This window comes from Aythya marila (assembly GCF_965140915.1).
Source record: "Aythya marila genome assembly, chromosome: Z".
Classification (NCBI taxonomy): domain Eukaryota; kingdom Metazoa; phylum Chordata; class Aves; order Anseriformes; family Anatidae; genus Aythya; species Aythya marila.
The window spans coordinates 78,188,013-78,330,353 of NC_139080.1; positions in this window are offsets into that span (position 1 = coordinate 78,188,013).

Sequence of the window (142,341 nt, forward strand, 5' to 3'; positions counted from 1 at the left end):
GGGCATGGGTCTGCCAAGGGACTGTACCTCCCTGCGAGGGATGAGTGCCCGCTGTACCTGCACCCTGAAGACTAAAGTGAGGCTGTGCGAGGCACCTGCCTCAGCAGAAGCACACACGCAAGCAGAAAGAACAGGCCCTGCCCTGGGCTCAGGGAGCAAGGGCTGCAGCCTTGAAAGCACTGTCTGTTGGTAGGAGACCCCATTGGAGAGCGTGGCCCGCTGCTGCTCAGAGCCATTTCCTGCAGGAACGCACTGGGAGGAGCAGCCTCAGCTGCTTGCAGCAGTTCTTTACGAGACTCTCTTCTCGTTTTGCAGAAATCGTTCTGCCAAATACTCAAGTGCACGCGAGTTCCTTCCCACATTGTGAGAAAGGAGTGTGATAAGATGCTGAAGAAGAGAATAAAGGAGAAGTTGAAAGGCCAAATGCCTACGAGCCAGAAGGCACCAAAGGAGTGGCAGCAAGTGCCACAGCAACCAAGGACAGCACAGGCAGAGTAAGTGTGCACCGGTCTAGCTGAGGCCTGGGAACAGCCCTGGAGGCCCTGAGCCCCTGAGCCGTGTTCTGGGGTTGCAGGTGTTGTCGTCTTCCCCTTCCTCGTGACACGGGAAGGAGCTGGGTGCGATGCCAACCCAGGGATCTCTCTGCACCCCATAACTGAGGCATGACACAGGTCCCGAGGGGAAGGCTGTGGGTGCAAAGGGCCAATGGCGCCATGTCTGATGGTGTGCGTCTGTGTTCGACTTAGCAACACATCCTACAAGTACGGGCCTGAGTGAGGCCTTGGGACAATTCTGTCCCTTTTTCCCCACACAAGTGGAGGAAGTCAGATGGTTTTGTGCCAGTGAGATGTTTCCCTTGGCTGCAGTGAATGTGCTCATGCCAAAAGGCACTGGAAACATCAAAGGGACAGCTGTCGTCCTGGTGTGGTCGTGGTCTTCCTGTGCCAGAAGCATTTTGTGGTGCTGGAGATAAGATGTGAGCTGCGAGCCCAGCTCTGAGTAACTGCCTCCAAGTGTACCCCCATAAACTAAGCCTGTTCTGTCTTTCTAGATTAATGGCACCAATTTACGAGGGATCTGAGGAGGAGCTGAAGAAACCAAGACCTCCAGCTTACCCAAAGCCTAGGACCCCTGAGTGCCTGGATAATCCTCAGGACCCTTCAACAACGGTACGCCATAGGCATTTCCCAGCCCCGTTTCCCCTGGGAGATTCCAGAGCAGGGCAGAAGCAGCAGATGTGGCTGCCCACCGTCCCTGTGCTCCTGCCTGTGCCCAGTCCTAGGAGACTAACGCTGCATGCGGATGTGTTTTCCTTGCCTGCAGGGAGCGCGCTCTGTACGCGCTAAGATAGAAGAAAGAAGGCATCGCATACTGATGGCCCATAAGCTCAAAAATCTTGAGGCTGAAACATGGAACCAATATGACTCAACGCTGAAAAAGCTGATGATGGAGCACAAGCAGGTCTGACATGCGTTCAGAGCCCCCAGGAAGAAAATGTCCCAACAGGCATTTCCCCTGCTCCTTGGGAGGGAGGGGAGCAGTGCAGGTCTCCGGCACAGCAGCATTGCAGTCCCCACCTGGCCAGGCAGGTGCCTGCTGTCTGCCCGCTCCCCTGTGTGTTGCCATGAGGGACGAGCTATTGCAAGAAGCAAAGGGCAGAGCCAGCAGTGAGCTGGGCATGGCCGTGGGTCTGCCAAGGGACTGTACCTCCCTGCGAGGGATGAGTGCCCGCTGTACCTGCACCCTGAAGACTAAAGTGAGGCTGTGCGAGGCACCTGCCTCAGCAGAAGCACACACGCAAGCAGAAAGAACAGGCCCTGCCCTGGGCTCAGGGAGCAAGGGCTGCAGCCTTGAAAGCACTGTCTGTTGGTAGGAGACCCCATTGGAGAGCGTGGCCCGTTGCTGCTCAGAGCCATTTCCTGCAGGAACGCACTGGGAGGAGCAGCCTCAGCTGCTTGCAGCAGTTCTTTACGAGACTCTCTTCTCGTTTTGCAGAAATCGTTCTGCCAAATACTCAAGTGCACGCGAGTTCCTTCCCACACTGTGAGAAAGGAGTGTGATAAGATGCTGAAGAAGAGAATAAAGGACAAGTTGAAAGGCCAAATGCCTACGAGCCAGAAGGCACCAAAGGAGTGGCAGCAAGTGCCACAGCAACCAAGGACAGCACAGGCAGAGTAAGTGTGCACCGGTCTAGCTGAGGCCTGGGAACAGCCCTGGAGGCCCTGAGGCCCTGAGCCGTGTTCTGGGGTTGCAGGTCTTGTCGTCTTCCCCTTCCTCGTGACACGGGAAGGAGCTGGGTGCGATGCCAACCCAGGGATCTCTCTGCACCCCATAACTGAGGCATGACACAGGTCCCGAGGGGAAGGCTGTGGGTGCAAAGGGCCAATGGCGCCATGTCTGATGGTGTGCGTCTGTGTTCGACTTAGCAACACATCCTACAAGTACGGGCCTGAGTGAGGCCTTGGGACAATTCTGTCCGTTTTTCCCCACACAAGTGGAGGAAGTCAGATGGTTTTGTGCCAGTGAGATGTTTCCCTTGGCTGCAGTGAATGTGCTCATGCCAAAAGGCACTGGAAACATCAAAGGGACAGCTGTCGTCCTGGTGTGGTCGTGGTCTTCCTGTGCCAGAAGCATTTTGTGGTGCTGGAGATAAGATGTGAGCTGCGAGCCCAGCTCTGAGTAACTGCCTCCAAGTGTACCCCCATAAACTAAGCCTGTTCTGTCTTTCTAGATTAATGGCACCAATTTAGGAGGGATCTGAGGAGGAGCTGAAGAAACCAAGACCTCCAGCTTACCCAAAGCCTAGGACCCCTGAGTGCCTGGATAATCCTCAGGACCCTTCAACAACGGTACGCCATAGGCATTTCCCAGCCCCGTTTCCCCTGGGAGATTCCAGAGCAGGGCAGAAGCAGCAGATGTGGCTGCCCACCGTCCCTGTGCTCCTGCCTGTGCCCAGTCCTAGGAGACTAACGCTGCATGCGGATGTGTTTTCCTTGCCTGCAGGGAGCGCGCTCTGTACGCGCTAAGATAGAAGAAAGAAGGCATCGCATACTGATGGCCCATAAGCTCAAAAATCTTGAGGCTGAAACATGGAACCAATATGACTCAACGCTGAAAAAGCTGATGATGGAGCACAAGCAGGTCTGACATGCGTTCAGAGCCCCCAGGAAGAAAATGTCCCAACAGGCATTTCCCCTGCTCCTTGGGAGGGAGGGGAGCAGTGCAGGTCTCCGGCACAGCAGCATTGCAGTCCCCACCTGGCCAGGCAGGTGCCTGCTGTCTGCCCGCTCCCCTGTGTGTTGCCATGAGGGACGAGCTATTGCAAGAAGCAAAGGGCAGAGCCAGCAGTGAGCTGGGCATGGGCATGGGTCTGCCAAGGGACTGTACCTCCCTGCGAGGGATGAGTGCCCGCTGTACCTGCACCCTGAAGACTAAAGTGAGGCTGTGCGAGGCACCTGCCTCAGCAGAAGCACACACGCAAGCAGAAAGAACAGGCCCTGCCCTGGGCTCAGGGAGCAAGGGCTGCAGCCTTGAAAGCACTGTCTGTTGGTAGGAGACCCCATTGGAGAGCGTGGCCCGCTGCTGCTCAGAGCCATTTCCTGCAGGAACGCACTGGGAGGAGCAGCCTCAGCTGCTTGCAGCAGTTCTTTACGAGACTCTCTTCTCGTTTTGCAGAAATCGTTCTGCCAAATACTCAAGTGCACGCGAGTTCCTTCCCACATTGTGAGAAAGGAGTGTGATAAGATGCTGAAGAAGAGAATAAAGGACAAGTTGAAAGGCCAAATGCCTACGAGCCAGAAGGCACCAAAGGAGTGGCAGTAAGTGCCACAGCAACCAAGGACAGCACAGGCAGAGTAAGTGTGCACCGGTCTAGCTGAGGCCTGGGAACAGCCCTGGAGGCCCTGAGGCCCTGAGCCGTGTTCTGGGGTTGCAGGTCTTGTCGTCTTCCCCTTCCTCGTGACACGGGAAGGAGCTGGGTGCGATGCCAACCCAGGGATCTCTCTGCACCCCATAACTGAGGCATGACACAGGTCCCGAGGGGAAGGCTGTGGGTGCAAAGGGCCAATGGCGCCATGTCTGATGGTGTGCGTCTGTGTTCGACTTAGCAACACATCCTACAAGTACGGGCCTGAGTGAGGCCTTGGGACAATTCTGTCCGTTTTTCCCCACACAAGTGGAGGAAGTCAGATGGTTTTGTGCCAGTGAGATGTTTCCCTTGGCTGCAGTGAATGTGCTCATGCCAAAAGGCACTGGAAACATCAAAGGGACAGCTGTCGTCCTGGTGTGGTCGTGGTCTTCCTGTGCCAGAAGCATTTTGTGGTGCTGGAGATAAGATGTGAGCTGCGAGCCCAGCTCTGAGTAACTGCCTCCAAGTGTACCCCCATAAACTAAGCCTGTTCTGTCTTTCTAGATTAATGGCACCAATTTAGGAGGGATCTGAGGAGGAGCTGAAGAAACCAAGACCTCCAGCTTACCCAAAGCCTAGGACCCCTGAGTGCCTGGATAATCCTCAGGACCCTTCAACAACGGTACGCCATAGGCATTTCCCAGCCCCGTTTCCCCTGGGAGATTCCAGAGCAGGGCAGAAGCAGCAGATGTGGCTGCCCACCGTCCCTGTGCTCCTGCCTGTGCCCAGTCCTAGGAGACTAACGCTGCATGCGGATGTGTTTTCCTTGCCTGCAGGGAGCGCGCTCTGTACGCGCTAAGATAGAAGAAAGAAGGCATCGCATACTGATGGCCCATAAGCTCAAAAATCTTGAGGCTGAAACATGGAACCAATATGACTCAACGCTGAAAAAGCTGATGATGGAGCACAAGCAGGTCTGACATGCGTTCAGAGCCCCCAGGAAGAAAATGTCCCAACAGGCATTTCCCCTGCTCCTTGGGAGGGAGGGGAGCAGTGCAGGTCTCCGGCACAGCAGCATTGCAGTCCCCACCTGGCCAGGCAGGTGCCTGCTGTCTGCCCGCTCCCCTGTGTGTTGCCATGAGGGACGAGCTATTGCAAGAAGCAAAGGGCAGAGCCAGCAGTGAGCTGGGCATGGCCGTGGGTCTGCCAAGGGACTGTACCTCCCTGCGAGGGATGAGTGCCCGCTGTACCTGCACCCTGAAGACTAAAGTGAGGCTGTGCGAGGCACCTGCCTCAGCAGAAGCACACACGCAAGCAGAAAGAACAGGCCCTGCCCTGGGCTCAGGGAGCAAGGGCTGCAGCCTTGAAAGCACTGTCTGTTGGTAGGAGACCCCATTGGAGAGCGTGGCCCGTTGCTGCTCAGAGCCATTTCCTGCAGGAACGCACTGGGAGGAGCAGCCTCAGCTGCTTGCAGCAGTTCTTTACGAGACTCTCTTCTCGTTTTGCAGAAATCGTTCTGCCAAATACTCAAGTGCACGCGAGTTCCTTCCCACACTGTGAGAAAGGAGTGTGATAAGATGCTGAAGAAGAGAATAAAGGAGAAGTTGAAAGGCCAAATGCCTACGAGCCAGAAGGCACCAAAGGAGTGGCAGCAAGTGCCACAGCAACCAAGGACAGCACAGGCAGAGTAAGTGTGCACCGGTCTAGCTGAGGCCTGGGAACAGCCCTGGAGGCCCTGAGGCCCTGAGCCGTGTTCTGGGGTTGCAGGTCTTGTCGTCTTCCCCTTCCTCGTGACACGGGAAGGAGCTGGGTGCGATGCCAACCCAGGGATCTCTCTGCACCCCATAACTGAGGCATGACACAGGTCCCGAGGGGAAGGCTGTGGGTGCAAAGGGCCAATGGCGCCATGTCTGATGGTGTGCGTCTGTGTTCGACTTAGCAACACATCCTACAAGTACGGGCCTGAGTGAGGCCTTGGGACAATTCTGTCTGTTTTTCCCCACACAAGTGGAGGAAGTCAGATGGTTTTGTGCCAGTGAGATGTTTCCCTTGGCTGCAGTGAATGTGCTCATGCCAAAAGGCACTGGAAACATCAAAGGGACAGCTGTCGTCCTGGTGTGGTCGTGGTCTTCCTGTGCCAGAAGCATTTTGTGGTGCTGGAGATAAGCTGTGAGCTGCGAGCCCAGCTCTGAGTAACTGCCTCCAAGTGTACCCCCATAAACTAAGCCTGTTCTGTCTTTCTAGATTAATGGCACCAATTTAGGAGGGATCTGAGGAGGAGCTGAAGAAACCAAGACCTCCAGCTTACCCAAAGCCTAGGACCCCTGAGTGCCTGGATAATCCTCAGGACCCTTCAACAACGGTACGCCATAGGCATTTCCCAGCCCCGTTTCCCCTGGGAGATTCCAGAGCAGGGCAGAAGCAGCAGATGTGGCTGCCCACCGTCCCTGTGCTCCTGCCTGTGCCCAGTCCTAGGAGACTAACGCTGCATGCGGATGTGTTTTCCTTGCCTGCAGGGAGCGCGCTCTGTACGCGCTAAGATAGAAGAAAGAAGGCATCGCATACTGATGGCCCATAAGCTCAAAAATCTTGAGGCTGAAACATGGAACCAATATGACTCAACGCTGAAAAAGCTGATGATGGAGCACAAGCAGGTCTGACATGCGTTCAGAGCCCCCAGGAAGAAAATGTCCTGTGAGGAATGTTTTAACAATTCGTGTCCATAAAGAACAATTCTGTTTGAAATGTTTGAATCCTGTCTGCCTCTGGGCCCTGCACTGGCAATTCAATGCTTGAACCACAGCTGCCGTGTGTCCCAGTCTCCCCCTCATTCCTCATTCTAGCCAATTTATCCCTTCTTAAATTTATGAACCTGTTTGCTTTTGTTATTCTGGACTTCTATTTCTAACACTGCTATAGATGTGTCTGTGAATGGCAGGGGAAGAATGTTTTAATTACCCGTGTGTCTGGGAGTTTCAGAACAACTGATTACAACTAGTGACTGTTATGGGATACTATGTGGATCTTTGGTATCTGGTTAGGGGGGGGGCCGAGAAAGAAGCTGAAAGGCGGCTGGGAGACAAGATTTGAAGAAGGTGTTTTGAAGAAGGTGTTCCGTAAACTTGGGATGGTGCCCAGTAAGTACAAAGGGGAAGAGGAAGACTGCGAGCCTTCAGCATGGAAGACCCCTAGAGACCCCCAGAAGAGACCCCAGAGGAGACTGCGCATGCTCCAGTAGGAGGGACTGCACCCCGGAAGCTAATTTTAATAATCTCTTTTTTTTAGAAGTAGTAATGAATATGTATTAGTCTAGGAGCATAAAAATCAGTTGCTTGATGTAATTGGTGTGCATCCTGGTGGAGCGGAGACTCCTGGTGCACCCAGCGCTGTTTGCTTACCTCTATTCCTTTATATCCTTTAATAAATCCTATTTTTCATTTAATTCTAATTTGAATCCTGAGCCATTTATAACAATTTGGGGGCTCGTCCGGGATGGCTATCGTTCCTGAATTCTGATTTACTCTAGGAGGGGCGCCCCACCATTTGGTGGCTCCTGTTTGAGTCAGATCGGGACTAATGCCATCCTGAACCTGAATAAAGGTAAGCAAAGAATTTTGATTTTTTTTGAGCTCCCTTGCCGGCTGTGTTTTTGTGCCTGTAATTCTGCGCGCGAAGATCCGGACGAGGACGACAGGGTCGTTTGGATACCGTCTGGTTGGGTTCCGGTGTCCGGGATCGAACCGGACGAAGACGACAGTCGTTTGGATACCGTCTGGTTCGATCCCAGACGAAGACGCTTGTGGATACCGTCCGGTTGGACTCTGGACGAAGACGACTGATTCGTAAGATACCGTCCGGTTGGGTAAAGGTACGGTTGCCCGTGTTTGTGTGTGAGAGTGTAACTGAGGCTTCTAAAGTCTGAGGCGTAGAAGTCTTTTTGTTTTCTCACTGGTTCTAATCTCCTGTCGGGGGGGCTGGGCTGGTGAATGGAGTGATACGTGGGTGGGTGATAGGTCCTAAGCCCCCTGCAAGACACTCTCACTCGGGGCAACCAAGGGCTGTGGGAATTGCCACTAGTAAAATTCCCAGATGGGTCAGATAAAATCAAAGACCAAGGACCAGAAAGGGAGCGAAATACCAGATATACCACCAGAAAGTCCATTAGGAATAATGATTGGAAATTGGAACAATAGGGGCCCCAGAAAAGGAAAAAATAAATTAAAATTGGTTCATTACTGTATGATAGAATGGCCAAAAAAACCTTTAAGACCGTGTGTTTTCTGGCCTGTTTTTGGATCGTTTGATGATTGGATTTGTCAGGCTTTGAATATATATGTTAATTCAAAAGAGCCTTTCTGTCAGGAAGAAAGTGAGTATGCAGAATTGTGGATTGGGACTCCACGTCCAGCCTCAATATTAGCACTAAAAACAAATGAGGATTCTGGAGGGGAGGAAAAGCAGGAAAAAAGAAAGAATGATGAATGGGAGCCGCTGGATAATTTACCACCACCACCACCACCTCTGGGTCCTAATAACACACTCCCGGCTCCCCCTCCTCCCCCTCTGGTAATCTCTCCGGCAGTGCAGCCATGGTCCCTGCCTCCACCACAAACAGCACCAGAATTAGACCTGCCTCCGGCTGCATGCACAAGAAGTAAGACTGCCGTACCTGAAGAAACCTCTCTGTATCCATTAAGAGAAGTACCCCTTGGAGGCAATCAGGGAGGATTTGGGTTCGTGGCAGTCCCTTTAAATACCACAGAGGTGAGATCTTTTAGGAAAGAAATGGGGACTCTGTTAAATGACCCCCTCGGAGTAGCCGAAAGACTAGATCAATTCCTGGGTCCTAACACTTATACCTGGGAAGAAATACAATCCATTTTAGCAATCTTATTTACTGTTGAGGAAAGGGGAATGATTAGGCAAGCTGGAATGAGGATTTGGGAAAGACAAAATCAAGCTGGACCCCCAGGAGATCAAAAATGGCCAAATGTGGATCCCCACTGGGATCACCAGCAACCCCAGGGAAGACAAAACATGAGAGATTTGAGAACAATGATTATACAAGGGATCAGAGAAGCGGTTCCACGAGGAAAAAACATTAATAAAACATTCAATGAACAACAAGGAAAAGAGGAATCTCCAACAGAATGGTTGGAGAGATTAAAGAAAAGTTTACAAATGTATTCGGGGATCGATCCGAATACAGCAATTGGAACCGCACTCCTTAGAACACAATTCGTAGCCAAATCCTGGGTGGACATAAGAAAGAAATTGGAAAAGTTAGAAAATTGGCAAGAGAGAGGATTAGAAGAGTTACTTAGAGAAGCGCAAAAAGTATATGTCAGGAGAGATGAGGAGAAACAAAAAACAAAAGCCAAGATCTTTGTAGCAGCAGTAAAAGAAAGTCAGAAAAAGCCCTTGTTAGGAGAGAGGGAGAAGAGAAGAAGTATAGAAGAAACCCCTAGGGGCCAGCCTTCTCAAGGGAATTCAGCGATCCCCGCTTGTTACTATTGTCAAAAAAGAGGACATTTACAGAAGAATTGTCGTAAGCGGGAACAAGACGAGAAAATGTTTAAAGAAGAATAGGGGTGTCAGGGGCTATATCTTCTGGGGACTTCAACATCAACAGAGCCCTTGATAAAACTATTAATTGGTCCCCATAAAGAAGAAGTACTATTTTTAGTAGATACAGGAGCTGAAAGATCCACTATTCAAAAGCTCCCAGAGGGAATAAAAGAAGGGAAGAGTTATACGTCTGTAATAGGGGCAAGAGGGGAGCCCGTTAAGGTTCCTGTTTTAAAAGATGTGGAAATAGAAACTGATCAAAAGATTTGTCTTAATGATTTACTTTTGCTTCCTGAAGCGGGGTACAATTTACTAGGAAGGGATTTGATTTTAAAATTGAACTTAAGCATTCAGAGTCAAGGGGATAAGTTGCAAATCAAATTATACACTTTAACCCAAAAAGATGAAGAAGTTATTAACCCTTTAGTGTGGTATAAGGAGGGAGAAATTGGAAAAATGGAAATGGACCCCATAAATGTTCAGATAATGGATCCACATCGTCCTATTCGAATTAAACAATATCCTATCCCAATGGAGGGTCGAAGGGGATTAAAACCTATAGTTGATAGACTTTTGGAGGAAGGGACTTTAGAACCGTGTATGTCACCTCATAATACACCCATCCTCCCTGTGAAGAAATCGGATGGGTCATACAGACTGGTACAGGATCTGAGAGCTGTAAATCAGCGAACAATCACTAAATTCCCTGTGGTAGCAAATCCTTACACTCTGCTGAGTCATGTCTCTCCCAAATATACTTGGTATAGTGTAATAGATCTGAAAGATGCTTTTTGGACCTGTCCTTTAGATGAAAATTCCAGGGATTACTTTGCTTTCGAGTGGGAAGACCCGGAGACAGGACGAAAACAACAATTAAGGTGGACTGTGCTACCACAAGGGTTTACTGAGTCACCGAATCTATTTGGACAAACTTTGGAAAAAGTTCTACAAGATTTTACATTACCTGGGGAGGTAAAGTTATTGCAATATGTGGATGATTTGTTAATAGCTGGAGAGACTGAAGAAGGAACCCGAAAAGCCACTATTAATTTGTTAAATTTTCTGGGGGAAAAGGGATTAAAAGTGTCCCGATCAAAGTTACAATTTGTGGAACAGGAGGTAAAATACTTAGGACACTGGTTAAGCAGGGGAGAAAAGAAATTGGATCCTGACAGGGTATCTGGGATCCTCTCCTTAAGACCCCCACAAACTAAAAAGGAAATTCGGCAAGTATTGGGATTATTAGGATATTGTAGACCATGGCTTGAAAGCTACAGTGAAAAAGTTAAATTTTTATATGAAAAACTAATTGATAATCGATTCAAGTGGTCCACAGAAGATGATCAAAAATTTGAAGAAATAAAAAAAGCATTAATACAAGCACCTGTATTAAGTCTCCCAGATCTAGAGAAACCCTTTTATCTTTTTGTGAACACATCAAACCAGACAGCATACGGAGTCCTTACTCAAGATTGGGCAGGAATTAAAAAACCTGTGGGGTATTGTTCCAAATTACTTGATCCAGTAAGTAGGGGGTGGCCTGCTTGTCTTCAAGCCTTGGTTGCTACAGCATTATTGATAGAAGAAGTCAGAAAGATTACTTTTAGTGCTCCCTTAAAAGTGTATACTCCACACAATGTCAGAAGTGTCTTACAACAGAGAGCGGAGAAATGGTTAACAGACAGCCGGATCCTAAAGTATGAAGCTATACTAATTGACTCCCCTGATTTAGAATTGAAGGTAACCTCTGCTCAGAGCCCAGCACAATTTTTATTTGGAAAACCCTCAGAGGAACTACAACATAATTGTTTGGAGGTAATCGAGACCCAGACTAAAGTGAGACCTGATTTGAGAGATACTGAATTAGAAAAGGGAGAGATACTATTCATAGATGGTTCCTCTCGAGTAGTAGAGGGAAAAAGAAAAACAGGATATGCCATAATTAATAAACACCTGGAATCTGTGGAATCAGGCCCCCTGAGTCCATCATGGTCAGCTCAGGCTTGTGAGCTGTATGCCCTATACAGGGCCCTGGAACTATTAAAGGGAAAAAGTGGAACTATATATACAGATTCTAAATATGCATATGGAGTGGTTCACACCTTTGGAAAAATTTGGGAGGAAAGAGGTTTAATTAATACTCAAGGGAAGAATCTTATACATCAAGAATTAATAAGGAAAATTTTAAAAGCTTTAAGGGAACCTAAAGAAATAGCAGTAGTACATGTAAGAGGGCATCAGAAAGGATTGGAATACCACACTAGGGGAAATAATCTAGCAGATAAAGAAGCTCAGGAAGCAGCTTTAAGAACTCAGGCTGCTAAAATTAATATAGTACAGGAAGAAGTAAGACAAGAAGAAGAAAAACAAGAAGAAGAAAAGAAGTTTACTCCTGAAGAACAAACAAAACTGGAGAAAATAGGTGCTAAATTAGAACAAGGAAAATGGACATTGCCAGATGGACGAGAAATGTTACCAGAAGCTTATGCAAGACAAATATTGGAACGTTTGCATACCCAAACACACTGGGGTACAAGAGCATTAAGTAATCACTTACTTAAACAATTTGGTTGTATAGGGGTTTTTGAAATAGCAAAGCAAATCACACAAGGTTGTTTAACTTGTCAGAAAATAAATAAGAAAATATTTCAACAGGCGGCAGCGGGAGGAAGAAAAACAGCATATCGGCCTTTTGAGAGAGTACAAGTTGATTTTACTGAATTGCCTAAAGTAGGGAGAATCAAGTATTTATTGGTAATTGTTGACCATTTAACACAATGGGTGGAAGCTTATCCTGTGGCACGAGCTACGGCGCAAACGGTGACAAAAATTTTATTGGAACATCTGATACCTAGATATGGGATAATCCAGTACATTGATTCTGACTAAGGCACACACTTTACTTCTAAAATAATAAAATTATTATGTCAATCATTAGGTATTCAGTGGGAATATCATACTCCATGGCACCCACAAAGCTCAGGGAAAGTAGAGAGAATGAATCAAACAATAAAACAGCAATTGGCTAAATTGATGATTGAGACACAATTGCCCTGGACTCGATGTTTACCATTGGCACTTTTAAACATAAGAACTAAATCACCCAGTGAGACTGGATTATCACCATATGAAATGTTATACGGTATGCCTTACTCACAGGGAATGCCCCTGGGGGATAATGTAGTTGAGGATCGAAGTATCCAGAAATATATAATTACTATTGGGAAGAGGTTGCAAGAACTAAGAGAAATTGGAATACTGGTTCAGACACCACCTTTAGGGTTTACCATCCATCAAATACAACCAGGGGATAAGGTCTTAATAAAAACTTGGAAAGAAGAATCCTTACAACCCCGGTGGGAGGGACCGTATCTTGTTTTACTTACCACTGAAACAGCTGTGAGAACAGCAGAAAGGGGTTGGACCCATGCATCCAGAGTGAAAGGACCAATAAATACCCAAAACCTGGAAGGTTGAGTCCGCTCCTGGGGAACTAATGTTCCGGAAATAGGGCCTGCTCTGCATGAAATACCAGAAGAAAGGGACAAGCCTGCAATGAAGAAAGGGGAGAAGGCAAGACCGGGGCAGGACTCTCCACTGCGGTGTGTATAGTGTGTATAGTCTACCGAGGGAGGCAACCCCTACGGGTATTGACTGCCGAGTGTGAGGGCCTCGACCGGACTTCTCCCGCACTGAAATCAAGCTGTCCCAGAAAAAGAAACAAGCGAGCAGACGAAAAATGTATGTATGTAGTAAGAGTTTTTTTTTTTTTTAACCTATTGTAATTAGTTTTCCAGGAGCTGAACCACCCTCGAAGGCTGAACAGTGACACCAGTTTAAGTAGATTCTGGAAGTGGATCCAACCCCTTGATTGAGGACATTTCTCACACCCCTACATACCCCCCCCGGACGACGTAGAAGGATGAGAAGGATGCTATACTTCCTGGTACTATTCTTACAAGGGCAATTGAGCCATGGGAATAACTTTTTTATTCTGGGGGAGGAAGTGGCTAAGACTTTTAATCTTAGCAATTGCTGGGTTTGTGGGGGACCAAGAGGAGCTGAAAGTTGGCCTTGGGTAGCTGGCCCAGTTGAACCTAAATGGTGGGTTAGTAATTTAAGTGAAGTTCATAATGGAACACAATTCTGGAAAGAGGAAGAAGGCCCGTGGCAATTGTATTCATCAGAAAAAGGTATATATTGTTTAAACAGAACAGGGACAGTAAAGGTGGGAGAAAGCATTTGTAAATGGACTCTGTCCCCTGGATATGAATGTACTGATCCTGAATGTAGACCTATAAACTGTACAGCAAGTAAAGGAAAATGGAATGCTACACATGTCCAGCTGAAAAATGGGACTTGGCTGAAATGCTCATCTAAGGAATTCTTTGGACCTGGGTGTAAAGCCATGGCAAGAGCACAATCAAAAGGACAATTCGATGTTCAAATCTTGAGTTGTCAGCGTGATAACACCACTAGGGAACAGCACGTGGTAAAAATCTATCGCTGGAGGTGGCAAAATGAGAACGGGACGCAAGTGTTTTTTTAAACATTTCTGGTCAGCCAATAATATGACAAGTCGTGAAGGAGAAATTAGCTGTAATTGTGAGTGGGAATCTAGTGTAGGGGCTTGGAAGTGTATATATACGAGTATTAAGGAAGCAAACATTGTAACTGGGCCACTTGGTAACGAGAACACCTTGTATTTTCATGCCCCAAGGAATAGAAAAAACTGGGATGGTCCTTTTCCAAATGGGACGTGGGCTTTAAAAGGACATTATTGGATATGTGGCAAACGGGCCTATAAAAGGTTACCAAAAGATTGGTCAGGAATATGCTACGTGGGATACATAAGACCTTTATTCTTTTTATTATCTCAAATACAAGGGAATCACTTAGGAGTAAAATTATATGATGATCTCAATAGGGAGAAACGATATATTGATACCTCTTTAGCTGGAGGTAGTGCTCAAAAATGGAGAGAAAATGAATGGCCCCCTGAAAGAATCATACAGTATTATGGACCAGCTACATGGAATCCGAATGAAGTAATATCTGGAGCTCGAGAACCTATTTATAATTTGAATCGCATAATTAGGTTACAAGCAGTTCTCGAAATAATAACTAATCAAACAGCAACAGCTCTGGATCTCCTAGCTGACCAATCTACCCAGATGAGGAATGCTATTTTCCAACATAGAATGGTCTTGGACTATTTACTAGCAGAAGAAGGGGGTGTGTGTGGTAAACTAAATTATTCTAATTGTTGTTTACAAATTGACGATAATGGGAAAGTAGTTAAAAAGATAACCAAGGAAATTAGAAAATTAGCCCACGTCCCAACACAAACCTGGAAGGATATGGAATGGGATTTATTTTCATGGCTGCCTGGTGGACCATGGGTTAAAAGGGTGTTATTTTTATTATTATGTGGTATAATGACATTATTATTTGTACCTTGTATGATACCTTGTCTTACACTATTAATACGCCGGGTGATAAATAGTACATTGGTAATAACTTCATTAAAAAAAGAAGGGAATATGTCAATTATGATGCTTAAGAATTGGACCCTCCAAGAACAAACTGATGAAATCCAATTATTAATAACAGAAGAGACACGAATTGGGGATATTGAAAAGAAGATAAGGGATTGTGAGGAATGTTTTAACAATTCGTGTCCATAAAGAACAATTCTGTTTGAAATGTTTGAATCCTGTCTGCCTCTGGGCCCTGCACTGGCAATTCAATGCTTGAACCACAGCTGCAGTGTGTCCCAGTCTCCCCCTCATTCCTCATTCTAGCCAATTTATCACTTCTTAAATTTATGAACCTGTTTGCTTTTGTTATTCTGGACTTCTATTTCTAACACTGCTATAGATGTGTCTGTGAATGGCAGGGGAAGAATGTTTTAATTACCCGTGTGTCTGGGAGTTTCAGAACAACTGATAACAACTAGTGACTGTTATGGGATACTATGTGGATCTTTGGTATCTGGTTAGGGGGGGGGCCGAGAAAGAAGCTGAAAGGCGGCTCGGAGACAAGATTTGAAGAAGGTGTTTTGAAGAAGGTGTTCCGTAAACTTGGGATGGTGCCCAGTAAGTACAAAGGGGAAGAGGAAGACTGCGAGCCTTCAGCATGGAAGACCCCTAGAGACCCCCAGAAGAGACCCCAGAGGAGACTGCGCATGCTCCAGTTGGAGGGACTGCACCCCGGAAGCTAATTTTAATAATCTCTTTTTTTTAGAAGTAGTAATGAATATGTATTAGTCTAGGAGCATAAAAATCAGTTGCTTGATGTAATTGGTGTGCATCCTGGTGGAGCGGAGACTCCTGGTGCACCCAGCGCTGTTTGCTTACCTCTATTCCTTTATATCCTTTAATAAATCCTATTTTTCATTTAATTCTAATTTGAATCCTGAGCCATTTATAACAGTCCCAACAGGCATTTCCCCTGCTCCTTGGGAGGGAGGGGAGCAGTGCAGGTCTCCGGCGCAGCAGCTAATGGAGAGGATGAAAAAGAATGAGAAAGGCCAGAGCGGTGCGAGCCCAAAGGCACCAGAGGGGAGGCAGGAAGAGCCACAGCCCCTGAGGAGAGCACAGGCAGAGTAAGTGTGCACCGGTCTAGCTGAGGCTTGGGAACAGCCCTGGAGGCCCTGAGCCCCTGCACTGTGTTCTGAGGTTTCCTGGGCTTGAAGCCCTCCCCTTCCTCTTGACACAGGAAGGAGCTGGGTGCAATGTCAACCCAGGGGCTTCTCGGCATTCCCAGGCCTTTCCACGACACAGGTCCTGAGGGGAAGGCTGTGGGTGCAAAGGGCCAAGGGGGCCGTGTCTGATGGTGTGCGTCTGCGTGGGACATAGCAACACATCCCGCAGCTAGGGGCCTGAGTGAGGCCTTGGGACAATTCTGTCCCTTCTTCCCCACACAAGTGGAGGAAGTCAGATGGTTTTGTGCCAGTGAGATGTTTCCCTTGGCTGCAGTGAATGTGCTCATGCCAAAAGGCACTGGAAACATCAAAGGGACAGCTGTTGCCCTGGTGTGGTCGTGGTCTTCCTCCTGCGGAAGCACCTTGTGCTGCTGGAGCTAAGCTGTGAGCTGTGAGCCCAGCTCTTAGAAACTGCCTCCAAGTGTACTCCCATAAGCTAAGCCTGCTGTGTCTTTTCAGATTCCTGCCACCAATTCATGGGAGGACTGAGGAGCTGAAGAAACCAAGACCTCCAGCTTACCCAAAGCCTAGGACCCCTGAGTGCCTGGATAATCCTCAGGACCCTTCAACAACGGTACGCCATAGGCATTTCCCAGCCCCGTTTCCCCTGGGAGATTCCAGAGCAGGGCAGAAGCAGCAGATGTGGCTGCCCACCGTCCCTGTGCTCCTGCCTGTGCCCAGTCCTAGGAGACTAACGCTGCATGCGGATGTGTTTTCCTTGCCTGCAGGGAGCGCGCTCTGTACGCGCTAAGATAGAAGAAAGAAGGCATCGCATACTGATGGACCATAAGCTCAAAAATCTTGAGGCTGAAACATGGAACCAATATGACTCAACGCTGAAAAAGCTGATGATGGAGCACAAGCAGGTCTGACATGCGTTCAGAGCCCCCAGGAAGAAAATGTCCTGTGAGGAATGTTTTAACAATTCGTGTCCATAAAGAACAATTCTGTTTGAAATGTTTGAATCCTGTCTGCCTCTGGGCCCTGCACTGGCAATTCAATGCTTGAACCACAGCTGCAGTGTGTCCCAGTCTCCCCCTCATTCCTCATTCTAGCCAATTTATCCCTTCTTAAATTTATGAACCTGTTTGCTTTTGTTATTCTGGACTTCTATTTCTAACACTGCTATGGATGTGTCTGTGAATGGCTGGGGAAGAATGTTTTAATTACCCGTGTGTCTGGGAGTTTCAGAACAACTGATAGCAACTAGTGACTGTTATGGGATACTATGTGGATCTTTGGTATCTGGTTAGGGGGGGGGCCGAGAAAGAAGCTGAAAGGCGGCTGGGAGACAAGATTTGAAGAAGGTGTTTTGAAGAAGGTGTTCCGTAAACTTGGGATGGTGCCCAGTAAGTACAAAGGGGAAGAGGAAGACTGCGAGCCTTCAGCATGGAAGACCCCTAGAGACCCCCAGAAGAGACCCCAGAGGAGACTGCGCATGCTCCAGTAGGAGGGACTGCACCCCGGAAGCTAATTTTAATAATCTCTTTTTTTTAGAAGTAGTAATGAATATGTATTAGTCTAGGAGCATAAAAATCAGTTGCTTGATGTAATTGGTGTGCATCCTGGTGGAGCGGAGACTCCTGGTGCACCCAGCGCTGTTTGCTTACCTCTATTCCTTTATATCCTTTAATAAATCCTATTTTTCATTTAATTCTAATTTGAATCCTGAGCCATTTATAACAATTTGGGGGCTCGTCCGGGATGGCTATCGTTCCTGAATTCTGATTTACTCTAGGAGGGGCGCCCCACCATTTGGTGGCTCCTGTTTGAGTCAGATCGGGACTAATGCCATCCTGAACCTGAATAAAGGTAAGCAAAGAATTTTGATTTTTTTTGAGCTCCCTTGCCGGCTGTGTTTTTGTGCCTGTAATTCTGCGCGCGAAGATCCGGACGAGGACGACAGGGTCGTTTGGATACCGTCTGGTTGGGTTCCGGTGTCCGGGATCGAACCGGACGAAGACGACAGTCGTTTGGATACCGTCTGGTTCGATCCCAGACGAAGACGCTTGTGGATACCGTCCGGTTGGACTCTGGACGAAGACGACTGATTCGTAAGATACCGTCCGGTTGGGTAAAGGTACGGTTGCCCGTGTTTGTGTGTGAGAGTGTAACTGAGGCTTCTAAAGTCTGAGGCGTAGAAGTCTTTTTGTTTTCTCACTGGTTCTAATCTCCTGTCGGGGGGGCTGGGCTGGTGAATGGAGTGATACGTGGGTGGGTGATAGGTCCTAAGCCCCCTGCAAGACACTCTCACTCGGGGCAACCAAGGGCTGTGGGAATTGCCACTAGTAAAATTCCCAGATGGGTCAGATAAAATCAAAGACCAAGGACCAGAAAGGGAGCGAAATACCAGATATACCACCAGAAAGTCCATTAGGAATAATGATTGGAAATTGGAACAATAGGGGCCCCAGAAAAGGAAAAAATAAATTAAAATTGGTTCATTACTGTATGATAGAATGGCCAAAAAAACCTTTAAGACCGTGTGTTTTCTGGCCTGTTTTTGGATCGTTTGATGATTGGATTTGTCAGGCTTTGAATATATATGTTAATTCAAAAGAGCCTTTCTGTCAGGAAGAAAGTGAGTATGCAGAATTGTGGATTGGGACTCCACGTCCAGCCTCAATATTAGCACTAAAAACAAATGAGGATTCTGGAGGGGAGGAAAAGCAGGAAAAAAGAAAGAATGATGAATGGGAGCCGCTGGATAATTTACCACCACCACCACCACCTCTGGGTCCTAATAACACACTCCCGGCTCCCCCTCCTCCCCCTCTGGTAATCTCTCCGGCAGTGCAGCCATGGTCCCTGCCTCCACCACAAACAGCACCAGAATTAGACCTGCCTCCGGCTGCATGCACAAGAAGTAAGACTGCCGTACCTGAAGAAACCTCTCTGTATCCATTAAGAGAAGTACCCCTTGGAGGCAATCAGGGAGGATTTGGGTTCGTGGCAGTCCCTTTAAATACCACAGAGGTGAGATCTTTTAGGAAAGAAATGGGGACTCTGTTAAATGACCCCCTCGGAGTAGCCGAAAGACTAGATCAATTCCTGGGTCCTAACACTTATACCTGGGAAGAAATACAATCCATTTTAGCAATCTTATTTACTGTTGAGGAAAGGGGAATGATTAGGCAAGCTGGAATGAGGATTTGGGAAAGACAAAATCAAGCTGGACCCCCAGGAGATCAAAAATGGCCAAATGTGGATCCCCACTGGGATCACCAGCAACCCCAGGGAAGACAAAACATGAGAGATTTGAGAACAATGATTATACAAGGGATCAGAGAAGCGGTTCCACGAGGAAAAAACATTAATAAAACATTCGATGAACAACAAGGAAAAGAGGAATCTCCAACAGAATGGTTGGAGAGATTAAAGAAAAGTTTACAAATGTATTCGGGGATCAATCCGAATACAGCAATTGGAACCGCACTCTTTAGAACACAATTCGTAGCCAAATCCTGGGTGGACATAAGAAAGAAATTGGAAAAGTTAGAAAATTGGCAAGAGAGAGGATTAGAAGAGTTACTTAGAGAAGCGCAAAAAGTATATGTCAGGAGAGATGAGGAGAAACAAAAAACAAAAGCCAAGATCTTTGTAGCAGCAGTAAAAGAAAGTCAGAAAAAGCCCTTGTTAGGAGAGAGGGAGAAGAGAAGAAGTATAGAAGAAACCCCTAGGGGCCAGCCTTCTCAAGGGAATTCAGCGATCCCCGCTTGTTACTATTGTCAAAAAAGAGGACATTTACAGAAGAATTGTCGTAAGCGGGAACAAGACGAGAAAATGTTTAAAGAAGAATAGGGGTGTCAGGGGCTATATCTTCTGGGGACTTCAACATCAACAGAGCCCTTGATAAAACTATTAATTGGTCCCCATAAAGAAGAAGTACTATTTTTAGTAGATACAGGAGCTGAAAGATCCACTATTCAAAAGCTCCCAGAGGGAATAAAAGAAGGGAAGAGTTATACGTCTGTAATAGGGGCAAGAGGGGAGCCCGTTAAGGTTCCTGTTTTAAAAGATGTGGAAATAGAAACTGATCAAAAGATTTGTCTTAATGATTTACTTTTGCTTCCTGAAGCGGGGTACAATTTACTAGGAAGGGATTTGATTTTAAAATTGAACTTAAGCATTCAGAGTCAAGGGGATAAGTTGCAAATCAAATTATACACTTTAACCCAAAAAGATGAAGAAGTTATTAACCCTTTAGTGTGGTATAAGGAGGGAGAAATTGGAAAAATGGAAATGGACCCCATAAATGTTCAGATAATGGATCCACATCGTCCTATTCGAATTAAACAATATCCTATCCCAATGGAGGGTCGAAGGGGATTAAAACCTATAGTTGATAGACTTTTGGAGGAAGGGACTTTAGAACCGTGTATGTCACCTCATAATACACCCATCCTCCCTGTGAAGAAATCGGATGGGTCATACAGACTGGTACAGGATCTGAGAGCTGTAAATCAGCGAACAATCACTAAATTCCCTGTGGTAGCAAATCCTTACACTCTGCTGAGTCATGTCTCTCCCAAATATACTTGGTATAGTGTAATAGATCTGAAAGATGCTTTTTGGACCTGTCCTTTAGATGAAAATTCCAGGGATTACTTTGCTTTCGAGTGGGAAGACCCGGAGACAGGACGAAAACAACAATTAAGGTGGACTGTGCTACCACAAGGGTTTACTGAGTCACCGAATCTATTTGGACAAACTTTGGAAAAAGTTCTACAAGATTTTACATTACCTGGGGAGGTAAAGTTATTGCAATATGTGGATGATTTGTTAATAGCTGGAGAGACTGAAGAAGGAACCCGAAAAGCCACTATTAATTTGTTAAATTTTCTGGGGGAAAAGGGATTAAAAGTGTCCCGATCAAAGTTACAATTTGTGGAACAGGAGGTAAAATACTTAGGACACTGGTTAAGCAGGGGAGAAAAGAAATTGGATCCTGACAGGGTATCTGGGATCCTCTCCTTAAGACCCCCACAAACTAAAAAGGAAATTCGGCAAGTATTGGGATTATTAGGATATTGTAGACCGTGGCTTGAAAGCTACAGTGAAAAAGTTAAATTTTTATATGAAAAACTAATTGATAATCGATTCAAGTGGTCCACAGAAGATGATCAAAAATTTGAAGAAATAAAAAAAGCATTAATACAAGCACCTGTATTAAGTCTCCCAGATCTAGAGAAACCCTTTTATCTTTTTGTGAACACATCAAACCAGACAGCATACGGAGTCCTTACTCAAGATTGGGCAGGAATTAAAAAACCTGTGGGGTATTGTTCCAAATTACTTGATCCAGTAAGTAGGGGGTGGCCTGCTTGTCTTCAAGCCTTGGTTGCTACAGCATTATTGATAGAAGAAGTCAGAAAGATTACTTTTAGTGCTCCCTTAAAAGTGTATACTCCACACAATGTCAGAAGTGTCTTACAACAGAGAGCGGAGAAATGGTTAACAGACAGCCGGATCCTAAAGTATGAAGCTATACTAATTGACTCCCCTGATTTAGAATTGAAGGTAACCTCTGCTCAGAGCCCAGCACAATTTTTATTCGGAAAACCCTCAGAGGAACTACAACATAATTGTTTGGAGGTAATCGAGACCCAGACTAAAGTGAGACCTGATTTGAGAGATACTGAATTAGAAAAGGGAGAGATACTATTCATAGATGGTTCCTCTCGAGTAGTAGAGGGAAAAAGAAAAACAGGATATGCCATAATTAATAAACACCTGGAATCTGTGGAATCAGGCCCCCTGAGTCCATCATGGTCAGCTCAGGCTTGTGAGCTGTATGCCCTATACAGGGCCCTGGAACTATTAAAGGGAAAAAGTGGAACTATATATACAGATTCTAAATATGCATATGGAGTGGTTCACACCTTTGGAAAAATTTGGGAGGAAAGAGGTTTAATTAATACTCAAGGGAAGAATCTTATACATCAAGAATTAATAAGGAAAATTTTAAAAGCTTTAAGGGAACCTAAAGAAATAGCAGTAGTACATGTAAGAGGGCATCAGAAAGGATTGGAATACCACACTAGGGGAAATAATCTAGCAGATAAAGAAGCTCAGGAAGCAGCTTTAAGAACTCAGGCTGCTAAAATTAATATAGTACAGGAAGAAGTAAGACAAGAAGAAGAAAAACAAGAAGAAGAAAAGAAGTTTACTCCTGAAGAACAAACAAAACTGGAGAAAATAGGTGCTAAATTAGAACAAGGAAAATGGACATTGCCAGATGGACGAGAAATGTTACCAAAAGCTTATGCAAGACAAATATTGGAACGTTTGCATACCCAAACACACTGGGGTACAAGAGCATTAAGTAATCACTTACTTAAACAATTTGGTTGTATAGGGGTTTTTGAAATAGCAAAGCAAATCACACAAGGTTGTTTAACTTGTCAGAAAATAAATAAGAAAATATTTCGACAGGCGGCAGCGGGAGGAAGAAAAACAGCATATCGGCCTTTTGAGAGAGTACAAGTTGATTTTACTGAATTGCCTAAAGTAGGGAGAATCAAGTATTTATTGGTAATTGTTGACCATTTAACACAATGGGTGGAAGCTTATCCTGTGGCACGAGCTACGGCGCAAACGGTGACAAAAATTTTATTGGAACATCTGATACCTAGATATGGGATAATCCAGTACATTGATTCTGACCAAGGCACACACTTTACTTCTAAAATAATAAAATTATTATGTCAATCATTAGGTATTCAATGGGAATATCATACTCCATGGCACCCACAAAGCTCAGGGAAAGTAGAGAGAATGAATCAAACAATAAAACAGCAATTGGCTAAATTGATGATTGAGACACAATTGCCCTGGACTCGATGTTTACCATTGGCACTTTTAAACATAAGAACTAAATCACACAGTGAGACTGGATTATCACCATATGAAATGTTATACGGTATGCCTTACTCACAGGGAATGCCCCTGGGGGATAATGTAGTTGAGGATCGAAGTATCCAGAAATATATAATTACTATTGGGAAGAGGTTGCAAGAACTAAGAGAAATTGGAATACTGGTTCAGACACCACCTTTAGGGTTTACCATCCATCAAATACAACCAGGGGATAAGGTCTTAATAAAAACTTGGAAAGAAGAATCCTTACAACCCCGGTGGGAGGGACCGTATCTTGTTTTACTTACCACTGAAACAGCTGTGAGAACAGCAGAAAGGGGTTGGACCCATGCATCCAGAGTGAAAGGACCAATAAATACCCAAAACCTGGAAGGTTGAGTCCGCTCCTGGGGAACTAATGTTCCGGAAATAGGGCCTGCTCTGCATGAAATACCAGAAGAAAGGGACAAGCCTGCAATGAAGAAAGGGGAGAAGGCAAGACCGGGGCAGGACTCTCCACTGCGGTGTGTATAGTGTGTATAGTCTACCGAGGGAGGCAACCCCTACGGGTATTGACTGCCGAGTGTGAGGGCCTCGACCGGACTTCTCCCGCACTGAAATCAAGCTGTCCCAGAAAAAGAAACAAGCGAGCAGACGAAAAATGTATGTATGTAGTAAGCGTTTTTTTTTTTTTTTAACCTATTGTAATTAGTTTTCCAGGAGCTGAACCACCCTCGAAGGCTGAACAGTGACACCAGTTTAAGTAGATTCTGGAAGTGGATCCAACCCCTTGATTGAGGACATTTCTCACACCCCTACATACCCCCCCCGGACGACGTAGAAGGATGAGAAGGATGCTATACTTCCTGGTACTATTCTTACAAGGGCAATTGAGCCATGGGAATAACTTTTTTATTCTGGGGGAGGAAGTGGCTAAGACTTTTAATCTTAGCAATTGCTGGGTTTGTGGGGGACCAAGAGGAGCTGAAAGTTGGCCTTGGGTAGCTGGCCCAGTTGAACCTAAATGGTGGGTTAGTAATTTAAGTGAAGTTCATAATGGAACACAATTCTGGAAAGAGGAAGAAGGCCCGTGGCAATTGTATTCATCAGAAAAAGGTATATATTGTTTAAACAGAACAGGGACAGTAAAGGTGGGAGAAAGCATTTGTAAATGGACTCTGTCCCCTGGATATGAATGTACTGATCCTGAATGTAGACCTATAAACTGTACAGCAAGTAAAGGAAAATGGAATGCTACACATGTCCAGCTGAAAAATGGGACTTGGCTGAAATGCTCATCTAAGGAATTCTTTGGACCTGGGTGTAAAGCCATGGCAAGAGCACAATCAAAAGGACAATTCGATGTTCAAATCTTGAGTTGTCAGCGTGATAACACCACTAGGGAACAGCACGTGGTAAAAATCTATCGCTGGAGGTGGCAAAATGAGAACGGGACGCAAGTGTTTTTTTAAACATTTCTGGTCAGCCAATAATATGACAAGTCGTGAAGGAGAAATTAGCTGTAATTGTGAGTGGGAATCTAGTGTAGGGGCTTGGAAGTGTATATATACGAGTATTAAGGAAGCAAACATTGTAACTGGGCCACTTGGTAACGAGAACACCTTGTATTTTCATGCCCCAAGGAATAGAAAAAACTGGGATGGTCCTTTTCCAAATGGGACGTGGGCTTTAAAAGGACATTATTGGATATGTGGCAAACGGGCCTATAAAAGGTTACCAAAAGATTGGTCAGGAATATGCTACGTGGGATACATAAGACCTTTATTCTTTTTATTATCTCAAATACAAGGGAATCACTTAGGAGTAAAATTATATGATGATCTCAATAGGGAGAAACGATATATTGATACCTCTTTAGCTGGAGGTAGTGCTCAAAAATGGAGAGAAAATGAATGGCCCCCTGAAAGAATCATACAGTATTATGGACCAGCTACATGGAATCCGAATGAAGTAATATCTGGAGCTCGAGAACCTATTTATAATTTGAATCGCATAATTAGGTTACAAGCAGTTCTCGAAATAATAACTAATCAAACAGCAACAGCTCTGGATCTCCTAGCTGACCAATCTACCCAGATGAGGAATGCTATTTTCCAACATAGAATGGTCTTGGACTATTTACTAGCAGAAGAAGGGGGTGTGTGTGGTAAACTAAATTATTCTAATTGTTGTTTACAAATTGACGATAATGGGAAAGTAGTTAAAAAGATAACCAAGGAAATTAGAAAATTAGCCCACGTCCCAACACAAACCTGGAAGGATATGGAATGGGATTTATTTTCATGGCTGCCTGGTGGACCATGGGTTAAAAGGGTGTTATTTTTATTATTATGTGGTATAATGACATTATTATTTGTACCTTGTATGATACCTTGTCTTACACTATTAATACGCCGGGTGATAAATAGTACATTGGTAATAACTTCATTAAAAAAAGAAGGGAATATGTCAATTATGATGCTTAAGAATTGGACCCTCCAAGAACAAACTGATGAAATCCAATTATTAATAACAGAAGAGACACGAATTGGGGATATTGAAAAGAAGATAAGGGATTGTGAGGAATGTTTTAACAATTCGTGTCCATAAAGAACAATTCTGTTTGAAATGTTTGAATCCTGTCTGCCTCTGGGCCCTGCACTGGCAATTCAATGCTTGAACCACAGCTGCAGTGTGTCCCAGTCTCCCCCTCATTCCTCATTCTAGCCAATTTATCCCTTCTTAAATTTATGAACCTGTTTGCTTTTGTTATTCTGGACTTCTATTTCTAACACTGCTATAGATGTGTCTGTGAATGGCAGGGGAAGAATGTTTTAATTACCCGTGTGTCTGGGAGTTTCAGAACAACTGATAACAACTAGTGACTGTTATGGGATACTATGTGGATCTTTGGTATCTGGTTAGGGGGGGGGCCGAGAAAGAAGCTGAAAGGCGGCTGGGAGACAAGATTTGAAGAAGGTGTTTTGAAGAAGGTGTTCCGTAAACTTGGGATGGTGCCCAGTAAGTACAAAGGGGAAGAGGAAGACTGCGAGCCTTCAGCATGGAAGACCCCTAGAGACCCCCAGAAGAGACCCCAGAGGAGACTGCGCATGCTCCAGTAGGAGGGACTGCACCCCGGAAGCTAATTTTAATAATCTCTTTTTTTTAGAAGTAGTAATGAATATGTATTAGTCTAGGAGCATAAAAATCAGTTGCTTGATGTAATTGGTGTGCATCCTGGTGGAGCGGAGACTCCTGGTGCACCCAGCGCTGTTTGCTTACCTCTATTCCTTTATATCCTTTAATAAATCCTATTTTTCATTTAATTCTAATTTGAATCCTGAGCCATTTATAACAGTCCCAACAGGCATTTCCCCTGCTCCTTGGGAGGGAGGGGAGCAGTGCAGGTCTCCGGCGCAGCAGCTAATGGAGAGGATGAAAAAGAATGAGAAAGGCCAGAGCGGTGCGAGCCCAAAGGCACCAGAGGGGAGGCAGGAAGAGCCACAGCCCCTGAGGAGAGCACAGGCAGAGTAAGTGTGCACCGGTCTAGCTGAGGCTTGGGAACAGCCCTGGAGGCCCTGAGCCCCTGCACTGTGTTCTGAGGTTTCCTGGGCTTGAAGCCCTCCCCTTCCTCTTGACACAGGAAGGAGCTGGGTGCAATGTCAACCCAGGGGCTTCTCGGCATTCCCAGGCCTTTCCACGACACAGGTCCTGAGGGGAAGGCTGTGGGTGCAAAGGGCCAAGGGGGCCGTGTCTGATGGTGTGCGTCTGCGTGGGACATAGCAACACATCCCGCAGCTAGGGGCCTGAGTGAGGCCTTGGGACAATTCTGTCCCTTCTTCCCCACACAAGTGGAGGAAGTCAGATGGTTTTGTGCCAGTGAGATGTTTCCCTTGGCTGCAGTGAATGTGCTCATGCCAAAAGGCACTGGAAACATCAAAGGGACAGCTGTTGCCCTGGTGTGGTCGTGGTCTTCCTCCTGCGGAAGCACCTTGTGCTGCTGGAGCTAAGCTGTGAGCTGTGAGCCCAGCTCTTAGAAACTGCCTCCAAGTGTACTCCCATAAGCTAAGCCTGCTGTGTCTTTTCAGATTCCTGCCACCAATTCATGGGAGGACTGAGGAGCTGAAGAAACCAAGACCTCCAGCTTACCCAAAGCCTAGGACCCCTGAGTGCCTGGATAATCCTCAGGACCCTTCAACAACGGTACGCCATAGGCATTTCCCAGCCCCGTTTCCCCTGGGAGATTCCAGAGCAGGGCAGAAGCAGCAGATGTGGCTGCCCACCGTCCCTGTGCTCCTGCCTGTGCCCAGTCCTAGGAGACTAACGCTGCATGCGGATGTGTTTTCCTTGCCTGCAGGGAGCGCGCTCTGTACGCGCTAAGATAGAAGAAAGAAGGCATCGCATACTGATGGCCCATAAGCTCAAAAATCTTGAGGCTGAAACATGGAACCAATATGACTCAACGCTGAAAAAGCTGATGATGGAGCACAAGCAGGTCTGACATGCGTTCAGAGCCCCCAGGAAGAAAATGTCCTGTGAGGAATGTTTTAACAATTCGTGTCCATAAAGAACAATTCTGTTTGAAATGTTTGAATCCTGTCTGCCTCTGGGCCCTGCACTGGCAATTCAATGCTTGAACCACAGCTGCAGTGTGTCCCAGTCTCCCCCTCATTCCTCATTCTAGCCAATTTATCCCTTCTTAAATTTATGAACCTGTTTGCTTTTGTTATTCTGGACTTCTATTTCTAACACTGCTATGGATGTGTCTGTGAATGGCTGGGGAAGAATGTTTTAATTACCCGTGTGTCTGGGAGTTTCAGAACAACTGATAGCAACTAGTGACTGTTATGGGATACTATGTGGATCTTTGGTATCTGGTTAGGGGGGGGGCCGAGAAAGAAGCTGAAAGGCGGCTGGGAGACAAGATTTGAAGAAGGTGTTTTGAAGAAGGTGTTCCGTAAACTTGGGATGGTGCCCAGTAAGTACAAAGGGGAAGAGGAAGACTGCGAGCCTTCAGCATGGAAGACCCCTAGAGACCCCCAGAAGAGACCCCAGAGGAGACTGCGCATGCTCCAGTAGGAGGGACTGCACCCCGGAAGCTAATTTTAATAATCTCTTTTTTTTAGAAGTAGTAATGAATATGTATTAGTCTAGGAGCATAAAAATCAGTTGCTTGATGTAATTGGTGTGCATCCTGGTGGAGCGGAGACTCCTGGTGCACCCAGCGCTGTTTGCTTACCTCTATTCCTTTATATCCTTTAATAAATCCTATTTTTCATTTAATTCTAATTTGAATCCTGAGCCATTTATAACAATTTGGGGGCTCGTCCGGGATGGCTATCGTTCCTGAATTCTGATTTACTCTAGGAGGGGCGCCCCACCATTTGGTGGCTCCTGTTTGAGTCAGATCGGGACTAATGCCATCCTGAACCTGAATAAAGGTAAGCAAAGAATTTTGATTTTTTTTGAGCTCCCTTGCCGGCTGTGTTTTTGTGCCTGTAATTCTGCGCGCGAAGATCCGGACGAGGACGACAGGGTCGTTTGGATACCGTCTGGTTGGGTTCCGGTGTCCGGGATCGAACCGGACGAAGACGACAGTCGTTTGGATACCGTCTGGTTCGATCCCAGACGAAGACGCTTGTGGATACCGTCCGGTTGGACTCTGGACGAAGACGACTGATTCGTAAGATACCGTCCGGTTGGGTAAAGGTACGGTTGCCCGTGTTTGTGTGTGAGAGTGTAACTGAGGCTTCTAAAGTCTGAGGCGTAGAAGTCTTTTTGTTTTCTCACTGGTTCTAATCTCCTGTCGGGGGGGCTGGGCTGGTGAATGGAGTGATACGTGGGTGGGTGATAGGTCCTAAGCCCCCTGCAAGACACTCTCACTCGGGGCAACCAAGGGCTGTGGGAATTGCCACTAGTAAAATTCCCAGATGGGTCAGATAAAATCAAAGACCAAGGACCAGAAAGGGAGCGAAATACCAGATATACCACCAGAAAGTCCATTAGGAATAATGATTGGAAATTGGAACAATAGGGGCCCCAGAAAAGGAAAAAATAAATTAAAATTGGTTCATTACTGTATGATAGAATGGCCAAAAAAACCTTTAAGACCGTGTGTTTTCTGGCCTGTTTTTGGATCGTTTGATGATTGGATTTGTCAGGCTTTGAATATATATGTTAATTCAAAAGAGCCTTTCTGTCAGGAAGAAAGTGAGTATGCAGAATTGTGGATTGGGACTCCACGTCCAGCCTCAATATTAGCACTAAAAACAAATGAGGATTCTGGAGGGGAGGAAAAGCAGGAAAAAAGAAAGAATGATGAATGGGAGCCGCTGGATAATTTACCACCACCACCACCACCTCTGGGTCCTAATAACACACTCCCGGCTCCCCCTCCTCCCCCTCTGGTAATCTCTCCGGCAGTGCAGCCATGGTCCCTGCCTCCACCACAAACAGCACCAGAATTAGACCTGCCTCCGGCTGCATGCACAAGAAGTAAGACTGCCGTACCTGAAGAAACCTCTCTGTATCCATTAAGAGAAGTACCCCTTGGAGGCAATCAGGGAGGATTTGGGTTCGTGGCAGTCCCTTTAAATACCACAGAGGTGAGATCTTTTAGGAAAGAAATGGGGACTCTGTTAAATGACCCCCTCGGAGTAGCCGAAAGACTAGATCAATTCCTGGGTCCTAACACTTATACCTGGGAAGAAATACAATCCATTTTAGCAATCTTATTTACTGTTGAGGAAAGGGGAATGATTAGGCAAGCTGGAATGAGGATTTGGGAAAGACAAAATCAAGCTGGACCCCCAGGAGATCAAAAATGGCCAAATGTGGATCCCCACTGGGATCACCAGCAACCCCAGGGAAGACAAAACATGAGAGATTTGAGAACAATGATTATACAAGGGATCAGAGAAGCGGTTCCACGAGGAAAAAACATTAATAAAACATTCAATGAACAACAAGGAAAAGAGGAATCTCCAACAGAATGGTTGGAGAGATTAAAGAAAAGTTTACAAATGTATTCGGGGATCGATCCGAATACAGCAATTGGAACCGCACTCCTTAGAACACAATTCGTAGCCAAATCCTGGGTGGACATAAGAAAGAAATTGGAAAAGTTAGAAAATTGGCAAGAGAGAGGATTAGAAGAGTTACTTAGAGAAGCGCAAAAAGTATATGTCAGGAGAGATGAGGAGAAACAAAAAACAAAAGCCAAGATCTTTGTAGCAGCAGTAAAAGAAAGTCAGAAAAAGCCCTTGTTAGGAGAGAGGGAGAAGAGAAGAAGTATAGAAGAAACCCCTAGGGGCCAGCCTTCTCAAGGGAATTCAGCGATCCCCGCTTGTTACTATTGTCAAAAAAGAGGACATTTACAGAAGAATTGTCGTAAGCGGGAACAAGACGAGAAAATGTTTAAAGAAGAATAGGGGTGTCAGGGGCTATATCTTCTGGGGACTTCAACATCAACAGAGCCCTTGATAAAACTATTAATTGGTCCCCATAAAGAAGAAGTACTATTTTTAGTAGATACAGGAGCTGAAAGATCCACTATTCAAAAGCTCCCAGAGGGAATAAAAGAAGGGAAGAGTTATACGTCTGTAATAGGGGCAAGAGGGGAGCCCTTTAAGGTTCCTGTTTTAAAAGATGTGGAAATAGAAACTGATCAAAAGATTTGTCTTAATGATTTACTTTTGCTTCCTGAAGCGGGGTACAATTTACTAGGAAGGGATTTGATTTTAAAATTGAACTTAAGCATTCAGAGTCAAGGGGATAAGTTGCAAATCAAATTATACACTTTAACCCAAAAAGATGAAGAAGTTATTAACCCTTTAGTGTGGTATAAGGAGGGAGAAATTGGAAAAATGGAAATGGACCCCATAAATGTTCAGATAATGGATCCACATCGTCCTATTCGAATTAAACAATATCCTATCCCAATGGAGGGTCGAAGGGGATTAAAACCTATAGTTGATAGACTTTTGGAGGAAGGGACTTTAGAACCGTGTATGTCACCTCATAATACACCCATCCTCCCTGTGAAGAAATCGGATGGGTCATACAGACTGGTACAGGATCTGAGAGCTGTAAATCAGCGAACAATCACTAAATTCCCTGTGGTAGCAAATCCTTACACTCTGCTGAGTCATGTCTCTCCCAAATATACTTGGTATAGTGTAATAGATCTGAAAGATGCTTTTTGGACCTGTCCTTTAGATGAAAATTCCAGGGATTACTTTGCTTTCGAGTGGGAAGACCCGGAGACAGGACGAAAACAACAATTAAGGTGGACTGTGCTACCACAAGGGTTTACTGAGTCACCGAATCTATTTGGACAAACTTTGGAAAAAGTTCTACAAGATTTTACATTACCTGGGGAGGTAAAGTTATTGCAATATGTGGATGATTTGTTACTAGCTGGAGAGACTGAAGAAGGAACCCGAAAAGCCACTATTAATTTGTTAAATTTTCTGGGGGAAAAGGGATTAAAAGTGTCCCGATCAAAGTTACAATTTGTGGAACAGGAGGTAAAATACTTAGGACACTGGTTAAGCAGGGGAGAAAAGAAATTGGATCCTGACAGGGTATCTGGGATCCTCTCCTTAAGACCCCCACAAACTAAAAAGGAAATTCGGCAAGTATTGGGATTATTAGGATATTGTAGACCGTGGCTTGAAAGCTACAGTGAAAAAGTTAAATTTTTATATGAAAAACTAATTGATAATCGATTCAAGTGGTCCACAGAAGATGATCAAAAATTTGAAGAAATAAAAAAAGCATTAATACAAGCACCTGTATTAAGTCTCCCAGATCTAGAGAAACCCTTTTATCTTTTTGTGAACACATCAAACCAGACAGCATATGGAGTCCTTACTCAAGATTGGGCAGGAATTAAAAAACCTGTGGGGTATTGTTCCAAATTACTTGATCCAGTAAGTAGGGGGTGGCCTGCTTGTCTTCAAGCCTTGGTTGCTACAGCATTGTTGATAGAAGAAGTCAGAAAGATTACTTTTAGTGCTCCCTTAAAAGTGTATACTCCACACAATGTCAGAAGTGTCTTACAACAGAGAGCGGAGAAATGGTTAACAGACAGCCGGATCCTAAAGTATGAAGCTATACTAATTGACTCCCCTGATTTAGAATTGAAGGTAACCTCTGCTCAGAGCCCAGCACAATTTTTATTTGGAAAACCCTCAGAGGAACTACAACATAATTGTTTGGAGGTAATCGAGACCCAGACTAAAGTGAGACCTGATTTGAGAGATACTGAATTAGAAAAGGGAGAGATACTATTCATAGATGGTTCCTCTCGAGTAGTAGAGGGAAAAAGAAAAACAGGATATGCCATAATTAATAAACACCTGGAATCTGTGGAATCAGGCCCCCTGAGTCCATCATGGTCAGCTCAGGCTTGTGAGCTGTATGCCCTATACAGGGCCCTGGAACTATTAAAGGGAAAAAGTGGAACTATATATACAGATTCTAAATATGCATATGGAGTGGTTCACACCTTTGGAAAAATTTGGGAGGAAAGAGGTTTAATTAATACTCAAGGGAAGAATCTTATACATCAAGAATTAATAAGGAAAATTTTAAAAGCTTTAAGGGAACCTAAAGAAATAGCAGTAGTACATGTAAGAGGGCATCAGAAAGGATTGGAATACCACACTAGGGGAAATAATCTAGCAGATAAAGAAGCTCAGGAAGCAGCTTTAAGAACTCAGGCTGCTAAAATTAATATAGTACAGGAAGAAGTAAGACAAGAAGAAGAAAAACAAGAAGAAGAAAAGAAGTTTACTCCTGAAGAACAAACAAAACTGGAGAAAATAGGTGCTAAATTAGAACAAGGAAAATGGACATTGCCAGATGGACGAGAAATGTTACCAAAAGCTTATGCAAGACAAATATTGGAACGTTTGCATACCCAAACACACTGGGGTACAAGAGCATTAAGTAATCACTTACTTAAACAATTTGGTTGTATAGGGGTTTTTGAAATAGCAAAGCAAATCACACAAGGTTGTTTAACTTGTCAGAAAATAAATAAGAAAATATTTCGACAGGCGGCAGCGGGAGGAAGAAAAACAGCATATCGGCCTTTTGAGAGAGTACAAGTTGATTTTACTGAATTGCCTAAAGTAGGGAGAATCAAGTATTTATTGGTAATTGTTGACCATTTAACACAATGGGTGGAAGCTTATCCTGTGGCACGAGCTACGGCGCAAACGGTGACAAAAATTTTATTGGAACATCTGATACCTAGATATGGGATAATCCAGTACATTGATTCTGACCAAGGCACACACTTTACTTCTAAAATAATAAAATTATTATGTCAATCATTAGGTATTCAGTGGGAATATCATACTCCATGGCACCCACAAAGCTCAGGGAAAGTAGAGAGAATGAATCAAACAATAAAACAGCAATTGGCTAAATTGATGATTGAGACACAATTGCCCTGGACTCGATGTTTACCATTGGCACTTTTAAACACAAGAACTAAATCACACAGTGAGACTGGATTATCACCATATGAAATGTTATACGGTATGCCTTACTCACAGGGAATGCCCCTGGGGGATAATGTAGTTGAGGATCGAAGTATCCAGAAATATATAATTACTATTGGGAAGAGGTTGCAAGAACTAAGAGAAATTGGAATACTGGTTCAGACACCACCTTTAGGGTTTACCATCCATCAAATACAACCAGGGGATAAGGTCTTAATAAAAACTTGGAAAGAAGAATCCTTACAACCCCGGTGGGAGGGACCGTATCTTGTTTTACTTACCACTGAAACAGCTGTGAGAACAGCAGAAAGGGGTTGGACCCATGCATCCAGAGTGAAAGGACCAATAAATACCCAAAACCTGGAAGGTTGAGTCCGCTCCTGGGGAACTAATGTTCCGGAAATAGGGCCTGCTCTGCATGAAATACCAGAAGAAAGGGACAAGCCTGCAATGAAGAAAGGGGAGAAGGCAAGACCGGGGCAGGACTCTCCACTGCGGTGTGTATAGTGTGTATAGTCTACCGAGGGAGGCAACCCCTACGGGTATTGACTGCCGAGTGTGAGGGCCTCGACCGGACTTCTCCCGCACTGAAATCAAGCTGTCCCAGAAAAAGAAACAAGCGAGCAGACGAAAAATGTATGTATGTAGTAAGAGTTTTTTTTTTTTTTAACCTATTGTAATTAGTTTTCCAGGAGCTGAACCACCCTCGAAGGCTGAACAGTGACACCAGTTTAAGTAGATTCTGGAAGTGGATCCAACCCCTTGATTGAGGACATTTCTCACACCCCTACATACCCCCCCCGGACGACGTAGAAGGATGAGAAGGATGCTATACTTCCTGGTACTATTCTTACAAGGGCAATTGAGCCATGGGAATAACTTTTTTATTCTGGGGGAGGAAGTGGCTAAGACTTTTAATCTTAGCAATTGCTGGGTTTGTGGGGGACCAAGAGGAGCTGAAAGTTGGCCTTGGGTAGCTGGCCCAGTTGAACCTAAATGGTGGGTTAGTAATTTAAGTGAAGTTCATAATGGAACACAATTCTGGAAAGAGGAAGAAGGCCCGTGGCAATTGTATTCATCAGAAAAAGGTATATATTGTTTAAACAGAACAGGGACAGTAAAGGTGGGAGAAAGCATTTGTAAATGGACTCTGTCCCCTGGATATGAATGTACTGATCCTGAATGTAGACCTATAAACTGTACAGCAAGTAAAGGAAAATGGAATGCTACACATGTCCAGCTGAAAAATGGGACTTGGCTGAAATGCTCATCTAAGGAATTCTTTGGACCTGGGTGTAAAGCCATGGCAAGAGCACAATCAAAAGGACAATTCGATGTTCAAATCTTGAGTTGTCAGCGTGATAACACCACTAGGGAACAGCACGTGGTAAAAATCTATCGCTGGAGGTGGCAAAATGAGAACGGGACGCAAGTGTTTTTTTAAACATTTCTGGTCAGCCAATAATATGACAAGTCGTGAAGGAGAAATTAGCTGTAATTGTGAGTGGGAATCTAGTGTAGGGGCTTGGAAGTGTATATATACGAGTATTAAGGAAGCAAACATTGTAACTGGGCCACTTGGTAACAAGAACACCTTGTATTTTCATGCCCCAAGGAATAGAAAAAACTGGGATGGTCCTTTTCCAAATGGGACGTGGGCTTTAAAAGGACATTATTGGATATGTGGCAAACGGGCCTATAAAAGGTTACCAAAAGATTGGTCAGGAATATGCTACGTGGGATACATAAGACCTTTATTCTTTTTATTATCTCAAATACAAGGGAATCACTTAGGAGTAAAATTATATGATGATCTCAATAGGGAGAAACGATATATTGATACCTCTTTAGCTGGAGGTAGTGCTCAAAAATGGAGAGAAAATGAATGGCCCCCTGAAAGAATCATACAGTATTATGGACCAGCTACATGGAATCCGAATGAAGTAATATCTGGAGCTCGAGAACCTATTTATAATTTGAATCGCATAATTAGGTTACAAGCAGTTCTCGAAATAATAACTAATCAAACAGCAACAGCTCTGGATCTCCTAGCTGACCAATCTACCCAGATGAGGAATGCTATTTTCCAACATAGAATGGTCTTGGACTATTTACTAGCAGAAGAAGGGGGTGTGTGTGGTAAACTAAATTATTCTAATTGTTGTTTACAAATTGACGATAATGGGAAAGTAGTTAAAAAGATAACCAAGGAAATTAGAAAATTAGCCCACGTCCCAACACAAACCTGGAAGGATATGGAATGGGATTTATTTTCATGGCTGCCTGGTGGACCATGGGTTAAAAGGGTGTTATTTTTATTATTATGTGGTATAATGACATTATTATTTGTACCTTGTATGATACCTTGTCTTACACTATTAATACGCCGGGTGATAAATAGTACATTGGTAATAACTTCATTAAAAAAAGAAGGGAATATGTCAATTATGATGCTTAAGAATTGGACCCTCCAAGAACAAACTGATGAAATCCAATTATTAATAACAGAAGAGACACGAATTGGGGATATTGAAAAGAAGATAAGGGATTGTGAGGAATGTTTTAACAATTCGTGTCCATAAAGAACAATTCTGTTTGAAATGTTTGAATCCTGTCTGCCTCTGGGCCCTGCACTGGCAATTCAATGCTTGAACCACAGCTGCAGTGTGTCCCAGTCTCCCCCTCATTCCTCATTCTAGCCAATTTATCCCTTCTTAAATTTATGAACCTGTTTGCTTTTGTTATTCTGGACTTCTATTTCTAACACTGCTATAGATGTGTCTGTGAATGGCAGGGGAAGAATGTTTTAATTACCCGTGTGTCTGGGAGTTTCAGAACAACTGATAACAACTAGTGACTGTTATGGGATACTATGTGGATCTTTGGTATCTGGTTAGGGGGGGGGCCGAGAAAGAAGCTGAAAGGCGGCTGGGAGACAAGATTTGAAGAAGGTGTTTTGAAGAAGGTGTTCCGTAAACTTGGGATGGTGCCCAGTAAGTACAAAGGGGAAGAGGAAGACTGCGAGCCTTCAGCATGGAAGACCCCTAGAGACCCCCAGAAGAGACCCCAGAGGAGACTGCGCATGCTCCAGTAGGAGGGACTGCACCCCGGAAGCTAATTTTAATAATCTCTTTTTTTTAGAAGTAGTAATGAATATGTATTAGTCTAGGAGCATAAAAATCAGTTGCTTGATGTAATTGGTGTGCATCCTGGTGGAGCGGAGACTCCTGGTGCACCCAGCGCTGTTTGCTTACCTCTATTCCTTTATATCCTTTAATAAATCCTATTTTTCATTTAATTCTAATTTGAATCCTGAGCCATTTATAACAGTCCCAACAGGCATTTCCCCTGCTCCTTGGGAGGGAGGGGAGCAGTGCAGGTCTCCGGCGCAGCAGCTAATGGAGAGGATGAAAAAGAATGAGAAAGGCCAGAGCGGTGCGAGCCCAAAGGCACCAGAGGGGAGGCAGGAAGAGCCACAGCCCCTGAGGAGAGCACAGGCAGAGTAAGTGTGCACCGGTCTAGCTGAGGCTTGGGAACAGCCCTGGAGGCCCTGAGCCCCTGCACTGTGTTCTGAGGTTTCCTGGGCTTGAAGCCCTCCCCTTCCTCTTGACACAGGAAGGAGCTGGGTGCAATGTCAACCCAGGGGCTTCTCGGCATTCCCAGGCCTTTCCACGACACAGGTCCTGAGGGGAAGGCTGTGGGTGCAAAGGGCCAAGGGGGCCGTGTCTGATGGTGTGCGTCTGCGTGGGACATAGCAACACATCCCGCAGCTAGGGGCCTGAGTGAGGCCTTGGGACAATTCTGTCCCTTCTTCCCCACACAAGTGGAGGAAGTCAGATGGTTTTGTGCCAGTGAGATGTTTCCCTTGGCTGCAGTGAATGTGCTCATGCCAAAAGGCACTGGAAACATCAAAGGGACAGCTGTTGCCCTGGTGTGGTCGTGGTCTTCCTCCTGCGGAAGCACCTTGTGCTGCTGGAGCTAAGCTGTGAGCTGTGAGCCCAGCTCTTAGAAACTGCCTCCAAGTGTACTCCCATAAGCTAAGCCTGCTGTGTCTTTTCAGATTCCTGCCACCAATTCATGGGAGGACTGAGGAGCTGAAGAAACCAAGACCTCCAGCTTACCCAAAGCCTAGGACCCCTGAGTGCCTGGATAATCCTCAGGACCCTTCAACAACGGTACGCCATAGGCATTTCCCAGCCCCGTTTCCCCTGGGAGATTCCAGAGCAGGGCAGAAGCAGCAGATATGGCTGCCCACCGTCCCTGTGCTCCTGCCTGTGCCCAGTCCTAGGAGACTAACGCTGCATGCGGATGTGTTTTCCTTGCCTGCAGGGAGCGCGCTCTGTACGCGCTAAGATAGAAGAAAGAAGGCATCGCATACTGATGGCCCATAAGCTCAAAAATCTTGAGGCTGAAACATGGAACCAATATGACTCAACGCTGAAAAAGCTGATGATGGAGCACAAGCAGGTCTGACATGCGTTCAGAGCCCCCAGGAAGAAAATGTCCTGTGAGGAATGTTTTAACAATTCGTGTCCATAAAGAACAATTCTGTTTGAAATGTTTGAATCCTGTCTGCCTCTGGGCCCTGCACTGGCAATTCAATGCTTGAACCACAGCTGCAGTGTGTCCCAGTCTCCCCCTCATTCCTCATTCTAGCCAATTTATCCCTTCTTAAATTTATGAACCTGTTTGCTTTTGTTATTCTGGACTTCTATTTCTAACACTGCTATGGATGTGTCTGTGAATGGCTGGGGAAGAATGTTTTAATTACCCGTGTGTCTGGGAGTTTCAGAACAACTGATAGCAACTAGTGACTGTTATGGGATACTATGTGGATCTTTGGTATCTGGTTAGGGGGGGGGCCGAGAAAGAAGCTGAAAGGCGGCTGGGAGACAAGATTTGAAGAAGGTGTTTTGAAGAAGGTGTTCCGTAAACTTGGGATGGTGCCCAGTAAGTACAAAGGGGAAGAGGAAGACTGCGAGCCTTCAGCATGGAAGACCCCTAGAGACCCCCAGAAGAGACCCCAGAGGAGACTGCGCATGCTCCAGTAGGAGGGACTGCACCCCGGAAGCTAATTTTAATAATCTCTTTTTTTTAGAAGTAGTAATGAATATGTATTAGTCTAGGAGCATAAAAATCAGTTGCTTGATGTAATTGGTGTGCATCCTGGTGGAGCGGAGACTCCTGGTGCACCCAGCGCTGTTTGCTTACCTCTATTCCTTTATATCCTTTAATAAATCCTATTTTTCATTTAATTCTAATTTGAATCCTGAGCCATTTATAACAATTTGGGGGCTCGTCCGGGATGGCTATCGTTCCTGAATTCTGATTTACTCTAGGAGGGGCGCCCCACCATTTGGTGGCTCCTGTTTGAGTCAGATCGGGACTAATGCCATCCTGAACCTGAATAAAGGTAAGCAAAGAATTTTGATTTTTTTTGAGCTCCCTTGCCGGCTGTGTTTTTGTGCCTGTAATTCTGCGCGCGAAGATCCGGACGAGGACGACAGGGTCGTTTGGATACCGTCTGGTTGGGTTCCGGTGTCCGGGATCGAACCGGACGAAGACGACAGTCGTTTGGATACCGTCTGGTTCGATCCCAGACGAAGACGCTTGTGGATACCGTCCGGTTGGACTCTGGACGAAGACGACTGATTCGTAAGATACCGTCCGGTTGGGTAAAGGTACGGTTGCCCGTGTTTGTGTGTGAGAGTGTAACTGAGGCTTCTAAAGTCTGAGGCGTAGAAGTCTTTTTGTTTTCTCACTGGTTCTAATCTCCTGTCGGGGGGGCTGGGCTGGTGAATGGAGTGATACGTGGGTGGGTGATAGGTCCTAAGCCCCCTGCAAGACACTCTCACTCGGGGCAACCAAGGGCTGTGGGAATTGCCACTAGTAAAATTCCCAGATGGGTCAGATAAAATCAAAGACCAAGGACCAGAAAGGGAGCGAAATACCAGATATACCACCAGAAAGTCCATTAGGAATAATGATTGGAAATTGGAACAATAGGGGCCCCAGAAAAGGAAAAAATAAATTAAAATTGGTTCATTACTGTATGATAGAATGGCCAAAAAAACCTTTAAGACCGTGTGTTTTCTGGCCTGTTTTTGGATCGTTTGATGATTGGATTTGTCAGGCTTTGAATATATATGTTAATTCAAAAGAGCCTTTCTGTCAGGAAGAAAGTGAGTATGCAGAATTGTGGATTGGGACTCCACGTCCAGCCTCAATATTAGCACTAAAAACAAATGAGGATTCTGGAGGGGAGGAAAAGCAGGAAAAAAGAAAGAATGATGAATGGGAGCCGCTGGATAATTTACCACCACCACCACCACCTCTGGGTCCTAATAACACACTCCCGGCTCCCCCTCCTCCCCCTCTGGTAATCTCTCCGGCAGTGCAGCCATGGTCCCTGCCTCCACCACAAACAGCACCAGAATTAGACCTGCCTCCGGCTGCATGCACAAGAAGTAAGACTGCCGTACCTGAAGAAACCTCTCTGTATCCATTAAGAGAAGTACCCCTTGGAGGCAATCAGGGAGGATTTGGGTTCGTGGCAGTCCCTTTAAATACCACAGAGGTGAGATCTTTTAGGAAAGAAATGGGGACTCTGTTAAATGACCCCCTCGGAGTAGCCGAAAGACTAGATCAATTCCTGGGTCCTAACACTTATACCTGGGAAGAAATACAATCCATTTTAGCAATCTTATTTACTGTTGAGGAAAGGGGAATGATTAGGCAAGCTGGAATGAGGATTTGGGAAAGACAAAATCAAGCTGGACCCCCAGGAGATCAAAAATGGCCAAATGTGGATCCCCACTGGGATCACCAGCAACCCCAGGGAAGACAAAACATGAGAGATTTGAGAACAATGATTATACAAGGGATCAGAGAAGCGGTTCCACGAGGAAAAAACATTAATAAAACATTCAATGAACAACAAGGAAAAGAGGAATCTCCAACAGAATGGTTGGAGAGATTAAAGAAAAGTTTACAAATGTATTCGGGGATCGATCCGAATACAGCAATTGGAACCGCACTCCTTAGAACACAATTCGTAGCCAAATCCTGGGTGGACATAAGAAAGAAATTGGAAAAGTTAGAAAATTGGCAAGAGAGAGGATTAGAAGAGTTACTTAGAGAAGCGCAAAAAGTATATGTCAGGAGAGATGAGGAGAAACAAAAAACAAAAGCCAAGATCTTTGTAGCAGCAGTAAAAGAAAGTCAGAAAAAGCCCTTGTTAGGAGAGAGGGAGAAGAGAAGAAGTATAGAAGAAACCCCTAGGGGCCAGCCTTCTCAAGGGAATTCAGCGATCCCCGCTTGTTACTATTGTCAAAAAAGAGGACATTTACAGAAGAATTGTCGTAAGCGGGAACAAGACGAGAAAATGTTTAAAGAAGAATAGGGGTGTCAGGGGCTATATCTTCTGGGGACTTCAACATCAACAGAGCCCTTGATAAAACTATTAATTGGTCCCCATAAAGAAGAAGTACTATTTTTAGTAGATACAGGAGCTGAAAGATCCACTATTCAAAAGCTCCCAGAGGGAATAAAAGAAGGGAAGAGTTATACGTCTGTAATAGGGGCAAGAGGGGAGCCCTTTAAGGTTCCTGTTTTAAAAGATGTGGAAATAGAAACTGATCAAAAGATTTGTCTTAATGATTTACTTTTGCTTCCTGAAGCGGGGTACAATTTACTAGGAAGGGATTTGATTTTAAAATTGAACTTAAGCATTCAGAGTCAAGGGGATAAGTTGCAAATCAAATTATACACTTTAACCCAAAAAGATGAAGAAGTTATTAACCCTTTAGTGTGGTATAAGGAGGGAGAAATTGGAAAAATGGAAATGGACCCCATAAATGTTCAGATAATGGATCCACATCGTCCTATTCGAATTAAACAATATCCTATCCCAATGGAGGGTCGAAGGGGATTAAAACCTATAGTTGATAGACTTTTGGAGGAAGGGACTTTAGAACCGTGTATGTCACCTCATAATACACCCATCCTCCCTGTGAAGAAATCGGATGGGTCATACAGACTGGTACAGGATCTGAGAGCTGTAAATCAGCGAACAATGACTAAATTCCCTGTGGTAGCAAATCCTTACACTCTGCTGAGTCATGTCTCTCCCAAATATACTTGGTATAGTGTAATAGATCTGAAAGATGCTTTTTGGACCTGTCCTTTAGATGAAAATTCCAGGGATTACTTTGCTTTCGAGTGGGAAGACCCGGAGACAGGACGAAAACAACAATTAAGGTGGACTGTGCTACCACAAGGGTTTACTGAGTCACCGAATCTATTTGGACAAACTTTGGAAAAAGTTCTACAAGATTTTACATTACCTGGGGAGGTAAAGTTATTGCAATATGTGGATGATTTGTTACTAGCTGGAGAGACTGAAGAAGGAACCCGAAAAGCCACTATTAATTTGTTAAATTTTCTGGGGGAAAAGGGATTAAAAGTGTCCCGATCAAAGTTACAATTTGTGGAACAGGAGGTAAAATACTTAGGACACTGGTTAAGCAGGGGAGAAAAGAAATTGGATCCTGACAGGGTATCTGGGATCCTCTCCTTAAGACCCCCACAAACTAAAAAGGAAATTCGGCAAGTATTGGGATTATTAGGATATTGTAGACCGTGGCTTGAAAGCTACAGTGAAAAAGTTAAATTTTTATATGAAAAACTAATTGATAATCGATTCAAGTGGTCCACAGAAGATGATCAAAAATTTGAAGAAATAAAAAAAGCATTAATACAAGCACCTGTATTAAGTCTCCCAGATCTAGAGAAACCCTTTTATCTTTTTGTGAACACATCAAACCAGACAGCATATGGAGTCCTTACTCAAGATTGGGCAGGAATTAAAAAACCTGTGGGGTATTGTTCCAAATTACTTGATCCAGTAAGTAGGGGGTGGCCTGCTTGTCTTCAAGCCTTGGTTGCTACAGCATTGTTGATAGAAGAAGTCAGAAAGATTACTTTTAGTGCTCCCTTAAAAGTGTATACTCCACACAATGTCAGAAGTGTCTTACAACAGAGAGCGGAGAAATGGTTAACAGACAGCCGGATCCTAAAGTATGAAGCTATACTAATTGACTCCCCTGATTTAGAATTGAAGGTAACCTCTGCTCAGAGCCCAGCACAATTTTTATTTGGAAAACCCTCAGAGGAACTACAACATAATTGTTTGGAGGTAATCGAGACCCAGACTAAAGTGAGACCTGATTTGAGAGATACTGAATTAGAAAAGGGAGAGATACTATTCATAGATGGTTCCTCTCGAGTAGTAGAGGGAAAAAGAAAAACAGGATATGCCATAATTAATAAACACCTGGAATCTGTGGAATCAGGCCCCCTGAGTCCATCATGGTCAGCTCAGGCTTGTGAGCTGTATGCCCTATACAGGGCCCTGGAACTATTAAAGGGAAAAAGTGGAACTATATATACAGATTCTAAATATGCATATGGAGTGGTTCACACCTTTGGAAAAATTTGGGAGGAAAGAGGTTTAATTAATACTCAAGGGAAGAATCTTATACATCAAGAATTAATAAGGAAAATTTTAAAAGCTTTAAGGGAACCTAAAGAAATAGCAGTAGTACATGTAAGAGGGCATCAGAAAGGATTGGAATACCACACTAGGGGAAATAATCTAGCAGATAAAGAAGCTCAGGAAGCAGCTTTAAGAACTCAGGCTGCTAAAATTAATATAGTACAGGAAGAAGTAAGACAAGAAGAAGAAAAACAAGAAGAAGAAAAGAAGTTTACTCCTGAAGAACAAACAAAACTGGAGAAAATAGGTGCTAAATTAGAACAAGGAAAATGGACATTGCCAGATGGACGAGAAATGTTACCAAAAGCTTATGCAAGACAAATATTGGAACGTTTGCATACCCAAACACACTGGGGTACAAGAGCATTAAGTAATCACTTACTTAAACAATTTGGTTGTATAGGGGTTTTTGAAATAGCAAAGCAAATCACACAAGGTTGTTTAACTTGTCAGAAAATAAATAAGAAAATATTTCGACAGGCGGCAGCGGGAGGAAGAAAAACAGCATATCGGCCTTTTGAGAGAGTACAAGTTGATTTTACTGAATTGCCTAAAGTAGGGAGAATCAAGTATTTATTGGTAATTGTTGACCATTTAACACAATGGGTGGAAGCTTATCCTGTGGCACGAGCTACGGCGCAAACGGTGACAAAAATTTTATTGGAACATCTGATACCTAGATATGGGATAATCCAGTACATTGATTCTGACCAAGGCACACACTTTACTTCTAAAATAATAAAATTATTATGTCAATCATTAGGTATTCAGTGGGAATATCATACTCCATGGCACCCACAAAGCTCAGGGAAAGTAGAGAGAATGAATCAAACAATAAAACAGCAATTGGCTAAATTGATGATTGAGACACAATTGCCCTGGACTCGATGTTTACCATTGGCACTTTTAAACACAAGAACTAAATCACACAGTGAGACTGGATTATCACCATATGAAATGTTATACGGTATGCCTTACTCACAGGGAATGCCCCTGGGGGATAATGTAGTTGAGGATCGAAGTATCCAGAAATATATAATTACTATTGGGAAGAGGTTGCAAGAACTAAGAGAAATTGGAATACTGGTTCAGACACCACCTTTAGGGTTTACCATCCATCAAATACAACCAGGGGATAAGGTCTTAATAAAAACTTGGAAAGAAGAATCCTTACAACCCCGGTGGGAGGGACCGTATCTTGTTTTACTTACCACTGAAACAGCTGTGAGAACAGCAGAAAGGGGTTGGACCCATGCATCCAGAGTGAAAGGACCAATAAATACCCAAAACCTGGAAGGTTGAGTCCGCTCCTGGGGAACTAATGTTCCGGAAATAGGGCCTGCTCTGCATGAAATACCAGAAGAAAGGGACAAGCCTGCAATGAAGAAAGGGGAGAAGGCAAGACCGGGGCAGGACTCTCCACTGCGGTGTGTATAGTGTGTATAGTCTACCGAGGGAGGCAACCCCTACGGGTATTGACTGCCGAGTGTGAGGGCCTCGACCGGACTTCTCCCGCACTGAAATCAAGCTGTCCCAGAAAAAGAAACAAGCGAGCAGACGAAAAATGTATGTATGTAGTAAGAGGTTTTTTTTTTTTTTAACCTATTGTAATTAGTTTTCCAGGAGCTGAACCACCCTCGAAGGCTGAACAGTGACACCAGTTTAAGTAGATTCTGGAAGTGGATCCAACCCCTTGATTGAGGACATTTCTCACACCCCTACATACCCCCCCCGGACGACGTAGAAGGATGAGAAGGATGCTATACTTCCTGGTACTATTCTTACAAGGGCAATTGAGCCATGGGAATAACTTTTTTATTCTGGGGGAGGAAGTGGCTAAGACTTTTAATCTTAGCAATTGCTGGGTTTGTGGGGGACCAAGAGGAGCTGAAAGTTGGCCTTGGGTAGCTGGCCCAGTTGAACCTAAATGGTGGGTTAGTAATTTAAGTGAAGTTCATAATGGAACACAATTCTGGAAAGAGGAAGAAGGCCCGTGGCAATTGTATTCATCAGAAAAAGGTATATATTGTTTAAACAGAACAGGGACAGTAAAGGTGGGAGAAAGCATTTGTAAATGGACTCTGTCCCCTGGATATGAATGTACTGATCCTGAATGTAGACCTATAAACTGTACAGCAAGTAAAGGAAAATGGAATGCTACACATGTCCAGCTGAAAAATGGGACTTGGCTGAAATGCTCATCTAAGGAATTCTTTGGACCTGGGTGTAAAGCCATGGCAAGAGCACAATCAAAAGGACAATTCGATGTTCAAATCTTGAGTTGTCAGCGTGATAACACCACTAGGGAACAGCACGTGGTAAAAATCTATCGCTGGAGGTGGCAAAATGAGAACGGGACGCAAGTGTTTTTTTAAACATTTCTGGTCAGCCAATAATATGACAAGTCGTGAAGGAGAAATTAGCTGTAATTGTGAGTGGGAATCTAGTGTAGGGGCTTGGAAGTGTATATATACGAGTATTAAGGAAGCAAACATTGTAACTGTGTGGAGGAATGGTTAAGTGAAGTAGGTCATGTGAATGTTGAGCAGCTAGGAGGTCGCGAGCTAACAAAGTATCGAACACAGCTCATATGAGCCTGAGAAAGTACGTAAATGCGGCCTGGGAAGGAATGTACGTTCTGGGAGGTTTCAGGGAGGTTTCAGGGAGGTTTCAGGTACAAGGACATGATATCTGTTGGTGGTCTGGGAAAGTACTAACTGTGTTATTTCGATTGATGGGGGTGGGAAACTAGCTGATAAAATAGAGAAATGCACTAACCAATCATGAGCTTAGCTTTTGCAATATGTATGAGCTAATTATATTGAATTAGATAAAAGACGACTGAGCTATCCAATAAATCGAAGTTCACTGATCACTCATATTGAGCGTCTGTGTCTTCCTTCCGTCGACAACAAATGTCCTCGCAACAAATGGCGCCCGAACAGGGACTAATCTGAACGGGAACAGGGACATGCAATACAGGAACAGGGACTTCGCTGGAGTTGAACCTGCGCTGGAATTGAACCTGCGAGCCACGGTTGGACGGAATACAAGGACCGGTCCTGCAACGCAGCTCAGGAGGTGAAAAGGATTACAAATTGCTGAATCCCCGTACCCGAGGCCTGAAAGGTGAAGGGACAAGAAACTTGGAATCCCCGCACCCGCAGCTCGGAAAGGGAGTCCTCGCACCCGGGATGAGCCTATAGAGGGTCCCGCCGGAAAGCGTCGCCGAGGTCTTTGCAAAGGCTGCAACGGTACCGACGTATATAAAGGTATGGAGAGACAAGCGGCGTATGATTTGCTCAAATGCTTTTTAGAAAAGCGGAGCACACAGCTTATAGACTGCAAAAAGGATTTACCAGGATTATTAGCATATGGGGTAGCTAAGGGTTGTTTTATCAATCCTGATACAGTTTTTGAACAAACAGAGTGGCGTAAATTTGGGGACAAATTGTTTGATGAAAATAAGACTGCTAAAAAATTATTGAAGCCTTGGAGAGCAGTCACTAACGCCTTAGTTATACATCAGGCTGAGCAGAGAGTTACTGCTACCGCTACAGAGCGACTGGGATTGCCGGGAAGTGCTGGAGCTGTGGATTGCCCACTGCCGCCTTCAGTGAGAACGATATCGCTGCCTCAGGGGGCTACGGGGCAATGGGAGCCTCCCCCCCCCTCAGTCACCGCCACGAGCAGCGCTGCACTCGGAGTTCCGCGGAATCGAACGGCAGCCGACCCTCACCGTGTGGCGAGTCGGCACAGAGCAGAGGGACGGACATCAGGACCCTGCAGCCTGTCTGACGTAACCATGGAAGCAGCGGCGGCTGTGCTGCTTCTCTCTGGCATTCTTTTTATAAGAGGTTTACCTTGCAATGAAAAAGGGATACTAACTGGAGTGTTAATAATTGTATGTGTTATTCTTAAATGTCCAGGTATTTTGTGTTGAAAGTATTTGTGTAAGGATAAGGTTTTAAAACAAAGTGTTGCAAGTCACTTCAGGAGGAACACAATGAGAGACAATACTTGTTTGTTTGGTTATGATTCTAAGTTATATTGGCTGCACGTATTGTTTGCTTATCATTCTAAATTATATTCTTGTGGTATGATTGAGGTTGTGGTATGACTGAGAGTGAGATGTGCAAGAGGCCTCTGAGTGTACAGTTGTGCTCTGAGTGTACAATTGTGCTCTGAGTGTGCAAGTGTGCTCTGGGTGTGAGTGTGCTGTGTACTGTGTTAGTGAGAGCGCATTTATTGCCATAGTACAGGCTGAAATCATAGGAAATTAGTACTGGTCAAGCAAAATCATGTTTCACAAGTATGGGGTCATTGTGTGAAGTAGCCACTAGGAGAAACTTAAGGGAACGTACTGTTTAAAACTTTTTGATCAAAAATGTTATAGAGATTTTGAAATGGTGCCGGAAACAGGTACCCAGTGGATCACTGCAAAGTGGACTGAAGCAGCTTTAGAATCTGCACACGCCGAAGACGACCAGGAAGAGGTTCCTGATAATTATTCTGACAACGACGTGGGTTGTGACACCTCGACAACTGTCAAGAACAGCCTTCGATCACCATCAAGTGATTAGGTTTAAGTGTGTTACTATTAAGTTGTGTTACTTACTATTAATTGTGTTACCATTAAGTGCTTACAGTAATTGTAGTGTTATTAGGGTTAAGTTGTATAGTTGTGTTATGTTATGTATCCTTTCAGAACATGCTTGTTTGGGGTCCCAATAGGGGATCCAAAGGAACTGAGTGAAATGTTAGCACCATATTCTGCCAGTATTACTCTACTCAGTAGATCCCTTTCTGCAAACGTCTCGGATGGAGTAGTTGCTGCCCTGCAAGCTCTTAATAACTCACTGCCATGGGACCCTCAAGAACTGGATCTCCTGGGGTCTGTGGTAGTAGGGAATAGCAGTAGTAACTGGACACAAACATGCTTTGTACTCCATGAAGGGAAACAAAATAAAACGCACTGGACCAACATAACATCGAGGACCCTTGGATTTGAGGCCAATGGACATTACTGTGGATGGAACAACACCGGGAACATTAGTGTACCATTTGGGGCGTATGGAATAGGTGACACCAATTCGATCTGGTTTCAAAGTCAGGCCAAAGCTTTGCCACCTGGCATGTTTTTAATCTGTGGGGACCGTGCATGGCAAGGAATACCAGCTAGTGCTTTTGGGGGTCCGTGTTACCTAGGACGACTCACACTTTTCGTTCCAGATTTGCACTCGTGGAAGAACTCGACAGGGAGCAGAAGAATTAAACGAGAATTAAAAACTTTGGGTTCTGACTGTAATGATGCTGTAGAACTGTGGGGTCCAGCAGAAAGATTCTTTGCTTCTTTGGTACCTGGTGTGGGAACTGCACATGCTTTGACTAACATTAATAAGCTTGCTTGTTGGGCTGTTAAACAATCAAATGTAACAACACAAGTTCTTTCTGAAATGTCGCAAGATATGGAGAGCATAAGACATGCTGTATTACAAAATAGGGCCGCTATTGATTTCTTGTTATTAGCTCAAGGACATGGGTGTGAAGATGTAGAAGGAATGTGTTGCTTTAATCTCTCTGATCATGGGCAATCAATTCACAATCAATTGAAATGGTTAAGGGATCATACACAAAAAATTACGATACAGAATAATTGGTTTGATGATTGGCTTAAATCTGTCTTTGGAAATGTAGGGGGATGGGTTTTTTACTTAATCAAAGAGGGACTTCGCCTTTTGCTTATAATTGTATTGATTATAATTGCTGCACGCATAGTCTTTAGCTGCTTATCTAGGAAACTAGAACAACTCACAGAGAAGGTGTTTATAGCCCAAAATAAAAACGGGGGAATTGTGGAGGAATGGTTAAGTGAAGTAGGTCATGTGAATGTTGAGCAGCTAGGAGGTCGCGAGCTAACAAAGTATCGAACACAGCTCATATGAGCCTGAGAAAGTACGTAAATGCGGCCTGGGAAGGAATGTACGTTCTGGGAGGTTTCAGGGAGGTTTCAGGGAGGTTTCAGGTACAAGGACATGATATCTGTTGGTGGTCTGGGAAAGTACTAACTGTGTTATTTCGATTGATGGGGGTGGGAAACTAGCTGATAAAATAGAGAAATGCACTAACCAATCATGAGCTTAGCTTTTGCAATATGTATGAGCTAATTATATTGAATTAGATAAAAGACGACTGAGCTATCCAATAAATCGAAGTTCACTGATCACTCATATTGAGCGTCTGTGTCTTCCTTCCGTCGACAACAAATGTCCTCGCAACATAACTGGGCCACTTGGTAACGAGAACACCTTGTATTTTCATGCCCCAAGGAATAGAAAAAACTGGGATGGTCCTTTTCCAAATGGGACGTGGGCTTTAAAAGGACATTATTGGATATGTGGCAAACGGGCCTATAAAAGGTTACCAAAAGATTGGTCAGGAATATGCTACGTGGGATACATAAGACCTTTATTCTTTTTATTATCTCAAATACAAGGGAATCACTTAGGAGTAAAATTATATGATGATCTCAATAGGGAGAAACGATATATTGATACCTCTTTAGCTGGAGGTAGTGCTCAAAAATGGAGAGAAAATGAATGGCCCCCTGAAAGAATCATACAGTATTATGGACCAGCTACATGGAATCCGAATGAAGTAATATCTGGAGCTCAAGAACCTATTTATAATTTGAATCGCATAATTAGGTTACAAGCAGTTCTCGAAATAATAACTAATCAAACAGCAACAGCTCTGGATCTCCTAGCTGACCAATCTACCCAGATGAGGAATGCTATTTTCCAACATAGAATGGTCTTGGACTATTTACTAGCAGAAGAAGGGGGTGTGTGTGGTAAACTAAATTATTCTAATTGTTGTTTACAAATTGACGATAATGGGAAAGTAGTTAAAAAGATAACCAAGGAAATTAGAAAATTAGCCCACGTCCCAACACAAACCTGGAAGGATATGGAATGGGATTTATTTTCATGGCTGCCTGGTGGACCATGGGTTAAAAGGGTGTTATTTTTATTATTATGTGGTATAATGACATTATTATTTGTACCTTGTATGATACCTTGTCTTACACTATTAATACGCCGGGTGATAAATAGTACATTGGTAATAACTTCATTAAAAAAAGAAGGGAATATGTCAATTATGATGCTTAAGAATTGGACCCTCCAAGAACAAACTGATGAAATCCAATTATTAATAACAGAAGAGACACGAATTGGGGATATTGAAAAGAAGATAAGGGATTGTGAGGAATGTTTTAACAATTCGTGTCCATAAAGAACAATTCTGTTTGAAATGTTTGAATCCTGTCTGCCTCTGGGCCCCGCACTGGCAATTCAATGCTTGAACCACAGCTGCAGTGTGTCCCAGTCTCCCCCTCATTCCTCATTCTAGCCAATTTATCACTTCTTAAATTTATGAACCTGTTTGCTTTTGTTATTCTGGACTTCTGTTTCTAACACTGCTATAGATGTGTCTGTGAATGGCTGGGGAAGAATGTTTTAATTACCCGTGTGTCTGGGAGTTTCAGAACAACTGATAACAACTAGTGACTGTTATGGGATACTATGTGGATCTTTGGTATCTGGTTAGGGGGGGGGCCGAGAAAGAAGCTGAAAGGCGGCTGGGAGACAAGATTTGAAGAAGGTGTTTTGAAGAAGGTGTTCCGTAAACTTGGGATGGTGCCCAGTAAGTACAAAGGGGAAGAGGAAGACTGCGAGCCTTCAGCATGGAAGACCCCTAGAGACCCCCAGAAGAGACCCCAGAGGAGACTGCGCATGCTCCAGTAGGAGGGACTGCACCCCGGAAGCTAATTTTAATAATCTCTTTTTTTTAGAAGTAGTAATGAATATGTATTAGTCTAGGAGCATAAAAATCAGTTGCTTGATGTAATTGGTGTGCATCCTGGTGGAGCGGAGACTCCTGGTGCACCCAGCGCTGTTTGCTTACCTCTATTCCTTTATATCCTTTAATAAATCCTATTTTTCATTTAATTCTAATTTGAATCCTGAGCCATTTATAACAGTCCCAACAGGCATTTCCCCTGCTCCTTGGGAGGGAGGGGAGCAGTGCAGGTCTCCGGCGCAGCAGCTAATGGAGAGGATGAAAAAGAATGAGAAAGGCCAGAGCGGTGCGAGCCCAAAGGCACCAGAGGGGAGGCAGGAAGAGCCACAGCCCCTGAGGAGAGCACAGGCAGAGTAAGTGTGCACCGGTCCAGCTGAGGCTTGGGAACAGCCCTGGAGGCCCTGAGCCCCTGCACTGTGTTCTGAGGTTTCCTGGGCTTGAAGCCCTCCCCTTCCTCTTGACACAGGAAGGAGCTGGGTGCAATGTCAACCCAGGGGCTTCTCGGCATTCCCAGGCCTTTCGCCGACACAGGTCCTGAGGGGAAGGCTGTGGGTGCAAAGGGCCAAGGGGGCCGTGTCTGATGGTGTGCGTCTGCGTGGGACATAGCAACACATCCCGCAGCTAGGGGCCTGAGTGAGGCCTTGGGACAATTCTGTCCCTTCTTCCCCACACAAGTGGAGGAAGTCAGATGGTTTTGTGCCAGTGAGATGTTTCCCTTGGCTGCAGTGAATGTGCTCATGCCAAAAGGCACTGGAAACATCAAAGGGACAGCTGTTGCCCTGGTGTGGTCGTGGTCTTCCTCCTGCGGAAGCACCTTGTGCTGCTGGAGCTAAGCTGTGAGCTGTGAGCCCAGCTCTTAGAAACTGCCTCCAAGTGTACTCCCATAAGCTAAGCCTGCTGTGTCTTTTCAGATTCCTGCCACCAATTCATGGGAGGACTGAGGAGCTGAAGAAACCAAGACCTCCAGCTTACCCAAAGCCTAGGACCCCTGAGTGCCTGGATAATCCTCAGGACCGTCCAACATCGGTACGCCATAGGCATTTCCCAGCCCCGTTTCCCCTTGGAGACTCCAGAGCTGTGCAGATGCAGCAGATGTGGCTGCCCACCGTCCCTGAGCTCCTGCCTGTGCCCAGCCCCAGGAGACTAATGCTGCATGCGGTTGTGTTTCCCTTGCCTGCAGAGGTGGCGCTCTGTGCGTGCTCGGATGGCAGAAAGACGGCACAGAATACTCATGGCCCACAAGCGCGCAGAGGTTGAAGATGAAATTTGTGGGGAATATGATGCAATCCTACGGAGTAGGAGCAGAGAGCGAAAACAGGTATGTCACGTATTCAGAGCCCCCAGGAAAGAAAAGCCCCAGGAAAGCAATTCCCCCACTCCTTGGGAGGGAGGGGAGCAGTGCAGGTCTCCGGCACGGCAGCGTTGCAGTCCCCACCTGGCCAGGCACGTGCCTGCTGTCTGCCCGCTCCCCTGCACGTTGCCATGAGGGAGGAGCTGTTGCAAGAAGCAAAGGGCAGAGCCAGCAGCGAGCGGAGCATGGGCACGGGTCTGCCAAGGGACCGTACCTCCCTGCAAGGGAGCAGTGCCCGCTGTACCTGCACTCTGAAGACTAAAGTGAGGCTGTGCAAGGCACCTGCCTCAGCAGAAGCACACACGCAAGCAGAAAGAACAGGCCCTGCCCTGGTCTTAGGGAGCAAGGGCTACAGCCTTGAAAGTGTTGGTAAGAGACCCCATTGGAGAGGGTGGCCCGCAGCTGCTCAGAGCCATTTCCTGCAGGAGTGCACTGGGAGGGGCAGCCTCAGCTCCTTGCAGCAGGTCTTTAGGAGACTCTTCTGGTTTTGCAGAACCCTGTCTACCACCTCCTGGAGGGTGACCAACGTCCTTCCAGCATTGTGAGAAAGGAGTATGACAAGAAGCTGAAGGACAGGATGAAAGAGAATGTCAAAGGCCAAACCCCTGTAAGTAAGATGGCACCAGATGCCTCGAAGGAAGAGCCAAAGGCCACGAAGTCAACACAGACAGAGTAAGTGTGCACCAGTCCAGCTGAGGCCTGGGAACAGCCCTGGAGGCCCTGAGGCCCTGAGCCGTGTTCTGGGGTTCCAGGCCTTGTCGTCTTCCCCTTCCTCGTGACACGGGAAGGAGCTGGGTGCGATGCCAACCCATGGACCTCTCTGCACCCTAGAACAGAGGCATGACACAGGTCCCGAGGGGAAGGCTGTGGGTGCAAAGGGTCAAGGGGGCCGTGTCTGATGGTGTGCGTCTGCGTGGGTTGTAACAACACATCCCGCAGCTAGGGGCCTGAGTGAGGCCTTGGGACAATTCTGTCCCTTCTTCCCCACACAAGTGGAGGAAGTCAGATGGTTTTGTGCCAGTGAGATGTTTCCCTTGGCTGCAGTGAATGTGCTCATGCCAAAAGGCACTGGAAACATCAAAGGGACAGCTGTTGCCCTGGTGTGGTCGTGGTCTTCCTCCTGCGGAAGCACCTTGTGCTGCTGGAGCTAAGCTGTGAGCTGTGAGCCCAGCTCTTAGAAACTGCCTCCAAGTGTACTCCCATAAACTAAGCCTGCTGTGTCTTTTCAGATTCCTGTCACCAATTAAAGGGAGGTCTGAGAAGGAGCTGAAGAAGCCAAAACCTCCAGCTTATCCACAGGCTAAACCCCATGAGCGCCTGTCTTTTGCTGCTCAGAAAACAGCAACATCGGTATGCCATAGGCATTTCCCAGCCCCGTTTCCCCTTGGAGATTCCAGAGCAGGGCAGAAGCAGCAGCTCTGGCTGCCCACCTGTCGCTGTGCTCCTGCCTGTGCCCAAGCTCCGGAGACTAATGCTGCATGCGATTGTGTTTTCCTTACCTGCAGGGAGTGTACTATATGCGTGCTCTAAGAGAGGAAAAACGGGAACAAGCGCTGATGGCCCACAGGCTCAAAATGCGTCAAGTTGAAGCATGGAATGAATATGATTCCAAGACGCAGAAACTGCTCTTTGAACGAAGACAGGTGTGACATGGATTCCGAGCCCCTAAGAAAAAAAAAAAAAAAAGCAAGCAGGCACTTCGCTCTCTCCTTGGGAGGGAGGGGAGCAGTGCAGGTCTCCGGCATGGCAGCATTGCAGTCCCCACCTGGCCAGGCAGGTGCCTGCTGTCTGCCCGCTCCCCTGTGTGTTACCATGCGGGAGGAGCTGTTGCAGTGAACAAAGGGCAAAGCCAGCAGCGAGCGGGGCATGGGCAAGGGTCTGCCGAGGGACTGTACCTCCATGCGAGGGATGAGTGCCCGCTGTACCTGCACTCTGAAGACTAAAGTGAGGCTGTGCGAGGCACCTGCCTCAGCAGAAGCACACACGCAAGCAGAAAAGGCAGGCCCTGCCCTGGGCTCAGGAAGTAAGGGCTGCAGCCTTGAAAGTGCTGGCTGTTGGAAAGAGACCCCATTGTAGGGGGTAGCCCACTTCTGCTCAGCACCATTTCCTGCAGGAGTGCACTGGGAGGGGCAGCCTCAGCTCCTTGCAGCAGGTCTTTAGGAGACTCTCTTCTCGTTTTGCAGAACCCCGTCTACCCCACACAGGAGTATGACCGACGTCCTTCCTTCCTCTTGAGAAAAGAATACGATGAGAAGCTGAAGGAGAGGATGTTGCATGTCAATGGCAAAAACCCTGCGAGCCACAAGACATCAGATGGGCATAAGGAAAAGGCAGAGCTTCCCAGGAGACCTCAGACAGAGTAAGTGTGCACGAGCCCCACCGAGGCCTGGGAATAGCCGTAGAGGCCCTGGAGTCCCTGAGCCGTCTTCTGGGGTTCCTTCGGCTTGTAGTCCTCCCCTTCTTCTTGACACAGGAAGGAGCTGGGTGCGATGCCACCCCCAGGGGCCTCTCGGCATCACCAGGCCTTTCCATGACACAGGTCCGGAGGGGAAGGCTGTGGGTGCAAAGGGCCAAGGGGGCCGTGTCTGATGGTGTGCGTCTGCATGGGACATAGCAACACATCCCACAGCTAGGGGCCTGAGTGAGGCCTTGGGACATTTCTGTCCCTTCTTCCCCACACAAGTGGAGGAAGTCAGATGGTTTTGTGCCAGTGAGATGTTTCCCTTGGCTGCAGTGAATGTGCTCATGCCAAAAGGCACTGGAAACATCAAAGGGACAGCTGTCGTCCTGGTGTGGTGGTGGTCTTCCTGTGCCAGAAGCATTTTGTGGTGCTGGAGATAAGCTGTGAGCTGCGAGCCCAGCTCTGAGTAACTGCCTCCAAGTGTACCCCCATAAACTAAGCCTGTTCTGTCTTTCTAGATTAATGGCACCAATTTAGGAGGGATCTGAGGAGGAGCTGAAGAAACCAAGACCTCCAGCTTACCCAAAGCCTAGGACCCCTGAGTGCCTGGATAATCCTCAGGACCCTTCAACAACGGTACGCCATAGGCATTTCCCAGCCCCGTTTCCCCTGGGAGATTCCAGAGCAGGGCAGAAGCAGCAGATGTGGCTGCCCACCGTCCCTGTGCTCCTGCCTGTGCCCAGTCCTAGGAGACTAACGCTGCATGCGGATGTGTTTTCCTTGCCTGCAGGGAGCGCGCTCTGTACGCGCTAAGATAGAAGAAAGAAGGCATCGCATACTGATGGCCCATAAGCTCAAAAATCTTGAGGCTGAAACATGGAACCAATATGACTCAACGCTGAAAAAGCTGATGATGGAGCACAAGCAGGTCTGACATGCGTTCAGAGCCCCCAGGAAGAAAATGTCCCAACAGGCATTTCCCCTGCTCCTTGGGAGGGAGGGGAGCAGTGCAGGTCTCCGGCACAGCAGCATTGCAGTCCCCACCTGGCCAGGCAGGTGCCTGCTGTCTGCCCGCTCCCCTGTGTGTTGCCATGAGGGACGAGCTATTGCAAGAAGCAAAGGGCAGAGCCAGCAGTGAGCTGGGCATGGGCATGGGTCTGCCAAGGGACTGTACCTCCCTGCGAGGGATGAGTGCCCGCTGTACCTGCACCCTGAAGACTAAAGTGAGGCTGTGCGAGGCACCTGCCTCAGCAGAAGCACACACGCAAGCAGAAAGGGCAGGCCCTGCCCTGGGCTCAGGGAGCAAGGGCTGCAGCCTTGAAAGCACTGTCTGTTGGTAGGAGACCCCATTGGAGAGCGTGGCCCGCTGCTGCTCAGAGCCATTTCCTGCAGGAACGCACTGGGAGGAGCAGCCTCAGCTGCTTGCAGCAGTTCTTTACGAGACTCTCTTCTCGTTTTGCAGAAATCGTTCTGCCAAATACTCAAGTGCACGCGAGTTCCTTCCCACACTGTGAGAAAGGAGTGTGATAAGATGCTGAAGAAGAGAATAAAGGAGAAGTTGAAAGGCCAAATGCCTACGAGCCAGAAGGCACCAAAGGAGTGGCAGCAAGTGCCACAGCAACCAAGGACAGCACAGGCAGAGTAAGTGTGCACCGGTCTAGCTGAGGCCTGGGAACAGCCCTGGAGGCCCTGAGGCCCTGAGCCGTGTTCTGGGGTTGCAGGTCTTGTCGTCTTCCCCTTCCTCGTGACACGGGAAGGAGCTGGGTGCGATGCCAACCCAGGGATCTCTCTGCACCCCATAACTGAGGCATGACACAGGTCCCGAGGGGAAGGCTGTGGGTGCAAAGGGCCAATGGCGCCATGTCTGATGGTGTGCGTCTGTGTTCGACTTAGCAACACATCCTACAAGTACGGGCCTGAGTGAGGCCTTGGGACAATTCTGTCCGTTTTTCCCCACACAAGTGGAGGAAGTCAGATGGTTTTGTGCCAGTGAGATGTTTCCCTTGGCTGCAGTGAATGTGCTCATGCCAAAAGGCACTGGAAACATCAAAGGGACAGCTGTCGTCCTGGTGTGGTGGTGGTCTTCCTGTGCCAGAAGCATTTTGTGGTGCTGGAGATAAGCTGTGAGCTGCGAGCCCAGCTCTGAGTAACTGCCTCCAAGTGTACCCCCATAAACTAAGCCTGTTCTGTCTTTCTAGATTAATGGCACCAATTTAGGAGGGATCTGAGGAGGAGCTGAAGAAACCAAGACCTCCAGCTTACCCAAAGCCTAGGACCCCTGAGTGCCTGGATAATCCTCAGGACCCTTCAACAACGGTACGCCATAGGCATTTCCCAGCCCCGTTTCCCCTGGGAGATTCCAGAGCAGGGCAGAAGCAGCAGATGTGGCTGCCCACCGTCCCTGTGCTCCTGCCTGTGCCCAGTCCTAGGAGACTAACGCTGCATGCGGATGTGTTTTCCTTGCCTGCAGGGAGCGCGCTCTGTACGCGCTAAGATAGAAGAAAGAAGGCATCGCATACTGATGGCCCATAAGCTCAAAAATCTTGAGGCTGAAACATGGAACCAATATGACTCAATGCTGAAAAAGCTGATGATGGAGCACAAGCAGGTCTGACATGCGTTCAGAGCCCCCAGGAAGAAAATGTCCCAACAGGCATTTCCCCTGCTCCTTGGGAGGGAGGGGAGCAGTGCAGGTCTCCGGCACAGCAGCATTGCAGTCCCCACCTGGCCAGGCAGGTGCCTGCTGTCTGCCCGCTCCCCTGCGTGTTGCCATGAGGGACGAGCTATTGCAAGAAGCAAAGGGCAGAGCCAGCAGTGAGCTGGGCATGGGCATGGGTCTGCCAAGGGACTGTACCTCCCTGCGAGGGATGAGTGCCCGCTGTACCTGCACCCTGAAGACTAAAGTGAGGCTGTGCGAGGCACCTGCCTCAGCAGAAGCACACACGCAAGCAGAAAGGGCAGGCCCTGCCCTGGGCTCAGGGAGCAAGGGCTGCAGCCTTGAAAGCACTGTCTGTTGGTAGGAGACCCCATTGGAGAGCGTGGCCCGCTGCTGCTCAGAGCCATTTCCTGCAGGAACGCACTGGGAGGAGCAGCCTCAGCTGCTTGCAGCAGTTCTTTACGAGACTCTCTTCTCGTTTTGCAGAAATCGTTCTGCCAAATACTCAAGTGCACGCGAGTTCCTTCCCACACTGTGAGAAAGGAGTGTGATAAGATGCTGAAGAAGAGAATAAAGGAGAAGTTGAAAGGCCAAATGCCTACGAGCCAGAAGGCACCAAAGGAGTGGCAGCAAGTGCCACAGCAACCAAGGACAGCACAGGCAGAGTAAGTGTGCACCGGTCTAGCTGAGGCCTGGGAACAGCCCTGGAGGCCCTGAGGCCCTGAGCCGTGTTCTGGGGTTGCAGGTCTTGTCGTCTTCCCCTTCCTCGTGACACGGGAAGGAGCTGGGTGCGATGCCAACCCAGGGATCTCTCTGCACCCCATAACTGAGGCATGACACAGGTCCCGAGGGGAAGGCTGTGGGTGCAAAGGGCCAATGGCGCCATGTCTGATGGTGTGCGTCTGTGTTCGACTTAGCAACACATCCTACAAGTACGGGCCTGAGTGAGGCCTTGGGACAATTCTGTCCGTTTTTCCCCACACAAGTGGAGGAAGTCAGATGGTTTTGTGCCAGTGAGATGTTTCCCTTGGCTGCAGTGAATGTGCTCATGCCAAAAGGCACTGGAAACATCAAAGGGACAGCTGTCGTCCTGGTGTGGTGGTGGTCTTCCTGTGCCAGAAGCATTTTGTGGTGCTGGAGATAAGCTGTGAGCTGCGAGCCCAGCTCTGAGTAACTGCCTCCAAGTGTACCCCCATAAACTAAGCCTGTTCTGTCTTTCTAGATTAATGGCACCAATTTAGGAGGGATCTGAGGAGGAGCTGAAGAAACCAAGACCTCCAGCTTACCCAAAGCCTAGGACCCCTGAGTGCCTGGATAATCCTCAGGACCCTTCAACAACGGTACGCCATAGGCATTTCCCAGCCCCGTTTCCCCTGGGAGATTCCAGAGCAGGGCAGAAGCAGCAGATGTGGCTGCCCACCGTCCCTGTGCTCCTGCCTGTGCCCAGTCCTAGGAGACTAACGCTGCATGCGGATGTGTTTTCCTTGCCTGCAGGGAGCGCGCTCTGTACGCGCTAAGATAGAAGAAAGAAGGCATCGCATACTGATGGCCCATAAGCTCAAAAATCTTGAGGCTGAAACATGGAACCAATATGACTCAACGCTGAAAAAGCTGATGATGGAGCACAAGCAGGTCTGACATGCGTTCAGAGCCCCCAGGAAGAAAATGTCCCAACAGGCATTTCCCCTGCTCCTTGGGAGGGAGGGGAGCAGTGCAGGTCTCCGGCACAGCAGCATTGCAGTCCCCACCTGGCCAGGCAGGTGCCTGCTGTCTGCCCGCTCCCCTGTGTGTTGCCATGAGGGACGAGCTATTGCAAGAAGCAAAGGGCAGAGCCAGCAGTGAGCTGGGCATGGGCATGGGTCTGCCAAGGGACTGTACCTCCCTGCGAGGGATGAGTGCCCGCTGTACCTGCACCCTGAAGACTAAAGTGAGGCTGTGCGAGGCACCTGCCTCAGCAGAAGCACACACGCAAGCAGAAAGGGCAGGCCCTGCCCTGGGCTCAGGGAGCAAGGGCTGCAGCCTTGAAAGCACTGTCTGTTGGTAGGAGACCCCATTGGAGAGCGTGGCCCGCTGCTGCTCAGAGCCATTTCCTGCAGGAACGCACTGGGAGGAGCAGCCTCAGCTGCTTGCAGCAGTTCTTTACGAGACTCTCTTCTCGTTTTGCAGAAATCGTTCTGCCAAATACTCAAGTGCACGCGAGTTCCTTCCCACACTGTGAGAAAGGAGTGTGATAAGATGCTGAAGAAGAGAATAAAGGAGAAGTTGAAAGGCCAAATGCCTACGAGCCAGAAGGCACCAAAGGAGTGGCAGCAAGTGCCACAGCAACCAAGGACAGCACAGGCAGAGTAAGTGTGCACCGGTCTAGCTGAGGCCTGGGAACAGCCCTGGAGGCCCTGAGGCCCTGAGCCGTGTTCTGGGGTTGCAGGTCTTGTCGTCTTCCCCTTCCTCGTGACACGGGAAGGAGCTGGGTGCGATGCCAACCCAGGGATCTCTCTGCACCCCATAACTGAGGCATGACACAGGTCCCGAGGGGAAGGCTGTGGGTGCAAAGGGCCAATGGCGCCATGTCTGATGGTGTGCGTCTGTGTTCGACTTAGCAACACATCCTACAAGTACGGGCCTGAGTGAGGCCTTGGGACAATTCTGTCCGTTTTTCCCCACACAAGTGGAGGAAGTCAGATGGTTTTGTGCCAGTGAGATGTTTCCCTTGGCTGCAGTGAATGTGCTCATGCCAAAAGGCACTGGAAACATCAAAGGGACAGCTGTCGTCCTGGTGTGGTGGTGGTCTTCCTGTGCCAGAAGCATTTTGTGGTGCTGGAGATAAGCTGTGAGCTGCGAGCCCAGCTCTGAGTAACTGCCTCCAAGTGTACCCCCATAAACTAAGCCTGTTCTGTCTTTCTAGATTAATGGCACCAATTTAGGAGGGATCTGAGGAGGAGCTGAAGAAACCAAGACCTCCAGCTTACCCAAAGCCTAGGACCCCTGAGTGCCTGGATAATCCTCAGGACCCTTCAACAACGGTACGCCATAGGCATTTCCCAGCCCCGTTTCCCCTGGGAGATTCCAGAGCAGGGCAGAAGCAGCAGATGTGGCTGCCCACCGTCCCTGTGCTCCTGCCTGTGCCCAGTCCTAGGAGACTAACGCTGCATGCGGATGTGTTTTCCTTGCCTGCAGGGAGCGCGCTCTGTACGCGCTAAGATAGAAGAAAGAAGGCATCGCATACTGATGGCCCATAAGCTCAAAAATCTTGAGGCTGAAACATGGAACCAATATGACTCAACGCTGAAAAAGCTGATGATGGAGCACAAGCAGGTCTGACATGCGTTCAGAGCCCCCAGGAAGAAAATGTCCCAACAGGCATTTCCCCTGCTCCTTGGGAGGGAGGGGAGCAGTGCAGGTCTCCGGCACAGCAGCATTGCAGTCCCCACCTGGCCAGGCAGGTGCCTGCTGTCTGCCCGCTCCCCTGTGTGTTGCCATGAGGGACGAGCTATTGCAAGAAGCAAAGGGCAGAGCCAGCAGTGAGCTGGGCATGGGCATGGGTCTGCCAAGGGACTGTACCTCCCTGCGAGGGATGAGTGCCCGCTGTACCTGCACCCTGAAGACTAAAGTGAGGCTGTGCGAGGCACCTGCCTCAGAAGAAGCACACACGCAAGCAGAAAGGGCAGGCCCTGCCCTGGGCTCAGGGAGCAAGGGCTGCAGCCTTGAAAGCACTGTCTGTTGGTAGGAGACCCCATTGGAGAGCGTGGCCCGCTGCTGCTCAGAGCCATTTCCTGCAGGAACGCACTGGGAGGAGCAGCCTCAGCTGCTTGCAGCAGTTCTTTACGAGACTCTCTTCTCGTTTTGCAGAAATCGTTCTGCCAAATACTCAAGTGCACGCGAGTTCCTTCCCACATTGTGAGAAAGGAGTGTGATAAGATGCTGAAGAAGAGAATAAAGGAGAAGTTGAAAGGCCAAATGCCTACGAGCCAGAAGGCACCAAAGGAGTGGCAGCAAGTGCCACAGCAACCAAGGACAGCACAGGCAGAGTAAGTGTGCACCGGTCTAGCTGAGGCCTGGGAACAGCCCTGGAGGCCCTGAGGCCCTGAGCCGTGTTCTGGGGTTGCAGGTCTTGTCGTCTTCCCCTTCCTCGTGACACGGGAAGGAGCTGGGTGCGATGCCAACCCAGGGATCTCTCTGCACCCCATAACTGAGGCATGACACAGGTCCCGAGGGGAAGGCTGTGGGTGCAAAGGGCCAATGGCGCCATGTCTGATGGTGTGCGTCTGTGTTCGACTTAGCAACACATCCTACAAGTACGGGCCTGAGTGAGGCCTTGGGACAATTCTGTCCCTTTTTCCCCACACAAGTGGAGGAAGTCAGATGGTTTTGTGCCAGTGAGATGTTTCCCTTGGCTGCAGTGAATGTGCTCATGCCAAAAGGCACTGGAAACATCAAAGGGACAGCTGTCGTCCTGGTGTGGTGGTGGTCTTCCTGTGCCAGAAGCATTTTGTGGTGCTGGAGATAAGCTGTGAGCTGCGAGCCCAGCTCTGAGTAACTGCCTCCAAGTGTACCCCCATAAACTAAGCCTGTTCTGTCTTTCTAGATTAATGGCACCAATTTAGGAGGGATCTGAGGAGGAGCTGAAGAAACCAAGACCTCCAGCTTACCCAAAGCCTAGGACCCCTGAGTGCCTGGATAATCCTCAGGACCCTTCAACAACGGTACGCCATAGGCATTTCCCAGCCCCGTTTCCCCTGGGAGATTCCAGAGCAGGGCAGAAGCAGCAGATGTGGCTGCCCACCGTCCCTGTGCTCCTGCCTGTGCCCAGTCCTAGGAGACTAACGCTGCATGCGGATGTGTTTTCCTTGCCTGCAGGGAGCGCGCTCTGTACGCGCTAAGATAGAAGAAAGAAGGCATCGCATACTGATGGCCCATAAGCTCAAAAATCTTGAGGCTGAAACATGGAACCAATATGACTCAACGCTGAAAAAGCTGATGATGGAGCACAAGCAGGTCTGACATGCGTTCAGAGCCCCCAGGAAGAAAATGTCCCAACAGGCATTTCCCCTGCTCCTTGGGAGGGAGGGGAGCAGTGCAGGTCTCCGGCACAGCAGCATTGCAGTCCCCACCTGGCCAGGCAGGTGCCTGCTGTCTGCCCGCTCCCCTGCGTGTTGCCATGAGGGACGAGCTATTGCAAGAAGCAAAGGGCAGAGCCAGCAGTGAGCTGGGCATGGGCATGGGTCTGCCAAGGGACTGTACCTCCCTGCGAGGGATGAGTGCCCGCTGTACCTGCACCCTGAAGACTAAAGTGAGGCTGTGCGAGGCACCTGCCTCAGCAGAAGCACACACGCAAGCAGAAAGGGCAGGCCCTGCCCTGGGCTCAGGGAGCAAGGGCTGCAGCCTTGAAAGCACTGTCTGTTGGTAGGAGACCCCATTGGAGAGCGTGGCCCGCTGCTGCTCAGAGCCATTTCCTGCAGGAACGCACTGGGAGGAGCAGCCTCAGCTGCTTGCAGCAGTTCTTTACGAGACTCTCTTCTCGTTTTGCAGAAATCGTTCTGCCAAATACTCAAGTGCACGCGAGTTCCTTCCCACATTGTGAGAAAGGAGTGTGATAAGATGCTGAAGAAGAGAATAAAGGAGAAGTTGAAAGGCCAAATGCCTACGAGCCAGAAGGCACCAAAGGAGTGGCAGCAAGTGCCACAGCAACCAAGGACAGCACAGGCAGAGTAAGTGTGCACCGGTCTAGCTGAGGCCTGGGAACAGCCCTGGAGGCCCTGAGGCCCTGAGCCGTGTTCTGGGGTTGCAGGTCTTGTCGTCTTCCCCTTCCTCGTGACACGGGAAGGAGCTGGGTGCGATGCCAACCCAGGGATCTCTCTGCACCCCATAACTGAGGCATGACACAGGTCCCGAGGGGAAGGCTGTGGGTGCAAAGGGCCAATGGCGCCATGTCTGATGGTGTGCGTCTGTGTTCGACTTAGCAACACATCCTACAAGTACGGGCCTGAGTGAGGCCTTGGGACAATTCTGTCCGTTTTTCCCCACACAAGTGGAGGAAGTCAGATGGTTTTGTGCCAGTGAGATGTTTCCCTTGGCTGCAGTGAATGTGCTCATGCCAAAAGGCACTGGAAACATCAAAGGGACAGCTGTCGTCCTGGTGTGGTGGTGGTCTTCCTGTGCCAGAAGCATTTTGTGGTGCTGGAGATAAGCTGTGAGCTGCGAGCCCAGCTCTGAGTAACTGCCTCCAAGTGTACCCCCATAAACTAAGCCTGTTCTGTCTTTCTAGATTAATGGCACCAATTTAGGAGGGATCTGAGGAGGAGCTGAAGAAACCAAGACCTCCAGCTTACCCAAAGCCTAGGACCCCTGAGTGCCTGGATAATCCTCAGGACCCTTCAACAACGGTACGCCATAGGCATTTCCCAGCCCCGTTTCCCCTGGGAGATTCCAGAGCAGGGCAGAAGCAGCAGATGTGGCTGCCCACCGTCCCTGTGCTCCTGCCTGTGCCCAGTCCTAGGAGACTAACGCTGCATGCGGATGTGTTTTCCTTGCCTGCAGGGAGCGCGCTCTGTACGCGCTAAGATAGAAGAAAGAAGGCATCGCATACTGATGGCCCATAAGCTCAAAAATCTTGAGGCTGAAACATGGAACCAATATGACTCAACGCTGAAAAAGCTGATGATGGAGCACAAGCAGGTCTGACATGCGTTCAGAGCCCCCAGGAAGAAAATGTCCCAACAGGCATTTCCCCTGCTCCTTGGGAGGGAGGGGAGCAGTGCAGGTCTCCGGCACAGCAGCATTGCAGTCCCCACCTGGCCAGGCAGGTGCCTGCTGTCTGCCCGCTCCCCTGCGTGTTGCCATGAGGGACGAGCTATTGCAAGAAGCAAAGGGCAGAGCCAGCAGTGAGCTGGGCATGGGCATGGGTCTGCCAAGGGACTGTACCTCCCTGCGAGGGATGAGTGCCCGCTGTACCTGCACCCTGAAGACTAAAGTGAGGCTGTGCGAGGCACCTGCCTCAGCAGAAGCACACACGCAAGCAGAAAGGGCAGGCCCTGCCCTGGGCTCAGGGAGCAAGGGCTGCAGCCTTGAAAGCACTGTCTGTTGGTAGGAGACCCCATTGGAGAGCGTGGCCCGCTGCTGCTCAGAGCCATTTCCTGCAGGAACGCACTGGGAGGAGCAGCCTCAGCTGCTTGCAGCAGTTCTTTACGAGACTCTCTTCTCGTTTTGCAGAAATCGTTCTGCCAAATACTCAAGTGCACGCGAGTTCCTTCCCACATTGTGAGAAAGGAGTGTGATAAGATGCTGAAGAAGAGAATAAAGGAGAAGTTGAAAGGCCAAATGCCTACGAGCCAGAAGGCACCAAAGGAGTGGCAGCAAGTGCCACAGCAACCAAGGACAGCACAGGCAGAGTAAGTGTGCACCGGTCTAGCTGAGGCCTGGGAACAGCCCTGGAGGCCCTGAGGCCCTGAGCCGTGTTCTGGGGTTGCAGGTCTTGTCGTCTTCCCCTTCCTCGTGACACGGGAAGGAGCTGGGTGCGATGCCAACCGAGGGATCTCTCTGCACCCCATAACTGAGGCATGACACAGGTCCCGAGGGGAAGGCTGTGGGTGCAAAGGGCCAATGGCGCCATGTCTGATGGTGTGCGTCTGTGTTCGACTTAGCAACACATCCTACAAGTACGGGCCTGAGTGAGGCCTTGGGACAATTCTGTCCGTTTTTCCCCACACAAGTGGAGGAAGTCAGATGGTTTTGTGCCAGTGAGATGTTTCCCTTGGCTGCAGTGAATGTGCTCATGCCAAAAGGCACTGGAAACATCAAAGGGACAGCTGTCGTCCTGGTGTGGTGGTGGTCTTCCTGTGCCAGAAGCATTTTGTGGTGCTGGAGATAAGCTGTGAGCTGCGAGCCCAGCTCTGAGTAACTGCCTCCAAGTGTACCCCCATAAACTAAGCCTGTTCTGTCTTTCTAGATTAATGGCACCAATTTAGGAGGGATCTGAGGAGGAGCTGAAGAAACCAAGACCTCCAGCTTACCCAAAGCCTAGGACCCCTGAGTGCCTGGATAATCCTCAGGACCCTTCAACAACGGTACGCCATAGGCATTTCCCAGCCCCGTTTCCCCTGGGAGATTCCAGAGCAGGGCAGAAGCAGCAGATGTGGCTGCCCACCGTCCCTGTGCTCCTGCCTGTGCCCAGTCCTAGGAGACTAACGCTGCATGCGGATGTGTTTTCCTTGCCTGCAGGGAGCGCGCTCTGTACGCGCTAAGATAGAAGAAAGAAGGCATCGCATACTGATGGCCCATAAGCTCAAAAATCTTGAGGCTGAAACATGGAACCAATATGACTCAACGCTGAAAAAGCTGATGATGGAGCACAAGCAGGTCTGACATGCGTTCAGAGCCCCCAGGAAGAAAATGTCCCAACAGGCATTTCCCCTGCTCCTTGGGAGGGAGGGGAGCAGTGCAGGTCTCCGGCACAGCAGCATTGCAGTCCCCACCTGGCCAGGCAGGTGCCTGCTGTCTGCCCGCTCCCCTGCGTGTTGCCATGAGGGACGAGCTATTGCAAGAAGCAAAGGGCAGAGCCAGCAGTGAGCTGGGCATGGGCATGGGTCTGCCAAGGGACTGTACCTCCCTGCGAGGGATGAGTGCCCGCTGTACCTGCACCCTGAAGACTAAAGTGAGGCTGTGCGAGGCACCTGCCTCAGCAGAAGCACACACGCAAGCAGAAAGGGCAGGCCCTGCCCTGGGCTCAGGGAGCAAGGGCTGCAGCCTTGAAAGCACTGTCTGTTGGTAGGAGACCCCATTGGAGAGCGTGGCCCGCTGCTGCTCAGAGCCATTTCCTGCAGGAACGCACTGGGAGGAGCAGCCTCAGCTGCTTGCAGCAGTTCTTTACGAGACTCTCTTCTCGTTTTGCAGAAATCGTTCTGCCAAATACTCAAGTGCACGCGAGTTCCTTCCCACATTGTGAGAAAGGAGTGTGATAAGATGCTGAAGAAGAGAATAAAGGAGAAGTTGAAAGGCCAAATGCCTACGAGCCAGAAGGCACCAAAGGAGTGGCAGCAAGTGCCACAGCAACCAAGGACAGCACAGGCAGAGTAAGTGTGCACCGGTCTAGCTGAGGCCTGGGAACAGCCCTGGAGGCCCTGAGGCCCTGAGCCGTGTTCTGGGGTTGCAGGTCTTGTCGTCTTCCCCTTCCTCGTGACACGGGAAGGAGCTGGGTGCGATGCCAACCGAGGGATCTCTCTGCACCCCATAACTGAGGCATGACACAGGTCCCGAGGGGAAGGCTGTGGGTGCAAAGGGCCAATGGCGCCATGTCTGATGGTGTGCGTCTGTGTTCGACTTAGCAACACATCCTACAAGTACGGGCCTGAGTGAGGCCTTGGGACAATTCTGTCCGTTTTTCCCCACACAAGTGGAGGAAGTCAGATGGTTTTGTGCCAGTGAGATGTTTCCCTTGGCTGCAGTGAATGTGCTCATGCCAAAAGGCACTGGAAACATCAAAGGGACAGCTGTCGTCCTGGTGTGGTGGTGGTCTTCCTGTGCCAGAAGCATTTTGTGGTGCTGGAGATAAGCTGTGAGCTGCGAGCCCAGCTCTGAGTAACTGCCTCCAAGTGTACCCCCATAAACTAAGCCTGTTCTGTCTTTCTAGATTAATGGCACCAATTTAGGAGGGATCTGAGGAGGAGCTGAAGAAACCAAGACCTCCAGCTTACCCAAAGCCTAGGACCCCTGAGTGCCTGGATAATCCTCAGGACCCTTCAACAACGGTACGCCATAGGCATTTCCCAGCCCCGTTTCCCCTGGGAGATTCCAGAGCAGGGCAGAAGCAGCAGATGTGGCTGCCCACCGTCCCTGTGCTCCTGCCTGTGCCCAGTCCTAGGAGACTAACGCTGCATGCGGATGTGTTTTCCTTGCCTGCAGGGAGCGCGCTCTGTACGCGCTAAGATAGAAGAAAGAAGGCATCGCATACTGATGGCCCATAAGCTCAAAAATCTTGAGGCTGAAACATGGAACCAATATGACTCAACGCTGAAAAAGCTGATGATGGAGCACAAGCAGGTCTGACATGCGTTCAGAGCCCCCAGGAAGAAAATGTCCCAACAGGCATTTCCCCTGCTCCTTGGGAGGGAGGGGAGCAGTGCAGGTCTCCGGCACAGCAGCATTGCAGTCCCCACCTGGCCAGGCAGGTGCCTGCTGTCTGCCCGCTCCCCTGCGTGTTGCCATGAGGGACGAGCTATTGCAAGAAGCAAAGGGCAGAGCCAGCAGTGAGCTGGGCATGGGCATGGGTCTGCCAAGGGACTGTACCTCCCTGCGAGGGATGAGTGCCCGCTGTACCTGCACCCTGAAGACTAAAGTGAGGCTGTGCGAGGCACCTGCCTCAGCAGAAGCACACACGCAAGCAGAAAGGGCAGGCCCTGCCCTGGGCTCAGGGAGCAAGGGCTGCAGCCTTGAAAGCACTGTCTGTTGGTAGGAGACCCCATTGGAGAGCGTGGCCCGCTGCTGCTCAGAGCCATTTCCTGCAGGAACGCACTGGGAGGAGCAGCCTCAGCTGCTTGCAGCAGTTCTTTACGAGACTCTCTTCTCGTTTTGCAGAAATCGTTCTGCCAAATACTCAAGTGCACGCGAGTTCCTTCCCACATTGTGAGAAAGGAGTGTGATAAGATGCTGAAGAAGAGAATAAAGGAGAAGTTGAAAGGCCAAATGCCTACGAGCCAGAAGGCACCAAAGGAGTGGCAGCAAGTGCCACAGCAACCAAGGACAGCACAGGCAGAGTAAGTGTGCACCGGTCTAGCTGAGGCCTGGGAACAGCCCTGGAGGCCCTGAGGCCCTGAGCCGTGTTCTGGGGTTGCAGGTCTTGTCGTCTTCCCCTTCCTCGTGACACGGGAAGGAGCTGGGTGCGATGCCAACCCAGGGATCTCTCTGCACCCCATAACTGAGGCATGACACAGGTCCCGAGGGGAAGGCTGTGGGTGCAAAGGGCCAATGGCGCCATGTCTGATGGTGTGCGTCTGTGTTCGACTTAGCAACACATCCTACAAGTACGGGCCTGAGTGAGGCCTTGGGACAATTCTGTCCCTTTTTCCCCACACAAGTGGAGGAAGTCAGATGGTTTTGTGCCAGTGAGATGTTTCCCTTGGCTGCAGTGAATGTGCTCATGCCAAAAGGCACTGGAAACATCAAAGGGACAGCTGTCGTCCTGGTGTGGTGGTGGTCTTCCTGTGCCAGAAGCATTTTGTGGTGCTGGAGATAAGCTGTGAGCTGCGAGCCCAGCTCTGAGTAACTGCCTCCAAGTGTACCCCCATAAACTAAGCCTGTTCTGTCTTTCTAGATTAATGGCACCAATTTAGGAGGGATCTGAGGAGGAGCTGAAGAAACCAAGACCTCCAGCTTACCCAAAGCCTAGGACCCCTGAGTGCCTGGATAATCCTCAGGACCCTTCAACAACGGTACGCCATAGGCATTTCCCAGCCCCGTTTCCCCTGGGAGATTCCAGAGCAGGGCAGAAGCAGCAGATGTGGCTGCCCACCGTCCCTGTGCTCCTGCCTGTGCCCAGTCCTAGGAGACTAACGCTGCATGCAGATGTGTTTTCCTTGCCTGCAGGGAGCGCGCTCTGTACGCGCTAAGATAGAAGAAAGAAGGCATCGCATACTGATGGCCCATAAGCTCAAAAATCTTGAGGCTGAAACATGGAACCAATATGACTCAACGCTGAAAAAGCTGATGATGGAGCACAAGCAGGTCTGACATGCGTTCAGAGCCCCCAGGAAGAAAATGTCCCAACAGGCATTTCCCCTGCTCCTTGGGAGGGAGGGGAGCAGTGCAGGTCTCCGGCACAGCAGCATTGCAGTCCCCACCTGGCCAGGCAGGTGCCTGCTGTCTGCCCGCTCCCCTGTGTGTTGCCATGAGGGACGAGCTATTGCAAGAAGCAAAGGGCAGAGCCAGCAGTGAGCTGGGCATGGGCATGGGTCTGCCAAGGGACTGTACCTCCCTGCGAGGGATGAGTGCCCGCTGTACCTGCACCCTGAAGACTAAAGTGAGGCTGTGCGAGGCACCTGCCTCAGCAGAAGCACACACGCAAGCAGAAAGGGCAGGCCCTGCCCTGGGCTCAGGGAGCAAGGGCTGCAGCCTTGAAAGCACTGTCTGTTGGTAGGAGACCCCATTGGAGAGCGTGGCCCGCTGCTGCTCAGAGCCATTTCCTGCAGGAACGCACTGGGAGGAGCAGCCTCAGCTGCTTGCAGCAGTTCTTTACGAGACTCTCTTCTCGTTTTGCAGAAATCGTTCTGCCAAATACTCAAGTGCACGCGAGTTCCTTCCCACATTGTGAGAAAGGAGTGTGATAAGATGCTGAAGAAGAGAATAAAGGAGAAGTTGAAAGGCCAAATGCCTACGAGCCAGAAGGCACCAAAGGAGTGGCAGCAAGTGCCACAGCAACCAAGGACAGCACAGGCAGAGTAAGTGTGCACCGGTCTAGCTGAGGCCTGGGAACAGCCCTGGAGGCCCTGAGGCCCTGAGCCGTGTTCTGGGGTTGCAGGTCTTGTCGTCTTCCCCTTCCTCGTGACACGGGAAGGAGCTGGGTGCGATGCCAACCCAGGGATCTCTCTGCACCCCATAACTGAGGCATGACACAGGTCCCGAGGGGAAGGCTGTGGGTGCAAAGGGCCAATGGCGCCATGTCTGATGGTGTGCGTCTGTGTTCGACTTAGCAACACATCCTACAAGTACGGGCCTGAGTGAGGCCTTGGGACAATTCTGTCCGTTTTTCCCCACACAAGTGGAGGAAGTCAGATGGTTTTGTGCCAGTGAGATGTTTCCCTTGGCTGCAGTGAATGTGCTCATGCCAAAAGGCACTGGAAACATCAAAGGGACAGCTGTCGTCCTGGTGTGGTGGTGGTCTTCCTGTGCCAGAAGCATTTTGTGGTGCTGGAGATAAGCTGTGAGCTGCGAGCCCAGCTCTGAGTAACTGCCTCCAAGTGTACCCCCATAAACTAAGCCTGTTCTGTCTTTCTAGATTAATGCCACCAATTTAGGAGGGATCTGAGGAGGAGCTGAAGAAACCAAGACCTCCAGCTTACCGAAAGCCTTGGACCCCTGAGTGCCTGGATAATCCTCAGGACCCTTCAACAACGGTACGCCATAGGCATTTCCCAGCCCCGTTTCCCCTGGGAGATTCCAGAGCAGGGCAGAAGCAGCAGATGTGGCTGCCCACCGTCCCTGTGCTCCTGCCTGTGCCCAGTCCTAGGAGACTAACGCTGCATGCGGATGTGTTTTCCTTGCCTGCAGGGAGCGCGCTCTGTACGCGCTAAGATAGAAGAAAGAAGGCATCGCATACTGATGGCCCATAAGCTCAAAAATCTTGAGGCTGAAACATGGAACCAATATGACTCAACGCTGAAAAAGCTGATGATGGAGCACAAGCAGGTCTGACATGCGTTCAGAGCCCCCAGGAAGAAAATGTCCCAACAGGCATTTCCCCTGCTCCTTGGGAGGGAGGGGAGCAGTGCAGGTCTCCGGCACAGCAGCATTGCAGTCCCCACCTGGCCAGGCAGGTGCCTGCTGTCTGCCCGCTCCCCTGTGTGTTGCCATGAGGGACGAGCTATTGCAAGAAGCAAAGGGCAGAGCCAGCAGTGAGCTGGGCATGGGCATGGGTCTGCCAAGGGACTGTACCTCCCTGCGAGGGATGAGTGCCCGCTGTACCTGCACCCTGAAGACTAAAGTGAGGCTGTGCGAGGCACCTGCCTCAGCAGAAGCACACACGCAAGCAGAAAGAACAGGCCCTGCCCTGGGCTCAGGGAGCAAGGGCTGCAGCCTTGAAAGCACTGTCTGTTGGTAGGAGACCCCATTGGAGAGCGTGGCCCGCTGCTGCTCAGAGCCATTTCCTGCAGGAACGCACTGGGAGGAGCAGCCTCAGCTGCTTGCAGCAGTTCTTTACGAGACTCTCTTCTCGTTTTGCAGAAATCGTTCTGCCAAATACTCAAGTGCACGCGAGTTCCTTCCCACATTGTGAGAAAGGAGTCTGATAAGATGCTGAAGAAGAGAATAAAGGAGAAGTTGAAAGGCCAAATGCCTACGAGCCAGAAGGCACCAAAGAGTGGCAGCAAGTGCCACAGCAGCCAAGGACAGCACAGGCAGAGTAAGTGTGCACCGGTCTAGCTGAGGCCTGGGAACAGCCCTGGAGGCCCTGAGGCCCTGAGCCGTGTTCTGGGGTTGCAGGTGTTGTCGTCTTCCCCTTCCTCGTGACACGGGAAGGAGCTGGGTGCGATGCCAACCCAGGGATCTCTCTGCACCCCATAACTGAGGCATGACACAGGTCCCGAGGGGAAGGCTGTGGGTGCAAAGGGCCAATGGCGCCATGTCTGATGGTGTGCGTCTGTGTTCGACTTAGCAACACATCCTACAAGTACGGGCCTGAGTGAGGCCTTGGGACAATTCTGTCCGTTTTTCCCCACACAAGTGGAGGAAGTCAGATGGTTTTGTGCCAGTGAGATGTTTCCCTTGGCTGCAGTGAATGTGCTCATGCCAAAAGGCACTGGAAACATCAAAGGGACAGCTGTCGTCCTGGTGTGGTGGTGGTCTTCCTGTGCCAGAAGCATTTTGTGGTGCTGGAGATAAGCTGTGAGCTGCGAGCCCAGCTCTGAGTAACTGCCTCCAAGTGTACCCCCATAAACTAAGCCTGTTCTGTCTTTCTAGATTAATGGCACCAATTTAGGAGGGATCTGAGGAGGAGCTGAAGAAACCAAGACCTCCAGCTTACCCAAAGCCTAGGACCCCTGAGTGCCTGGATAATCCTCAGGACCCTTCAACAACGGTACGCCATAGGCATTTCCCAGCCCCGTTTCCCCTGGGAGATTCCAGAGCAGGGCAGAAGCAGCAGATGTGGCTGCCCACCGTCCCTGTGCTCCTGCCTGTGCCCAGTCCTAGGAGACTAACGCTGCATGCGGATGTGTTTTCCTTGCCTGCAGGGAGCGCGCTCTGTACGCGCTAAGATAGAAGAAAGAAGGCATCGCATACTGATGGCCCATAAGCTCAAAAATCTTGAGGCTGAAACATGGAACCAATATGACTCAACGCTGAAAAAGCTGATGATGGAGCACAAGCAGGTCTGACATGCGTTCAGAGCCCCCAGGAAGAAAATGTCCCAACAGGCATTTCCCCTGCTCCTTGGGAGGGAGGGGAGCAGTGCAGGTCTCCGGCACAGCAGCATTGCAGTCCCCACCTGGCCAGGCAGGTGCCTGCTGTCTGCCCGCTCCCCTGTGTGTTGCCATGAGGGACGAGCTATTGCAAGAAGCAAAGGGCAGAGCCAGCAGTGAGCTGGGCATGGGCATGGGTCTGCCAAGGGACTGTACCTCCCTGCGAGGGATGAGTGCCCGCTGTACCTGCACCCTGAAGACTAAAGTGAGGCTGTGCGAGGCACCTGCCTCAGCAGAAGCACACACGCAAGCAGAAAGAACAGGCCCTGCCCTGGGCTCAGGGAGCAAGGGCTGCAGCCTTGAAAGCACTGTCTGTTGGTAGGAGACCCCATTGAAGAGCGTGGCCCGCTGCTGCTCAGAGCCATTTCCTGCAGGAACGCACTGGGAGGAGCAGCCTCAGCTGCTTGCAGCAGTTCTTTACGAGACTCTCTTCTCGTTTTGCAGAAATCGTTCTGCCAAATACTCAAGTGCACGCGAGTTCCTTCCCACATTGTGAGAAAGGAGTGTGATAAGATGCTGAAGAAGAGAATAAAGGAGAAGTTGAAAGGCCAAATGCCTACGAGCCAGAAGGCACCAAAGGAGTGGCAGCAAGTGCCACAGCAACCAAGGACAGCACAGGCAGAGTAAGTGTGCATCGGTCTAGCTGAGGCCTGGGAACAGCCCTGGAGGCCCTGAGGCCCTGAGCCGTGTTCTGGGGTTGCAGGTCTTGTCGTCTTCCCCTTCCTCGTGACACGGGAAGGAGCTGGGTGCGATGCCAACCCAGGGATCTCTCTGCACCCCATAACTGAGGCATGACACAGGTCCCGAGGGGAAGGCTGTGGGTGCAAAGGGCCAATGGCGCCATGTCTGATGGTGTGCGTCTGTGTTCGACTTAGCAACACATCCTACAAGTACGGGCCTGAGTGAGGCCTTGGGACAATTCTGTCCCTTTTTCCCCACACAAGTGGAGGAAGTCAGATGGTTTTGTGCCAGTGAGATGTTTCCCTTGGCTGCAGTGAATGTGCTCATGCCAAAAGGCACTGGAAACATCAAAGGGACAGCTGTCGTCCTGGTGTGGTGGTGGTCTTCCTGTGCCAGAAGCATTTTGTGGTGCTGGAGATAAGCTGTGAGCTGCGAGCCCAGCTCTGAGTAACTGCCTCCAAGTGTACCCCCATAAACTAAGCCTGTTCTGTCTTTCTAGATTAATGGCACCAATTTAGGAGGGATCTGAGGAGGAGCTGAAGAAACCAAGACCTCCAGCTTACCCAAAGCCTAGGACCCCTGAGTGCCTGGATAATCCTCAGGACCCTTCAACAACGGTACGCCATAGGCATTTCCCAGCCCCGTTTCCCCTGGGAGATTCCAGAGCAGGGCAGAAGCAGCAGATGTGGCTGCCCACCGTCCCTGTGCTCCTGCCTGTGCCCAGTCCTAGGAGACTAACGCTGCATGCGGATGTGTTTTCCTTGCCTGCAGGGAGCGCGCTCTGTACGCGCTAAGATAGAAGAAAGAAGGCATCGCATACTGATGGCCCATAAGCTCAAAAATCTTGAGGCTGAAACATGGAACCAATATGACTCAACGCTGAAAAAGCTGATGATGGAGCACAAGCAGGTCTGACATGCGTTCAGAGCCCCCAGGAAGAAAATGTCCCAACAGGCATTTCCCCTGCTCCTTGGGAGGGAGGGGAGCAGTGCAGGTCTCCGGCACAGCAGCATTGCAGTCCCCACCTGGCCAGGCAGGTGCCTGCTGTCTGCCCGCTCCCCTGTGTGTTGCCATGAGGGACGAGCTATTGCAAGAAGCAAAGGGCAGAGCCAGCAGTGAGCTGGGCATGGGCATGGGTCTGCCAAGGGACTGTACCTCCCTGCGAGGGATGAGTGCCCGCTGTACCTGCACCCTGAAGACTAAAGTGAGGCTGTGCGAGGCACCTGCCTCAGCAGAAGCACACACGCAAGCAGAAAGAACAGGCCCTGCCCTGGGCTCAGGGAGCAAGGGCTGCAGCCTTGAAAGCACTGTCTGTTGGTAGGAGACCCCATTGGAGAGCGTGGCCCGCTGCTGCTCAGAGCCATTTCCTGCAGGAACGCACTGGGAGGAGCAGCCTCAGCTGCTTGCAGCAGTTCTTTACGAGACTCTCTTCTCGTTTTGCAGAAATCGTTCTGCCAAATACTCAAGTGCACGCGAGTTCCTTCCCACATTGTGAGAAAGGAGTCTGATAAGATGCTGAAGAAGAGAATAAAGGAGAAGTTGAAAGGCCAAATGCCTACGAGCCAGAAGGCACCAAAGGAGTGGCAGCAAGTGCCACAGCAGCCAAGGACAGCACAGGCAGAGTAAGTGTGCACCGGTCTAGCTGAGGCCTGGGAACAGCCCTGGAGGCCCTGAGGCCCTGAGCCGTGTTCTGGGGTTGCAGGTCTTGTCGTCTTCCCCTTCCTCGTGACACGGGAAGGAGCTGGGTGCGATGCCAACCCAGGGATCTCTCTGCACTCCATAACTGAGGCATGACACAGGTCCCGAGGGGAAGGCTGTGGGTGCAAAGGGCCAATGGCGCCATGTCTGATGGTGTGCGTCTGTGTTCGACTTAGCAACACATCCTACAAGTACGGGCCTGAGTGAGGCCTTGGGACAATTCTGTCCCTTTTTCCCCACACAAGTGGAGGAAGTCAGATGGTTTTGTGCCAGTGAGATGTTTCCCTTGGCTGCAGTGAATGTGCTCATGCCAAAAGGCACTGGAAACATCAAAGGGACAGCTGTCGTCCTGGTGTGGTGGTGGTCTTCCTGTGCCAGAAGCATTTTGTGGTGCTGGAGATAAGCTGTGAGCTGCGAGCCCAGCTCTGAGTAACTGCCTCCAAGTGTACCCCCATAAACTAAGCCTGTTCTGTCTTTCTAGATTAATGGCACCAATTTAGGAGGGATCTGAGGAGGAGCTGAAGAAACCAAGACCTCCAGCTTACCCAAAGCCTAGGACCCCTGAGTGCCTGGATAATCCTCAGGACCCTTCAACAACGGTACGCCATAGGCATTTCCCAGCCCCGTTTCCCCTGGGAGATTCCAGAGCAGGGCAGAAGCAGCAGATGTGGCTGCCCACCGTCCCTGTGCTCCTGCCTGTGCCCAGTCCTAGGAGACTAACGCTGCATGCGGATGTGTTTTCCTTGCCTGCAGGGAGCGCGCTCTGTACGCGCTAAGATAGAAGAAAGAAGGCATCGCATACTGATGGCCCATAAGCTCAAAAATCTTGAGGCTGAAACATGGAACCAATATGACTCAACGCTGAAAAAGCTGATGATGGAGCACAAGCAGGTCTGACATGCGTTCAGAGCCCCCAGGAAGAAAATGTCCCAACAGGCATTTCCCCTGCTCCTTGGGAGGGAGGGGAGCAGTGCAGGTCTCCGGCACAGCAGCATTGCAGTCCCCACCTGGCCAGGCAGGTGCCTGCTGTCTGCCCGCTCCCCTGTGTGTTGCCATGAGGGACGAGCTATTGCAAGAAGCAAAGGGCAGAGCCAGCAGTGAGCTGGGCATGGGCATGGGTCTGCCAAGGGACTGTACCTCCCTGCGAGGGATGAGTGCCCGCTGTACCTGCACCCTGAAGACTAAAGTGAGGCTGTGCGAGGCACCTGCCTCAGCAGAAGCACACACGCAAGCAGAAAGAACAGGCCCTGCCCTGGGCTCAGGGAGCAAGGGCTGCAGCCTTGAAAGCACTGTCTGTTGGTAGGAGACCCCATTGGAGAGCGTGGCCCGCTGCTGCTCAGAGCCATTTCCTGCAGGAACGCACTGGGAGGAGCAGCCTCAGCTGCTTGCAGCAGTTCTTTACGAGACTCTCTTCTCGTTTTGCAGAAATCGTTCTGCCAAATACTCAAGTGCACGCGAGTTCCTTCCCACATTGTGAGAAAGGAGTGTGATAAGATGCTGAAGAAGAGAATAAAGGAGAAGTTGAAAGGCCAAATGCCTACGAGCCAGAAGGCACCAAAGGAGTGGCAGCAAGTGCCACAGCAGCCAAGGACAGCACAGGCAGAGTAAGTGTGCACCGGTCTAGCTGAGGCCTGGGAACAGCCCTGGAGGCCCTGAGGCCCTGAGCCGTGTTCTGGGGTTGCAGGTCTTGTCGTCTTCCCCTTCCTCGTGACACGGGAAGGAGCTGGGTGCGATGCCAACCCAGGGATCTCTCTGCACCCCATAACTGAGGCATGACACAGGTCCCGAGGGGAAGGCTGTGGGTGCAAAGGGCCAATGGCGCCATGTCTGATGGTGTGCGTCTGTGTTCGACTTAGCAACACATCCTACAAGTACGGGCCTGAGTGAGGCCTTGGGACAATTCTGTCCCTTTTTCCCCACACAAGTGGAGGAAGTCAGATGGTTTTGTGCCAGTGAGATGTTTCCCTTGGCTGCAGTGAATGTGCTCATGCCAAAAGGCACTGGAAACATCAAAGGGACAGCTGTCGTCCTGGTGTGGTGGTGGTCTTCCTGTGCCAGAAGCATTTTGTGGTGCTGGAGATAAGCTGTGAGCTGCGAGCCCAGCTCTGAGTAACTGCCTCCAAGTGTACCCCCATAAACTAAGCCTGTTCTGTCTTTCTAGATTAATGGCACCAATTTAGGAGGGATCTGAGGAGGAGCTGAAGAAACCAAGACCTCCAGCTTACCCAAAGCCTAGGACCCCTGAGTGCCTGGATAATCCTCAGGACCCTTCAACAACGGTACGCCATAGGCATTTCCCAGCCCCGTTTCCCCTGGGAGATTCCAGAGCAGGGCAGAAGCAGCAGATGTGGCTGCCCACCGTCCCTGTGCTCCTGCCTGTGCCCAGTCCTAGGAGACTAACGCTGCATGCGGATGTGTTTTCCTTGCCTGCAGGGAGCGCGCTCTGTACGCGCTAAGATAGAAGAAAGAAGGCATCGCATACTGATGGCCCATAAGCTCAAAAATCTTGAGGCTGAAACATGGAACCAATATGACTCAACGCTGAAAAAGCTGATGATGGAGCACAAGCAGGTCTGACATGCGTTCAGAGCCCCCAGGAAGAAAATGTCCCAACAGGCATTTCCCCTGCTCCTTGGGAGGGAGGGGAGCAGTGCAGGTCTCCGGCACAGCAGCATTGCAGTCCCCACCTGGCCAGGCAGGTGCCTGCTGTCTGCCCGCTCCCCTGTGTGTTGCCATGAGGGACGAGCTATTGCAAGAAGCAAAGGGCAGAGCCAGCAGTGAGCTGGGCATGGGCATGGGTCTGCCAAGGGACTGTACCTCCCTGCGAGGGATGAGTGCCCGCTGTACCTGCACCCTGAAGACTAAAGTGAGGCTGTGCGAGGCACCTGCCTCAGCAGAAGCACACACGCAAGCAGAAAGAACAGGCCCTGCCCTGGGCTCAGGGAGCAAGGGCTGCAGCCTTGAAAGCACTGTCTGTTGGTAGGAGACCCCATTGGAGAGCGTGGCCCGCTGCTGCTCAGAGCCATTTCCTGCAGGAACGCACTGGGAGGAGCAGCCTCAGCTGCTTGCAGCAGTTCTTTACGAGACTCTCTTCTCGTTTTGCAGAAATCGTTCTGCCAAATACTCAAGTGCACGCGAGTTCCTTCCCACATTGTGAGAAAGGAGTCTGATAAGATGCTGAAGAAGAGAATAAAGGAGAAGTTGAAAGGCCAAATGCCTACGAGCCAGAAGGCACCAAAGGAGTGGCAGCAAGTGCCACAGCAGCCAAGGACAGCACAGGCAGAGTAAGTGTGCACCGGTCTAGCTGAGGCCTGGGAACAGCCCTGGAGGCCCTGAGGCCCTGAGCCGTGTTCTGGGGTTGCAGGTCTTGTCGTCTTCCCCTTCCTCGTGACACGGGAAGGAGCTGGGTGCGATGCCAACCCAGGGATCTCTCTGCACCCCATAACTGAGGCATGACACAGGTCCCGAGGGGAAGGCTGTGGGTGCAAAGGGCCAATGGCGCCATGTCTGATGGTGTGCGTCTGTGTTCGACTTAGCAACACATCCTACAAGTACGGGCCTGAGTGAGGCCTTGGGACAATTCTGTCCCTTTTTCCCCACACAAGTGGAGGAAGTCAGATGGTTTTGTGCCAGTGAGATGTTTCCCTTGGCTGCAGTGAATGTGCTCATGCCAAAAGGCACTGGAAACATCAAAGGGACAGCTGTCGTCCTGGTGTGGTGGTGGTCTTCCTGTGCCAGAAGCATTTTGTGGTGCTGGAGATAAGCTGTGAGCTGCGAGCCCAGCTCTGAGTAACTGCCTCCAAGTGTACCCCCATAAACTAAGCCTGTTCTGTCTTTCTAGATTAATGGCACCAATTTAGGAGGGATCTGAGGAGGAGCTGAAGAAACCAAGACCTCCAGCTTACCCAAAGCCTAGGACCCCTGAGTGCCTGGATAATCCTCAGGACCCTTCAACAACGGTACGCCATAGGCATTTCCCAGCCCCGTTTCCCCTGGGAGATTCCAGAGCAGGGCAGAAGCAGCAGATGTGGCTGCCCACCGTCCCTGTGCTCCTGCCTGTGCCCAGTCCTAGGAGACTAACGCTGCATGCGGATGTGTTTTCCTTGCCTGCAGGGAGCGCGCTCTGTACGCGCTAAGATAGAAGAAAGAAGGCATCGCATACTGATGGCCCATAAGCTCAAAAATCTTGAGGCTGAAACATGGAACCAATATGACTCAACGCTGAAAAAGCTGATGATGGAGCACAAGCAGGTCTGACATGCGTTCAGAGCCCCCAGGAAGAAAATGTCCCAACAGGCATTTCCCCTGCTCCTTGGGAGGGAGGGGAGCAGTGCAGGTCTCCGGCACAGCAGCATTGCAGTCCCCACCTGGCCAGGCAGGTGCCTGCTGTCTGCCCGCTCCCCTGTGTGTTGCCATGAGGGACGAGCTATTGCAAGAAGCAAAGGGCAGAGCCAGCAGTGAGCTGGGCATGGGCATGGGTCTGCCAAGGGACTGTACCTCCCTGCGAGGGATGAGTGCCCGCTGTACCTGCACCCTGAAGACTAAAGTGAGGCTGTGCGAGGCACCTGCCTCAGCAGAAGCACACACGCAAGCAGAAAGAACAGGCCCTGCCCTGGGCTCAGGGAGCAAGGGCTGCAGCCTTGAAAGCACTGTCTGTTGGTAGGAGACCCCATTGGAGAGCGTGGCCCGCTGCTGCTCAGAGCCATTTCCTGCAGGAACGCACTGGGAGGAGCAGCCTCAGCTGCTTGCAGCAGTTCTTTACGAGACTCTCTTCTCGTTTTGCAGAAATCGTTCTGCCAAATACTCAAGTGCACGCGAGTTCCTTCCCACATTGTGAGAAAGGAGTCTGATAAGATGCTGAAGAAGAGAATAAAGGAGAAGTTGAAAGGCCAAATGCCTACGAGCCAGAAGGCACCAAAGGAGTGGCAGCAAGTGCCACAGCAGCCAAGGACAGCACAGGCAGAGTAAGTGTGCACCGGTCTAGCTGAGGCCTGGGAACAGCCCTGGAGGCCCTGAGGCCCTGAGCCGTGTTCTGGGGTTGCAGGTCTTGTCGTCTTCCCCTTCCTCGTGACACGGGAAGGAGCTGGGTGCGATGCCAACCCAGGGATCTCTCTGCACCCCATAACTGAGGCATGACACAGGTCCCGAGGGGAAGGCTGTGGGTGCAAAGGGCCAATGGCGCCATGTCTGATGGTGTGCGTCTGTGTTCGACTTAGCAACACATCCTACAAGTACGGGCCTGAGTGAGGCCTTGGGACAATTCTGTCCCTTTTTCCCCACACAAGTGGAGGAAGTCAGATGGTTTTGTGCCAGTGAGATGTTTCCCTTGGCTGCAGTGAATGTGCTCATGCCAAAAGGCACTGGAAACATCAAAGGGACAGCTGTCGTCCTGGTGTGGTGGTGGTCTTCCTGTGCCAGAAGCATTTTGTGGTGCTGGAGATAAGCTGTGAGCTGCGAGCCCAGCTCTGAGTAACTGCCTCCAAGTGTACCCCCATAAACTAAGCCTGTTCTGTCTTTCTAGATTAATGGCACCAATTTAGGAGGGATCTGAGGAGGAGCTGAAGAAACCAAGACCTCCAGCTTACCCAAAGCCTAGGACCCCTGAGTGCCTGGATAATCCTCAGGACCCTTCAACAACGGTACGCCATAGGCATTTCCCAGCCCCGTTTCCCCTGGGAGATTCCAGAGCAGGGCAGAAGCAGCAGATGTGGCTGCCCACCGTCCCTGTGCTCCTGCCTGTGCCCAGTCCTAGGAGACTAACGCTGCATGCGGATGTGTTTTCCTTGCCTGCAGGGAGCGCGCTCTGTACGCGCTAAGATAGAAGAAAGAAGGCATCGCATACTGATGGCCCATAAGCTCAAAAATCTTGAGGCTGAAACATGGAACCAATATGACTCAACGCTGAAAAAGCTGATGATGGAGCACAAGCAGGTCTGACATGCGTTCAGAGCCCCCAGGAAGAAAATGTCCCAACAGGCATTTCCCCTGCTCCTTGGGAGGGAGGGGAGCAGTGCAGGTCTCCGGCACAGCAGCATTGCAGTCCCCACCTGGCCAGGCAGGTGCCTGCTGTCTGCCCGCTCCCCTGTGTGTTGCCATGAGGGACGAGCTATTGCAAGAAGCAAAGGGCAGAGCCAGCAGTGAGCTGGGCATGGGCATGGGTCTGCCAAGGGACTGTACCTCCCTGCGAGGGATGAGTGCCCGCTGTACCTGCACCCTGAAGACTAAAGTGAGGCTGTGCGAGGCACCTGCCTCAGCAGAAGCACACACGCAAGCAGAAAGAACAGGCCCTGCCCTGGGCTCAGGGAGCAAGGGCTGCAGCCTTGAAAGCACTGTCTGTTGGTAGGAGACCCCATTGGAGAGCGTGGCCCGCTGCTGCTCAGAGCCATTTCCTGCAGGAACGCACTGGGAGGAGCAGCCTCAGCTGCTTGCAGCAGTTCTTTACGAGACTCTCTTCTCGTTTTGCAGAAATCGTTCTGCCAAATACTCAAGTGCACGCGAGTTCCTTCCCACATTGTGAGAAAGGAGTCTGATAAGATGCTGAAGAAGAGAATAAAGGAGAAGTTGAAAGGCCAAATGCCTACGAGCCAGAAGGCACCAAAGGAGTGGCAGCAAGTGCCACAGCAGCCAAGGACAGCACAGGCAGAGTAAGTGTGCACCGGTCTAGCTGAGGCCTGGGAACAGCCCTGGAGGCCCTGAGGCCCTGAGCCGTGTTCTGGGGTTGCAGGTCTTGTCGTCTTCCCCTTCCTCGTGACACGGGAAGGAGCTGGGTGCGATGCCAACCCAGGGATCTCTCTGCACCCCATAACTGAGGCATGACACAGGTCCCGAGGGGAAGGCTGTGGGTGCAAAGGGCCAATGGCGCCATGTCTGATGGTGTGCGTCTGTGTTCGACTTAGCAACACATCCTACAAGTACGGGCCTGAGTGAGGCCTTGGGACAATTCTGTCCCTTTTTCCCCACACAAGTGGAGGAAGTCAGATGGTTTTGTGCCAGTGAGATGTTTCCCTTGGCTGCAGTGAATGTGCTCATGCCAAAAGGCACTGGAAACATCAAAGGGACAGCTGTCGTCCTGGTGTGGTGGTGGTCTTCCTGTGCCAGAAGCATTTTGTGGTGCTGGAGATAAGCTGTGAGCTGCGAGCCCAGCTCTGAGTAACTGCCTCCAAGTGTACCCCCATAAACTAAGCCTGTTCTGTCTTTCTAGATTAATGGCACCAATTTAGGAGGGATCTGAGGAGGAGCTGAAGAAACCAAGACCTCCAGCTTACCCAAAGCCTAGGACCCCTGAGTGCCTGGATAATCCTCAGGACCCTTCAACAACGGTACGCCATAGGCATTTCCCAGCCCCGTTTCCCCTGGGAGATTCCAGAGCAGGGCAGAAGCAGCAGATGTGGCTGCCCACCGTCCCTGTGCTCCTGCCTGTGCCCAGTCCTAGGAGACTAACGCTGCATGCGGATGTGTTTTCCTTGCCTGCAGGGAGCGCGCTCTGTACGCGCTAAGATAGAAGAAAGAAGGCATCGCATACTGATGGCCCATAAGCTCAAAAATCTTGAGGCTGAAACATGGAACCAATATGACTCAACGCTGAAAAAGCTGATGATGGAGCACAAGCAGGTCTGACATGCGTTCAGAGCCCCCAGGAAGAAAATGTCCCAACAGGCATTTCCCCTGCTCCTTGGGAGGGAGGGGAGCAGTGCAGGTCTCCGGCACAGCAGCATTGCAGTCCCCACCTGGCCAGGCAGGTGCCTGCTGTCTGCCCGCTCCCCTGTGTGTTGCCATGAGGGACGAGCTATTGCAAGAAGCAAAGGGCAGAGCCAGCAGTGAGCTGGGCATGGGCATGGGTCTGCCAAGGGACTGTACCTCCCTGCGAGGGATGAGTGCCCGCTGTACCTGCACCCTGAAGACTAAAGTGAGGCTGTGCGAGGCACCTGCCTCAGCAGAAGCACACACGCAAGCAGAAAGAACAGGCCCTGCCCTGGGCTCAGGGAGCAAGGGCTGCAGCCTTGAAAGCACTGTCTGTTGGTAGGAGACCCCATTGGAGAGCGTGGCCCGCTGCTGCTCAGAGCCATTTCCTGCAGGAACGCACTGGGAGGAGCAGCCTCAGCTGCTTGCAGCAGTTCTTTACGAGACTCTCTTCTCGTTTTGCAGAAATCGTTCTGCCAAATACTCAAGTGCACGCGAGTTCCTTCCCACATTGTGAGAAAGGAGTGTGATAAGATGCTGAAGAAGAGAATAAAGGAGAAGTTGAAAGGCCAAATGCCTACGAGCCAGAAGGCACCAAAGGAGTGGCAGCAAGTGCCACAGCAGCCAAGGACAGCACAGGCAGAGTAAGTGTGCACCGGTCTAGCTGAGGCCTGGGAACAGCCCTGGAGGCCCTGAGGCCCTGAGCCGTGTTCTGGGGTTGCAGGTCTTGTCGTCTTCCCCTTCCTCGTGACACGGGAAGGAGCTGGGTGCGATGCCAACCCAGGGATCTCTCTGCACCCCATAACTGAGGCATGACACAGGTCCCGAGGGGAAGGCTGTGGGTGCAAAGGGCCAATGGCGCCATGTCTGATGGTGTGCGTCTGTGTTCGACTTAGCAACACATCCTACAAGTACGGGCCTGAGTGAGGCCTTGGGACAATTCTGTCCCTTTTTCCCCACACAAGTGGAGGAAGTCAGATGGTTTTGTGCCAGTGAGATGTTTCCCTTGGCTGCAGTGAATGTGCTCATGCCAAAAGGCACTGGAAACATCAAAGGGACAGCTGTCGTCCTGGTGTGGTGGTGGTCTTCCTGTGCCAGAAGCATTTTGTGGTGCTGGAGATAAGCTGTGAGCTGCGAGCCCAGCTCTGAGTAACTGCCTCCAAGTGTACCCCCATAAACTAAGCCTGTTCTGTCTTTCTAGATTAATGGCACCAATTTAGGAGGGATCTGAGGAGGAGCTGAAGAAACCAAGACCTCCAGCTTACCCAAAGCCTAGGACCCCTGAGTGCCTGGATAATCCTCAGGACCCTTCAACAACGGTACGCCATAGGCATTTCCCAGCCCCGTTTCCCCTGGGAGATTCCAGAGCAGGGCAGAAGCAGCAGATGTGGCTGCCCACCGTCCCTGTGCTCCTGCCTGTGCCCAGTCCTAGGAGACTAACGCTGCATGCGGATGTGTTTTCCTTGCCTGCAGGGAGCGCGCTCTGTACGTGCTAAGATAGAAGAAAGAAGGCATCGCATACTGATGGCCCATAAGCTCAAAAATCTTGAGGCTGAAACATGGAACCAATATGACTCAACGCTGACAAAGCTGATGATGGAGCACAAGCAGGTCTGACATGCGTTCAGAGCCCCCAGGAAGAAAATGTCCCAACAGGCATTTCCCCTGCTCCTTGGGAGGGAGGGGAGCAGTGCAGGTCTCCGGCACAGCAGCATTGCAGTCCCCACCTGGCCAGGCAGGTGCCTGCTGTCTGCCCGCTCCCCTGTGTGTTGCCATGAGGGACGAGCTATTGCAAGAAGCAAAGGGCAGAGCCAGCAGTGAGCTGGGCATGGGCATGGGTCTGCCAAGGGACTGTACCTCCCTGCGAGGGATGAGTGCCCGCTGTACCTGCACCCTGAAGACTAAAGTGAGGCTGTGCGAGGCACCTGCCTCAGCAGAAGCACACACGCAAGCAGAAAGAACAGGCCCTGCCCTGGGCTCAGGGAGCAAGGGCTGCAGCCTTGAAAGCACTGTCTGTTGGTAGGAGACCCCATTGGAGAGCGTGGCCCGCTGCTGCTCAGAGCCATTTCCTGCAGGAACGCACTGGGAGGAGCAGCCTCAGCTGCTTGCAGCAGTTCTTTACGAGACTCTCTTCTCGTTTTGCAGAAATCGTTCTGCCAAATACTCAAGTGCACGCGAGTTCCTTCCCACATTGTGAGAAAGGAGTCTGATAAGATGCTGAAGAAGAGAATAAAGGAGAAGTTGAAAGGCCAAATGCCTACGAGCCAGAAGGCACCAAAGGAGTGGCAGCAAGTGCCACAGCAGCCAAGGACAGCACAGGCAGAGTAAGTGTGCACCGGTCTAGCTGAGGCCTGGGAACAGCCCTGGAGGCCCTGAGGCCCTGAGCCGTGTTCTGGGGTTGCAGGTCTTGTCGTCTTCCCCTTCCTCGTGACACGGGAAGGAGCTGGGTGCGATGCCAACCCAGGGATCTCTCTGCACCCCATAACTGAGGCATGACACAGGTCCCGAGGGGAAGGCTGTGGGTGCAAAGGGCCAATGGCGCCATGTCTGATGGTGTGCGTCTGTGTTCGACTTAGCAACACATCCTACAAGTACGGGCCTGAGTGAGGCCTTGGGACAATTCTGTCCCTTTTTCCCCACACAAGTGGAGGAAGTCAGATGGTTTTGTGCCAGTGAGATGTTTCCCTTGGCTGCAGTGAATGTGCTCATGCCAAAAGGCACTGGAAACATCAAAGGGACAGCTGTCGTCCTGGTGTGGTGGTGGTCTTCCTGTGCCAGAAGCATTTTGTGGTGCTGGAGATAAGCTGTGAGCTGCGAGCCCAGCTCTGAGTAACTGCCTCCAAGTGTACCCCCATAAACTAAGCCTGTTCTGTCTTTCTAGATTAATGGCACCAATTTAGGAGGGATCTGAGGAGGAGCTGAAGAAACCAAGACCTCCAGCTTACCCAAAGCCTAGGACCCCTGAGTGCCTGGATAATCCTCAGGACCCTTCAACAACGGTACGCCATAGGCATTTCCCAGCCCCGTTTCCCCTGGGAGATTCCAGAGCAGGGCAGAAGCAGCAGATGTGGCTGCCCACCGTCCCTGTGCTCCTGCCTGTGCCCAGTCCTAGGAGACTAACGCTGCATGCGGATGTGTTTTCCTTGCCTGCAGGGAGCGCGCTCTGTACGCGCTAAGATAGAAGAAAGAAGGCATCGCATACTGATGGCCCATAAGCTCAAAAATCTTGAGGCTGAAACATGGAACCAATATGACTCAACGCTGACAAAGCTGATGATGGAGCACAAGCAGGTCTGACATGCGTTCAGAGCCCCCAGGAAGAAAATGTCCCAACAGGCATTTCCCCTGCTCCTTGGGAGGGAGGGGAGCAGTGCAGGTCTCCGGCACAGCAGCATTGCAGTCCCCACCTGGCCAGGCAGGTGCCTGCTGTCTGCCCGCTCCCCTGTGTGTTGCCATGAGGGACGAGCTATTGCAAGAAGCAAAGGGCAGAGCCAGCAGTGAGCTGGGCATGGGCATGGGTCTGCCAAGGGACTGTACCTCCCTGCGAGGGATGAGTGCCCGCTGTACCTGCACCCTGAAGACTAAAGTGAGGCTGTGCGAGGCACCTGCCTCAGCAGAAGCACACACGCAAGCAGAAAGAACAGGCCCTGCCCTGGGCTCAGGGAGCAAGGGCTGCAGCCTTGAAAGCACTGTCTGTTGGTAGGAGACCCCATTGGAGAGCGTGGCCCGCTGCTGCTCAGAGCCATTTCCTGCAGGAACGCACTGGGAGGAGCAGCCTCAGCTGCTTGCAGCAGTTCTTTACGAGACTCTCTTCTCGTTTTGCAGAAATCGTTCTGCCAAATACTCAAGTGCACGCGAGTTCCTTCCCACATTGTGAGAAAGGAGTCTGATAAGATGCTGAAGAAGAGAATAAAGGAGAAGTTGAAAGGCCAAATGCCTACGAGCCAGAAGGCACCAAAGGAGTGGCAGCAAGTGCCACAGCAACCAAGGACAGCACAGGCAGAGTAAGTGTGCACCGGTCTAGCTGAGGCCTGGGAACAGCCCTGGAGGCCCTGAGGCCCTGAGCCGTGTTCTGGGGTTGCAGGTCTTGTCGTCTTCCCCTTCCTCGTGACACGGGAAGGAGCTGGGTGCGATGCCAACCCAGGGATCTCTCTGCACCCCATAACTGAGGCATGACACAGGTCCCGAGGGGAAGGCTGTGGGTGCAAAGGGCCAATGGCGCCATGTCTGATGGTGTGCGTCTGTGTTCGACTTAGCAACACATCCTACAAGTACGGGCCTGAGTGAGGCCTTGGGACAATTCTGTCCCTTTTTCCCCACACAAGTGGAGGAAGTCAGATGGTTTTGTGCCAGTGAGATGTTTCCCTTGGCTGCAGTGAATGTGCTCATGCCAAAAGGCACTGGAAACATCAAAGGGACAGCTGTCGTCCTGGTGTGGTGGTGGTCTTCCTGTGCCAGAAGCATTTTGTGGTGCTGGAGATAAGCTGTGAGCTGCGAGCCCAGCTCTGAGTAACTGCCTCCAAGTGTACCCCCATAAACTAAGCCTGTTCTGTCTTTCTAGATTAATGGCACCAATTTAGGAGGGATCTGAGGAGGAGCTGAAGAAACCAAGACCTCCAGCTTACCCAAAGCCTAGGACCCCTGAGTGCCTGGATAATCCTCAGGACCCTTCAACAACGGTACGCCATAGGCATTTCCCAGCCCCGTTTCCCCTGGGAGATTCCAGAGCAGGGCAGAAGCAGCAGATGTGGCTGCCCACCGTCCCTGTGCTCCTGCCTGTGCCCAGTCCTAGGAGACTAACGCTGCATGCGGATGTGTTTTCCTTGCCTGCAGGGAGCGCGCTCTGTACGCGCTAAGATAGAAGAAAGAAGGCATCGCATACTGATGGCCCATAAGCTCAAAAATCTTGAGGCTGAAACATGGAACCAATATGACTCAACGCTGAAAAAGCTGATGATGGAGCACAAGCAGGTCTGACATGCGTTCAGAGCCCCCAGGAAGAAAATGTCCCAACAGGCATTTCCCCTGCTCCTTGGGAGGGAGGGGAGCAGTGCAGGTCTCCGGCACAGCAGCATTGCAGTCCCCACCTGGCCAGGCAGGTGCCTGCTGTCTGCCCGCTCCCCTGTGTGTTGCCATGAGGGACGAGCTATTGCAAGAAGCAAAGGGCAGAGCCAGCAGTGAGCTGGGCATGGGCATGGGTCTGCCAAGGGACTGTACCTCCCTGCGAGGGATGAGTGCCCGCTGTACCTGCACCCTGAAGACTAAAGTGAGGCTGTGCGAGGCACCTGCCTCAGCAGAAGCACACACGCAAGCAGAAAGAACAGGCCCTGCCCTGGGCTCAGGGAGCAAGGGCTGCAGCCTTGAAAGCACTGTCTGTTGGTAGGAGACCCCATTGGAGAGCGTGGCCCGCTGCTGCTCAGAGCCATTTCCTGCAGGAACGCACTGGGAGGAGCAGCCTCAGCTGCTTGCAGCAGTTCTTTACGAGACTCTCTTCTCGTTTTGCAGAAATCGTTCTGCCAAATACTCAAGTGCACGCGAGTTCCTTCCCACATTGTGAGAAAGGAGTCTGATAAGATGCTGAAGAAGAGAATAAAGGAGAAGTTGAAAGGCCAAATGCCTACGAGCCAGAAGGCACCAAAGGAGTGGCAGCAAGTGCCACAGCAGCCAAGGACAGCACAGGCAGAGTAAGTGTGCACCGGTCTAGCTGAGGCCTGGGAACAGCCCTGGAGGCCCTGAGGCCCTGAGCCGTGTTCTGGGGTTGCAGGTCTTGTCGTCTTCCCCTTCCTCGTGACACGGGAAGGAGCTGGGTGCGATGCCAACCCAGGGATCTCTCTGCACCCCATAACTGAGGCATGACACAGGTCCCGAGGGGAAGGCTGTGGGTGCAAAGGGCCAATGGCGCCATGTCTGATGGTGTGCGTCTGTGTTCGACTTAGCAACACATCCTACAAGTACGGGCCTGAGTGAGGCCTTGGGACAATTCTGTCCCTTTTTCCCCACACAAGTGGAGGAAGTCAGATGGTTTTGTGCCAGTGAGATGTTTCCCTTGGCTGCAGTGAATGTGCTCATGCCAAAAGGCACTGGAAACATCAAAGGGACAGCTGTCGTCCTGGTGTGGTGGTGGTCTTCCTGTGCCAGAAGCATTTTGTGGTGCTGGAGATAAGCTGTGAGCTGCGAGCCCAGCTCTGAGTAACTGCCTCCAAGTGTACCCCCATAAACTAAGCCTGTTCTGTCTTTCTAGATTAATGGCACCAATTTAGGAGGGATCTGAGGAGGAGCTGAAGAAACCAAGACCTCCAGCTTACCCAAAGCCTAGGACCCCTGAGTGCCTGGATAATCCTCAGGACCCTTCAACAACGGTACGCCATAGGCATTTCCCAGCCCCGTTTCCCCTGGGAGATTCCAGAGCAGGGCAGAAGCAGCAGATGTGGCTGCCCACCGTCCCTGTGCTCCTGCCTGTGCCCAGTCCTAGGAGACTAACGCTGCATGCGGATGTGTTTTCCTTGCCTGCAGGGAGCGCGCTCTGTACGCGCTAAGATAGAAGAAAGAAGGCATCGCATACTGATGGCCCATAAGCTCAAAAATCTTGAGGCTGAAACATGGAACCAATATGACTCAACGCTGAAAAAGCTGATGATGGAGCACAAGCAGGTCTGACATGCGTTCAGAGCCCCCAGGAAGAAAATGTCCTGTGAGGAATGTTTTAACAATTCGTGTCCATAAAGAACAATTCTGTTTGAAATGTTTGAATCCTGTCTGCCTCTGGGCCCTGCACTGGCAATTCAATGCTTGAACCACAGCTGCAGTGTGTCCCAGTCTCCCCCTCATTCCTCATTCTAGCCAATTTATCACTTCTTAAATTTATGAACCTGTTTGCTTTTGTTATTCTGGACTTCTATTTCTAACACTGCTGTAGATGTGTCTGTGAATGGCTGGGGAAGAATGTTTTAATTACCCGTGTGTCTGGGAGTTTCAGAACAACTGATAACAACTAGTGACTGTTATGGGATACTATGTGGATCTTTGGTATCTGGTTAGGGGGGGGGCCGAGAAAGAAGCTGAAAGGCGGCTGGGAGACAAGATTTGAAGAAGGTGTTTTGAAGAAGGTGTTCCGTAAACTTGGGATGGTGCCCAGTAAGTACAAAGGGGAAGAGGAAGACTGCGAGCCTTCAGCATGGAAGACCCCTAGAGACCCCCAGAAGAGACCCCAGAGGAGACTGCGCATGCTCCAGTAGGAGGGACTGCACCCCGGAAGCTAATTTTAATAATCTCTTTTTTTTAGAAGTAGTAATGAATATGTATTAGTCTAGGAGCATAAAAATCAGTTGCTTGATGTAATTGGTGTGCATCCTGGTGGAGCGGAGACTCCTGGTGCACCCAGCGCTGTTTGCTTACCTCTATTCCTTTATATCCTTTAATAAACCCTATTTTTCATTTAATTCTAATTTGAATCCTGAGCCATTTATAACAGTCCCAACAGGCATTTCCCCTGCTCCTTGGGAGGGAGGGGAGCAGTGCAGGTCTCCGGCACAGCAGCTAATGGAGAGGATGAAAAAGAATGAGAAAGGCCAGAGCGGTGCGAGCCCAAAGGCACCAGAGGGGAGGCAGGAAGAGCCACAGCCCCTGAGGAGAGCACAGGCAGAGTAAGTGTGCACCGGTCTAGCTGAGGCTTGGGAACAGCCCTGGAGGCCCTGAGCCCCTGCACTGTGTTCTGAGGTTTCCTGGGCTTGAAGCCCTCCCCTTCCTCTTGACACAGGAAGGAGCTGGGTGCAAGGCCAACCCAGGGGCTTCTCGGCATTCCCAGGCCTTTCGCCGACACAGGTCCTGAGGGGAAGGCTGTGGGTGCAAAGGGCCAAGGGGGCCGTGTCTGATGGTGTGCGTCAGCGTGGGACATAGCAACACATCCCGCAGCTAGGGGCCTGAGTGAGGCCTTGGGACAATTCTGTCCCTTCTTCCCCACACAAGTGGAGGAAGTCAGATGGTTTTGTGCCAGTGAGATGTTTCCCTTGGCTGCAGTGAATGTGCTCATGCCAAAAGGCACTGGAAACATCAAAGGGACAGCTGTTGCCCTGGTGTGGTCGTGGTCTTCCTCCTGCGGAAGCACCTTGTGCTGCTGGAGCTAAGCTGTGAGCTGTGAGCCCAGCTCTTAGAAACTGCCTCCAAGTGTACTCCCATAAGCTAAGCCTGCTGTGTCTTTTCAGATTCCTGCCACCAATTCATGGGAGGACTGAGGAGCTGAAGAAACCAAGACCTCCAGCTTACCCAAAGCCTAGGACCCCTGAGTGCCTGGATAATCCTCAGGACCCTTCAACAACGGTACGCCATAGGCATTTCCCAGCCCCGTTTCCCCTGGGAGATTCCAGAGCAGGGCAGAAGCAGCAGATGTGGCTGCCCACCGTCCCTGTGCTCCTGCCTGTGCCCAGTCCTAGGAGACTAACGCTGCATGCGGATGTGTTTTCCTTGCCTGCAGGGAGCGCGCTCTGTACGCGCTAAGATAGAAGAAAGAAGGCATCGCATACTGATGGCCCATAAGCTCAAAAATCTTGAGGCTGAAACATGGAACCAATATGACTCAACGCTGACAAAGCTGATGATGGAGCACAAGCAGGTCTGACATGCGTTCAGAGCCCCCAGGAAGAAAATGTCCCAACAGGCATTTCCCCTGCTCCTTGGGAGGGAGGGGAGCAGTGCAGGTCTCCGGCACAGCAGCATTGCAGTCCCCACCTGGCCAGGCAGGTGCCTGCTGTCTGCCCGCTCCCCTGTGTGTTGCCATGAGGGACGAGCTATTGCAAGAAGCAAAGGGCAGAGCCAGCAGTGAGCTGGGCATGGGCATGGGTCTGCCAAGGGACTGTACCTCCCTGCGAGGGATGAGTGCCCACTGTACCTGCACCCTGAAGACTAAAGTGAGGCTGTGCAAGGCACCTGCCTCAGCAGAAGCACACACGCAAGCAGAAAAGGCAGGCCCTGCCCTGGGCTCAGGAAGTAAGGGCTGCAGCCTTGAAAGTGCTGGCTGTGTGAAAGAGACCCCATTGGAGAGGGTAGCCTGCAGCTGCTCAGAGCCAGTTCCTGCAGCAGTGCACTGGGAGAGGCAGCCTCAGCTGCTTCCTGCAGTTCTTTACGAGACTCTCTTCTGGTTTTGCAGAAAAACTCTCACCAGCCGATGGAGCGTGACCAACGTTCTTCATTCCAAGTGAGAATGGATTACAATGAGAAGCTAATTCGAGAGGATGAAAAAGAATGAGAAAGGCCAGAGCGGTGCGAGCCCAAAGGCACCAGAGGGGAGGCAGGAAGAGCCACAGCCCCTGAGGAGAGCACAGGCAGAGTAAGTGTGCACCGGTCCAGCTGAGGCTTGGGAACAGCCCTGGAGGCCCTGAGCCCCTGCACTGTGTTCTGAGGTTTCCTGGGCTTGAAGCCCTCCCCTTCCTCTTGACACAGGAAGGAGCTGGGTGCAATGCCAACCCAGGGGCTTCTCGGCATTCCCAGGCCTTTCCACGACACAGGTCCTGAGGGGAAGGCTGTGGGTGCAAAGGGCCAAGGGGGCCGTGTCTGATGGTGTGCGTCTGTGTTCGACTTAGCAACACATCCTACAAGTACGGGCCTGAGTGAGGCCTTGGGACAATTCTGTCCCTTTTTCCCCACACAAGTGGAGGAAGTCAGATGGTTTTGTGCCAGTGAGATGTTTCCCTTGGCTGCAGTGAATGTGCTCATGCCAAAAGGCACTGGAAACATCAAAGGGACAGCTGTCGTCCTGGTGTGGTGGTGGTCTTCCTGTGCCAGAAGCATTTTGTGGTGCTGGAGATAAGCTGTGAGCTGCGAGCCCAGCTCTGAGTAACTGCCTCCAAGTGTACCCCCATAAACTAAGCCTGTTCTGTCTTTCTAGATTAATGGCACCAATTTAGGAGGGATCTGAGGAGGAGCTGAAGAAACCAAGACCTCCAGCTTACCCAAAGCCTAGGACCCCTGAGTGCCTGGATAATTCTCAGGACCCTTCAACAACGGTACGCCATAGGCATTTCCCAGCCCCGTTTCCCCTGGGAGACTCCAGAGCAGGGCAGATGCAGCAGATGTGGCTGCCCACCGTCCCTGTGCTCCTGCCTGTGCCCAGCCCCAGGAGACTAATGCTGCATGCGGTTGTGTTTCCCTTGCCTGCAGAGGTGGCGCTCTGTGCGTGCTCGGATGGCAGAAAGACGGCACAGAATACTCATGGCCCACAAGCGCGCAGAGCTTGAAGATGAAATTTGTGGGGAATATGATGCAATCCTACGGAGTAGGAGCAGAGAGCGAAAACAGGTATGTCACGTATTCAGAGCCCCCAGGAAAGAAAAGCCCCAGGAAAGCAATTCCCCCACTCCTTGGGAGGGAGGGGAGCAGTGCATGTCTCTGGCACGGCAGCGTTGCAGTCCCCACCTGGCCAGGCACGTGCCTGCTGTCTGCCCGCTCCCCTGTGTGTTGCCATGAGGGACGAGCTGTTGCAAGAAGCAAAGGGCAGAGCCAGCAGCGAGCGGAGCATGGGCACGGGTCTGCCAAGGGACCGTACCTCCCTGCAAGGGAGCAGTGCCCGCTGTACCTGCACTCTGAAGACTAAAGTGAGGCTGTGCAAGGCACCTGCCTCAGCAGAAGCACACACGCAAGCAGAAAGAACAGGCCCTGCCCTGGTCTTAGGGAGCAAGGGCTACAGCCTTGAAAGTGTTGGTAAGAGACCCCATTGGAGAGGGTGGCCCGCAGCTGCTCAGAGCCATTTCCTGCAGGAGTGCACTGGGAGGGGCAGCCTCAGCTCCTTGCAGCAGGTCTTTAGGAGACTCTTCTGGTTTTGCAGAACCCTGTCTACCCCACACAGGAGTATGACCGACGTCCTTCCTTCCTCTTGAGAAAAGAATACGATGAGAAGCTGAAGGAGAGGATGTTGCATGTCAATGGCAAAAACCCTGCGAGCCACAAGACATCAGATGGGCATAAGGAAAAGGCAGAGCTTCCCAGGAGACCTCAGACAGAGTAAGTGTGCACGAGCCCCACCGAGGCCTGGGAATAGCCGTAGAGGCCCTGGAGTCCCTGAGCCGTCTTCTGGGGTTCCTTCAGCTTGTCGTCCTCCCCTTCTTCTTGACACAGGAAGGAGCTGGGTGAGATGCCACCCCCAGGGGCCTCTCGGCATCACCAGGCCTTTCCATGACACAGGTCCTGAGGGGAAGGCTGTGGGTGCAAAGGGCCAAGGGGACCGTGTCTGATGGTGTGCGTCTGCATGGGACATAGCAACACATCCCACAGCTAGGGGCCTGAGTGAGGCCTTGGGACATTTCTGTCCCTTCTTCCCCACACAAGTGGAGGAAGTCAGATGGTTTTGTGCCAGTGAGATGTTTCCCTTGGCTGCAGTGAATGTGCTCATGCCAAAAGGCACTGGAAACATCAAAGGGACAGCTGTCGTCCTGGTGTGGTGGTGGTCTTCCTGTGCCAGAAGCATTTTGTGGTGCTGGAGATAAGCTGTGAGCTGCGAGCCCAGCTCTGAGTAACTGCCTCCAAGTGTACCCCCATAAACTAAGCCTGTTCTGTCTTTCTAGATTAATGGCACCAATTTAGGAGGGATCTGAGGAGGAGCTGAAGAAACCAAGACCTCCAGCTTACCCAAAGCCTAGGACCCCTGAGTGCCTGGATAATCCTCAGGACCCTTCAACAACGGTACGCCATAGGCATTTCCCAGCCCCGTTTCCCCTGGGAGATTCCAGAGCAGGGCAGAAGCAGCAGATGTGGCTGCCCACCGTCCCTGTGCTCCTGCCTGTGCCCAGTCCTAGGAGACTAACGCTGCATGCGGATGTGTTTTCCTTGCCTGCAGGGAGCGCGCTCTGTACGCGCTAAGATAGAAGAAAGAAGGCATCGCATACTGATGGCCCATAAGCTCAAAAATCTTGAGGCTGAAACATGGAACCAATATGACTCAACGCTGAAAAAGCTGATGATGGAGCACAAGCAGGTCTGACATGCGTTCAGAGCCCCCAGGAAGAAAATGTCCCAACAGGCATTTCCCCTGCTCCTTGGGAGGGAGGGGAGCAGTGCAGGTCTCCGGCACAGCAGCATTGCAGTCCCCACCTGGCCAGGCAGGTGCCTGCTGTCTGCCCGCTCCCCTGTGTGTTGCCATGAGGGACGAGCTATTGCAAGAAGCAAAGGGCAGAGCCAGCAGTGAGCTGGGCATGGGCATGGGTCTGCCAAGGGACTGTACCTCCCTGCGAGGGATGAGTGCCCGCTGTACCTGCACCCTGAAGACTAAAGTGAGGCTGTGCGAGGCACCTGCCTCAGCAGAAGCACACACGCAAGCAGAAAGAACAGGCCCTGCCCTGGGCTCAGGGAGCAAGGGCTGCAGCCTTGAAAGCACTGTCTGTTGGTAGGAGACCCCATTGGAGAGCGTGGCCCGCTGCTGCTCAGAGCCATTTCCTGCAGGAACGCACTGGGAGGAGCAGCCTCAGCTGCTTGCAGCAGTTCTTTACGAGACTCTCTTCTCGTTTTGCAGAAATCGTTCTGCCAAATACTCAAGTGCACGCGAGTTCCTTCCCACATTGTGAGAAAGGAGTCTGATAAGATGCTGAAGAAGAGAATAAAGGAGAAGTTGAAAGGCCAAATGCCTACGAGCCAGAAGGCACCAAAGGAGTGGCAGCAAGTGCCACAGCAGCCAAGGACAGCACAGGCAGAGTAAGTGTGCACCGGTCTAGCTGAGGCCTGGGAACAGCCCTGGAGGCCCTGAGGCCCTGAGCCGTGTTCTGGGGTTGCAGGTCTTGTCGTCTTCCCCTTCCTCGTGACACGGGAAGGAGCTGGGTGCGATGCCAACCCAGGGATCTCTCTGCACCCCATAACTGAGGCATGACACAGGTCCCGAGGGGAAGGCTGTGGGTGCAAAGGGCCAATGGCGCCATGTCTGATGGTGTGCGTCTGTGTTCGACTTAGCAACACATCCTACAAGTACGGGCCTGAGTGAGGCCTTGGGACAATTCTGTCCCTTTTTCCCCACACAAGTGGAGGAAGTCAGATGGTTTTGTGCCAGTGAGATGTTTCCCTTGGCTGCAGTGAATGTGCTCATGCCAAAAGGCACTGGAAACATCAAAGGGACAGCTGTCGTCCTGGTGTGGTGGTGGTCTTCCTGTGCCAGAAGCATTTTGTGGTGCTGGAGATAAGCTGTGAGCTGCGAGCCCAGCTCTGAGTAACTGCCTCCAAGTGTACCCCCATAAACTAAGCCTGTTCTGTCTTTCTAGATTAATGGCACCAATTTAGGAGGGATCTGAGGAGGAGCTGAAGAAACCAAGACCTCCAGCTTACCCAAAGCCTAGGACCCCTGAGTGCCTGGATAATCCTCAGGACCCTTCAACAACGGTACGCCATAGGCATTTCCCAGCCCCGTTTCCCCTGGGAGATTCCAGAGCAGGGCAGAAGCAGCAGATGTGGCTGCCCACCGTCCCTGTGCTCCTGCCTGTGCCCAGTCCTAGGAGACTAACGCTGCATGCGGATGTGTTTTCCTTGCCTGCAGGGAGCGCGCTCTGTACGTGCTAAGATAGAAGAAAGAAGGCATCGCATACTGATGGCCCATAAGCTCAAAAATCTTGAGGCTGAAACATGGAACCAATATGACTCAACGCTGACAAAGCTGATGATGGAGCACAAGCAGGTCTGACATGCGTTCAGAGCCCCCAGGAAGAAAATGTCCCAACAGGCATTTCCCCTGCTCCTTGGGAGGGAGGGGAGCAGTGCAGGTCTCCGGCACAGCAGCATTGCAGTCCCCACCTGGCCAGGCAGGTGCCTGCTGTCTGCCCGCTCCCCTGTGTGTTGCCATGAGGGACGAGCTATTGCAAGAAGCAAAGGGCAGAGCCAGCAGTGAGCTGGGCATGGGCATGGGTCTGCCAAGGGACTGTACCTCCCTGTGAGGGATGAGTGCCCGCTGTACCTGCACCCTGAAGACTAAAGTGAGGCTGTGCGAGGCACCTGCCTCAGCAGAAGCACACATGCAAGCAGAAAGAACAGGCCCTGCCCTGGGCTCAGGGAGCAAGGGCTGCAGCCTTGAAAGCACTGTCTGTTGGTAGGAGACCCCATTGGAGAGCGTGGCCCGCTGCTGCTCAGAGCCATTTCCTGCAGGAACGCACTGGGAGGAGCAGCCTCAGCTGCTTGCAGCAGTTCTTTACGAGACTCTCTTCTTGTTTTGCAGAAATCGTTCTGCCAAATACTCAAGTGCACGCGAGTTCCTTCCCACATTGTGAGAAAGGAGTCTGATAAGATGCTGAAGAAGAGAATAAAGGAGAAGTTGAAAGGCCAAATGCCTACGAGCCAGAAGGCACCAAAGGAGTGGCAGCAAGTGCCACAGCAGCCAAGGACAGCACAGGCAGAGTAAGTGTGCACCGGTCTAGCTGAGGCCTGGGAACAGCCCTGGAGGCCCTGAGGCCCTGAGCCGTGTTCTGGGGTTGCAGGTCTTGTCGTCTTCCCCTTCCTCGTGACACGGGAAGGAGCTGGGTGCGATGCCAACCCAGGGATCTCTCTGCACCCCATAACTGAGGCATGACACAGGTCCCGAGGGGAAGGCTGTGGGTGCAAAGGGCCAATGGCGCCATGTCTGATGGTGTGCGTCTGTGTTCGACTTAGCAACACATCCTACAAGTACGGGCCTGAGTGAGGCCTTGGGACAATTCTGTCCCTTTTTCCCCACACAAGTGGAGGAAGTCAGATGGTTTTGTGCCAGTGAGATGTTTCCCTTGGCTGCAGTGAATGTGCTCATGCCAAAAGGCACTGGAAACATCAAAGGGACAGCTGTCGTCCTGGTGTGGTGGTGGTCTTCCTGTGCCAGAAGCATTTTGTGGTGCTGGAGATAAGCTGTGAGCTGCGAGCCCAGCTCTGAGTAACTGCCTCCAAGTGTACCCCCATAAACTAAGCCTGTTCTGTCTTTCTAGATTAATGGCACCAATTTAGGAGGGATCTGAGGAGGAGCTGAAGAAACCAAGACCTCCAGCTTACCCAAAGCCTAGGACCCCTGAGTGCCTGGATAATCCTCAGGACCCTTCAACAACGGTACGCCATAGGCATTTCCCAGCCCCGTTTCCCCTGGGAGATTCCAGAGCAGGGCAGAAGCAGCAGATGTGGCTGCCCACCGTCCCTGTGCTCCTGCCTGTGCCCAGTCCTAGGAGACTAACGCTGCATGCGGATGTGTTTTCCTTGCCTGCAGGGAGCGCGCTCTGTACGCGCTAAGATAGAAGAAAGAAGGCATCGCATACTGATGGCCCATAAGCTCAAAAATCTTGAGGCTGAAACATGGAACCAATATGACTCAACGCTGACAAAGCTGATGATGGAGCACAAGCAGGTCTGACATGCGTTCAGAGCCCCCAGGAAGAAAATGTCCCAACAGGCATTTCCCCTGCTCCTTGGGAGGGAGGGGAGCAGTGCAGGTCTCCGGCACAGCAGCATTGCAGTCCCCACCTGGCCAGGCAGGTGCCTGCTGTCTGCCCGCTCCCCTGTGTGTTGCCATGAGGGACGAGCTATTGCAAGAAGCAAAGGGCAGAGCCAGCAGTGAGCTGGGCATGGGCATGGGTCTGCCAAGGGACTGTACCTCCCTGCGAGGGATGAGTGCCCGCTGTACCTGCACCCTGAAGACTAAAGTGAGGCTGTGCGAGGCACCTGCCTCAGCAGAAGCACACACGCAAGCAGAAAGAACAGGCCCTGCCCTGGGCTCAGGGAGCAAGGGCTGCAGCCTTGAAAGCACTGTCTGTTGGTAGGAGACCCCATTGGAGAGCGTGGCCCGCTGCTGCTCAGAGCCATTTCCTGCAGGAACGCACTGGGAGGAGCAGCCTCAGCTGCTTGCAGCAGTTCTTTACGAGACTCTCTTCTCGTTTTGCAGAAATCGTTCTGCCAAATACTCAAGTGCACGCGAGTTCCTTCCCACATTGTGAGAAAGGAGTGTGATAAGATGCTGAAGAAGAGAATAAAGGAGAAGTTGAAAGGCCAAATGCCTACGAGCCAGAAGGCACCAAAGGAGTGGCAGCAAGTGCCACAGCAACCAAGGACAGCACAGGCAGAGTAAGTGTGCACCGGTCTAGCTGAGGCCTGGGAACAGCCCTGGAGGCCCTGAGGCCCTGAGCCGTGTTCTGGGGTTGCAGGTCTTGTCGTCTTCCCCTTCCTCGTGACACGGGAAGGAGCTGGGTGCGATGCCAACCCAGGGATCTCTCTGCACCCCATAACTGAGGCATGACACAGGTCCCGAGGGGAAGGCTGTGGGTGCAAAGGGCCAATGGCGCCATGTCTGATGGTGTGCGTCTGTGTTCGACTTAGCAACACATCCTACAAGTACGGGCCTGAGTGAGGCCTTGGGACAATTCTGTCCCTTTTTCCCCACACAAGTGGAGGAAGTCAGATGGTTTTGTGCCAGTGAGATGTTTCCCTTGGCTGCAGTGAATGTGCTCATGCCAAAAGGCACTGGAAACATCAAAGGGACAGCTGTCGTCCTGGTGTGGTGGTGGTCTTCCTGTGCCAGAAGCATTTTGTGGTGCTGGAGATAAGCTGTGAGCTGCGAGCCCAGCTCTGAGTAACTGCCTCCAAGTGTACCCCCATAAACTAAGCCTGTTCTGTCTTTCTAGATTAATGGCACCAATTTAGGAGGGATCTGAGGAGGAGCTGAAGAAACCAAGACCTCCAGCTTACCCAAAGCCTAGGACCCCTGAGTGCCTGGATAATCCTCAGGACCCTTCAACAACGGTACGCCATAGGCATTTCCCAGCCCCGTTTCCCCTGGGAGATTCCAGAGCAGGGCAGAAGCAGCAGATGTGGCTGCCCACCGTCCCTGTGCTCCTGCCTGTGCCCAGTCCTAGGAGACTAACGCTGCATGCGGATGTGTTTTCCTTGCCTGCAGGGAGCGCGCTCTGTACGCGCTAAGATAGAAGAAAGAAGGCATCGCATACTGATGGCCCATAAGCTCAAAAATCTTGAGGCTGAAACATGGAACCAATATGACTCAACGCTGAAAAAGCTGATGATGGAGCACAAGCAGGTCTGACATGCGTTCAGAGCCCCCAGGAAGAAAATGTCCTGTGAGGAATGTTTTAACAATTCGTGTCCATAAAGAACAATTCTGTTTGAAATGTTTGAATCCTGTCTGCCTCTGGGCCCTGCACTGGCAATTCAATGCTTGAACCACAGCTGCAGTGTGTCCCAGTCTCCCCCTCATTCCTCATTCTAGCCAATTTATCACTTCTTAAATTTATGAACCTGTTTGCTTTTGTTATTCTGGACTTCTATTTCTAACACTGCTGTAGATGTGTCTGTGAATGGCTGGGGAAGAATGTTTTAATTACCCGTGTGTCTGGGAGTTTCAGAACAACTGATAACAACTAGTGACTGTTATGGGATACTATGTGGATCTTTGGTATCTGGTTAGGGGGGGGGCCGAGAAAGAAGCTGAAAGGCGGCTGGGAGACAAGATTTGAAGAAGGTGTTTTGAAGAAGGTGTTCCGTAAACTTGGGATGGTGCCCAGTAAGTACAAAGGGGAAGAGGAAGACTGCGAGCCTTCAGCATGGAAGACCCCTAGAGACCCCCAGAAGAGACCCCAGAGGAGACTGCGCATGCTCCAGTAGGAGGGACTGCACCCCGGAAGCTAATTTTAATAATCTCTTTTTTTTAGAAGTAGTAATGAATATGTATTAGTCTAGGAGCATAAAAATCAGTTGCTTGATGTAATTGGTGTGCATCCTGGTGGAGCGGAGACTCCTGGTGCACCCAGCGCTGTTTGCTTACCTCTATTCCTTTATATCCTTTAATAAACCCTATTTTTCATTTAATTCTAATTTGAATCCTGAGCCATTTATAACAGTCCCAACAGGCATTTCCCCTGCTCCTTGGGAGGGAGGGGAGCAGTGCAGGTCTCCGGCACAGCAGCTAATGGAGAGGATGAAAAAGAATGAGAAAGGCCAGAGCGGTGCGAGCCCAAAGGCACCAGAGGGGAGGCAGGAAGAGCCACAGCCCCTGAGGAGAGCACAGGCAGAGTAAGTGTGCACCGGTCTAGCTGAGGCTTGGGAACAGCCCTGGAGGCCCTGAGCCCCTGCACTGTGTTCTGAGGTTTCCTGGGCTTGAAGCCCTCCCCTTCCTCTTGACACAGGAAGGAGCTGGGTGCAAGGCCAACCCAGGGGCTTCTCGGCATTCCCAGGCCTTTCGCCGACACAGGTCCTGAGGGGAAGGCTGTGGGTGCAAAGGGCCAAGGGGGCCGTGTCTGATGGTGTGCGTCAGCGTGGGACATAGCAACACATCCCGCAGCTAGGGGCCTGAGTGAGGCCTTGGGACAATTCTGTCCCTTCTTCCCCACACAAGTGGAGGAAGTCAGATGGTTTTGTGCCAGTGAGATGTTTCCCTTGGCTGCAGTGAATGTGCTCATGCCAAAAGGCACTGGAAACATCAAAGGGACAGCTGTTGCCCTGGTGTGGTCGTGGTCTTCCTCCTGCGGAAGCACCTTGTGCTGCTGGAGCTAAGCTGTGAGCTGTGAGCCCAGCTCTTAGAAACTGCCTCCAAGTGTACTCCCATAAGCTAAGCCTGCTGTGTCTTTTCAGATTCCTGCCACCAATTCATGGGAGGACTGAGGAGCTGAAGAAACCAAGACCTCCAGCTTACCCAAAGCCTAGGACCCCTGAGTGCCTGGATAATCCTCAGGACCCTTCAACAACGGTACGCCATAGGCATTTCCCAGCCCCGTTTCCCCTGGGAGATTCCAGAGCAGGGCAGAAGCAGCAGATGTGGCTGCCCACCGTCCCTGTGCTCCTGCCTGTGCCCAGTCCTAGGAGACTAACGCTGCATGCGGATGTGTTTTCCTTGCCTGCAGGGAGCGCGCTCTGTACGCGCTAAGATAGAAGAAAGAAGGCATCGCATACTGATGGCCCATAAGCTCAAAAATCTTGAGGCTGAAACATGGAACCAATATGACTCAACGCTGACAAAGCTGATGATGGAGCACAAGCAGGTCTGACATGCGTTCAGAGCCCCCAGGAAGAAAATGTCCCAACAGGCATTTCCCCTGCTCCTTGGGAGGGAGGGGAGCAGTGCAGGTCTCCGGCACAGCAGCATTGCAGTCCCCACCTGGCCAGGCAGGTGCCTGCTGTCTGCCCGCTCCCCTGTGTGTTGCCATGAGGGACGAGCTATTGCAAGAAGCAAAGGGCAGAGCCAGCAGTGAGCTGGGCATGGGCATGGGTCTGCCAAGGGACTGTACCTCCCTGCGAGGGATGAGTGCCCACTGTACCTGCACCCTGAAGACTAAAGTGAGGCTGTGCAAGGCACCTGCCTCAGCAGAAGCACACACGCAAGCAGAAAAGGCAGGCCCTGCCCTGGGCTCAGGAAGTAAGGGCTGCAGCCTTGAAAGTGCTGGCTGTGTGAAAGAGACCCCATTGGAGAGGGTAGCCTGCAGCTGCTCAGAGCCAGTTCCTGCAGCAGTGCACTGGGAGAGGCAGCCTCAGCTGCTTCCTGCAGTTCTTTACGAGACTCTCTTCTGGTTTTGCAGAAAAACTCTCACCAGCCGATGGAGCGTGACCAACGTTCTTCATTCCAAGTGAGAATGGATTACAATGAGAAGCTAATTCGAGAGGATGAAAAAGAATGAGAAAGGCCAGAGCGGTGCGAGCCCAAAGGCACCAGAGGGGAGGCAGGAAGAGCCACAGCCCCTGAGGAGAGCACAGGCAGAGTAAGTGTGCACCGGTCCAGCTGAGGCTTGGGAACAGCCCTGGAGGCCCTGAGCCCCTGCACTGTGTTCTGAGGTTTCCTGGGCTTGAAGCCCTCCCCTTCCTCTTGACACAGGAAGGAGCTGGGTGCAATGCCAACCCAGGGGCTTCTCGGCATTCCCAGGCCTTTCCACGACACAGGTCCTGAGGGGAAGGCTGTGGGTGCAAAGGGCCAAGGGGGCCGTGTCTGATGGTGTGCGTCTGTGTTCGACTTAGCAACACATCCTACAAGTACGGGCCTGAGTGAGGCCTTGGGACAATTCTGTCCCTTTTTCCCCACACAAGTGGAGGAAGTCAGATGGTTTTGTGCCAGTGAGATGTTTCCCTTGGCTGCAGTGAATGTGCTCATGCCAAAAGGCACTGGAAACATCAAAGGGACAGCTGTCGTCCTGGTGTGGTGGTGGTCTTCCTGTGCCAGAAGCATTTTGTGGTGCTGGAGATAAGCTGTGAGCTGCGAGCCCAGCTCTGAGTAACTGCCTCCAAGTGTACCCCCATAAACTAAGCCTGTTCTGTCTTTCTAGATTAATGGCACCAATTTAGGAGGGATCTGAGGAGGAGCTGAAGAAACCAAGACCTCCAGCTTACCCAAAGCCTAGGACCCCTGAGTGCCTGGATAATCCTCAGGACCCTTCAACAACGGTACGCCATAGGCATTTCCCAGCCCCGTTTCCCCTGGGAGACTCCAGAGCAGGGCAGATGCAGCAGATGTGGCTGCCCACCGTCCCTGTGCTCCTGCCTGTGCCCAGCCCCAGGAGACTAATGCTGCATGCGGTTGTGTTTCCCTTGCCTGCAGAGGTGGCGCTCTGTGCGTGCTCGGATGGCAGAAAGACGGCACAGAATACTCATGGCCCACAAGCGCGCAGAGCTTGAAGATGAAATTTGTGGGGAATATGATGCAATCCTACGGAGTAGGAGCAGAGAGCGAAAACAGGTATGTCACGTATTCAGAGCCCCCAGGAAAGAAAAGCCCCAGGAAAGCAATTCCCCCACTCCTTGGGAGGGAGGGGAGCAGTGCATGTCTCTGGCACGGCAGCGTTGCAGTCCCCACCTGGCCAGGCACGTGCCTGCTGTCTGCCCGCTCCCCTGTGTGTTGCCATGAGGGACGAGCTGTTGCAAGAAGCAAAGGGCAGAGCCAGCAGCGAGCGGAGCATGGGCACGGGTCTGCCAAGGGACCGTACCTCCCTGCAAGGGAGCAGTGCCCGCTGTACCTGCACTCTGAAGACTAAAGTGAGGCTGTGCAAGGCACCTGCCTCAGCAGAAGCACACACGCAAGCAGAAAGAACAGGCCCTGCCCTGGTCTTAGGGAGCAAGGGCTACAGCCTTGAAAGTGTTGGTAAGAGACCCCATTGGAGAGGGTGGCCCGCAGCTGCTCAGAGCCATTTCCTGCAGGAGTGCACTGGGAGGGGCAGCCTCAGCTCCTTGCAGCAGGTCTTTAGGAGACTCTTCTGGTTTTGCAGAACCCTGTCTACCCCACACAGGAGTATGACCGACGTCCTTCCTTCCTCTTGAGAAAAGAATACGATGAGAAGCTGAAGGAGAGGATGTTGCATGTCAATGGCAAAAACCCTGCGAGCCACAAGACATCAGATGGGCATAAGGAAAAGGCAGAGCTTCCCAGGAGACCTCAGACAGAGTAAGTGTGCACGAGCCCCACCGAGGCCTGGGAATAGCCGTAGAGGCCCTGGAGTCCCTGAGCCGTCTTCTGGGGTTCCTTCAGCTTGTCGTCCTCCCCTTCTTCTTGACACAGGAAGGAGCTGGGTGAGATGCCACCCCCAGGGGCCTCTCGGCATCACCAGGCCTTTCCATGACACAGGTCCTGAGGGGAAGGCTGTGGGTGCAAAGGGCCAAGGGGACCGTGTCTGATGGTGTGCGTCTGCATGGGACATAGCAACACATCCCACAGCTAGGGGCCTGAGTGAGGCCTTGGGACATTTCTGTCCCTTCTTCCCCACACAAGTGGAGGAAGTCAGATGGTTTTGTGCCAGTGAGATGTTTCCCTTGGCTGCAGTGAATGTGCTCATGCCAAAAGGCACTGGAAACATCAAAGGGACAGCTGTCGTCCTGGTGGAGACGTGGTCTTCCTGTGCCAGAAGCATTTTGTGGTGCTGGAGATAAGATGTGAGCTGCGAGCCCAGCTCTGAGTAACTGCCTCCAAGTGTACCCCCATAAACTAAGCCTGTTCTGTCTTTCTAGATTAATGGCACCAATTTAGGAGGGATCTGAGGAGGAGCTGAAGAAACCAAGACCTCCAGCTTACCCAAAGCCTAGGACCCCTGAGTGCCTGGATAATCCTCAGGACCCTTCAACAACGGTACGCCATAGGCATTTCCCAGCCCCGTTTCCCCTGGGAGATTCCAGAGCAGGGCAGAAGCAGCAGATGTGGCTGCCCACCGTCCCTGTGCTCCTGCCTGTGCCCAGTCCTAGGAGACTAACGCTGCATGCGGATGTGTTTTCCTTGCCTGCAGGGAGCGCGCTCTGTACGCGCTAAGATAGAAGAAAGAAGGAATCGCATACTGATGGCCCATAAGCTCAAAAATCTTGAGGCTGAAACATGGAACCAATATGACTCAACGCTGAAAAAGCTGATGATGGAGCACAAGCAGGTCTGACATGCGTTCAGAGCCCCCAGGAAGAAAATGTCCCAACAGGCATTTCCCCTGCTCCTTGGGAGGGAGGGGAGCAGTGCAGGTCTCCGGCACAGCAGCATTGCAGTCCCCACCTGGCCAGGCAGGTGCCTGCTGTCTGCCCGCTCCCCTGTGTGTTGCCATGAGGGACGAGCTATTGCAAGAAGCAAAGGGCAGAGCCAGCAGTGAGCTGGGCATGGGCATGGGTCTGCCAAGGGACTGTACCTCCCTGCGAGGGATGAGTGCCCGCTGTACCTGCACCCTGAAGACTAAAGTGAGGCTGTGCGAGGCACCTGCCTCAGCAGAAGCACACACGCAAGCAGAAAGGGCAGGCCCTGCCCTGGGCTCAGGGAGCAAGGGCTACAGCCTTGAAAGTGTTGGTAAGAGACCCCATTGGAGAGGGTGGCCCGCAGCTGCTCAGAGCCATTTCCTGCAGGAGTGCACTGGGAGGGGCAGCCTCAGCTCCTTGCAGCAGGTCTTTAGGAGACTCTTCTGGTTTTGCAGAACCCTGTCTACCCCACACAGGAGTATGACCGACGTCCTTCCTTCCTCTTGAGAAAAGAATACGATGAGAAGCTGAAGGAGAGGATGTTGCATGTCAATGGCAAAAACCCTGCGAGCCACAAGACATCAGATGGGCATAAGGAAAAGGCAGAGCTTCCCAGGAGACCTCAGACAGAGTAAGTGTGCACGAGCCCCACCGAGGCCTGGGAATAGCCGTAGAGGCCCTGGAGTCCCTGAGCCGTCTTCTGGGGTTCCTTCAGCTTGTCGTCCTCCCCTTCTTCTTGACACAGGAAGGAGCTGGGTGAGATGCCACCCCCAGGGGCCTCTCGGCATCACCAGGCCTTTCCATGACACAGGTCCTGAGGGGAAGGCTGTGGGTGCAAAGGGCCAAGGGGGCTGTGTCTGATGGTGTGCGTCTGCATGGGACATAGCAACACATCCCACAGCTAGGGGCCTGAGTGAGGCCTTGGGACATTTCTGTCCCTTCTTCCCCACACAAGTGGAGGAAGTCAGATGGTTTTGTGCCAGTGAGATGTTTCCCTTGGCTGCAGTGAATGTGCTCATGCCAAAAGGCACTGGAAACATCAAAGGGACAGCTGTCGTCCTGGTGGAGACGAGGTCTTCCTGTGCCAGAAGCATTTTGTGGTGCTGGAGATAAGCTGTGAGCTGCGAGCCCAGCTCTGAGTAACTGCCTCCAAGTGTACCCCCATAAACTAAGCCTGTTCTGTCTTTCTAGATTAATGGCACCAATTTAGGAGGGATCTGAGGAGGAGCTGAAGAAACCAAGACCTCCAGCTTACCCAAAGCCTAGGACCCCTGAGTGCCTGGATAATCCTCAGGACCCTTCAACAACGGTACGCCATAGGCATTTCCCAGCCCCGTTTCCCCTTGGAGACTCCAGCGCAGGGCAGATGCAGCAGATGTGGCAGCCCACCGTCCCTGAGCTCCTGCCTGTGCCCAGCCCCAGGAGACTAATGCTGCATGCGGTTGTGTTTCCCTTGCCTGCAGAGGTGGCGCTCTGTGCGTGCTCGGATGGCAGAAAGACGGCACAGAATACTCATGGCCCACAAGCGCGCAGAGCTTGAAGATGAAATTTGTGGGGAATATGATGCAATCCTACGGAGTAGGAGCAGAGAGCGAAAACAGGTATGTCACGTATTCAGAGCCCCCAGGAAAGAAAAGCCCCAGGAAAGCAATTCCCCCACTCCTTGGGAGGGAGGGGAGCAGTGCATGTCTCTGGCACGGCAGCGTTGCAGTCCCCACCTGGCCAGGCACGTGCCTGCTGTCTGCCCGCTCCCCTGTGTGTTGCCATGCGGGAGGAGCTGTTGCAAGAAGCAAAGGGCAGAGCCAGCAGCGAGCGGAGCATGGGCACGGGTCTGCCAAGGGACCGTACCTCCCTGCAAGGGAGCAGTGCCCGCTGTACCTGCACTCTGAAGACTAAAGTGAGGCTGTGCAAGGCACCTGCCTCAGCAGAAGCACACACGCAAGCAGAAAGAACAGGCCCTGCCCTGGTCTTAGGGAGCAAGGGCTACAGCCTTGAAAGTGTTGGTAAGAGACCCCATTGGAGAGGGTGGCCCGCAGCTGCTCAGAGCCATTTCCTGCAGGAGTGCACTGGGAGGGGCAGCCTCAGCTCCTTGCAGCAGGTCTTTAGGAGACTCTTCTGGTTTTGCAGAACCCTGTCTACCCCACACAGGAGTATGACCGACGTCCTTCCTTCCTCTTGAGAAAAGAATACGATGAGAAGCTGAAGAAGAGGATGTTGCATGTCAATGGCAAAAACCCTGCGAGCCACAAGACATCAGATGGGCATAAGGAAAAGGCAGAGCTTCCCAGGAGACCTCAGACAGAGTAAGTGTGCACGAGACCCACCGAGGCCTGGGAATAGCCGTAGAGGCCCTGGAGTCCCTGAGCCGTCTTCTGGGGTTCCTTCAGCTTGTCGTCCTCCCCTTCTTCTTGACACAGGAAGGAGCTGGGTGAGATGCCACCCCCAGGGGCCTCTCGGCATCACCAGGCCTTTCCATGACACAGGTCCTGAGGGGAAGGCTGTGGGTGCAAAGGGCCAAGGGGACCGTGTCTGATGGTGTGCGTCTGCATGGGACATAGCAACACATCCCACAGCTAGGGGCCTGAGTGAGGCCTTGGGACATTTCTGTCCCTTCTTCCCCACACAAGTGGAGGAAGTCAGATGGTTTTGTGCCAGTGAGATGTTTCCCTTGGCTGCAGTGAATGTGCTCATGCCAAAAGGCACTGGAAACATCAAAGGGACAGCTGTCGTCCTGGTGTGGTGGTGGTCTTCCTGTGCCAGAAGCATTTTGTGGTGCTGGAGATAAGATGTGAGCTGCGAGCCCAGCTCTGAGTAACTGCCTCCAAGTGTACCCCCATAAACTAAGCCTGTTCTGTCTTTCTAGATTAATGGCACCAATTTAGGAGGGATCTGAGGAGGAGCTGAAGAAACCAAGACCTCCAGCTTACCCAAAGCCTAGGACCCCTGAGTGCCTGGATAATCCTCAGGACCCTTCAACAACGGTACGCCATAGGCATTTCCCAGCCCCGTTTCCCCTGGGAGATTCCAGAGCAGGGCAGAAGCAGCAGATGTGGCTGCCCACCGTCCCTGTGCTCCTGCCTGTGCCCAGTCCTAGGAGACTAACGCTGCATGCGGATGTGTTTTCCTTGCCTGCAGGGAGCGCGCTCTGTACGCGCTAAGATAGAAGAAAGAAGGAATCGCATACTGATGGCCCATAAGCTCAAAAATCTTGAGGCTGAAACATGGAACCAATATGACTCAACGCTGAAAAAGCTGATGATGGAGCACAAGCAGGTCTGACATGCGTTCAGAGCCCCCAGGAAGAAAATGTCCCAACAGGCATTTCCCCTGCTCCTTGGGAGGGAGGGGAGCAGTGCAGGTCTCCGGCACAGCAGCATTGCAGTCCCCACCTGGCCAGGCAGGTGCCTGCTGTCTGCCCGCTCCCCTGTGTGTTGCCATGAGGGACGAGCTATTGCAAGAAGCAAAGGGCAGAGCCAGCAGTGAGCTGGGCATGGGCATGGGTCTGCCAAGGGACTGTACCTCCCTGCGAGGGATGAGTGCCCGCTGTACCTGCACCCTGAAGACTAAAGTGAGGCTGTGCGAGGCACCTGCCTCAGCAGAAGCACACACGCAAGCAGAAAGGGCAGGCCCTGCCCTGGGCTCAGGGAGCAAGGGCTACAGCCTTGAAAGTGTTGGTAAGAGACCCCATTGGAGAGGGTGGCCCGCAGCTGCTCAGAGCCATTTCCTGCAGGAGTGCACTGGGAGGGGCAGCCTCAGCTCCTTGCAGCAGGTCTTTAGGAGACTCTTCTGGTTTTGCAGAACCCTGTCTACCCCACACAGGAGTATGACCGACGTCCTTCCTTCCTCTTGAGAAAAGAATACGATGAGAAGCTGAAGGAGAGGATGTTGCATGTCAATGGCAAAAACCCTGCGAGCCACAAGACATCAGATGGGCATAAGGAAAAGGCAGAGCTTCCCAGGAGACCTCAGACAGAGTAAGTGTGCACGAGCCCCACCGAGGCCTGGGAATAGCCGTAGAGGCCCTGGAGTCCCTGAGCCGTCTTCTGGGGTTCCTTCAGCTTGTCGTCCTCCCCTTCTTCTTGACACAGGAAGGAGCTGGGTGAGATGCCACCCCCAGGGGCCTCTCGGCATCACCAGGCCTTTCCATGACACAGGTCCTGAGGGGAAGGCTGTGGGTGCAAAGGGCCAAGGGGGCTGTGTCTGATGGTGTGCGTCTGCATGGGACATAGCAACACATCCCACAGCTAGGGGCCTGAGTGAGGCCTTGGGACATTTCTGTCCCTTCTTCCCCACACAAGTGGAGGAAGTCAGATGGTTTTGTGCCAGTGAGATGTTTCCCTTGGCTGCAGTGAATGTGCTCATGCCAAAAGGCACTGGAAACATCAAAGGGACAGCTGTCGTCCTGGTGTGGTGGTGGTCTTCCTGTGCCAGAAGCATTTTGTGGTGCTGGAGATAAGATGTGAGCTGCGAGCCCAGCTCTGAGTAACTGCCTCCAAGTGTACCCCCATAAACTAAGCCTGTTCTGTCTTTCTAGATTAATGGCACCAATTTAGGAGGGATCTGAGGAGGAGCTGAAGAAACCAAGACCTCCAGCTTACCCAAAGCCTAGGACCCCTGAGTGCCTGGATAATCCTCAGGACCCTTCAACAACGGTACGCCATAGGCATTTCCCAGCCCCGTTTCCCCTGGGAGATTCCAGAGCAGGGCAGAAGCAGCAGATGTGGCTGCCCACCGTCCCTGTGCTCCTGCCTGTGCCCAGTCCTAGGAGACTAACGCTGCATGCGGATGTGTTTTCCTTGCCTGCAGGGAGCGCGCTCTGTACGCGCTAAGATAGAAGAAAGAAGGAATCGCATACTGATGGCCCATAAGCTCAAAAATCTTGAGGCTGAAACATGGAACCAATATGACTCAACGCTGAAAAAGCTGATGATGGAGCACAAGCAGGTCTGACATGCGTTCAGAGCCCCCAGGAAGAAAATGTCCCAACAGGCATTTCCCCTGCTCCTTGGGAGGGAGGGGAGCAGTGCAGGTCTCCGGCACAGCAGCATTGCAGTCCCCACCTGGCCAGGCAGGTGCCTGCTGTCTGCCCGCTCCCCTGTGTGTTGCCATGAGGGACGAGCTATTGCAAGAAGCAAAGGGCAGAGCCAGCAGTGAGCTGGGCATGGGCATGGGTCTGCCAAGGGACTGTACCTCCCTGCGAGGGATGAGTGCCCGCTGTACCTGCACCCTGAAGACTAAAGTGAGGCTGTGCGAGGCACCTGCCTCAGCAGAAGCACACACGCAAGCAGAAAGGGCAGGCCCTGCCCTGGGCTCAGGGAGCAAGGGCTACAGCCTTGAAAGTGTTGGTAAGAGACCCCATTGGAGAGGGTGGCCCGCAGCTGCTCAGAGCCATTTCCTGCAGGAGTGCACTGGGAGGGGCAGCCTCAGCTCCTTGCAGCAGGTCTTTAGGAGACTCTTCTGGTTTTGCAGAACCCTGTCTACCCCACACAGGAGTATGACCGACGTCCTTCCTTCCTCTTGAGAAAAGAATACGATGAGAAGCTGAAGGAGAGGATGTTGCATGTCAATGGCAAAAACCCTGCGAGCCACAAGACATCAGATGGGCATAAGGAAAAGGCAGAGCTTCCCAGGAGACCTCAGACAGAGTAAGTGTGCACGAGCCCCACCGAGGCCTGGGAATAGCCGTAGAGGCCCTGGAGTCCCTGAGCCGTCTTCTGGGGTTCCTTCAGCTTGTCGTCCTCCCCTTCTTCTTGACACAGGAAGGAGCTGGGTGAGATGCCACCCCCAGGGGCCTCTCGGCATCACCAGGCCTTTCCATGACACAGGTCCTGAGGGGAAGGCTGTGGGTGCAAAGGGCCAAGGGGGCTGTGTCTGATGGTGTGCGTCTGCATGGGACATAGCAACACATCCCACAGCTAGGGGCCTGAGTGAGGCCTTGGGACATTTCTGTCCCTTCTTCCCCACACAAGTGGAGGAAGTCAGATGGTTTTGTGCCAGTGAGATGTTTCCCTTGGCTGCAGTGAATGTGCTCATGCCAAAAGGCACTGGAAACATCAAAGGGACAGCTGTCGTCCTGGTGGAGACGAGGTCTTCCTGTGCCAGAAGCATTTTGTGGTGCTGGAGATAAGCTGTGAGCTGCGAGCCCAGCTCTGAGTAACTGCCTCCAAGTGTACCCCCATAAACTAAGCCTGTTCTGTCTTTCTAGATTAATGGCACCAATTTAGGAGGGATCTGAGGAGGAGCTGAAGAAACCAAGACCTCCAGCTTACCCAAAGCCTAGGACCCCTGAGTGCCTGGATAATCCTCAGGACCCTTCAACAACGGTACGCCATAGGCATTTCCCAGCCCCGTTTCCCCTTGGAGACTCCAGCGCAGGGCAGATGCAGCAGATGTGGCAGCCCACCGTCCCTGAGCTCCTGCCTGTGCCCAGCCCCAGGAGACTAATGCTGCATGCGGTTGTGTTTCCCTTGCCTGCAGAGGTGGCGCTCTGTGCGTGCTCGGATGGCAGAAAGACGGCACAGAATACTCATGGCCCACAAGCGCGCAGAGCTTGAAGATGAAATTTGTGGGGAATATGATGCAATCCTACGGAGTAGGAGCAGAGAGCGAAAACAGGTATGTCACGTATTCAGAGCCCCCAGGAAAGAAAAGCCCCAGGAAAGCAATTCCCCCACTCCTTGGGAGGGAGGGGAGCAGTGCATGTCTCTGGCACGGCAGCGTTGCAGTCCCCACCTGGCCAGGCACGTGCCTGCTGTCTGCCCGCTCCCCTGTGTGTTGCCATGCGGGAGGAGCTGTTGCAAGAAGCAAAGGGCAGAGCCAGCAGCGAGCGGAGCATGGGCACGGGTCTGCCAAGGGACCGTACCTCCCTGCAAGGGAGCAGTGCCCGCTGTACCTGCACTCTGAAGACTAAAGTGAGGCTGTGCAAGGCACCTGCCTCAGCAGAAGCACACACGCAAGCAGAAAGAACAGGCCCTGCCCTGGTCTTAGGGAGCAAGGGCTACAGCCTTGAAAGTGTTGGTAAGAGACCCCATTGGAGAGGGTGGCCCGCAGCTGCTCAGAGCCATTTCCTGCAGGAGTGCACTGGGAGGGGCAGCCTCAGCTCCTTGCAGCAGGTCTTTAGGAGACTCTTCTGGTTTTGCAGAACCCTGTCTACCCCACACAGGAGTATGACCGACGTCCTTCCTTCCTCTTGAGAAAAGAATACGATGAGAAGCTGAAGAAGAGGATGTTGCATGTCAATGGCAAAAACCCTGCGAGCCACAAGACATCAGATGGGCATAAGGAAAAGGCAGAGCTTCCCAGGAGACCTCAGACAGAGTAAGTGTGCACGAGCCCCACCGAGGCCTGGGAATAGCCGTAGAGGCCCTGGAGTCCCTGAGCCGTCTTCTGGGGTTCCTTCAGCTTGTCGTCCTCCCCTTCTTCTTGACACAGGAAGGAGCTGGGTGAGATGCCACCCCCAGGGGCCTCTCGGCATCACCAGGCCTTTCCATGACACAGGTCCTGAGGGGAAGGCTGTGGGTGCAAAGGGCCAAGGGGACCGTGTCTGATGGTGTGCGTCTGCATGGGACATAGCAACACATCCCACAGCTAGGGGCCTGAGTGAGGCCTTGGGACATTTCTGTCCCTTCTTCCCCACACAAGTGGAGGAAGTCAGATGGTTTTGTGCCAGTGAGATGTTTCCCTTGGCTGCAGTGAATGTGCTCATGCCAAAAGGCACTGGAAACATCAAAGGGACAGCTGTCGTCCTGGTGTGGTGGTGGTCTTCCTGTGCCAGAAGCATTTTGTGGTGCTGGAGATAAGCTGTGAGCTGCGAGCCCAGCTCTGAGTAACTGCCTCCAAGTGTACCCCCATAAACTAAGCCTGTTCTGTCTTTCTAGATTAATGGCACCAATTTAGGAGGGATCTGAGGAGGAGCTGAAGAAACCAAGACCTCCAGCTTACCCAAAGCCTAGGACCCCTGAGTGCCTGGATAATCCTCAGGACCCTTCAACAACGGTACGCCATAGGCATTTCCCAGCCCCGTTTCCCCTGGGAGATTCCAGAGCAGGGCAGAAGCAGCAGATGTGGCTGCCCACCGTCCCTGTGCTCCTGCCTGTGCCCAGTCCTAGGAGACTAACGCTGCATGCGGATGTGTTTTCCTTGCCTGCAGGGAGCGCGCTCTGTACGCGCTAAGATAGAAGAAAGAAGGCATCGCATACTGATGGCCCATAAGCTCAAAAATCTTGAGGCTGAAACATGGAACCAATATGACTCAACGCTGAAAAAGCTGATGATGGAGCACAAGCAGGTCTGACATGCGTTCAGAGCCCCCAGGAAGAAAATGTCCCAACAGGCATTTCCCCTGCTCCTTGGGAGGGAGGGGAGCAGTGCAGGTCTCCGGCACAGCAGCATTGCAGTCCCCACCTGGCCAGGCAGGTGCCTGCTGTCTGCCCGCTCCCCTGTGTGTTGCCATGAGGGACGAGCTATTGCAAGAAGCAAAGGGCAGAGCCAGCAGTGAGCTGGGCATGGGCATGGGTCTGCCAAGGGACTGTACCTCCCTGCGAGGGATGAGTGCCCGCTGTACCTGCACCCTGAAGACTAAAGTGAGGCTGTGCGAGGCACCTGCCTCAGCAGAAGCACACACGCAAGCAGAAAGAACAGGCCCTGCCCTGGGCTCAGGGAGCAAGGGCTGCAGCCTTGAAAGCACTGTCTGTTGGTAGGAGACCCCATTGGAGAGCGTGGCCCGCTGCTGCTCAGAGCCATTTCCTGCAGGAACGCACTGGGAGGAGCAGCCTCAGCTGCTTGCAGCAGTTCTTTACGAGACTCTCTTCTCGTTTTGCAGAAATCGTTCTGCCAAATACTCAAGTGCACGCGAGTTCCTTCCCACATTGTGAGAAAGGAGTGTGATAAGATGCTGAAGAAGAGAATAAAGGAGAAGTTGAAAGGCCAAATGCCTACGAGCCAGAAGGCACCAAAGGAGTGGCAGCAAGTGCCACAGCAACCAAGGACAGCACAGGCAGAGTAAGTGTGCACCGGTCTAGCTGAGGCCTGGGAACAGCCCTGGAGGCCCTGAGGCCCTGAGCCGTGTTCTGGGGTTGCAGGTCTTGTCGTCTTCCCCTTCCTCGTGACACGGGAAGGAGCTGGGTGCGATGCCAACCCAGGGATCTCTCTGCACCCCATAACTGAGGCATGACACAGGTCCCGAGGGGAAGGCTGTGGGTGCAAAGGGCCAATGGCGCCATGTCTGATGGTGTGCGTCTGTGTTCGACTTAGCAACACATCCTACAAGTACGGGCCTGAGTGAGGCCTTGGGACATTTCTGTCCCTTCTTCCCCACACAAGTGGAGGAAGTCAGATGGTTTTGTGCCAGTGAGATGTTTCCCTTGGCTGCAGTGAATGTGCTCATGCCAAAAGGCACTGGAAACATCAAAGGGACAGCTGTCGTCCTGGTGTGGTGGTGGTCTTCCTGTGCCAGAAGCATTTTGTGGTGCTGGAGATAAGCTGTGAGCTGCGAGCCCAGCTCTGAGTAACTGCCTCCAAGTGTACCCCCATAAACTAAGCCTGTTCTGTCTTTCTAGATTAATGGCACCAATTTAGGAGGGATCTGAGGAGGAGCTGAAGAAACCAAGACCTCCAGCTTACCCAAAGCCTAGGACCCCTGAGTGCCTGGATAATCCTCAGGACCCTTCAACAACGGTACGCCATAGGCATTTCCCAGCCCCGTTTCCCCTGGGAGATTCCAGAGCAGGGCAGAAGCAGCAGATGTGGCTGCCCACCGTCCCTGTGCTCCTGCCTGTGCCCAGTCCTAGGAGACTAACGCTGCATGCGGATGTGTTTTCCTTGCCTGCAGGGAGCGCGCTCTGTACGCGCTAAGATAGAAGAAAGAAGGCATCGCATACTGATGGCCCATAAGCTCAAAAATCTTGAGGCTGAAACATGGAACCAATATGACTCAACGCTGAAAAAGCTGATGATGGAGCACAAGCAGGTCTGACATGCGTTCAGAGCCCCCAGGAAGAAAATGTCCCAACAGGCATTTCCCCTGCTCCTTGGGAGGGAGGGGAGCAGTGCAGGTCTCCGGCACAGCAGCATTGCAGTCCCCACCTGGCCAGGCAGGTGCCTGCTGTCTGCCCGCTCCCCTGTGTGTTGCCATGAGGGACGAGCTATTGCAAGAAGCAAAGGGCAGAGCCAGCAGTGAGCTGGGCATGGGCATGGGTCTGCCAAGGGACTGTACCTCCCTGCGAGGGATGAGTGCCCGCTGTACCTGCACCCTGAAGACTAAAGTGAGGCTGTGCGAGGCACCTGCCTCAGCAGAAGCACACACGCAAGCAGAAAGAACAGGCCCTGCCCTGGTCTTAGGGAGCAAGGGCTACAGCCTTGAAAGTGTTGGTAAGAGACCCCATTGGAGAGGGTGGCCCGCAGCTGCTCAGAGCCATTTCCTGCAGGAGTGCACTGGGAGGGGCAGCCTCAGCTCCTTGCAGCAGGTCTTTAGGAGACTCTTCTGGTTTTGCAGAACCCTGTCTACCCCACACAGGAGTATGACCGACGTCCTTCCTTCCTCTTGAGAAAAGAATACGATGAGAAGCTGAAGAAGAGGATGTTGCATGTCAATGGCAAAAACCCTGCGAGCCACAAGACATCAGATGGGCATAAGGAAAAGGCAGAGCTTCCCAGGAGACCTCAGACAGAGTAAGTGTGCACGAGCCCCACCGAGGCCTGGGAATAGCCGTAGAGGCCCTGGAGTCCCTGAGCCGTCTTCTGGGGTTCCTTCAGCTTGTCGTCCTCCCCTTCTTCTTGACACAGGAAGGAGCTGGGTGAGATGCCACCCCCAGGGGCCTCTCGGCATCACCAGGCCTTTCCATGACACAGGTCCTGAGGGGAAGGCTGTGGGTGCAAAGGGCCAAGGGGGCCGTGTCTGATGGTGTGCGTCTGCATGGGACATAGCAACACATCCCACAGCTAGGGGCCTGAGTGAGGCCTTGGGACATTTCTGTCCCTTCTTCCCCACACAAGTGGAGGAAGTCAGATGGTTTTGTGCCAGTGAGATGTTTCCCTTGGCTGCAGTGAATGTGCTCATGCCAAAAGGCACTGGAAACATCAAAGGGACAGCTGTCGTCCTGGTGTGGTGGTGGTCTTCCTGTGCCAGAAGCATTTTGTGGTGCTGGAGATAAGCTGTGAGCTGCGAGCCCAGCTCTGAGTAACTGCCTCCAAGTGTACCCCCATAAACTAAGCCTGTTCTGTCTTTCTAGATTAATGGCACCAATTTAGGAGGGATCTGAGGAGGAGCTGAAGAAACCAAGACCTCCAGCTTACCCAAAGCCTAGGACCCCTGAGTGCCTGGATAATCCTCAGGACCCTTCAACAACGGTACGCCATAGGCATTTCCCAGCCCCGTTTCCCCTGGGAGATTCCAGAGCAGGGCAGAAGCAGCAGATGTGGCTGCCCACCGTCCCTGTGCTCCTGCCTGTGCCCAGTCCTAGGAGACTAACGCTGCATGCGGATGTGTTTTCCTTGCCTGCAGGGAGCGCGCTCTGTACGCGCTAAGATAGAAGAAAGAAGGCATCGCATACTGATGGCCCATAAGCTCAAAAATCTTGAGGCTGAAACATGGAACCAATATGACTCAACGCTGAAAAAGCTGATGATGGAGCACAAGCAGGTCTGACATGCGTTCAGAGCCCCCAGGAAGAAAATGTCCCAACAGGCATTTCCCCTGCTCCTTGGGAGGGAGGGGAGCAGTGCAGGTCTCCGGCACAGCAGCATTGCAGTCCCCACCTGGCCAGGCAGGTGCCTGCTGTCTGCCCGCTCCCCTGTGTGTTGCCATGAGGGACGAGCTATTGCAAGAAGCAAAGGGCAGAGCCAGCAGTGAGCTGGGCATGGGCATGGGTCTGCCAAGGGACTGTACCTCCCTGCGAGGGATGAGTGCCCGCTGTACCTGCACCCTGAAGACTAAAGTGAGGCTGTGCGAGGCACCTGCCTCAGCAGAAGCACACACGCAAGCAGAAAGGGCAGGCCCTGCCCTGGGCTCAGGGAGCAAGGGCTGCAGCCTTGAAAGCACTGTCTGTTGGTAGGAGACCCCATTGGAGAGCGTGGCCCGCTGCTGCTCAGAGCCATTTCCTGCAGGAACGCACTGGGAGGAGCAGCCTCAGCTGCTTGCAGCAGTTCTTTACGAGACTCTCTTCTCGTTTTGCAGAAATCGTTCTGCCAAATACTCAAGTGCACGCGAGTTCCTTCCCACATTGTGAGAAAGGAGTGTGATAAGATGCTGAAGAAGAGAATAAAGGAGAAGTTGAAAGGCCAAATGCCTACGAGCCAGAAGGCACCAAAGGAGTGGCAGCAAGTGCCACAGCAACCAAGGACAGCACAGGCAGAGTAAGTGTGCACCGGTCTAGCTGAGGCCTGGGAACAGCCCTGGAGGCCCTGAGGCCCTGAGCCGTGTTCTGGGGTTGCAGGTCTTGTCGTCTTCCCCTTCCTCGTGACACGGGAAGGAGCTGGGTGCGATGCCAACCCAGGGATCTCTCTGCACCCCATAACTGAGGCATGACACAGGTCCCGAGGGGAAGGCTGTGGGTGCAAAGGGCCAATGGCGCCATGTCTGATGGTGTGCGTCTGTGTTCGACTTAGCAACACATCCTACAAGTACGGGCCTGAGTGAGGCCTTGGGACAATTCTGTCCCTTTTTCCCCACACAAGTGGAGGAAGTCAGATGGTTTTGTGCCAGTGAGATGTTTCCCTTGGCTGCAGTGAATGTGCTCATGCCAAAAGGCACTGGAAACATCAAAGGGACAGCTGTCGTCCTGGTGTGGTGGTGGTCTTCCTGTGCCAGAAGCATTTTGTGGTGCTGGAGATAAGCTGTGAGCTGCGAGCCCAGCTCTGAGTAACTGCCTCCAAGTGTACCCCCATAAACTAAGCCTGTTCTGTCTTTCTAGATTAATGGCACCAATTTAGGAGGGATCTGAGGAGGAGCTGAAGAAACCAAGACCTCCAGCTTACCCAAAGCCTAGGACCCCTGAGTGCCTGGATAATCCTCAGGACCCTTCAACAACGGTACGCCATAGGCATTTCCCAGCCCCGTTTCCCCTGGGAGATTCCAGAGCAGGGCAGAAGCAGCAGATGTGGCTGCCCACCGTCCCTGTGCTCCTGCCTGTGCCCAGTCCTAGGAGACTAACGCTGCATGCGGATGTGTTTTCCTTGCCTGCAGGGAGCGCGCTCTGTACGCGCTAAGATAGAAGAAAGAAGGCATCGCATACTGATGGCCCATAAGCTCAAAAATCTTGAGGCTGAAACATGGAACCAATATGACTCAACGCTGAAAAAGCTGATGATGGAGCACAAGCAGGTCTGACATGCGTTCAGAGCCCCCAGGAAGAAAATGTCCCAACAGGCATTTCCCCTGCTCCTTGGGAGGGAGGGGAGCAGTGCAGGTCTCCGGCACAGCAGCATTGCAGTCCCCACCTGGCCAGGCAGGTGCCTGCTGTCTGCCCGCTCCCCTGTGTGTTGCCATGAGGGACGAGCTATTGCAAGAAGCAAAGGGCAGAGCCAGCAGTGAGCTGGGCATGGGCATGGGTCTGCCAAGGGACTGTACCTCCCTGCGAGGGATGAGTGCCCGCTGTACCTGCACCCTGAAGACTAAAGTGAGGCTGTGCGAGGCACCTGCCTCAGCAGAAGCACACACGCAAGCAGAAAGGGCAGGCCCTGCCCTGGGCTCAGGGAGCAAGGGCTGCAGCCTTGAAAGCACTGTCTGTTGGTAGGAGACCCCATTGGAGAGCGTGGCCCGCTGCTGCTCAGAGCCATTTCCTGCAGGAACGCACTGGGAGGAGCAGCCTCAGCTGCTTGCAGCAGTTCTTTACGAGACTCTCTTCTCGTTTTGCAGAAATCGTTCTGCCAAATACTCAAGTGCACGCGAGTTCCTTCCCACATTGTGAGAAAGGAGTGTGATAAGATGCTGAAGAAGGGAATAAAGGAGAAGTTGAAAGGCCAAATGCCTACGAGCCAGAAGGCACCAAAGGAGTGGCAGCAAGTGCCACAGCAACCAAGGACAGCACAGGCAGAGTAAGTGTGCACCGGTCTAGCTGAGGCCTGGGAACAGCCCTGGAGGCCCTGAGGCCCTGAGCCGTGTTCTGGGGTTGCAGGTCTTGTCGTCTTCCCCTTCCTCGTGACACGGGAAGGAGCTGGGTGCGATGCCAACCCAGGGATCTCTCTGCACCCCATAACTGAGGCATGACACAGGTCCCGAGGGGAAGGCTGTGGGTGCAAAGGGCCAATGGCGCCATGTCTGATGGTGTGCGTCTGTGTTCGACTTAGCAACACATCCTACAAGTACGGGCCTGAGTGAGGCCTTGGGACAATTCTGTCCCTTTTTCCCCACACAAGTGGAGGAAGTCAGATGGTTTTGTGCCAGTGAGATGTTTCCCTTGGCTGCAGTGAATGTGCTCATGCCAAAAGGCACTGGAAACATCAAAGGGACAGCTGTCGTCCTGGTGTGGTGGTGGTCTTCCTGTGCCAGAAGCATTTTGTGGTGCTGGAGATAAGCTGTGAGCTGCGAGCCCAGCTCTGAGTAACTGCCTCCAAGTGTACCCCCATAAACTAAGCCTGTTCTGTCTTTCTAGATTAATGGCACCAATTTAGGAGGGATCTGAGGAGGAGCTGAAGAAACCAAGACCTCCAGCTTACCCAAAGCCTAGGACCCCTGAGTGCCTGGATAATCCTCAGGACCCTTCAACAACGGTACGCCATAGGCATTTCCCAGCCCCGTTTCCCCTGGGAGATTCCAGAGCAGGGCAGAAGCAGCAGATGTGGCTGCCCACCGTCCCTGTGCTCCTGCCTGTGCCCAGTCCTAGGAGACTAACGCTGCATGCGGATGTGTTTTCCTTGCCTGCAGGGAGCGCGCTCTGTACGCGCTAAGATAGAAGAAAGAAGGCATCGCATACTGATGGCCCATAAGCTCAAAAATCTTGAGGCTGAAACATGGAACCAATATGACTCAACGCTGAAAAAGCTGATGATGGAGCACAAGCAGGTCTGACATGCGTTCAGAGCCCCCAGGAAGAAAATGTCCCAACAGGCATTTCCCCTGCTCCTTGGGAGGGAGGGGAGCAGTGCAGGTCTCCGGCACAGCAGCATTGCAGTCCCCACCTGGCCAGGCAGGTGCCTGCTGTCTGCCCGCTCCCCTGTGTGTTGCCATGAGGGACGAGCTATTGCAAGAAGCAAAGGGCAGAGCCAGCAGTGAGCTGGGCATGGGCATGGGTCTGCCAAGGGACTGTACCTCCCTGCGAGGGATGAGTGCCCGCTGTACCTGCACCCTGAAGACTAAAGTGAGGCTGTGCGAGGCACCTGCCTCAGCAGAAGCACACACGCAAGCAGAAAGGGCAGGCCCTGCCCTGGGCTCAGGGAGCAAGGGCTGCAGCCTTGAAAGCACTGTCTGTTGGTAGGAGACCCCATTGGAGAGCGTGGCCCGCTGCTGCTCAGAGCCATTTCCTGCAGGAACGCACTGGGAGGAGCAGCCTCAGCTGCTTGCAGCAGTTCTTTACGAGACTCTCTTCTCGTTTTGCAGAAATCGTTCTGCCAAATACTCAAGTGCACGCGAGTTCCTTCCCACATTGTGAGAAAGGAGTGTGATAAGATGCTGAAGAAGAGAATAAAGGAGAAGTTGAAAGGCCAAATGCCTACGAGCCAGAAGGCACCAAAGGAGTGGCAGCAAGTGCCACAGCAACCAAGGACAGCACAGGCAGAGTAAGTGTGCACCGGTCTAGCTGAGGCCTGGGAACAGCCCTGGAGGCCCTGAGGCCCTGAGCCGTGTTCTGGGGTTGCAGGTCTTGTCGTCTTCCCCTTCCTCGTGACACGGGAAGGAGCTGGGTGCGATGCCAACCCAGGGATCTCTCTGCACCCCATAACTGAGGCATGACACAGGTCCCGAGGGGAAGGCTGTGGGTGCAAAGGGCCAATGGCGCCATGTCTGATGGTGTGCGTCTGTGTTCGACTTAGCAACACATCCTACAAGTACGGGCCTGAGTGAGGCCTTGGGACAATTCTGTCCCTTTTTCCCCACACAAGTGGAGGAAGTCAGATGGTTTTGTGCCAGTGAGATGTTTCCCTTGGCTGCAGTGAATGTGCTCATGCCAAAAGGCACTGGAAACATCAAAGGGACAGCTGTCGTCCTGGTGTGGTGGTGGTCTTCCTGTGCCAGAAGCATTTTGTGGTGCTGGAGATAAGCTGTGAGCTGCGAGCCCAGCTCTGAGTAACTGCCTCCAAGTGTACCCCCATAAACTAAGCCTGTTCTGTCTTTCTAGATTAATGGCACCAATTTAGGAGGGATCTGAGGAGGAGCTGAAGAAACCAAGACCTCCAGCTTACCCAAAGCCTAGGACCCCTGAGTGCCTGGATAATCCTCAGGACCCTTCAACAACGGTACTCCATAGGCATTTCCCAGCCCCGTTTCCCCTGGGAGATTCCAGAGCAGGGCAGAAGCAGCAGATGTGGCTGCCCACCGTCCCTGCGCTCCTGCCTGTGCCCAGTCCTAGGAGACTAACGCTGCATGCGGATGTGTTTTCCTTGCCTGCAGGGAGCGCGCTCTGTACGCGCTAAGATAGAAGAAAGAAGGCATCGCATACTGATGGCCCATAAGCTCAAAAATCTTGAGGCTGAAACATGGAACCAATATGACTCAACGCTGACAAAGCTGATGATGGAGCACAAGCAGGTCTGACATGCGTTCAGAGCCCCCAGGAAGAAAATGTCCCAACAGGCATTTCCCCTGCTCCTTGGGAGGGAGGGGAGCAGTGCAGGTCTCCGGCACAGCAGCATTGCAGTCCCCACCTGGCCAGGCAGGTGCCTGCTGTCTGCCCGCTCCCCTGTGTGTTGCCATGAGGGACGAGCTATTGCAAGAAGCAAAGGGCAGAGCCAGCAGTGAGCTGGGCATGGGCATGGGTCTGCCAAGGGACTGTACCTCCCTGCGAGGGATGAGTGCCCGCTGTACCTGCACCCTGAAGACTAAAGTGAGGCTGTGCGAGGCACCTGCCTCAGCAGAAGCACACACGCAAGCAGAAAGAACAGGCCCTGCCCTGGGCTCAGGGAGCAAGGGCTGCAGCCTTGAAAGCACTGTCTGTTGGTAGGAGACCCCATTGGAGAGCGTGGCCCGCTGCTGCTCAGAGCCATTTCCTGCAGGAACGCACTGGGAGGAGCAGCCTCAGCTGCTTGCAGCAGTTCTTTACGAGACTCTCTTCTCGTTTTGCAGAAATCGTTCTGCCAAATACTCAAGTGCACGCGAGTTCCTTCCCACATTGTGAGAAAGGAGTGTGATAAGATGCTGAAGAAGAGAATAAAGGAGAAGTTGAAAGGCCAAATGCCTACGAGCCAGAAGGCACCAAAGGAGTGGCAGCAAGTGCCACAGCAACCAAGGACAGCACAGGCAGAGTAAGTGTGCACCGGTCTAGCTGAGGCCTGGGAACAGCCCTGGAGGCCCTGAGGCCCTGAGCCGTGTTCTGGGGTTGCAGGTCTTGTCGTCTTCCCCTTCCTCGTGACACGGGAAGGAGCTGGGTGCGATGCCAACCCAGGGATCTCTCTGCACCCCATAACTGAGGCATGACACAGGTCCCGAGGGGAAGGCTGTGGGTGCAAAGGGCCAATGGCGCCATGTCTGATGGTGTGCGTCTGTGTTCGACTTAGCAACACATCCTACAAGTACGGGCCTGAGTGAGGCCTTGGGACAATTCTGTCCCTTTTTCCCCACACAAGTGGAGGAAGTCAGATGGTTTTGTGCCAGTGAGATGTTTCCCTTGGCTGCAGTGAATGTGCTCATGCCAAAAGGCACTGGAAACATCAAAGGGACAGCTGTCGTCCTGGTGTGGTGGTGGTCTTCCTGTGCCAGAAGCATTTTGTGGTGCTGGAGATAAGCTGTGAGCTGCGAGCCCAGCTCTGAGTAACTGCCTCCAAGTGTACCCCCATAAACTAAGCCTGTTCTGTCTTTCTAGATTAATGGCACCAATTTAGGAGGGATCTGAGGAGGAGCTGAAGAAACCAAGACCTCCAGCTTACCCAAAGCCTAGGACCCCTGAGTGCCTGGATAATCCTCAGGACCCTTCAACAACGGTACTCCATAGGCATTTCCCAGCCCCGTTTCCCCTGGGAGATTCCAGAGCAGGGCAGAAGCAGCAGATGTGGCTGCCCACCGTCCCTGCGCTCCTGCCTGTGCCCAGTCCTAGGAGACTAACGCTGCATGCGGATGTGTTTTCCTTGCCTGCAGGGAGCGCGCTCTGTACGCGCTAAGATAGAAGAAAGAAGGCATCGCATACTGATGGCCCATAAGCTCAAAAATCTTGAGGCTGAAACATGGAACCAATATGACTCAACGCTGAAAAAGCTGATGATGGAGCACAAGCAGGTCTGACATGCGTTCAGAGCCCCCAGGAAGAAAATGTCCCAACAGGCATTTCCCCTGCTCCTTGGGAGGGAGGGGAGCAGTGCAGGTCTCCGGCACAGCAGCATTGCAGTCCCCACCTGGCCAGGCAGGTGCCTGCTGTCTGCCCGCTCCCCTGTGTGTTGCCATGAGGGACGAGCTATTGCAAGAAGCAAAGGGCAGAGCCAGCAGTGAGCTGGGCATGGGCATGGGTCTGCCAAGGGACTGTACCTCCCTGCGAGGGATGAGTGCCCGCTGTACCTGCACCCTGAAGACTAAAGTGAGGCTGTGCGAGGCACCTGCCTCAGCAGAAGCACACACGCAAGCAGAAAGAACAGGCCCTGCCCTGGGCTCAGGGAGCAAGGGCTGCAGCCTTGAAAGCACTGTCTGTTGGTAGGAGACCCCATTGGAGAGCGTGGCCCGCTGCTGCTCAGAGCCATTTCCTGCAGGAACGCACTGGGAGGAGCAGCCTCAGCTGCTTGCAGCAGTTCTTTACGAGACTCTCTTCTCGTTTTGCAGAAATCGTTCTGCCAAATACTCAAGTGCACGCGAGTTCCTTCCCACATTGTGAGAAAGGAGTGTGATAAGATGCTGAAGAAGAGAATAAAGGAGAAGTTGAAAGGCCAAATGCCTACGAGCCAGAAGGCACCAAAGGAGTGGCAGCAAGTGCCACAGCAACCAAGGACAGCACAGGCAGAGTAAGTGTGCACCGGTCTAGCTGAGGCCTGGGAACAGCCCTGGAGGCCCTGAGGCCCTGAGCCGTGTTCTGGGGTTGCAGGTCTTGTCGTCTTCCCCTTCCTCGTGACACGGGAAGGAGCTGGGTGCGATGCCAACCCAGGGATCTCTCTGCACCCCATAACTGAGGCATGACACAGGTCCCGAGGGGAAGGCTGTGGGTGCAAAGGGCCAATGGCGCCATGTCTGATGGTGTGCGTCTGTGTTCGACTTAGCAACACATCCTACAAGTACGGGCCTGAGTGAGGCCTTGGGACAATTCTGTCCCTTTTTCCCCACACAAGTGGAGGAAGTCAGATGGTTTTGTGCCAGTGAGATGTTTCCCTTGGCTGCAGTGAATGTGCTCATGCCAAAAGGCACTGGAAACATCAAAGGGACAGCTGTCGTCCTGGTGTGGTGGTGGTCTTCCTGTGCCAGAAGCATTTTGTGGTGCTGGAGATAAGCTGTGAGCTGCGAGCCCAGCTCTGAGTAACTGCCTCCAAGTGTACCCCCATAAACTAAGCCTGTTCTGTCTTTCTAGATTAATGCCACCAATTTAGGAGGGATCTGAGGAGGAGCTGAAGAAACCAAGACCTCCAGCTTACCCAAAGCCTAGGACCCCTGAGTGCCTGGATAATCCTCAGGACCCTTCAACAACGGTACTCCATAGGCATTTCCCAGCCCCGTTTCCCCTGGGAGATTCCAGAGCAGGGCAGAAGCAGCAGATGTGGCTGCCCACCGTCCCTGCGCTCCTGCCTGTGCCCAGTCCTAGGAGACTAACGCTGCATGCGGATGTGTTTTCCTTGCCTGCAGGGAGCGCGCTCTGTACGCGCTAAGATAGAAGAAAGAAGGCATCGCATACTGATGGCCCATAAGCTCAAAAATCTTGAGGCTGAAACATGGAACCAATATGACTCAACGCTGAAAAAGCTGATGATGGAGCACAAGCAGGTCTGACATGCGTTCAGAGCCCCCAGGAAGAAAATGTCCCAACAGGCATTTCCCCTGCTCCTTGGGAGGGAGGGGAGCAGTGCAGGTCTCCGGCACAGCAGCATTGCAGTCCCCACCTGGCCAGGCAGGTGCCTGCTGTCTGCCCGCTCCCCTGTGTGTTGCCATGAGGGACGAGCTATTGCAAGAAGCAAAGGGCAGAGCCAGCAGTGAGCTGGGCATGGGCATGGGTCTGCCAAGGGACTGTACCTCCCTGCGAGGGATGAGTGCCCGCTGTACCTGCACCCTGAAGACTAAAGTGAGGCTGTGCGAGGCACCTGCCTCAGCAGAAGCACACACGCAAGCAGAAAGAACAGGCCCTGCCCTGGGCTCAGGGAGCAAGGGCTGCAGCCTTGAAAGCACTGTCTGTTGGTAGGAGACCCCATTGGAGAGCGTGGCCCGCTGCTGCTCAGAGCCATTTCCTGCAGGAACGCACTGGGAGGAGCAGCCTCAGCTGCTTGCAGCAGTTCTTTACGAGACTCTCTTCTCGTTTTGCAGAAATCGTTCTGCCAAATACTCAAGTGCACGCGAGTTCCTTCCCACATTGTGAGAAAGGAGTCTGATAAGATGCTGAAGAAGAGAATAAAGGAGAAGTTGAAAGGCCAAATGCCTACGAGCCAGAAGGCACCAAAGGAGTGGCAGCAAGTGCCACAGCAACCAAGGACAGCACAGGCATAGTAAGTGTGCACCGGTCTAGCTGAGGCCTGGGAACAGCCCTGGAGGCCCTGAGGCCCTGAGCCGTGTTCTGGGGTTGCAGGTCTTGTCGTCTTCCCCTTCCTCGTGACACGGGAAGGAGCTGGGTGCGATGCCAACCCAGGGATCTCTCTGCACCCCATAACTGAGGCATGACACAGGTCCCGAGGGGAAGGCTGTGGGTGCAAAGGGCCAATGGCGCCATGTCTGATGGTGTGCGTCTGTGTTCGACTTAGCAACACATCCTACAAGTACGGGCCTGAGTGAGGCCTTGGGACAATTCTGTCCCTTTTTCCCCACACAAGTGGAGGAAGTCAGATGGTTTTGTGCCAGTGAGATGTTTCCCTTGGCTGCAGTGAATGTGCTCATGCCAAAAGGCACTGGAAACATCAAAGGGACAGCTGTCGTCCTGGTGTGGTGGTGGTCTTCCTGTGCCAGAAGCATTTTGTGGTGCTGGAGATAAGCTGTGAGCTGCGAGCCCAGCTCTGAGTAACTGCCTCCAAGTGTACCCCCATAAACTAAGCCTGTTCTGTCTTTCTAGATTAATGGCACCAATTTAGGAGGGATCTGAGGAGGAGCTGAAGAAACCAAGACCTCCAGCTTACCCAAAGCCTAGGACCCCTGAGTGCCTGGATAATCCTCAGGACCCTTCAACAACGGTACGCCATAGGCATTTCCCAGCCCCGTTTCCCCTGGGAGATTCCAGAGCAGGGCAGAAGCAGCAGATGTGGCTGCCCACCGTCCCTGTGCTCCTGCCTGTGCCCAGTCCTAGGAGACTAACGCTGCATGCGGATGTGTTTTCCTTGCCTGCAGGGAGCGCGCTCTGTACGCGCTAAGATAGAAGAAAGAAGGCATTGCATACTGATGGCCCATAAGCTCAAAAATCTTGAGGCTGAAACATGGAACCAATATGACTCAACGCTGAAAAAGCTGATGATGGAGCACAAGCAGGTCTGACATGCGTTCAGAGCCCCCAGGAAGAAAATGTCCCAACAGGCATTTCCCCTGCTCCTTGGGAGGGAGGGGAGCAGTGCAGGTCTCCGGCACAGCAGCATTGCAGTCCCCACCTGGCCAGGCAGGTGCCTGCTGTCTGCCCGCTCCCCTGTGTGTTGCCATGAGGGACGAGCTATTGCAAGAAGCAAAGGGCAGAGCCAGCAGTGAGCTGGGCATGGGCATGGGTCTGCCAAGGGACTGTACCTCCCTGCGAGGGATGAGTGCCCGCTGTACCTGCACCCTGAAGACTAAAGTGAGGCTGTGCGAGGCACCTGCCTCAGCAGAAGCACACACGCAAGCAGAAAGGGCAGGCCCTGCCCTGGGCTCAGGGAGCAAGGGCTGCAGCCTTGAAAGCACTGTCTGTTGGTAGGAGACCCCATTGGAGAGCGTGGCCCGCTGCTGCTCAGAGCCATTTCCTGCAGGAACGCACTGGGAGGAGCAGCCTCAGCTGCTTGCAGCAGTTCTTTACGAGACTCTCTTCTCGTTTTGCAGAAATCGTTCTGCCAAATACTCAAGTGCACGCGAGTTCCTTCCCACATTGTGAGAAAGGAGTGTGATAAGATGCTGAAGAAGAGAATAAAGGAGAAGTTGAAAGGCCAAATGCCTACGAGCCAGAAGGCACCAAAGGAGTGGCAGCAAGTGCCACAGCAACCAAGGACAGCACAGGCAGAGTAAGTGTGCACCGGTCTAGCTGAGGCCTGGGAACAGCCCTGGAGGCCCTGAGGCCCTGAGCCGTGTTCTGGGGTTGCAGGTCTTGTCGTCTTCCCCTTCCTCGTGACACGGGAAGGAGCTGGGTGCGATGCCAACCCAGGGATCTCTCTGCACCCCATAACTGAGGCATGACACAGGTCCCGAGGGGAAGGCTGTGGGTGCAAAGGGCCAATGGCGCCATGTCTGATGGTGTGCGTCTGTGTTCGACTTAGCAACACATCCTACAAGTACGGGCCTGAGTGAGGCCTTGGGACAATTCTGTCCCTTTTTCCCCACACAAGTGGAGGAAGTCAGATGGTTTTGTGCCAGTGAGATGTTTCCCTTGGCTGCAGTGAATGTGCTCATGCCAAAAGGCACTGGAAACATCAAAGGGACAGCTGTCGTCCTGGTGTGGTGGTGGTCTTCCTGTGCCAGAAGCATTTTGTGGTGCTGGAGATAAGCTGTGAGCTGCGAGCCCAGCTCTGAGTAACTGCCTCCAAGTGTACCCCCATAAACTAAGCCTGTTCTGTCTTTCTAGATTAATGGCACCAATTTAGGAGGGATCTGAGGAGGAGCTGAAGAAACCAAGACCTCCAGCTTACCCAAAGCCTAGGACCCCTGAGTGCCTGGATAATCCTCAGGACCCTTCAACAACGGTACTCCATAGGCATTTCCCAGCCCCGTTTCCCCTGGGAGATTCCAGAGCAGGGCAGAAGCAGCAGATGTGGCTGCCCACCGTCCCTGTGCTCCTGCCTGTGCCCAGTCCTAGGAGACTAACGCTGCATGCGGATGTGTTTTCCTTGCCTGCAGGGAGCGCGCTCTGTACGCGCTAAGATAGAAGAAAGAAGGCATCGCATACTGATGGCCCATAAGCTCAAAAATCTTGAGGCTGAAACATGGAACCAATATGACTCAACGCTGAAAAAGCTGATGATGGAGCACAAGCAGGTCTGACATGCGTTCAGAGCCCCCAGGAAGAAAATGTCCCAACAGGCATTTCCCCTGCTCCTTGGGAGGGAGGGGAGCAGTGCAGGTCTCCGGCACAGCAGCATTGCAGTCCCCACCTGGCCAGGCAGGTGCCTGCTGTCTGCCCGCTCCCCTGTGTGTTGCCATGAGGGACGAGCTATTGCAAGAAGCAAAGGGCAGAGCCAGCAGTGAGCTGGGCATGGGCATGGGTCTGCCAAGGGACTGTACCTCCCTGCGAGGGATGAGTGCCCGCTGTACCTGCACCCTGAAGACTAAAGTGAGGCTGTGCGAGGCACCTGCCTCAGCAGAAGCACACACGCAAGCAGAAAGAACAGGCCCTGCCCTGGGCTCAGGGAGCAAGGGCTGCAGCCTTGAAAGCACTGTCTGTTGGTAGGAGACCCCATTGGAGAGCGTGGCCCGCTGCTGCTCAGAGCCATTTCCTGCAGGAACGCACTGGGAGGAGCAGCCTCAGCTGCTTGCAGCAGTTCTTTACGAGACTCTCTTCTCGTTTTGCAGAAATCGTTCTGCCAAATACTCAAGTGCACGCGAGTTCCTTCCCACATTGTGAGAAAGGAGTGTGATAAGATGCTGAAGAAGAGAATAAAGGAGAAGTTGAAAGGCCAAATGCCTACGAGCCAGAAGGCACCAAAGGAGTGGCAGCAAGTGCCACAGCAACCAAGGACAGCACAGGCAGAGTAAGTGTGCACCGGTCTAGCTGAGGCCTGGGAACAGCCCTGGAGGCCCTGAGGCCCTGAGCCGTGTTCTGGGGTTGCAGGTCTTGTCGTCTTCCCCTTCCTCGTGACACGGGAAGGAGCTGGGTGCGATGCCAACCCAGGGATCTCTCTGCACCCCATAACTGAGGCATGACACAGGTCCCGAGGGGAAGGCTGTGGGTGCAAAGGGCCAATGGCGCCATGTCTGATGGTGTGCGTCTGTGTTCGACTTAGCAACACATCCTACAAGTACGGGCCTGAGTGAGGCCTTGGGACAATTCTGTCCGTTTTTCCCCACACAAGTGGAGGAAGTCAGATGGTTTTGTGCCAGTGAGATGTTTCCCTTGGCTGCAGTGAATGTGCTCATGCCAAAAGGCACTGGAAACATCAAAGGGACAGCTGTCGTCCTGGTGTGGTGGTGGTCTTCCTGTGCCAGAAGCATTTTGTGGTGCTGGAGATAAGCTGTGAGCTGCGAGCCCAGCTCTGAGTAACTGCCTCCAAGTGTACCCCCATAAACTAAGCCTGTTCTGTCTTTCTAGATTAATGGCACCAATTTAGGAGGGATCTGAGGAGGAGCTGAAGAAACCAAGACCTCCAGCTTACCCAAAGCCTAGGACCCCTGAGTGCCTGGATAATCCTCAGGACCCTTCAACAACGGTACGCCATAGGCATTTCCCAGCCCCGTTTCCCCTGGGAGATTCCAGAGCAGGGCAGAAGCAGCAGATGTGGCTGCCCACCGTCCCTGTGCTCCTGCCTGTGCCCAGTCCTAGGAGACTAACGCTGCATGCGGATGTGTTTTCCTTGCCTGCAGGGAGCGCGCTCTGTACGCGCTAAGATAGAAGAAAGAAGGCATCGCATACTGATGGCCCATAAGCTCAAAAATCTTGAGGCTGAAACATGGAACCAATATGACTCAACGCTGAAAAAGCTGATGATGGAGCACAAGCAGGTCTGACATGCGTTCAGAGCCCCCAGGAAGAAAATGTCCCAACAGGCATTTCCCCTGCTCCTTGGGAGGGAGGGGAGCAGTGCAGGTCTCCGGCACAGCAGCATTGCAGTCCCCACCTGGCCAGGCAGGTGCCTGCTGTCTGCCCGCTCCCCTGTGTGTTGCCATGAGGGACGAGCTATTGCAAGAAGCAAAGGGCAGAGCCAGCAGTGAGCTGGGCATGGGCATGGGTCTGCCAAGGGACTGTACCTCCCTGCGAGGGATGAGTGCCCGCTGTACCTGCACCCTGAAGACTAAAGTGAGGCTGTGCGAGGCACCTGCCTCAGCAGAAGCACACACGCAAGCAGAAAGGGCAGGCCCTGCCCTGGGCTCAGGGAGCAAGGGCTGCAGCCTTGAAAGCACTGTCTGTTGGTAGGAGACCCCATTGGAGAGCGTGGCCCGCTGCTGCTCAGAGCCATTTCCTGCAGGAACGCACTGGGAGGAGCAGCCTCAGCTGCTTGCAGCAGTTCTTTACGAGACTCTCTTCTCGTTTTGCAGAAATCGTTCTGCCAAATACTCAAGTGCACGCGAGTTCCTTCCCACATTGTGAGAAAGGAGTCTGATAAGATGCTGAAGAAGAGAATAAAGGAGAAGTTGAAAGGCCAAATGCCTACGAGCCAGAAGGCACCAAAGGAGTGGCAGCAAGTGCCACAGCAACCAAGGACAGCACAGGCAGAGTAAGTGTGCACCGGTCTAGCTGAGGCCTGGGAACAGCCCTGGAGGCCCTGAGGCCCTGAGCCGTGTTCTGGGGTTGCAGGTCTTGTCGTCTTCCCCTTCCTCGTGACACGGGAAGGAGCTGGGTGCGATGCCAACCCAGGGATCTCTCTGCACCCCATAACTGAGGCATGACACAGGTCCCGAGGGGAAGGCTGTGGGTGCAAAGGGCCAATGGCGCCATGTCTGATGGTGTGCGTCTGTGTTCGACTTAGCAACACATCCTACAAGTACGGGCCTGAGTGAGGCCTTGGGACAATTCTGTCCCTTCTTCCCCACACAAGTGGAGGAAGTCAGATGGTTTTGTGCCAGTGAGATGTTTCCCTTGGCTGCAGTGAATGTGCTCATGCCAAAAGGCACTGGAAACATCAAAGGGACAGCTGTCGTCCTGGTGTGGTGGTGGTCTTCCTGTGCCAGAAGCATTTTGTGGTGCTGGAGATAAGCTGTGAGCTGCGAGCCCAGCTCTGAGTAACTGCCTCCAAGTGTACCCCCATAAACTAAGCCTGTTCTGTCTTTCTAGATTAATGGCACCAATTTAGGAGGGATCTGAGGAGGAGCTGAAGAAACCAAGACCTCCAGCTTACCCAAAGCCTAGGACCCCTGAGTGCCTGGATAATCCTCAGGACCCTTCAACAACGGTACGCCATAGGCATTTCCCAGCCCCGTTTCCCCTGGGAGATTCCAGAGCAGGGCAGAAGCAGCAGATGTGGCTGCCCACCGTCCCTGTGCTCCTGCCTGTGCCCAGTCCTAGGAGACTAACGCTGCATGCGGATGTGTTTTCCTTGCCTGCAGGGAGCGCGCTCTGTACGCGCTAAGATAGAAGAAAGAAGGCATCGCATACTGATGGCCCATAAGCTCAAAAATCTTGAGGCTGAAACATGGAACCAATATGACTCAACGCTGAAAAAGCTGATGATGGAGCACAAGCAGGTCTGACATGCGTTCAGAGCCCCCAGGAAGAAAATGTCCCAACAGGCATTTCCCCTGCTCCTTGGGAGGGAGGGGAGCAGTGCAGGTCTCCGGCACAGCAGCATTGCAGTCCCCACCTGGCCAGGCAGGTGCCTGCTGTCTGCCCGCTCCCCTGTGTGTTGCCATGAGGGACGAGCTATTGCAAGAAGCAAAGGGCAGAGCCAGCAGTGAGCTGGGCATGGGCATGGGTCTGCCAAGGGACTGTACCTCCCTGCGAGGGATGAGTGCCCGCTGTACCTGCACCCTGAAGACTAAAGTGAGGCTGTGCGAGGCACCTGCCTCAGCAGAAGCACACACGCAAGCAGAAAGAACAGGCCCTGCCCTGGGCTCAGGGAGCAAGGGCTGCAGCCTTGAAAGCACTGTCTGTTGGTAGGAGACCCCATTGGAGAGCGTGGCCCGCTGCTGCTCAGAGCCATTTCCTGCAGGAACGCACTGGGAGGAGCAGCCTCAGCTGCTTGCAGCAGTTCTTTACGAGACTCTCTTCTCGTTTTGCAGAAATCGTTCTGCCAAATACTCAAGTGCACGCGAGTTCCTTCCCACATTGTGAGAAAGGAGTGTGATAAGATGCTGAAGAAGAGAATAAAGGAGAAGTTGAAAGGCCAAATGCCTACGAGCCAGAAGGCACCAAAGGAGTGGCAGCAAGTGCCACAGCAACCAAGGACAGCACAGGCAGAGTAAGTGTGCACCGGTCTAGCTGAGGCCTGGGAACAGCCCTGGAGGCCCTGAGGCCCTGAGCCGTGTTCTGGGGTTGCAGGTCTTGTCGTCTTCCCCTTCCTCGTGACACGGGAAGGAGCTGGGTGCGATGCCAACCCAGGGATCTCTCTGCACCCCATAACTGAGGCATGACACAGGTCCCGAGGGGAAGGCTGTGGGTGCAAAGGGCCAATGGCGCCATGTCTGATGGTGTGCGTCTGTGTTCGACTTAGCAACACATCCTACAAGTACGGGCCTGAGTGAGGCCTTGGGACAATTCTGTCCCTTTTTCCCCACACAAGTGGAGGAAGTCAGATGGTTTTGTGCCAGTGAGATGTTTCCCTTGGCTGCAGTGAATGTGCTCATGCCAAAAGGCACTGGAAACATCAAAGGGACAGCTGTCGTCCTGGTGTGGTGGTGGTCTTCCTGTGCCAGAAGCATTTTGTGGTGCTGGAGATAAGCTGTGAGCTGCGAGCCCAGCTCTGAGTAACTGCCTCCAAGTGTACCCCCATAAACTAAGCCTGTTCTGTCTTTCTAGATTAATGGCACCAATTTAGGAGGGATCTGAGGAGGAGCTGAAGAAACCAAGACCTCCAGCTTACCCAAAGCCTAGGACCCCTGAGTGCCTGGATAATCCTCAGGACCCTTCAACAACGGTACGCCATAGGCATTTCCCAGCCCCGTTTCCCCTGGGAGATTCCAGAGCAGGGCAGAAGCAGCAGATGTGGCTGCCCACCGTCCCTGTGCTCCTGCCTGTGCCCAGTCCTAGGAGACTAACGCTGCATGCGGATGTGTTTTCCTTGCCTGCAGGGAGCGCGCTCTGTACGCGCTAAGATAGAAGAAAGAAGGCATCGCATACTGATGGCCCATAAGCTCAAAAATCTTGAGGCTGAAACATGGAACCAATATGACTCAACGCTGAAAAAGCTGATGATGGAGCACAAGCAGGTCTGACATGCGTTCAGAGCCCCCAGGAAGAAAATGTCCCAACAGGCATTTCCCCTGCTCCTTGGGAGGGAGGGGAGCAGTGCAGGTCTCCGGCACAGCAGCATTGCAGTCCCCACCTGGCCAGGCAGGTGCCTGCTGTCTGCCCGCTCCCCTGTGTGTTGCCATGAGGGACGAGCTATTGCAAGAAGCAAAGGGCAGAGCCAGCAGTGAGCTGGGCATGGGCATGGGTCTGCCAAGGGACTGTACCTCCCTGCGAGGGATGAGTGCCCGCTGTACCTGCACCCTGAAGACTAAAGTGAGGCTGTGCGAGGCACCTGCCTCAGCAGAAGCACACACGCAAGCAGAAAGGGCAGGCCCTGCCCTGGGCTCAGGGAGCAAGGGCTGCAGCCTTGAAAGCACTGTCTGTTGGTAGGAGACCCCATTGGAGAGCGTGGCCCGCTGCTGCTCAGAGCCATTTCCTGCAGGAACGCACTGGGAGGAGCAGCCTCAGCTGCTTGCAGCAGTTCTTTACGAGACTCTCTTCTCGTTTTGCAGAAATCGTTCTGCCAAATACTCAAGTGCACGCGAGTTCCTTCCCACATTGTGAGAAAGGAGTCTGATAAGATGCTGAAGAAGAGAATAAAGGAGAAGTTGAAAGGCCAAATGCCTACGAGCCAGAAGGCACCAAAGGAGTGGCAGCAAGTGCCACAGCAACCAAGGACAGCACAGGCAGAGTAAGTGTGCACCGGTCTAGCTGAGGCCTGGGAACAGCCCTGGAGGCCCTGAGGCCCTGAGCCGTGTTCTGGGGTTGCAGGTCTTGTCGTCTTCCCCTTCCTCGTGACACGGGAAGGAGCTGGGTGCGATGCCAACCCAGGGATCTCTCTGCACCCCATAACTGAGGCATGACACAGGTCCCGAGGGGAAGGCTGTGGGTGCAAAGGGCCAATGGCGCCATGTCTGATGGTGTGCGTCTGTGTTCGACTTAGCAACACATCCTACAAGTACGGGCCTGAGTGAGGCCTTGGGACAATTCTGTCCCTTTTTCCCCACACAAGTGGAGGAAGTCAGATGGTTTTGTGCCAGTGAGATGTTTCCCTTGGCTGCAGTGAATGTGCTCATGCCAAAAGGCACTGGAAACATCAAAGGGACAGCTGTCGTCCTGGTGTGGTCGTGGTCTTCCTGTGCCAGAAGCATTTTGTGGTGCTGGAGATAAGCTGTGAGCTGCGAGCCCAGCTCTGAGTAACTGCCTCCAAGTGTACCCCCATAAACTAAGCCTGTTCTGTCTTTCTAGATTAATGGCACCAATTTAGGAGGGATCTGAGGAGGAGCTGAAGAAACCAAGACCTCCAGCTTACCCAAAGCCTAGGACCCCTGAGTGCCTGGATAATCCTCAGGACCCTTCAACAACGGTACTCCATAGGCATTTCCCAGCCCCGTTTCCCCTGGGAGATTCCAGAGCAGGGCAGAAGCAGCAGATGTGGCTGCCCACCGTCCCTGCGCTCCTGCCTGTGCCCAGTCCTAGGAGACTAACGCTGCATGCGGATGTGTTTTCCTTGCCTGCAGGGAGCGCGCTCTGTACGCGCTAAGATAGAAGAAAGAAGGCATCGCATACTGATGGCCCATAAGCTCAAAAATCTTGAGGCTGAAACATGGAACCAATATGACTCAACGCTGAAAAAGCTGATGATGGAGCACAAGCAGGTCTGACATGCGTTCAGAGCCCCCAGGAAGAAAATGTCCCAACAGGCATTTCCCCTGCTCCTTGGGAGGGAGGGGAGCAGTGCAGGTCTCCGGCACAGCAGCATTGCAGTCCCCACCTGGCCAGGCAGGTGCCTGCTGTCTGCCCGCTCCCCTGTGTGTTGCCATGAGGGACGAGCTATTGCAAGAAGCAAAGGGCAGAGCCAGCAGTGAGCTGGGCATGGGCATGGGTCTGCCAAGGGACTGTACCTCCCTGCGAGGGATGAGTGCCCGCTGTACCTGAACCCTGAAGACTAAAGTGAGGCTGTGCGAGGCACCTGCCTCAGCAGAAGCACACACGCAAGCAGAAAGGGCAGGCCCTGCCCTGGGCTCAGGGAGCAAGGGCTGCAGCCTTGAAAGCACTGTCTGTTGGTAGGAGACCCCATTGGAGAGCGTGGCCCGCTGCTGCTCAGAGCCATTTCCTGCAGGAACGCACTGGGAGGAGCAGCCTCAGCTGCTTGCAGCAGTTCTTTACGAGACTCTCTTCTCGTTTTGCAGAAATCGTTCTGCCAAATACTCAAGTGCACGCGAGTTCCTTCCCACATTGTGAGAAAGGAGTGTGATAAGATGCTGAAGAAGAGAATAAAGGAGAAGTTGAAAGGCCAAATGCCTACGAGCCAGAAGGCACCAAAGGAGTGGCAGCAAGTGCCACAGCAGCCAAGGACAGCACAGGCAGAGTAAGTGTGCACCGGTCTAGCTGAGGCCTGGGAACAGCCCTGGAGGCCCTGAGGCCCTGAGCCGTGTTCTGGGGTTGCAGGTCTTGTCGTCTTCCCCTTCCTCGTGACACGGGAAGGAGCTGGGTGCGATGCCAACCCAGGGATCTCTCTGCACCCCATAACTGAGGCATGACACAGGTCCCGAGGGGAAGGCTGTGGGTGCAAAGGGCCAATGGCGCCATGTCTGATGGTGTGCGTCTGTGTTCGACTTAGCAACACATCCTACAAGTACGGGCCTGAGTGAGGCCTTGGGACAATTCTGTCCCTTTTTCCCCACACAAGTGGAGGAAGTCAGATGGTTTTGTGCCAGTGAGATGTTTCCCTTGGCTGCAGTGAATGTGCTCATGCCAAAAGGCACTGGAAACATCAAAGGGACAGCTGTCGTCCTGGTGTGGTGGTGGTCTTCCTGTGCCAGAAGCATTTTGTGGTGCTGGAGATAAGCTGTGAGCTGCGAGCCCAGCTCTGAGTAACTGCCTCCAAGTGTACCCCCATAAACTAAGCCTGTTCTGTCTTTCTAGATTAATGGCACCAATTTAGGAGGGATCTGAGGAGGAGCTGAAGAAACCAAGACCTCCAGCTTACCCAAAGCCTTGGACCCCTGAGTGCCTGGATAATCCTCAGGACCCTTCAACAACGGTACGCCATAGGCATTTCCCAGCCCCGTTTCCCCTGGGAGATTCCAGAGCAGGGCAGAAGCAGCAGATGTGGCTGCCCACCGTCCCTGTGCTCCTGCCTGTGCCCAGTCCTAGGAGACTAACGCTGCATGCGGATGTGTTTTCCTTGCCTGCAGGGAGCGCGCTCTGTACGCGCTAAGATAGAAGAAAGAAGGCATCGCATACTGATGGCCCATAAGCTCAAAAATCTTGAGGCTGAAACATGGAACCAATATGACTCAACGCTGAAAAAGCTGATGATGGAGCACAAGCAGGTCTGACATGCGTTCAGAGCCCCCAGGAAGAAAATGTCCCAACAGGCATTTCCCCTGCTCCTTGGGAGGGAGGGGAGCAGTGCAGGTCTCCGGCACAGCAGCATTGCAGTCCCCACCTGGCCAGGCAGGTGCCTGCTGTCTGCCCGCTCCCCTGTGTGTTGCCATGAGGGACGAGCTATTGCAAGAAGCAAAGGGCAGAGCCAGCAGTGAGCTGGGCATGGGCATGGGTCTGCCAAGGGACTGTACCTCCCTGCGAGGGATGAGTGCCCGCTGTACCTGCACCCTGAAGACTAAAGTGAGGCTGTGCGAGGCACCTGCCTCAGCAGAAGCACACACGCAAGCAGAAAGGGCAGGCCCTGCCCTGGGCTCAGGGAGCAAGGGCTGCAGCCTTGAAAGCACTGTCTGTTGGTAGGAGACCCCATTGGAGAGCGTGGCCCGCTGCTGCTCAGAGCCATTTCCTGCAGGAACGCACTGGGAGGAGCAGCCTCAGCTGCTTGCAGCAGTTCTTTACGAGACTCTCTTCTCGTTTTGCAGAAATCGTTCTGCCAAATACTCAAGTGCACGCGAGTTCCTTCCCACATTGTGAGAAAGGAGTCTGATAAGATGCTGAAGAAGAGAATAAAGGAGAAGTTGAAAGGCCAAATGCCTACGAGCCAGAAGGCACCAAAGGAGTGGCAGCAAGTGCCACAGCAACCAAGGACAGCACAGGCAGAGTAAGTGTGCACCGGTCTAGCTGAGGCCTGGGAACAGCCCTGGAGGCCCTGAGGCCCTGAGCCGTGTTCTGGGGTTGCAGGTGTTGTCGTCTTCCCCTTCCTCGTGACACGGGAAGGAGCTGGGTGCGATGCCAACCCAGGGATCTCTCTGCACCCCATAACTGAGGCATGACACAGGTCCCGAGGGGAAGGCTGTGGGTGCAAAGGGCCAATGGCGCCATGTCTGATGGTGTGCGTCTGTGTTCGACTTAGCAACACATCCTACAAGTACGGGCCTGAGTGAGGCCTTGGGACAATTCTGTCCCTTTTTCCCCACACAAGTGGAGGAAGTCAGATGGTTTTGTGCCAGTGAGATGTTTCCCTTGGCTGCAGTGAATGTGCTCATGCCAAAAGGCACTGGAAACATCAAAGGGACAGCTGTCGTCCTGGTGTGGTGGTGGTCTTCCTGTGCCAGAAGCATTTTGTGGTGCTGGAGATAAGCTGTGAGCTGCGAGCCCAGCTCTGAGTAACTGCCTCCAAGTGTACCCCCATAAACTAAGCCTGTTCTGTCTTTCTAGATTAATGGCACCAATTTAGGAGGGATCTGAGGAGGAGCTGAAGAAACCAAGACCTCCAGCTTACCCAAAGCCTTGGACCCCTGAGTGCCTGGATAATCCTCAGGACCCTTCAACAACGGTACGCCATAGGCATTTCCCAGCCCCGTTTCCCCTGGGAGATTCCAGAGCAGGGCAGAAGCAGCAGATGTGGCTGCCCACCGTCCCTGCGCTCCTGCCTGTGCCCAGTCCTAGGAGACTAACGCTGCATGCGGATGTGTTTTCCTTGCCTGCAGGGAGCGCGCTCTGTACGCGCTAAGATAGAAGAAAGAAGGCATCGCATACTGATGGCCCATAAGCTCAAAAATCTTGAGGCTGAAACATGGAACCAATATGACTCAACGCTGAAAAAGCTGATGATGGAGCACAAGCAGGTCTGACATGCGTTCAGAGCCCCCAGGAAGAAAATGTCCCAACAGGCATTTCCCCTGCTCCTTGGGAGGGAGGGGAGCAGTGCAGGTCTCCGGCACAGCAGCATTGCAGTCCCCACCTGGCCAGGCAGGTGCCTGCTGTCTGCCCGCTCCCCTGTGTGTTGCCATGAGGGACGAGCTATTGCAAGAAGCAAAGGGCAGAGCCAGCAGTGAGCTGGGCATGGGCATGGGTCTGCCAAGGGACTGTACCTCCCTGCGAGGGATGAGTGCCCGCTGTACCTGAACCCTGAAGACTAAAGTGAGGCTGTGCGAGGCACCTGCCTCAGCAGAAGCACACACGCAAGCAGAAAGGGCAGGCCCTGCCCTGGGCTCAGGGAGCAAGGGCTGCAGCCTTGAAAGCACTGTCTGTTGGTAGGAGACCCCATTGGAGAGCGTGGCCCGCTGCTGCTCAGAGCCATTTCCTGCAGGAACGCACTGGGAGGAGCAGCCTCAGCTGCTTGCAGCAGTTCTTTACGAGACTCTCTTCTCGTTTTGCAGAAATCGTTCTGCCAAATACTCAAGTGCACGCGAGTTCCTTCCCACATTGTGAGAAAGGAGTGTGATAAGATGCTGAAGAAGAGAATAAAGGAGAAGTTGAAAGGCCAAATGCCTACGAGCCAGAAGGCACCAAAGGAGTGGCAGCAAGTGCCACAGCAGCCAAGGACAGCACAGGCAGAGTAAGTGTGCACCGGTCTAGCTGAGGCCTGGGAACAGCCCTGGAGGCCCTGAGGCCCTGAGCCGTGTTCTGGGGTTGCAGGTCTTGTCGTCTTCCCCTTCCTCGTGACACGGGAAGGAGCTGGGTGCGATGCCAACCCAGGGATCTCTCTGCACCCCATAACTGAGGCATGACACAGGTCCCGAGGGGAAGGCTGTGGGTGCAAAGGGCCAATGGCGCCATGTCTGATGGTGTGCGTCTGTGTTCGACTTAGCAACACATCCTACAAGTACGGGCCTGAGTGAGGCCTTGGGACAATTCTGTCCCTTTTTCCCCACACAAGTGGAGGAAGTCAGATGGTTTTGTGCCAGTGAGATGTTTCCCTTGGCTGCAGTGAATGTGCTCATGCCAAAAGGCACTGGAAACATCAAAGGGACAGCTGTCGTCCTGGTGTGGTGGTGGTCTTCCTGTGCCAGAAGCATTTTGTGGTGCTGGAGATAAGCTGTGAGCTGCGAGCCCAGCTCTGAGTAACTGCCTCCAAGTGTACCCCCATAAACTAAGCCTGTTCTGTCTTTCTAGATTAATGCCACCAATTTAGGAGGGATCTGAGGAGGAGCTGAAGAAACCAAGACCTCCAGCTTACCCAAAGCCTAGGACCCCTGAGTGCCTGGATAATCCTCAGGACCCTTCAACAACGGTACGCCATAGGCATTTCCCAGCCCCGTTTCCCCTGGGAGATTCCAGAGCAGGGCAGAAGCAGCAGATGTGGCTGCCCACCGTCCCTGTGCTCCTGCCTGTGCCCAGTCCTAGGAGACTAACGCTGCATGCGGATGTGTTTTCCTTGCCTGCAGGGAGCGCGCTCTGTACGCGCTAAGATAGAAGAAAGAAGGCATCGCATACTGATGGCCCATAAGCTCAAAAATCTTGAGGCTGAAACATGGAACCAATATGACTCAACGCTGAAAAAGCTGATGATGGAGCACAAGCAGGTCTGACATGCGTTCAGAGCCCCCAGGAAGAAAATGTCCCAACAGGCATTTCCCCTGCTCCTTGGGAGGGAGGGGAGCAGTGCAGGTCTCCGGCACAGCAGCATTGCAGTCCCCACCTGGCCAGGCAGGTGCCTGCTGTCTGCCCGCTCCCCTGTGTGTTGCCATGAGGGACGAGCTATTGCAAGAAGCAAAGGGCAGAGCCAGCAGTGAGCTGGGCATGGGCATGGGTCTGCCAAGGGACTGTACCTCCCTGCGAGGGATGAGTGCCCGCTGTACCTGCACCCTGAAGACTAAAGTGAGGCTGTGCGAGGCACCTGCCTCAGCAGAAGCACACACGCAAGCAGAAAGGGCAGGCCCTGCCCTGGGCTCAGGGAGCAAGGGCTGCAGCCTTGAAAGCACTGTCTGTTGGTAGGAGACCCCATTGGAGAGCGTGGCCCGCTGCTGCTCAGAGCCATTTCCTGCAGGAACGCACTGGGAGGAGCAGCCTCAGCTGCTTGCAGCAGTTCTTTACGAGACTCTCTTCTCGTTTTGCAGAAATCGTTCTGCCAAATACTCAAGTGCACGCGAGTTCCTTCCCACATTGTGAGAAAGGAGTCTGATAAGATGCTGAAGAAGAGAATAAAGGAGAAGTTGAAAGGCCAAATGCCTACGAGCCAGAAGGCACCAAAGGAGTGGCAGCAAGTGCCACAGCAACCAAGGACAGCACAGGCAGAGTAAGTGTGCACCGGTCTAGCTGAGGCCTGGGAACAGCCCTGGAGGCCCTGAGGCCCTGAGCCGTGTTCTGGGGTTGCAGGTCTTGTCGTCTTCCCCTTCCTCGTGACACGGGAAGGAGCTGGGTGCGATGCCAACCCAGGGATCTCTCTGCACCCCATAACTGAGGCATGACACAGGTCCCGAGGGGAAGGCTGTGGGTGCAAAGGGCCAATGGCGCCATGTCTGATGGTGTGCGTCTGTGTTCGACTTAGCAACACATCCTACAAGTACGGGCCTGAGTGAGGCCTTGGGACAATTCTGTCCCTTTTTCCCCACACAAGTGGAGGAAGTCAGATGGTTTTGTGCCAGTGAGATGTTTCCCTTGGCTGCAGTGAATGTGCTCATGCCAAAAGGCACTGGAAACATCAAAGGGACAGCTGTCGTCCTGGTGTGGTGGTGGTCTTCCTGTGCCAGAAGCATTTTGTGGTGCTGGAGATAAGCTGTGAGCTGCGAGCCCAGCTCTGAGTAACTGCCTCCAAGTGTACCCCCATAAACTAAGCCTGTTCTGTCTTTCTAGATTAATGGCACCAATTTAGGAGGGATCTGAGGAGGAGCTGAAGAAACCAAGACCTCCAGCTTACCCAAAGCCTTGGACCCCTGAGTGCCTGGATAATCCTCAGGACCCTTCAACAACGGTACGCCATAGGCATTTCCCAGCCCCGTTTCCCCTGGGAGATTCCAGAGCAGGGCAGAAGCAGCAGATGTGGCTGCCCACCGTCCCTGTGCTCCTGCCTGTGCCCAGTCCTAGGAGACTAACGCTGCATGCGGATGTGTTTTCCTTGCCTGCAGGGAGCGCGCTCTGTACGCGCTAAGATAGAAGAAAGAAGGCATCGCATACTGATGGCCCATAAGCTCAAAAATCTTGAGGCTGAAACATGGAACCAATATGACTCAACGCTGAAAAAGCTGATGATGGAGCACAAGCAGGTCTGACATGCGTTCAGAGCCCCCAGGAAGAAAATGTCCCAACAGGCATTTCCCCTGCTCCTTGGGAGGGAGGGGAGCAGTGCAGGTCTCCGGCACAGCAGCATTGCAGTCCCCACCTGGCCAGGCAGGTGCCTGCTGTCTGCCCGCTCCCCTGTGTGTTGCCATGAGGGACGAGCTATTGCAAGAAGCAAAGGGCAGAGCCAGCAGTGAGCTGGGCATGGGCATGGGTCTGCCAAGGGACTGTACCTCCCTGCGAGGGATGAGTGCCCGCTGTACCTGCACCCTGAAGACTAAAGTGAGGCTGTGCGAGGCACCTGCCTCAGCAGAAGCACACACGCAAGCAGAAAGAACAGGCCCTGCCCTGGGCTCAGGGAGCAAGGGCTGCAGCCTTGAAAGCACTGTCTGTTGGTAGGAGACCCCATTGGAGAGCGTGGCCCGCTGCTGCTCAGAGCCATTTCCTGCAGGAACGCACTGGGAGGAGCAGCCTCAGCTGCTTGCAGCAGTTCTTTACGAGACTCTCTTCTCGTTTTGCAGAAATCGTTCTGCCAAATACTCAAGTGCACGCGAGTTCCTTCCCACA